This window comes from Emydura macquarii, unplaced genomic scaffold, assembly GCF_026122565.2.
Source record: "Emydura macquarii macquarii isolate MOO-44397 ecotype Brisbane River unplaced genomic scaffold, CSIRO-AGI_Emac_v2 contig_18, whole genome shotgun sequence".
NCBI classification, from domain to species: Eukaryota; Metazoa; Chordata; order Testudines; family Chelidae; genus Emydura; species Emydura macquarii.
In genome coordinates this window covers 12,610,983-12,755,161 of record NW_027130155.1, presented here as the reverse complement: position 1 = coordinate 12,755,161, position 144,179 = coordinate 12,610,983, and the positions used below count along the sequence as shown (strand labels likewise).

The following is a 144,179-nucleotide window of genomic DNA, read 5'->3' as shown; positions in this document are numbered from 1 at the left end:
AAGCTTATGTAGTATTAGGACTTTATGCTTTTTTAAAAAAAACAAAACCCTGAGCTTCTGGAGCACTGTGGTGGCAAGTTGGCCTAATTCGAACCCTGTGTTTAAAATGACCTTTTTTTACTCAAATTTCAGGATCCTATATAGAAATGCAACTTACCCAGCTTTAATAGATTTTTAGGCAGGAGCTCACAGGGTCTGGATGTGCTACTTAAAGCACTGAACAAACATTGTCCAATAATTAAAGGGTTTGGGAAGCAACCTTGAATCTAATCTAGTTTAAGAAGAAATCCATTGTCATTGAACTCCATTAAAATGGTCAATACAATGAAATAGTCCAGCTGCCCCAGATATCATGTAAAATAAATCATCTTCATCAGGATGTGATCTTTGTGGTCTATGCAAATACATGTAGGGCCTTGTTCTGCACTCCTTACTCAGGCAAAGTTCCACATGGATTTTAATGGAAGGTTTTCCTAAGTAATAAGAGCAAAATCAGGCCAACATGGAAAACTTGATCACTGAGGGACAATGGGAGAGATTTTCAAAGGCACAAATGGCAGTTAGGTGCCTAACTCTCATTGACTTCCTAGGTGAATTAGGTGATTAACTACTATTTGGGTCTCTGAAAACTACTCCGAGTGCCCTGAATAGGGTCTTCTCCTGCAGCATGCGATAAGTGTGATAACCTGATCACCCTAAACTCCTGTTGACTCATTGGGTGTTGAGGATAGTCTGCCCCTTGCAGGCCTGATGTAGCCAGAGCTCGTTTAATTTTCCAAATATCAAAAAATGAGAAGGGGTGTGGTTCTCCTCTGACACAATGGGAACTTTGCCATTGGATTCAGTAGGAGCCACACAGTATTCATACTTACTGTACGCTTTCTCATTGAAAGGTAGGAAGAAACCCTTGGGTTTTTAAAATTTGTATTTTGTACATGAGCCTGCAAACTCTTACAAGAATAGTTCCAACTGACTTCATATGGCCAACTGCCATAAGTAAAGACTATTCAAATGAATTAAGGTTTATAGGATTGGATCATCTACTGCCATAAAAGCTTATCTTCCATTCTAATTATATTTAATAAAATGCATTTAGAAGCATATAATAAAATACACATTGTGGGTGTGTGTTATGTGTATGTACAGCAATAAAGTGGAAACATTGCATCTGATAAATCCTAGTGTTGCAGGCAGAGGGGCCTCTTTGTGAACACATCAGAGGCAGCAGCTTCACACGCTGCTTTCTCTGTTTGGGTGTTTCACACATCCAGAAACAATAAAGTTTGTGACACGCCTGTAATACGGTTGGAAAGCCAATGTTTCAGTTAGTGAGCTTTTATATCCGCTCATCAGAGTAAAGAGGAGGGCAGGAATGGGTATTTCTGGGATAGCTTTGACATTACAATGTTTAATATCTAAATACCTTGGTATGTAGCATTCACAACTGATAACTTTTTCCTTCAATTTTACTTCACAGTGTAAGAATGATTACAGTGTTAATGTTAAGTTTCCTCTTGTATTTTTGATACATTGTGGTAAAATCCAGTGCAGAATGGAGTGATGAGGTTTTCCTTTGCTTAGCAGGGTCAGAGACAGGTGCCAACTGCCCAATACAAAACCAAAACTCACAACATAATTTAAATTCAGACAGACTGGTGCAGCTAGCACTGTCTTTTGTAGATATATGTTCATAATCGGTTGTTGCAGGGGTTTTTAATAAGCGATTATGCAAATTAAGATTTAGAAATGCCTGACAATCAGTAATTATATTTCTCTCTTTTCGTTGAGTAAAGTCCCTTTCGGGATTTTGTCCTCTTCCTTAACCCTGCAGCTTAGTTACATTTGTCCACCTAAAATCCTTCTCAGATAGCCTTGCCATGATTAACTAAAGAAAGGTGATGTCATAGAATGGAGTGGAGCATAATATAGACTGAAGCTTTCAGTTGTTTCCTATACTTCCTCTCTAATTAGCCTACTGTTCTTAAATACTTATTAACTCAGTTTGAGCTTAAATAAAGTGGAACAGCCCTCTGCAGTAGAAACAATTCACAGCTTTTTGTGTTGCAGGGGTTGTGTAGAGGTGCAAGTCTTTATTCCGCATCTGAAGATGACATTTGCTCACAGCAGAAAGAATGGTGCAATGCTGTTATTATTATTTAGTGTCATAGCTGCTACGAGCCCCAGCCAGGGATCAGGACCCCAGTGAGCTAGGTGCCGGATCACTTGATGATTACCTGTTCTGTTCATTCCCTCTGAAGCACCTGCTGTTGACCACTGTCGGAAGACAGGATACTGGGTTAGATGGACCATTGGTCTGAGCCAAGATGGCCCGTTCTTATGTACTTACACAAAACCAAAAGACAATTCCTGCCCCAAAGAGCTTACAATCTAAACATAGCAGATGGATACAGACTGATGGGGGAGTGGTACAAGGAAACAAAGAGACATTATTGGTCAGCATGATAAGCTTTGGCCTCACCACACCAACAGCCTAACCATTGTCAAGTTTCTTTGTAAGTATTATTGCCAAGGAGAGTTTGAAGGATTTGAAGGAGGATGAGTTAATTTTTTTGATTAGATGGTGCCAATATTCTGCAAATATAATGTGAAAAATGCCCTACACAAACAAAATTGCCCTTGTATTATACATTGTGTTTGAGGAAGGGTTGGGAATGATGCACTGAATTCTATTTGTACACTAGCAATGGCACTGCTATCCCTTTTGGTATGATTGTTAATTCAACATGTTGTTCTGATGAGTTCATTGGAGGGGGAAAAATATTTTATGGATCGTTTCTTAGTTGCAAGATGGTGGCATTGTCCATTGTGGTAGAGAAAGTAGGTGGTGGGAGGCTTTGGAGGCGAATGCTAAGAGCTGTTTTAGCCATGTTGACTTTGAGCTGACAGTGAGATGTACACACAGACTGCGATTTTAGGGTGAATGGAAGAAGAGAGGACTGGAGTATGGAGATAGATCTGTGAATCATCCACCCTGAGAAGGTAGTTGAATTGGTGTTTACAGATGAGATTACCCATTTGCTAACTGCAAAGGAAAGATGAGAATTAGGAACCTTGGGTTCTCTTTCAGGCACTGGAGGGGGATGTTCCCTAGTGTGTTGGAGAAAATAAACGGGATTCTATGGAAGACACCTAACCCTCCCACCAACAATTAAAAAGGTATGTGTCTAGGTCCCCCCTCCGCATCTATCATCGGAATAATCAGGTGGATAAATACCAAAACTCAGAATAAAGCAAAACAAGGAACAATTTATTCAGGGGGCAAATAACAAATGACAGGTCACTCAGGGATTTAACAAAGTGGAGCTTAACTCCAGATTCTTTCCCAACGTAAACCTAAACTACCCAGGCCCAAAGTTAGTAAGAACTACTCAAGGTCTTTCTTCACCCTCCTGGGGCATTGTTCATGTCTCCCTGGGTGATGAGCCAGGAACTCAGGATCTCATGATGGACTCAGGAACCATTGCAGGTAGGTATGCTGATCTTCATGTGTGGGGGCTATCTGTGATGTTCTTCCTAGAGGCTTCCCTTCCCTTGGCGACTCCTGCACATGATGACACCTTGCTGCCTCTAGGGCGGACAACCCTGAGCTGTCCGGCTCGCTACAATTTATAGAGTCCTGTTGCCAGGCAGATCACACTCCTGCCAACCTTTCCTTTCCTGCCTTTTTCCCAGAAAGGGCAGGAACCACTGGGGAAGAAGACCTCCAAGATGGAGTCCTAGTGGTTCTTTCGCCATTTCAAAATGACGATCAGCTAAAACATTTTACTTAATTAACATAATAATTTCCACACAGGGTATCTTACCCATAAGGAATAGGGAACATAACACGAGGGTATTCTCAACCCTACAAGTGGATACAGACTCTTCTGCCCATTCCCTGGAAGCTTGACCACTTCTGCTTCATCCTCTCTCTTCCCCTCTCTTCTTCCTTGTCAAAGTCCCTTTCTCCTTGATTACCCAGTCTCCAGGCTTTTCTCATTCCAGTCCCAGTCTCCTTGCTCAGCCTGTTCCAGTTTCCATTCTCCAGGTGCCTCATCTCTTCTGTCTCTTCTCCTTCCCATAATTGGCTTCCATCGCTTTCCCTGGGCTCATCGTCCACTTCAGTCTCCCTCCCGCACTGTGAGGGGATGGAGCATGCTTAGTGGCTCTGTTCAGGTGGACATGTGCAGCCTGGTCAGTGCTAGGAGCTGGGAGAGGCTTGAATATGCTCATTGAGGAAGGAGTCTTCTGAGGCTTTTGCTGCTAAAATCCTAGATTTTACTGAGCACGTGCAGACTGCAGTATTTCAAAGATTTGCAGCTTGACCAAGTCTGGAGAGTGAATCAGAACCACAAAAACCCATAAGCAGTTTGTCCTCAGCTTTCCCCTTATTTCAGGGAGAGCTGGACAGTCTGTCCCGCTCTTAAGTTATCAAATAGCCTGTAAAATGAGCCTCCCCTTCCCCAGGGAAGCCCTTTGATCTGCTGGCTGCAGTCTTCAGACTTTCTTTGGAGTCTGGAAGGGACGTCGATACTTTGGCAGAGCAACCCGCTGTTGAGACCGCCCCCCTCCCCTTTATACTCTGAGACCTTGATTAGTCACTGAAGCCCTCCCTCCGGGCATGCAGCTCCTGGCAGGTATTGCAAAGGGGAGCTCTCAGTCCCTGTTTCCAGGGCAGACTATTAACCCCTTTTTGCCCTAGCCTAGTGTGGGACTTACAAACCTGGTGACGTCCTTAGTCTAACACAAAGTATGTTCAGTATGCTCTATAATGGAGTCTCTGGACTTTTGATGGGTGAAAGCTCAGTGTATACAGATAAAATTAATGCCAAATTCAGGCAGGCTGCTGCACAATAGGTGTCCACCAGGAATGTGGCATACAGTGAGGGAGGTGGAATCATCATGAGGGAAGTATTACACTCTAATGGTGCCTGATGTGCCCATCTGCTTGCCATTTTCAGCAGGAGACCTGGCCCTTGAAATGTTGAGCAAATATGGTTGTGTGTAGGCTCCAGTCTTGACCATAACCCCTGTCATCACTAAGGAGTGGCAGCTAGACACTGCATGATCAAGGTTGCAGTTAAGTTTCTCTTCAAAGCTGATTATTGTACCTCCCTGCGAGAAACACACACACAAGACATGAGGGGGGGGGGGCCCTGACAGTTGTTAGGTCATGTGTGGAGTCAGGTAGAATTTGTGGGGGAAATATGAAGTCATTTGAACTAGGGATTCTTGAGACAGGTCACCCTAAAATGGAGCTGTTAACATTTCTATGGACCACTGGCAGCCCCTACAGCTCAGACTCTATAACTGAGCTGTCAGCTGATGTCCTGACAGTTTCCACACCAGCTTCCTCTTTATCTGTCCCCACCATAGACCCTGTTATGCTCATGCTGGAGAAGTTGGTGCTGAAGCGCTATCAGGAGGGCAGCTAATGCTCAAATCCATCAGCAGCTGTCCCAGCTAGCAAACCACAGATAGTTCACCAGACTGGGACTTGTAGCCAGACCACATCCTCCAGGGCTGGGGGAGTATTTCCTGGAAGGAGGGGGGGGGGGTAACAGGGCTTCCTTCTCCAGCGTTTGGACCAGCACAAACAAGCTGGACACTTTCCAGTTTCATAAGCACCAGGATCCCCTCCACCAGTTCATCAGGACAGCCTTGTGCAGCAACATACAAGTGGACATCATAAAGTTCCCCCTTAACCCACTCTGCAGGAAGGGAGAAGAAAGATCTCCTCATCCTGTATGCTCTGGCCCCTGCCAGCCTCCACCTTACACTTCCTTTTGACTTTTAACTGTTCCTGGCTGATGGGTGCTCAATGGCTTACTGAGAGAAATCAACCTCCCACTTAAGTCTATTCGGGGGGGAAGAGTTAGTACCAGAGTGCTGGGTCAGCTCTAGCTCTCTGTCACAGCCATGGATGGAAGTGGCAGAGATGCAGAGGCAGGGGTGTCCCTCTGCTCCCAGCAGCAGTCTTCAGGTTCTCTTCTCACTGCCCCACACCCACGCACAGTCACAGGACCTCCCTGACTGTCCCTCCCGTGTGCCCTTCCTCCAGTCTTGGGGAAGGTATTCCTTCGCCCTAGCCATTCCATTCAGATGAAAGGAAGGATCTCCATCACAAAACTGCTCTCCCAGTTGAAGATCACGCTCTGCTGTAGATGGAAGCTGATCCAAGGAGAGAGCACTGCTCCTGAATCAGCTTCAGGAGTGTCTCTTCTCCTCTCTCTGCCTTTGAGGACAGAGTTAAGGTTGCCTGAGACGCTGGGTTGTAAGCAGTCCCTTAGCTGTGCAGTTCCTGGTCTTCTCAAGTTTTAACAAGTATACAGTAATGTTCTCTTAGAGATGCATGGAAGGATCTTAATGGAGCATTTCCTCATTTTCCAGCACAAGAGTGTGGGGGCTCTGAAATGCTGGAAGAACATACGGAGCACAAGGCACTAGGGTGTGGCAGCAGCCTTAACTCCATTGTAAGCTTGTGGACTGATCCCCCATCTGAGGAAGGGGACACAATGCTGTAAACAGCGCAGTCCCAGTTTCTCTTCTCAGGGCGTTTCTTTATGAAGTTAGAAGCAAAACCCCAAACACAGCAACCCCAACAGACTCGCTGCCAGTGCCCCTCAGGTTCTTGTCTTAGTCCTTTTCTACAGAGCCTCATGGTCCTTACAGCCCTCTCCAGCTGGCCCTGGCTTCCTGCAGGTGTCTCCTTCCCAGGCCTTCCACCTGACAGGTGCAGGGCCTCTCCCAGGTCCTCCTCTGCCCCAGGGTCTCTCCAGCCTGCTTCCTTGCCTGACAGAACCATATGAAATTTCCTGTTGGGCACATGACTAAGGAGCAAGTATGTGGCCTACAAACTACAGCTCCTGGTTTTAAAGGGTCCATAAGCCATGACAGGTGCACTGGGATGTGGGCGTGCCCCATGAGGCTGAGTGTCCTGTCACAGCCACCTTCACAAAGTATATTGGAACTGAATTATTTACTCTCACTGTCTAAACAATTTTTAGCAGCATGCGCTTCTCAGGCCGGAGCTCAGATACCAAGCTATTCCACTATTCAGGAAGTGCTCAGCTGAGTTTTGCACCAGTTAAAGCTTCTAGGTGGACATAAGTACCTAAACAGAGCATTCTACATTATTACAGCACAGACATAATGAATCTGCACAAATTATTCCTCCTTGTAAGGTATGTGCGTGTCCAGTATATGGGGCTGCTTACAGCTAGTTTTCAGGTGCATAGTAATACTGTGTTTGCAGTGTATATGCACCAGTTTGTTGGGAATTTATCCAGTGAGCCTAAAATCACACCAAACATTAATATAACATTAGATTTAAAATTCATGCAAGGTAAAGAATGTGACTGTGATTTAGTGTGAGGGGATGGGGGAGGGTGGAAGAAAGGAATTGATGTTAGACAATGCTGTAACTTACATTCTTGTGTACATTTTGACATCTCCCTTTTCACTGGCTTCACAGGCTAGGACTGAGCACCTTTTGCTTTGTATCTGATTTAAGCCGGTTTGGATAACAAAGATGAGTTGCATTAATTCCAGGGAGAGCAAATAGAGCATGAGCAAATAAAACTACATAATAAAAAAATTAAGAAACAGAAATAAAAGGCTTCCTTGAGGAAGTGAGTTTGCAAATTTTGGGGGATATAAAACTGCATAGTTACAGTCTAGATATTGACAATGCAGCATGAAAAATTCTTGAGTGCCTCTCTCATGGGGGGGGGGGAGGGAAGGGAGAAAGGGGAATAATCAAGCAGAATATAGATCATGCTTATTCTGTCCAAGTAGGATAGTTTTGTTCTCATGCAATGGGAGCAGGTGGTGGGAGGTTGTTTTGATGAGGTTAAAAAGCTCCTCCCATCTTTCCCCAAGCAGCAGCCTAATCTGCGTCAGCAGTAATTGTATGCCTTGCACTGCTTTACAGTAAGGGTGAGTGCAAAAGATATATCAATATGAGGTATCAAACTGAGACCTAGCTGTTCCATTTAAGTGGCTGCTCATTTCCTTGAGCCATAACATGGGCTAAAGGTTAACTTACACATTCTCCGTGGAAGAACAGTTTCTTTTCTTTTTTTTTTTTAAGGTGTGTGTGTTTCATATTCTTTCCTACCTACAGAGACTAAGTATGATGTAAAGTGCTAATGCAGATTTTTGTCCGTTGGATTATTTGCTAATCAGACTACAGTTCAGTGGAGATAAAAGAGAGAGAGAATCTGTTGCCTAGACAGGCGGCTTTAATGAGCAACTGAACCCCTGGGAGCTGAAATCTGAAGTAGAATGATGCTGTTTTCCGGTCTCTTGTCATTTCTTCACTTGCTTCTTCTCATCCCGTTTTCAATGGGCCTAGTGAGCAGGAACTATCCAAGGTACTAGAATGCTGGCAGCTTGGCTGTTGAATACAAACGGATTGCAGAAAGAGAGGAGACCCAGATTACTGCTTATATCAGAAGGTAGGCTTGCTCTTTGTTTGAGAATCCCTGATTAATCAGCAGCATCAACAGACTAAGGCAGCTGGAGAGAGCAAGCCTGCCTGTAGTCACGGGGGAGAGACGATGCCACAAGCTAGACTGCCTCAGACCTTCTGTATCTAAGTGGCAATGAGAGAGAGCATCTTTTCAGCTGCAAGAAGCCATTTGGATAGGATGTTTTCTATTCCTTGTTTTCATTTATTTTTGTCTCCACAGAATACATTCAAATGAGGCACCTTAGCAATATTTGTGTTATTGTATATGATGGAGGTGTAATCTTCTTCGTTGTAAAGTGGGTAAACATCATCCAGTTTCTTCTCAGCTGGACCTCAAAGCAGGGTGCTGATTGTACCCTCCCATTATCTGTGCCCTCTGTTCTCTGAATGTGGATTTAAAGAAGCAATCACCTGTCTTCTCTTGCCACTGCATTTTTAAAAGCCAAACTTTAAAGGCCATTTTAATCCTGTATTCAGAAGATCTATAACATAACCCACTGACTTCTAGTGATGCAGAATTCTACAATCTGGGCGTCTTTGCCAACAAGATTTAATGCACTTTTAACTGAAGAAAAACTGAGCCTAATCGCAAATCTGTTCCTTATGGTGCTGAAATATTCCTTCAGACTGCACTGAGATAACCACAGGAAAGGGCTTTTACAGACAAAAGTCACCTTTGATTATTGCACTTAGCAGTCCCCGTGGACTTAAATTTTGGTATGTACATGTTTTTAAAAATTCTCTGAGCATGTTAATAGAATGCAGTGCTTATTAGAGAAGGTTAAGAAAAATAATACTTACAAAACTGAAATAATTTGTAGTCAGGGATGTCTAGTGCTAAAGTTTGCTTATCTCTTTTGGGCACATTAATCAAACCATTGCTTAACTAAACAATGCTGTAAATGTATCTCGGTCTATTTTATGTACTTCCACACATTAGCTGTGTTAATAATAGGAATGTTTTGAGCTGGAATTTTCATTTGTAAAAAGCAGTGCTAAATTATTAAAATCATTCTTTGCTATATTCTGATGTATTAATTGATATGATTTATAACATCTGTGTTAGTTACTTATGAGACATGCCACACTGTTAATATTTTACAACATCTTAATATATTGCTCTTAGCAGTGAAATCTCCATTTCATTTTCTTAAGGGAGAAAAAAAATACACATGCACAAGAAGCTGAGTCCTTCTTCTGAGTTCAAATACACATCTGTTTGCCCGTAATGTTTTTCTAATTCTCCCCAGTAGTATCTGGATAATCTAAATCTCATAATTACAGTAAGTGCTTGCTGTTAGGCAGGCAGATTTTTGTTATATTTTAAGACATCAGGTATTTGGGTTGAAGCATATTTCTATCTTTTTGAAACGGCACCTTGATCAAAGTGTCTTATTGCAAAGTAAACAACAACATCTCTCTAAATCCTAAAGGCAGAGAGGAGATATTGTAGGCAAGGATCCTTCTGCTATCCAAAATGCAGCATGAGATGACCCAAATTCCAAGGTTTTGGGGATATTTTTTAGTTCTTTAAGCTCTTGATAGAATGACCTTTACACTTGAAAGGTGAAACTTTCTAGACACAGGCTATTTTCTTAAATATACATAACGGTTTTTTATTCTTCCCAAGGAGCCCCTTTTGACCTCTTTAAGTAAAGGCTTAAGCAGCACTTAGCTTCTGTGCGTTTCACACAGGTGCAGGTGCTCAGATTGTGCAGGGAAATTGAGTGCAAGTTGTATAGTTTTAATCGTAGCAAAAATAATTTGTAAAAAATCATTCACATTAAAGACTCAATTAGCCTCTGTAATAAAAAATGAACAAACTACCTGGTACGACTTAGGGAAGCCTGAGTGCCTAACTCACAGAGACTTTGCTCTTTATTTGACATTACACTCTAGTGTAGTACTACTTAGGAAAACATAATGCCTGCTCGTTGTTTGCCTTTTATTGATGCACTGCTTATTCATGCTTCTCCTTTTAACAATGAATCAGATCAAATATTTAACCTATGGAAGCTCACCTGGCACGGGGTAGAAATATTAGGAGAGGTTTTAGAACCAATTTCATGAAATTGCATCTCTTTCCACTTGCTGATGTATTTACAATCACTTCGTTTGAAGAGGGGGAAAGTATACTTTCTACATCCCAATACTATGAGGCCCTTATCGTGGTGCCGTAGTCAACATTCAGATGTGGTCTGTCTACTTTGCACTTACTGCCTTGCAAACAACTAGAATACTGCAGAGCACCTCATAGGGCAGGGTGGCCATTTAGCATTCTTGATCTGTGCAAAATGCTTTTGAAATGTTGCATTTTGCTGATCTAGCCGACAATGCTAAAGTGAATGTGGCATAAGAGAGGAGTGTCGTTGTGCAGGAAGGAAAGCAGGAATGAAGTGGAATATGTATCCCCCACAAAGCAAGGGTTGGATTTATGACATGCACTTCACCACTGTTGAGTTGTGTCAGCCTTAAACCTCCTATGTTTAAAAAACAAAATGCTTCCCGTTGATTGAGAAGAAGGCAATCAGTGCCTTTGTCACTATTTGAACAAGCTCCTTCAGTTTAATGTCAACATTGCCCATTTTCAATGCAGCACAGCTGTATTTCGAGACTATCAAGCAGGATAAAAAGCATCTGTGAATATTCTTGGGGTGGCCTAACCACGAATAAAGGTGGAGCCACTTCTCTGAATTTTACAACATAGCAACAGCATGATATTACACACAATCACTGCATTTAATAGTCTGCCTTTAGCATTTCTTACACATGGATTGTGCATTTTTTAGGTGGGTGTTTATTTTTTAATACTAGAATTCTCTATGTTATGCATCAGACCAAACAGAAAAACTATTTTAAATGTATAAATATATACTAGAGTACATCATAGCAGCTTTGTGAAACACCATGCATTATTTACTCACATATTCAGAGATCACATCTGAATTATTACAATTATCTTATAATCAAACATGTCAATAGGCAAAAATCAGTCAGGGAATTGCTTGCCCTTGCAAGTAAACTGTATGCATTGTTAGAGGCCAAAACAAAAACCCATCCTCTACTTAGTTTTGTTTCTTTCATGCTGACAGCTGTTTGCATGGGCAGTGGCACTGTAAGCTGCTCCATGTTGCTCTGACAGTATCTCTCAGCTATGACTTGGAGAGAGGAGAAGGTGATGAGACTTTCAGATCTTGATGTTTTTTGAAGAAGGGGTTGTCAGGCCTGACCTGCAAATAACTATCCTGCTAAAGTACAGTGATTAACTTCCAAGGCCTTCCCCAGAATGCTTGCTCATTGCAAAAATGTTATACATTGGTGTTCCATAATATCATTCTATTCTATTGTGTACATTATTAAATATAATGGTATTCACATAGCATAGCATATTTAGGGGACAAATATAGGACTAGTCTTTTATAGGACAGTCAAGTCATCCAGCACATACAGCTACACTTGAGAAAATGCCCAGATTTATTGTAGTCATAAAAGCATCCATACAGTAGTTTAGAAAATGAAGACAAACATATGGACTGAGGTGTTTTCTAAAAACACCTAGGTAGCTGGTGAACAGAGAACAATAAGAACCATAGCTTTCCTCAGTATGGGATTTCTCATGTAATTGACACATGTACTTTTAATTTATCTGAAATGGAAGTGTATGTCTTTGATACCTTTTTATTTATGTCCTCCTGTAGTGTTGCTTGTCAAAAGTGCTCAATGAAATCAATGGTATTGACTCATCAATTGACTTATTGACTTATCAATACCATTCCATACCATTGACTTCAGTGGGAGCAGAGTTAGGCTAACACTAGGTGTTTTTGAAACAGTCCCCTTCCCCCCATGTATATATGTCCACTCAGAGTGGGGTGGAAAGTGTACAAGATAATTTCTCAAATTAAGCAACCTCTGTGTAACAGTTAGCCAATATTTTCCAGTTTCAAAAATCAAATACACTGAAAACAACTTGATTATGCAAGATGCAAGTGGCCCTGTGATTCTTTTCCCCTCATCACCAGCTAATTAAAATGCCATGAGCAATACATGCACAATAGGGGTGCCAAAATGTTGTCTCACCTCAGGCTTACATTACGTATTTAGTGACTTACATATCTTTAATCAAATGCAAATGTTCTCAGACAGAAATTACTTGACTTTCATCTCCTCGGACAGATGAACAGAAATTGCTTGCTGTCTGAGTTTACCAGAAATTAAAACATTTGATCAACAGTTGATCAGTATTGTCCACAACCTACATTTCCAAGAGAGAGCAATAGACAATGCATATTATGACTCAAAGGGCCACATGTACTGGCTACACATTCTCACCAGTGTGTGGATATTTATTCAAGTAATAAAATGTCTGGAATGACACCACCGTGTATTAACAAAAATCAGTTGATCATATTATACAGGACAGATAAATAAAGTAATGTTTACAGTAATTAGTCAAAGCTTAGCGTATTTGTCCCAGCTGCTTGGGTTTATTTCCTATTTAAGCATGGCAGACACAACTTTCAAATACTGGCAAATTCCATGAGATTGCAAAATTAAAAAATTATACAAGATACTTAGGAACTTATCTAGCAAACAGTTGCTACTGATCTCACTACTTATTTCAATATGTAGTGCAACTGATGTTGATACAACACACTGAATCCTATTGGACTAGTCAAGGCAGAAAGTGATATGCTTGGCATAAAGTGATTACAGGAGTGGACTTCAATGGGACTATGACAGAAGTTAAAACTGTGATCAGTACTAATTGCAGAATTGCATCCTCAAATCGTAAACTATTTAGGGCAGGGAATGTGTCTTACTCTATGTTTGTAAAACACCAATGAAATGTACACTGCTACCTACACGATCATTAATAAACAGTAACAAATACAATAACACAATATAATCAAATAGCTGGTTGATGCATACAGCAAAACAGAGGCTCGTTTCAATTGAGCACATGTATTTTTGTCTTCTCCATATTGTTTTTGACCTAGGGATTAATCCCCTCCAATAAAAAATAAAATTCTTGGTAACATGAGTCTTAGCTAAGCAGTTCTTTCATATTGTTCAATTCCTGCATATTTTAGGGCTCAGAAAAAGAGAACATGGAATAAAAGGCAGTAACCGTGTCATGTGGAGCACATGCAATTAAAGAAATAAAGTTCTGTGTGCCTCAGTGAAAAAAGACCAGAATAGTTCTTCAAGCCTGAGTCAAAGTTCATTGAAGTCAGTGAGAGTCTTTCAATAGACCAATGAACTTTGGGTCAGGCCCTAAAGCCTCATCAACACACAGTAAATATATACTTCAAGGATGAAACTCTGTCCCCATTGAAATCAATGGCAAAACTCCCTTTAACTTAATGGGGCCAGGATTTCATGGCTGGATTTACCTTGCCTTAAAAGAACTCTGTCACTACCACATGTGCTATTGTTTTCTGTACGCTGAAAGGGTACGTCTCTGCAGCGTCTTGGACCGAGTGCGAGTGAGCCTTCCAGCTCAGCTTAATAGACTTAGGCTAGTGGGGCTTTTGCTAGCGCTAGCGCTCTAACAAGAGCTGTGTAGCAAGCGCTTTGCAGATGCAGTTTGGGCTCTGAAGACCATGCTCCTTCCTAGGCTTCAAAAACTGAAATGCAGCTTCAAAGTGCTTGCTATACAAAGTGCGAGCCCTGCTAGCCCGAGTCTGTTGACCCAGGCTGAGAGGTGCACTCCCACTTGCTCCCAAATGCCACGTAGACATACTCAGAAAAGGTTTACGTCTAAATGAAAGCTACCTTAAAATAAGGGAAAGGATTACAATCTAAATAGCTAAGGAAAAGAAAACAAACACCCTTCAAGAGATGTGGAGACACCAGAGACAGAACTATTCTGAGTCTAGTCCCAGGTTCCATAATCAGGCCAAATTTTAATGGAAGGCAAAAGGAGGCTTGTCTGAGTAAGGGCTGCAATATCAGGCCCTATATTTCCATACCTGGTGATATTACAGAGGTAGACAAGTTGGTCCAAATTCACTTCTGTTGAAAGACCAGTGAAATTACACAATTACAAGGCTGCCAGGTCGACTCTGCTCTTGGATCCTTAAGATAGGTGGATATCCTTAAGATATTGTTCTGTGCTGAGAGACTCCTGTGCCCATGCAGAGGCCCCAGGAATTTAAAAAGGGACTTCTGTATGTGTGCAGAGGGTTTGCCTGCAGGGAACAGGTTGCACGATTGGGGCCTTAGTCTTTCTGACTTCTAAGTTTTTAACTGTCCAACTTTAAAATTACTTTAAAGTTAGTTTTACATTTATAGGTTTTGTTTTATAAAGAAGGGGAGGTAAAGGCAATGAAACTGTCTGTGTTTAATAGGACACCAAAAATATTTCTGCCTGAAACCTGACTTGCTTCCAGTACCAGTAAAATTACTAAATAGAAAAGAAGATTTTGGGGGGGAATATCTCTACCTTCCCAGTTTTGTTTATTTTGTGAATTTAAAAGTCCTTTGGTCTCATACTCAGGGCTGTGCCCAAAAGCGCTTAGTGATTATTGGAATCTATCAGAGATTTTAATTTTATGTTTAAAACTAACAACTGTCCAGATCAGAATTTTACTTATCCAGCAGCATGAAACAGCGCTGAAATGGGCATGGATAGATAACCCTAAATAGCAAATAGAGGGAATATTGTGATGCTAGTTATACAGTGGTTCTGATGCTACAGTCCATATGCAGACAGAACTCCTATTGCCTGCTCAGTGAGATCAGTTGTTATTCTCTCACCATCCTTCCTCATTATACTGCCCAGACCCTGCATGACTTTGGATAAGTTGCCTGATTTCTATACCTCAATTCTCCCTCTGTAAAATGGGGATAATAATATTTCTCTGCCTCAGAGGAGTGTGGATGGGTGAAGTTCTGTGGCCTGCGTTGTGCAGGAGGTCAGTCTAGATGATCATAATGGTCCCTTCTGGCCATATAGTCTATGAGTGTTGCGAGGCTAACTACATTAAAAGACTATAAGGTGATGGAGACCATATAAGAACCAAAGACAGAAAAAAATGTTCACACTTTATATGAAGAGTCTATTTATAAAGGATTAAAAAATGGTTAATATATATTAATAAATAATCAATTGTTATAGAATCCAACAGATTGCTTGAAACTATGGTTTACAGCCACGTATAATCCCTTCTACTGATATGTTTATAACCATAAATAATGCATATTACTTATGAATAATATGTTACAGTCATTTATTAAGTCTTTATAAATGGCACTTCAAAGCGTGATAAAAAAATATTATTAAATAATATGAACCAAGGGCCTGAGGTAGGATCCTGGCTCCACTGTGCTGAGCACTGTACAAACACAAAGGGACCCATGGTCCTTGCCTTAAAGAGTTTACAATCAGTTCAAGGACAAGATGCAAATAAGTGAATGTAATAAACAATTGGAAGGGGTGGGAAAAGGTAAAGGGGAGAAGTGAAATGATATTAAGATCACATGATAACACGAGCTTACAATGACCATAACTTGATGGCTCTTGGTATCTTAAAAGAAAAGAAGGCTGTTTTGTTTTGCCTTTTTTGTTTTAATATGGTTGTATGTTTCAAATGTCCCTGTTTGCCATAATTTTAGGTAGGAGGCTGACCTCAAATATATTTCTTGCCAAGCACTGCAAATTGCTACTGACAACATATTATCTGTAATAAACTGCAAGCTATTTTCTCACTGATTAAGGTATCATGTGTCTTTCAACCTGCAGGAAGTGTTGCTTTCCTTTGTTCATTATCTCCTGCAAGATGATGAGTTCTAATCAGGAGGAGGTCACGTTGGGTACTTTTCTTCAGTATATTGAAGATATGGGGATGAAGGCTTATGATGGCTTGGTTATACAGAATGCATCAGACATTGCTCGAGAGAATGATCGCATGAGGAATGAAACAAACCTGGCTTACTTGAAAGAAAAGAATGAAAAACGACGAAAACAAGAAGAAGCAATAAAACGGTAAATATATCAATGAAAAGAACATTGTTTGCCATGAATTGGACATGAGAAAATAATCCTGTTGGCTATTGGCTTTAGATGTATGGTCTGTAGGACTGGTTAAAAAGTAAAATTGCCAGACCCTCAACTAATACAAATCAGCATAAATCTAGTGACCTCTTTGCTGCTATGCTGATTTATACCACCTGAGCATCTGGCCCCATCCTGAGCTGTTCATCTCATGTGTTGTACTGTATGCACGAGTAACATAGGGTGGCTCTGTCCTCAGAAATGTGAAAAAGATGATATTCTTAACTAACAGAATATCTCTCTAACCAAATGTCTGAGTTTATTACTTGAGTGTGTGGGAGGTGATTTGTAAATAAAAGTTAGATTGATGTGAAGTAAATTGTATTTCATGGGAGAGTTAGGCACTGATCCTGCAAATACTTTCAAATGTGTAATTTATGCATATGAGTGATCCCACTGATGGAACATCTAATGTGTAAAGTTAAACATATGCCTATGTGTTTGCAGGATTGGGACATTAGGGAATATTCTTTGTGGATCAAAATAGATGATCCTTGGTCTGATGCATTTAGTATCAAAAATTTACTTTAATAATATCAGAGAACTCACAGAATTTACTAATTTGCTATTTATGGGGTCTCTTCATCATCCCGTTCTCTCTGAAGCCAACAGAAGCTTTATCATTCATTTCAACAGAGATGGATTAGACCCCATATATATATGCACAAAAGGTCTGATTCTGTAAATGTTCTATATGCAGAAGTTCCATGCAGTTAATGAATAGAGTGCTTACTGGATCTAACGTCAAATTCCCATGAATGTCAATGAGAACTATGCACTTTCAAGGACAGGAAAAAAAGATGAGCAAAAGACATATTTACATAAGCAAATCTTGCATTGATTTGAGGCAAAGGACAAATTGTGTAATACAAACCAGGTAACCACCCATATTAGTACCAAACTTGCATATGCAAATGAAGGATTTGAACACACACAGAGAGGAAGCCCTTTGAACACTTTCCCCCAGTGTGAATCTGCTGTATAGCAATATAAGTAATTAAATGTTGCAAAATGTACCGTGCTCCGTACAGGTAAAGCAGACTTGCTGTGCTGCCGCACGTTCCAGGGACACCTTAATAGTCCATTAATTCTGATGGCATGTTAATAGAGCAACAGAAGCAGATCTAGCGCTCTGGGTGGAAAAACAACAAAAGCTGAAATTGTGATTGCCGTGTTTCCTGTTGTCTTTGGATCTTTTGTTTGAATGCTACATTTTTGGGGGGAAGGGGATGGAGGGAAAAGACAGTGTAACGTGGTAGAGGAAAGCAATAATAAATCAAATATGTGCATTTTGGAATTTTCTGAGGCTAGGGTTTCATGACAGGGATTTGTGGGTAATACGCCATATTTAGAGTGCTTCATAATGTTTGGGTATCAAGAATATAGTTTTTTCTGTGGTTCAGCTATAATACTTATGAAGCTATAAGATTAAATTAACTGGCCATAAGGAAAACAGGTTAGTTTCTGTTTTGGTTAATGCTGGTTGTGATTTTGTTTAATTTGTGCCATCTTTGTTTCCTTTCTGTTTTCTCTATGTAAACAAACTAGTTATATAATGTATATATTTGTTCTTTTCTTCTCTCCTACACACACACACACACACACAAAACTTACCTGTGTGTTAATGTCTGTACCATACTAAAACAGACAGTCCCTGTCCTGCAGATCTCACACTCAGGAAGGAAGAAAAGCCACATTTGTTCTAGAGGAATACTGCAAAAAATGCCTGCTGCTGCTGCTAACGCTGGCTGATCTCCATATTGGGAGCCTTGGTGAAGATGAATTATTAGTTGCTATCACCTCTATTCATCATCACCTACATGCCATGGCAGCAGGCAGCCTGTCTACAATAAGGCCTGGTCTACACTACAGAGTTAGGTGAATGTGCTTACATTGACTCAATTCTGTAAGTGTCTATACTAAAATGCAGCTCCTACTGATGTAACTCACCCATTACCCCAACTTAATAACTCCACCTCTGCGAGAGGCGTAGTGCTTAAGTCAATGTATTAACATTGATTCAGTGTCAGTGTAGACACTGCGTTGTTTACACTGACTATTGCTGTCTTTCACAAACCATCCCACAATGGCACACACTGGCAGTTAGATCGGTGCAAATGTTCCTTGGTGGGGACGCGCCCTGCCAACACAAGGGGCATAATGTGGACATGTAAACCCAATTCAATTACTGCGGTGGCTGTACATTGACGTAACTGGTCAACTTAATTTTGTACTGTAGACTTGTCCTAAACGGATTCTAGCAAGATTCTGGTGTAAACAAGGTAACAAGGAAACCACAAGGAAGGTATTAACTTCTTGGTTTTGTTTTTAGCTAGTGGCGCAGCAAACAGAGCATTTGGCAAATAGTTTCAGCAAAAAAAAAAATTATGTTTTAAATGTTGAAATCATTCAAACCATTTGGACACTTTGTTTCTAAACAAAGTTGTTTCAAGTTTTCATTTCAGTGATAAAAAACGCAAAAAAAAAAAAATCAAATAAAAAAATGAAAAATTCACCTGAATCAAAATAAACCAATTGTTGTTTTTCTGGATTTTTCAATTCAGCCACCAAAGAATCAAACTGTGCCCAGAAAAAGACCTGGGTGTGGCATCCTTCCTGGGATGAGGAAACAGGCCAGCAGCCCACAGCCAGGCTATGCCCCCCAGATTTGTGTGCCAGAGAAGGGTCTCTGTGTGGGTGTAATAATCTGTCCTTTCTCAGGCAGAAAGGGATACTGGGTGTGTTGGGTGGAGGTAGATCTGGGGATGGGTTTGCATCATACCACGCATTGGCTCCGCAAATATTTTCCAGGAAGGATAATATAACCTGAGGCCACATTATCTTTCTGATGGAGTCCCCCCAACAGCAGGGATCCTTGTGCGGGCTGTTGGCACAGAAGCGCTGGCACTGAGCTGCCAGTGGAGACATATAGCCAGGGAGTTGGTATGTCTGAGGGGCACCATGTCTGCATGGAGGCACAAAAATTCTTTGCGAATCATAGAATCATAGAGTTGAAAGGGACCTCAGGAGGTCATCTAGTCCAACCCCCTGCTCAAAGCAGGACTAACCTCAGCTAAATAATCCCAGCGAGGGTTTTGTCAAGGCGCAACTTAAAAACCTCTAAAGATGGAGATTCCACCACCTCCCTAGGTAACTCATTCCAGTGCTTCACCACCTCCTAGTAAAAAACTTTTTCCTAATGTCCAACCTAGACCTCCCCCACTGCAACTTGAGACCGTTGCTCCTTGGTTTGTCATCTGCCACCACCGAGAACAGCCTAGCCCCATCCTCCCTGGAACCCCCTTTCAGGTAGTTAAAGGCTGCTATCAAATCCCCCCTCATTCTTCTCTTCTGTAGACTAAACAAGCCTAGTTCCTTCAGCCTCTCCTCATAAGTCTTGTGCTCCAGCCCCCTAATCATTTTTGTTGCCCTCTGCTGGACTCTCTCCAACTTGTCCACATCCTTTTTGTAGTGGGGGGCCCAAAACTGGACACAATACTCCAAATGCCTCACCAATGCCGAATAGAGGGGAATAATCACTTCCCACGATCTGCTGGCAATGCTCCTCCTAATGCAGCCCAATGTGCTATTAGCCTTCTTGGCAACCAGGGCACACTGCTGACTCATATCCAGCTTCTTATCCACTGTTACCCCCACATTCTTTTCGGCAGAACTGCTGCCTAGCTCGTCGATCCCCAGTCTGTAGCTGTGCATGGGATTCTTCCGTCCTAAGTGCAGGACTCTGCACTTGTCTTTGTTGAACCACATCAGATTTCTTTTGGCCCAATCCTCCAGTTTGTTTAGGTCCTTCTGTATCCTATCCCAACCTTCCAGGGTATCTACCTCTCCCCCTAGCTTAGTGTCATCTGCAAACTTGCTGAGGGTGCAATCTACCCCATCCTCCAGATCATTAATGAAGATGTTGAACAAAACTGGCCCCAGGACCAGCCCCTGGGGCACACTGCTTGTGACCGGCTGCCAGCTAGACATGGAGCCATTGATCACTACTTGTTGAGCCCTGTGCTCTAGCCAGTTCTTGATCCATTTTATAGTCCATTCATCCAACCCATACTTCAAATGGCCATGGCCTCTTGCTGAATGTTCCATGGGGTGGGGAACAAGTTACAAGGATTTCCTCATAGGGATCCTGACTGAGTTTTCCTTCCTTTTAGCTCCCTCCCACAGGTTTCCCTGCACAACGTCTAGGGTGAGGAAAGAGGGGCTATTCTCCCCTTTTATTAGGAAAATTGAAAACTGTGATAACCTAGAAAAAATCTGATGACTGAAAGAGCAATGATGTCAAAAGCCACTTAGGTTGATTGCAAGCAACTCTGCTCCCTGTGGAGACCTCAAGGGATTTATCCCAGGCCATGTTTCCTCTTGACAAGTGGCAGTCATAAAAGATGGCATGGGATTATTAGCAACCCTCTTCATTTCATGCAACTATCTTTAAGTATTGGCAACTATTATGCCTTTGGACTTTTAGGCTACTTTTGGTTCCTACAAATGTGATCTAGAGAGCAAGAGTGATTCCTAGAGAACACATGCAGGCATAAAACCATGAAAAGACCAGAGACCACATGAGGAAGTGCACCAAGGTAAAAAACTCAAAACAAATGTTGTTTAGGTTAGAAGTGGTCCTGGCTGAGGATAGAATTTTCAAAACACTCCCTAGTATTCGTAATACCATTCTGGGGAGCCATTCATTTTGAGTATAAAATGATTGTTTTCAGAAGAAGGTTGATCGTGGCTGATAACAACATAGCATGGAGTAACTTCTTTATTTTCTCAGTTACATAGGTAAAACCTTTTAAGATAGATAAAATAGTGCAGTGAAATGCATTAGATGGTGCCAGTGTTCTAAATACAATGTGAAAAATGACCTGCAAAAAATTAAAATGCCCTTGTATTATACATTTTCCTTGAGAAAGGATTGGGAATGATACATCACATTGTATTTGTGCACTACAGTGGCATTGATGTATATTTTGGTATGATTGTTAATTCATCACATGTTGATAGGTTACTTGTAGAAGAAATATTGTATGGAACATTTATAAATTACAAGAAATAAAACATGCCTCATATTGGACTGATCACAAATTTTAGTTTCTCTCTCTCTCTCATCTTCCTGGACTGAGTCAGTTGATTTGATTTGAATTTATGACCTAATTTTAGTCCAGTATTTAGTGATCATGTAAAGAAAATAAGGTTAATGTGCTGGTAAAGTGCTGAGATTAAAATATGTTAGCATACATAGTTAGAATCTAATTTCTGGACATGTTAATTTTTTGTATCTGATTTTTCTAGACTTACTATTTTATGGTAGAGACAAAGTGGGTGAAGTAATATTTTTTATTGGACCAACTTCTGATGGTGAGAGAGACAAGCTTTTGAGCTTACACAGAGCGCTTCTTCAACTTTGAAGTCCGGTCTGTTCAGGGTGACAGGAAACTGTTATCTAAACATTGCCACGTTGCCTACATGTTTATATATTACAAATACAAAGTTAAGAAGCATTATAATTACCTTTAGGAATCAAGTTGCAATGCTGGAAATTGCATTGTGTGTTGGCCACTCTTAATAGACCACAGTGCACCATCTACTGGAGGCAGGACTTCTGGGAATAAAAGGCCTGGTTACCTCATCAATTCGGGGTGACCAGGGGGAAGGTTGAGTATTTTGAGTTTATCCACAGGCACCCATGATAACAGGCATTTGCCTGCCAGCTAATCCATAGCTGAAATATAAATTCAAAAGGCTTGAAGCCTTATTAAACTTCTTTACACTTTTCCATGCTATTTTGCCTTATATAAAAACTCTTTTGCAGAGGATTTTTTTTTTAATGCATGAATGCAAACTCTCATGTGAAAACTGAGGTAACAGTCACATCAGCCATATAAAGTCACTGGGGCTGCATGATATATAAACGAGTGTAAAATTTGTGGCTGTATATTCAACAGTTCTGTCCTTCAGGCTTTCACTCCTCAGCTAACAATTCTATGGAGAATATTTTTAGCTTGATGCACATGTAAACATGTAACTCTCCTCATGTTAATTTGGTGCTGTGAGTGACCACAAATCTCCATACATAGAGATTTGGACATAGTCATAAGAATATTTCTTCCTGTTTCAAACGGCTAACCTTGCTTGCTGCTCATTTCTAGCACTGAAATGGCATTGTGGAAAGCCTTGTGTTTGCTTGTTATTGGGAGTAAATAAACAGATGCCGACATGAGGAGGAGCTTTTAGTAGTGCTGCTCTGTGCTAGAGCTAGCAGATATGGGCCAGCCAGCCAAAAGCAGAATTAAGCTCTTCTAATAAAGAAGGAATTGTAACGAACAGCTGTCATCCTAACCTCTCCTCCCCATGGCAAATCACATAAGACTAACCCATCGGCAAAATGTAAGGTAATATTTTCTCTCTCTCTTTAAATATATATATTTTAAAGGGGTTGAAGGCAATTGAGTGGAGGCACTGTCTGTAGTTTTCAGTGGCTATGTCCTCAGGTTCTTTTATAAATAGGACATAGGACATCCTTCAGCTGAAAGTTAGGTTTTAGTAAATGTAAGCAACAGCAAATGAGGATGAAACATATTTTGGTCCATGGGTTTATTTACTGCTAAAAACTCTGCTTAACAGATAAAATGTGCAATGTTAGGGTAACAAAATAGTGTGCATGGACATGCGAAAGTGCTTCTACCAAAATGTTTATATCAGAATAATAATAACCTAAGGAAAGTCTTTTCATTACCAACTTACAGTTCAATGATCTTAATTTCAATAATATGTTGATATTGAGAAAATACTTTAGGAAAAAGAATGTATAAGATAGGTTTTTTTAACAAAGTAAAAAAGTTTGCCAGTAGTTGAAACTGCTCAGTCAACTACACATTTCAAAATACATGGTAGAATATTCATGGTTAGTAGATAATGTTTCCAGCAGACCTCAAGGAAAAACACAGAAGTGGAATAAATGCAGCCATTGTGGGTGATAGGCTCAGTGAAAACATCTGCAAGTGTAGATATGGGGTTTTGTTGAGCTGTTGTTAATTATGAACTTATCAGTTTATTGCTCTACAATGCAATGTTTGCCATTCAGTGACAAAGGAGATTTTCTGAGGTAGCCTGATGGTTTAATCAAGAGGCAAGTGCTGCTGAGGAATTTAATGGTGGTAGTAAAAGTTCTAATTGCCTCCTGAGTCTCCCTTACATGTTGTATTGTAACTCTATTAAATTTATACCGGATTACAAGTCATATTATGGTGGAGCTGGTCACAACACTGTAGTTAAAGTTAGAGATTTCACCTTAACAGGTGTTTAAAATCTTTATTTTGTGAAAATCTCAAATCATCTTATGATCACAGCGTGGTTCAGTTAGTGTAGCAACAGCTTTCCTATCAATAGCAAATAAAATAGTTGTGCTGTTGACCTCCAGATGTATTTTGTTACGTTTATAAGTAAATAGATGAGATGATCCAGCTGACAAATCCTCCTTTCCAAATGTTCAGACCCATATGGCTACCCATATTAGTGCAATACAAAATAAACAAACAACAAAGCAAATATATTACTATTATCATTCCTTGAAATATTGCTTTAGGGCAGTCTTGCCAAACAAGTAGATATTTACCAGCTAAGGGAAACAACTACTAGCCGACCTGTACTAGGACAGTCCTGCCAACCCCAAGTGATCAAAATCAGAAAACAGACAAAAATAATCACGAATTTGGTATAAAAATTATGAGGTTCATTTCCAGTAAATCTTACACAGTTTTGAGTATCACTTTCCTATTCAATTTAATGGGGAAAGGTGAGCTTCCCCAGCTCTCATCGCCCCACAAAACCTGGCCAAGTAGTTTTCTTTATTCAACTGAGTGGTATATGCAAATGGTCAAGTTTTGACTTGGTTTCCATTAGCCATATTTAAAAGAATAATGGTGCAGAGGAATGGACATAGATGGCTCGGAGGACTGGGAATTGGATAGAGAGCCCTTCCTCTTGAAGTCACTAATTAAAATACAGCCCAATTCAATAGTGGTTGAAAGTTATTGTTACCTGATCTCTGTGTGATAACCTGTGTGAAATGGACTACTGGTCTCATACCAGTTTCTAGTGGATAGATGTTCACGTTATAACTTACAGTCTGGCTAGAACTCTCAGCAGACTGAATTATCAAGGAACCTGCATGGCTCCATCACTGTGTTGTTCCCTACAGCTCATGACTGAGGCATACTGGCGAGTGTGTATTAGGAATCTGCCACGTTTAATCTCTTATTCTCTCTGATTCAATCTTTTTTCTACCTTTCCTTGCTACATTTAAAAATATATATAGCAAAGGTATTTCTAATCTAATGGAGAAAATGAGAAAACATTTTAAACAATTGGTAGTATCCCTTATGGAGAGAGCTAGAGAACTTAATAGAAATGAAACCACTAGGCATCTATAGATATGTTATAGGGTCATACAGAAATTATTCTAAACAGAATATATTCTAAACATACAGAATTTATTAGAAAATTAATGAATTTTGAATCATCCTATAGAATTCTACAGAAGAGAGATTATAAAGTGAGGAAATGAAATGGGTCAAAAACACTATAGAAAGGTTATGATTATCTATTAAATTACATAGGACTTTACCAGAAGGGGATTACCTGTTATCAAATAGAGATTGGGTAGGAGAAGAAGGAGAGCATATTTTGAAGGCTGCCCAGTTAAAGCCTTGTTAGTGAACTCAGGATGGATGTCATTAATAAAGAAATACTTTCAGTAAAACAGCAGCCACATACATTAGCAAAGGGTATATATCCAATTCAGCTGGAAAAAATTGCTTTGTAAGTGTTGATCCGCTACCATTAAAAAAAAATTACAATGTCAATAATATATTCCATTGTCTGACTCCTGACAAACAGAGTCAATGAATGTGGCTTGAATTATAACGGTCAAGGGAAAGGGTGACACGACCCATTGAAGTGATATTTGCAGAAGAGAGACCAAAAAGAACTCGCTGAATCCACAAGCAGTAAAACTGCAATCAGGAGTGAAACACAAACACAGACTTATGAACTACTGACAAAGTGCTGCTCAACAAGGGGCTGGGGGTTGGTGGGGCGGCAGGAGAAACAAAATCAAAGACGTATGCTAGCAAAGATAATATGTGTATGAGTGGATCTTTTTGATGTCTTAAGAAAATCTATCATTTATAAACACCTAGATGTAAGCCTGAACAAAACTGAAGTGGGCAAATTGTATTTGAAACACATTTCAGGTCATTCCCTTTTCTAGGGCTGTAAATTCCAGCTGTACTTTGCACTCATTAATAATAGAAGGGATTATGTCACATCTCATTCAACTGGCAGATAAGTGTGCCTTCCCCTCTCTCTAGATATTAGCACCTCTCAGCTATTTCAGGTTACAAATATTTTCATTATGATTTATTTTTAAGAGGCATTGGTTTGAGCACACACTATGGTGCCTTGATAATCTAATTAGTGAGTTCATTTACTTGTCACAAGGAGAAGGGGGCCTTGTTTGGACATGCATCAGAAAAAGAAATGATGGTAGCACACCCGTTCTCTGCAACAAAAGCCGAAAAAGTATGTTGATGGGTATTCCTTGTGTGCTGTATGCTAGGCGGAGGACTGGAATGATATGAAAATATTAATGTAGGGAGAGGTTTATTTTTGTTGTGCAGATTAGATTTGTATGTGATTGGATTAAAATTTGAGCAATGAGAAATTAAAGCAGAAGTGGATTTTGGAGAGGGTGGGGGAAACTGCATGGCATAGTAGTTAACCTTCTCTTCCTCCCTTCCAATTTGACTTGAAGTCCTAAGTGAAGTCAGTTTAAAGGTATCAACATAATTCCCTGTTGAAAACTGTCCTTAGCACAAAACCTTCATTTATAATTTAGTGCCATGACAGTCTCCTCTCCAGAGAGGCCACAACTCAGCTAACATGAAAACAGGATGATCTCTCACCTCCGCAGAGTCAGAGAGGTTCAGTACAGGCTTGAGAGCGCTGGTGGACTGTTGTAGGAGAAGTAGCACTGCAACTCCCTAACCAGGGTGCTGGATAGCCTGTGAAATGAATAAATGAAATGATTTCAGCTTCCAGAAATAGCAGAAATCTAATCAAAAGCAGAGAGCTGTGGCTATTTTATCTGAATTGCAGCGGTACCTAAAGACCCCAAATAGGGATTAGGAGTCCATTATACTAGGCAATGTATAAACATATAATGCAAAGAGAGTCCTGGCTGGAGAGAGTTCACAATTTAACATTTCGACAATGCACAAAGATGAATAAACTGATAATTGAGAGGTTAAATGACTGCTAATTTCCAGTTGTATTGTAGTGACGCATTGGATAAATTAAAACAGTTCTCTGGTTGATGGTGGAACTCAAATATACTGAGAAGGTCCATCTAACAGCTATTGTTTGAATAACTTGAAATCTGAAGAAAAAGAGTTACTAGGCATTTCTAGGATGTGTTCATATTGAAAGGGCTACAAATGTCTAAAACCAACACCAATATACTTGGCTGGAAATGTGTTACATTAAGCAATCATCATTTTAAAAGATTGAAATACGAACAATTATATGGTTTGCTACTAATTAATAAAATTTACCTCCATTTAATCTATTCCCTCTTCTGGTGGATTATACAGGACATATCTCACTAGTAGATTCTCTGCTAACTGAGGGCACTTCAGTTATTAAGTTGAGATCACATGTGCCATTAAGTAAATTGCTTAGTACAGCCTTTCCCTGAATGAAATGCAATATTTCATACTTTGGACTAATTTTATACTATAATTTAATTTCTGAAACATGCTTTTAATTGAATTTTTAAAGACAAAAAGAAATTAAGATGCAGTGTCTCAGTATCACAGTAGGATTGTTTTAAAATGCAGTTCATCAAGAGAACAATATTAAACGTAAAGTTTGTTTTGCTTCTCTGCATGCTGTTGAGGGACAGAAAATTCCTGCTGTATGCAAAAAGCTCCAGGCTGAAACTGAGGTGTTGGTATACATCAGAAGTTATTTTTCTCAAACTCAGCATTATAACACCAGCAGGGACAATATCACAGCAGTCTCAGATTATGCAAGTCAGAAAAATCAGTAAACAAAGAGACTAATTTAAATACATCTACTCGTACCAAAATCACATTAGTGCAAACCAACTAGTGATTTAATGTTCCCAACTTTTGGAACTGAAAGGAATTAGGGAGAAGTGTCAGTAATTTTGTAATAAGCAAAAAGCTAACTTTTGCAAAGAAAAATTGGTGGGTTTATTTTTTGTTTTGCCTTCCTGACAGCAAGCCTAGAACCCGGTAGGATTGGGACAGGGGCTTAGGTTATAATTAAGCAATTTAGTACATAAACCTCATGGTAGATGTCCAGTGAAGGTACTCATTGTGGTCATTGGATAAAATAGATTGGAAAAGGATTTGAAGGAAAGTGTTCCTTAATGGATCTGAGAAAGAAAGTTTTGGGCTCCTACATCTGATACAATGAGGGGACCCACTCCCTGTTGCTGGCATACTATGTCCAGTAAAAGCATCCACCATTCAAGAAGGATATTGATAAATTGGAGAGGGTTCAGAGAAGAGCCATGACAGTGAGAAAAGGATTAGAAAACATGCCTTATAGTGATAAACTGAATAGATTGAACTCCTTGTGTCTAACAAAGAAAAGGTCAAGGAGTGACTTGAGTACAGTCTAGAAGTACCTTCATGGGGAACATATTTGATAATGGGCTCTTTAATCTACAAGAGAAAGGTATATAACATGATCCAATGGCTTGAAATAGAAGCTAGACAAATTCAGACTCCAAATAAGGCATATGTTTGTTTAAAAAAAGTGAGGGTTATTAACCATTGGAATAATCTACTGGGGTCATGGGGGATCCTCCATCACTGAGAATTTTAAAATCAAGATTGGATGTTTCTCTAAAAGATCTGCTCTAGGAATTATTTTGGGAACGTTCTATGGCCTGTATTACACAGCAGGTCAGACTAGATGACCACAATAGTACCTGTCGGCTTGGAATCTATCAATCTCTCCACTTGGAGCTGGACTAAGACAGCCAACTCATTTTGCACAAACAACTGAATATATATTAGATGGTAAAGCTTTTGGGGCCAAATTTACAGAGGCATATAGGTACACAAAGGTGCAAAGAGACACCTAACTCCTATTGAAAATTCAGTTCAACAGGAGTTAAGCACCTAACTCACTTAAGATTTTCAGAAGTGACTAAGTGTCTATTTGCATCTTTGGGTGCCTACCTAAGTACCTTTGTAAATCTGGCCCTCTGTCACTAATGATTTGGGCCATGTTCAACCAGTCAGCTAGAAGTGAAAGACCATGTAGTCCATTATCAACCTACTAAATTAGCCAGTCTCCTAACTTTAGCACCAGATGTTAATGAAATTCCATGATTGTCTCTTAGCTACATTTCACAGAAGTTTCTCAAGACTAACAGACAATCTGTGGATTACAATGGTTAAAAATAATCTGTTGAACTCTAATTTTTTCAATACATTTTGGTCTCAATATAGTAGTGAAAAATTTGCATTTTCTTCCAACACTAAGTAGAACCATATTTTGGTAGCTAGAACAATATAATTCAGTGTGCACTTTAAATAGGAAAGCACATTGCTACTCATGTACTGTAATGTGTATGTGTCAAAATTACATATTTTTTTAATCAGGCTGCTAACCTGTAATTTAAATGGCTTCTGTTTGAGATAAAAACTGGCTTTATTTGTATTACACTGATATCTGTTTTACAGATATTTTACTTAAAATATTCATATTCATATCCAAACTTAAGCCCAATATAGGGATGCTTTTTCATACAATCATATTCTTGCAATGTTAATTTGAATTCTGAGGCATCTGTGATGGAGCAGATCAGAAAATTGCATATGTACTTACCATGGCAACCCTTGCATCACATGATACACATGCTAGTTCAGAGTCAAAGAACAGAGTAGCTCTTTAAACAAACACACAGATGCTATTTTGTCATGTGATCTTTGCTACACTTGGCAGATTTTTAAAGGGGAAAAATGTCAGGAAACCGAGAGACCACCAGCATGCTTCTATTTCATGCTTTTTTACTGGGAGATCTCAGTGAAGTAACATTTTGTCTGATTCACCCCTGCTCCCTGTTTCACTTCATTTATTAAATTAAATTCAAAAGGACAGAGGTGAATGGAAACCCCTCTTTTGGCATTTTCTTCATTTTCATTTCACTAATACAACGGCATTTCAGCAAAATTTATTCAATAGGATAAAACACTGACCATACAAAGGTTTATAGATTCCAAACAATAGGCAATATTGTGCCATTGCTTTTTAAGTAGAAGGGTCCTTTGATTTCAATGGGCACTAATGGCACTGTGAAAAGCTTCACCCCTTCTGGCCAGGCATGATATGACAGCCATCTTTCAGTCTGGCACCCCTGCTGATAGTCACTCTGCTGGTCTCTTGTCCCGTAACTCAGACCTCTGGCCAGGTCACAATTCAGTCCACCCTTTCTGGAGTAACAGAAAGCCCAACATAAAATAGTCCAATGTCCTCACAAGAGGGTCTTTACCACCAGCTCCAGGTTCTTGGTCCTCATACCCTTGTCCCCACCTCCAGACTCAAGCCACCTTACCAATGACTGGTAGGGAAACCCAAATCCTCGTACTACAGTAGATTTCAGCCCAAGGACCCTATAACCAATGGACAAGGTCTGGGCAGTCCCACTCCTTGCTGCTGTTTTCCTGGTGCCCTTCCTCAGGCTTGCCTTTTCAAGCTTCTTAAGTTCCTCTTACTCTGTTCCTCCACAGAACACCCTCCAAGGCTCTCTCTGTCTGGCAGTTCAAATCCTGCCCTTCTTTCAAGGTGTGCCACCACAGCCTGCTTCATCCCTGTAGCTGCTTTATGCCTGCCCAACCGCTTGCCAGCCTCCTCTACTCCAGCTAGGAGACCCAGGTTTATTCTTTCCTGTGGGTTTCCTCTTCTCCACCTCTATATTCACTGAGAGTGACTGCAGACTTTCTCCTCTGACAGTCCCTTCTGCTCTCAACTATCTGGCTTCATAATCACAACCAGTCCCTCCCCAGCTGGGCTTCCTCATCAGTTAAGCCTGGCTTTCTCTCTTTTCCAGGTGCTCATTAACCTGGGGCTTAACCAGGGGCTGTGTGGGCTACACCCCCCATCATAGGCACTTATACTGCACAACACCTCTCTGGCCAATTTTCTGCCTTCAGTTTCACCTTCAAAACCCTAGAGATTTCAAGAGCATAAATGAGATCAGAACTTAGGGCTTTACTTAAGAGCACATTAGGAATGTTAAGTGGTAATTTTCAGTGCCGGCTCAGGTGTTAACCTGCCAGGACAAACGGCAGGCTTATGCTCACAGCCTCTGCCTACTTCCCTTAAAGCATCTGTGAGGACAGCAGACAGTGACTCGCAAGTCCCAAGCCATCCTTATGGAGCATTTGAACCGCCATGGTGCGCCGCTACTTACCCTTCTTCAGAAGGGCTGCTATTGTTTCCTTCCCCTCCCCCACCTATATGCAGGCAGATTGAGAGAGGGAGGTATTGCTGGTCTGAGCACCGGTAACTTATGAAGGAAGACGCTATGAAGACAAGCTGCTCGCCAGCACAGTCTCTGCTCCCCCAAAGGCACAGCGCCGCTAGCATATAAACATGAGGGCCTTTGTGATGTGTGAAAGGCCAGCAGGTGGTATGCTGTTGAACTGCTAGTCTGCTGCCTCCGTGGGGACAGGGCCTTTACTGCCACATTTGTCATGCTATACATTGCGTAGTGGAAGGGAGCACATGGCTTATAATTGCTATTTATGTGGCCACTTAAAACCTGCCCCAGATTTGACACAGATTTTTTTCTGTACTGCCTATACAGTCTATTTGGGGGGAAAAAATCAGTGAAGAGATTGAGCTCCGACTGAAATAGTGTGCGTTTTTCATTCCTGGTTTAAGGAGGGCCTTAATTTGCTTGGCCAACGCTTTATTAGAATCCAAATATATCTCAAAGCGTGTACACTCAACTAAAATGGAGAAATGGGACTTAGATCAGACATGCATATGCACATGAAGCAGTTTATTATTAAACAGTAAAATGTGAGTAAAAGCAAAACAGTTGCCTGCCTTCAGTTTTATCCATTTGGTGCATTACATACAAATCAACAGAGTTTATGACTGTCCTTTTTGATTAAAGGTACAGCGGCTACACATGACCCCATAGTTCCAGTGAAGGAGTTATGTGGAACAATGTGCTGCGTCAACAAAAGGAGGGGGGAAATTTGGTACAGTGACAAAAGGTATAAAGAGCATGTTGGTTTAATTAATAAACAAATTATTTGGCGTTTTGCTTCAGCTATGCAGCTATCATTTAGCTACAGTTATATAACGGCAACCCATTTTAAAAGAAGGCATCTCGCAAGTCCTGTATGCTGGAATTAATGATTCTGGTAATTTGTAGTATAGCTTTTGAACTTGAGGAAATCCTGTTTTTGATTTCCAATTCAAGTCAATCACGCTTTCATCTTCATTTCCCAAGCACATTTATGTGGAAATGTTTTTAGTTAACACTGGGGCATAAGAGGCTGCCTAAATCTTTGTGTCTTTTTTTGTTTTTTGGTAATCATTTTGAAAGTGATCCACAATGCAATAGCACTAATTTGGTCTGGGAACTAATTTGCAAATGTACTTTGTACATTTGCAAGGTCACTTAAAGGTCAAGCAATGTTGTATTAATTATTATAGAAAGGTTGAATATCCTGACATTGACATACATACTATTGCTTGTATGTGTGTGTAAGCTAGGGCTCAGAAGCAAAACCAACATTTCACTAAGGAGACATTTTTAAGATACACTAGAATAAGATTGTGCTTTGTTATTGAGTAGTTTGAGTTTGAGTTATTGAGTAGTATTGAGTATTGATAATGCTTTAAATTGCTGCTTTCATAATACCATATGGTGATTATGTCATTATTTATTGTCTCCTTCAGGTGTGTCCTTATTAACATCAGCCTTATAGGGAGACTATTTGCACAATCATTTCTTGATCTGAGACACTAAATAAAGCCAAGGGTCATTCACTGTCCAGATTATTGTTAGCAGAAGTTCAGGAAAGATTTTGGACAAGCCAATTCTATCAGTAAAGACACCATTGAATTGAATAGTCATGTTATTAGCTGAATTAGTATGGTGAAGGGATATTGAGTCTTTTACTTCTAATCAAATGGCCAGATTTTCCAAAGTGCTCAACACCCACAAATGGTGCTGGATTTTCAAAGGAGATCACCTCCCATTTATTCACTTCCATTGAAGCATGCCCTTTTTCCTATTCCAGAATTCAAAATCTCTGTTCTGTTCTTGTTTTGTTTCTGATTTTTTTGCTCCTCAAAAAATTGCACTAGAAAATAGAAGGTTACTATCCCTTTTTGTTGGTAATTAGAATTATGTGAAAAGTTATGTAGTCCCATGACAAAATATGACTAGCCGCTTCCTACTTGTTCACTCATTTGTCCTCAATATATGTTTTTCAGTGGATTGTTTTCCCTGAGAGTTTACATGCCAGACATAATGCCACAACCACTTAACTCTTACCCCCTTGACTATTTTTAGTGTATTTGTTTATTTTGATTCTGCTATCTACATATTTCTTTTAACTGTTGTGATGGGCTAAGCTTACTGGAGGTATGCCTAGTGGTGAGGTAGCTGAGTCGCGACACTCCCCCAGTCTCTAGTATCCAGTGGTCACTCCAGCGTGGTGGCAGTCTCCTTTCTAGCAGATAGGTCCTCAGCCCACCAACCAGGTCACCAGTTGAGTCCATAACACAGTCCAACCAAATATGTACTCCAACATCCCCTACAAAGGAAGAGAATCTTCAGCCCGTGTCTAGACCGCCTTTGCCTCATGGCTTACAATATCTCAATCACCCATCTATCCACATTTCCAGATGGGAAAGGGTTTGTGCCCCCTTCATAAGAAGAGGGTTGGTAGTGGAGCCCAGGCCTGCCCTCTCCACCAGGCTGTGGCCCAGGGCCCTACAAGAGTGATATCAAACATACATATGTGCTTAATTCCTATCACTGACCACCCAGGCAGGACATGGTCAGAAATTCTCACAAGAGTCACAAATGATTCACCAGATTATGGAGTGAAGGGTTCCCTAGCACTAGGGGAAAAGTTAGTTCCTCCTTTAGGGCCTGGGATAGCTGCTAATGCTGCTATACAAACTTCTCCCCTGCAGTCAGGATTCTGGGGTGCATTTACTCAGGAGCTCCCAAGGTAGGTCTCTCCTCTTATCATATCTGCCCCCTTCTGACCAATCTGGCTTTCTTTTAAGCTCCTCCACCCAGAACTGGCCCAGAACTGCTTCTTATCCCCTTCTATCCCACCGTGGGATATTCCATCAGAGGTGTACTCTGATAAATATAATATAATATCATTGATGGATTATAGAATGTTTTGCTAAAGTACTTACAGTACTCTTGCTCTGTCCTCAGAATAATGTGCAATATTATGTAACAGAGAAATAGTGTGTAATATTCTTGTATTATGGAAATATTACTGATGTCTGCAGACTTGCATTTAAGCCAGAGCACCATGAGTCATTGTTGTGTGCATATATAATGTTTATGTTTCTTTCCTCAAAGGATTTTGTGTTACCACTGATATTTATTTTGGGACAGAGTTAAGGTTGTATAGTAATGAAACATTCATTGCTCGGTAAGAAAAATATACTTGCAGTTATTATTTAGGCATTATAAGATTGATGCTTTCCTAAATTATTCTTGGATTTAAGTGTGTGAGTTTTCTACATGAGATAACTTGTTTGTTTCTTTCTGAAACTTCAATTAACTTTTTCCATGATTTTTTATTTTGTGGAGATAAAAGAAAATGCATCTTTAAAAAATGTTAAATACACAGGATTGAGGCGGTCACTAGATTATTAAAGGAATAAACAGGTCTGGCCAACTTAATAATGTCTTGAAACTAATATCCATATTCCTTTAGTAGTTTTGGAATTGTTGTGGCAAGAATCTGCCAGTAAAAATGCTCGGCCATCATGCACTACAACATCCCAGAATCTTTGTAAGGGTCATGGAAAGCACTTACTGATGGCAGTGTGCTGTACAACAGTAGCATATTGCCCAGTATCTTTGATTTTGCCATTGAAAGAATTTTCCTGAGGACAGGGCCTGTCATAGAATATATTCTCTGTTAGCCTTCATTTTCCACTTGCTGGCCCAATATATTGTCTAGAGCTGGCCAGAAAATGAAAAATATTTTCATGAAAAACTTGTCCTTGTTTTGTTTTGAAAATTTTCAAATTAGATGTTTTTCAGCCAGCTCTTTTATTGCCAAGGAACTTAGGACAGTTCCATTGCAAAAGCCAATCTGCCCTGCTATTAGGATGATCCAATATGTGTCCAGTTAACATCTGCCGTCTCAGCTGTCTTGGAGGAGTCATCCTCGCCTTCCTTCAATATCAAACTTGTTTTCTGATTCTTTTGCTGCAGGAGGCGGCTAGGTTAAATTTGTATTAAATCCATCTTTTGAAATCTGCATTGCAAACAAGAAAGCTGCAGGTACAATGGTCCATTTCACATGTAATCATCTTTTTAACTTACACTGATAGCAGCCCCACAGCAGAGCTCAGCATCAATAGCCAAAGGATTAAGTCCCAGTAGTCATATTACGAATGATACCCACCAAGCATGTTGTGGCAAACTGCTAGATCACAGGAGCTCAAAGGGGAGTCCCTGGTGGCTGATTACTTTCTCTTTTGGGACTTAGTCATCTTTTATCACTTGCTCATATGTGTGAGCTAGCCCACAGACTAAACAGCCTGCTGCACTAAATGAAGCAAAGGAGAGTGTCAGCTAATGAAGGCTAGGGGAAAGTGTCCCATATTGGTGTCAAGTTTGACTGCTCTGAAAAAACACACACACTGTGTTTGAACACAAAAAGAGGTGAAACTAGGGAGACTACATTTTTCAGTTATTTTCTTCAGGGTTTTTTTTTCATTGTAATTTACCTGTGCTGTAAACTATGACGTTCCTTCTCTCTACACTTCACGCTGTCAAGAAAAACTCTCAGCTTAGGGAAATCATATCCCCTTCTCCACTTTGAACTAGAGATGAAAAGTTATTCAGAAGAAATGGGAACCTACTTGAAACTTAGCTCCCAATTTGAACAGCCATGAGTCTATTCAGCTTCTACTGACTTGTTTGATGAAATCTTTTACATTTTTTATGTGCCGCTACAGTTCTAGCAAATCATTGAGCTCCCATTTGGATCTTGAGGAGTATTTGCAGTGCAAAATGCTTATTTCACAGAATTTTCATGGGAAATGTCCATTTTCAGTGATTTTTGTGGGGGGAGGGGAGGAGAGGCTTGTTGAAAAGCCAGAAACTTGAAAATCTGTTGTTTCTCAAGATTTGTTCATTGCTGAAAACTGATAAAAAAGTCTTTTGGGGTTTTCAAATTTTTAATGAAAAAAATGATGAATAAGAATTTTTATTTTTTCATTTTCATCAGTTTTTCATGGGAGGTGGGATAGAAAAAGCATTTCTCAAGTTGCTCTACTGTCAAGCACATCAAGAGCACACCTATCATTATAGAAACCAAACATACATTCTTTTTGTAAAAGAAAATTATATACACACTGTATATTGATTTTGTAGTTGCTATTTATAAGCTAATGTTGTGTCTATGTAAACTTACAGTTCTTTGAGCATGCAGTAGTTCCAAGACAAGTCTTACTGTACAAGCACCAACAACTTTCCCACAGCATATAACACAGAACACAAACAAAATCCAGAAGATGAGGGAAACCTTTTTCAGGAAGCCTAAGTAACAATGAGTGATTCAAAGGTTGTCTTTCATTTGAATATATTCTCTGTTTTGAGAGGTTTGGGATATTCCTGTCTCCTATCATTTTATTATGAGATCCAGCCATTTTACTTGATGTTTATCTGCAATAGAGAACCAATACATTTTGATGGGATCTGTGGCTCCAGGAAGCTATTTATGTTTTTATTGAATTCAAAGAGGCTAAATCACCATTCCATACACACACACACAGGGAATTAGCAGTGTGCCAAGCATACAGGTTTGCTATTTGGTTAGATCTTGCACAATTTAAATAGCATTGTCTTATGATGTGTCCCCTAATGTTATATACACTCTAATGCTTTTCTTCTTTGCCCACACTGTAAACCGCTGACTGCATGATCGATTCCACATTTAAACACCATAGGATAAACCTTTTTTATGGTTTAAAATAACAATTCAGACACTTAGTTTTCTTTATACCTTTTTTCTGAACCACTTTCATCTTTTTAGACATGTGGTTAGATCATGGCCTGTTGCACTTAGATAACGTAAGATGCTTTTATTTTAACTGCCGAGTGAAATCTATTACTAGGAATAGATATTACTGTACCTGATGCTTTTAAATATACAGTGCAATTTTTGTTGCTGATTTTGTACTTTGTCATTTCTGCTGGGCTGAACAGAACTGCTTTAACGTGGGTTACACATTTCTTAGTATTATGCTCAGACTCCATGTGAAAAGTAGACAAGTTTTCAGAGTTTGAGCCCTTATTTTTACTAGATCTGAATGTTATTCTTAGATCCTTTTGTAAATTAAGTATTGCAGCCCTCAATTCAGGGGTGATAGGCATAACAGCATCTCATTCGCTGTAGGAAATCACCCCTGCACTATGGCCATTTTGTACCAGCATAACTGACTGGCTCTGTAACCCCCTCAGGTGGTGTTCTATAATTAAAAGGAGGCAGGGCCAGGCCATTTATACACTTCAGCTATTCCCCAGCTGCTGCAAACCGCATAGGGATATGGCAGCCAGTGCAAGATAGGGCTGGCCTACCCACTGCTGCTGACAGACTAGCCCCTGGCAGCCCAAGGATATGCAAGCTGCTTGCACTCCATTCTTTGGCCAGGCATCAATGCAGGAATGATTTCAGACATAATCTTTTTATCTTGTGTTTCTTTCAGAGGAGAGAAAGGACAGGACAGCATTTTCTTTGATTCCTTGAAAAAGGTTCTTCCTTTGGGTGCAAACCGGAAATAACTCCATACTTGCCCTCTAGAGAGAGACTGCTAATGATAGAAATAACTCTGTGCTTCCCTTCTAGAGGCATTGTGCTAGTGATAGTACATCCAACAGCAGTAGTATAACAGAGAAACCCCAGTAGCAATAAAACATCATCTTGTCCCTGTAAGACACTGGAAGCATTTTTGGCAGTAGTAAAGAACCTGCTTGACTTTCACCAAAAGAGAATTATACTTCTTTTATTTGCACAAAAATGCAATGTATCATGTCTCACATACAGTACATTTGCAACTGCACATTGCATCATTAAAGGAACTAATATCATATGCTGTAGGCCTTGTAACAGGGTAGCTTGCCCATTAAATGAAAGTGGGCTCAGTTGTCCTGTTCTAGTTCAGGTGCTTCCATTTGGGCCAATTAAGAGAGCAGGCAGCATCTGGGGGCTGTAAGAGGCCTGGTGAGAAAATAAGTGGGGCAAGTAGAGGGGACTGGTTCAGTTCGAAAGGGCAGGAGATAACAGCTACTAGAGAAAGTGATTCCTGAGAAAATGTAAAAGGCAGCAGGAGGACATCTTCAAGTTACAGAGCCAGGGGCTGAAGGTAAGAGGAACAATGGGGGGAGATGCCTTGTAGCCGAGGGCCAGAGAGATGGAGCAGTGGATGGGTCTACGTGCTGAGGTTTTCTTGCTGGAGTGTGGGACCATGGGGAACAGTGAAAGGGTCAAGGGGTGTGAGGGATGCTCCCGGCAGAGGCCGTGGGCGGCTCTTGTTATGAAGAGTGGGGTTGCACCTCAGAAGGAAGGGCTGGAGTGTGAACTGGCAGAGACTGACAGAGTCTGGGTGTAGCAGAAGACCCCACAATATAGTATGTCTTATGTCAATGGCCAAAAAAATCTATGATTTTATGGACTACTTGCACTGGGGTGATATAGATTATGCTTTGGGACTCTTGCACTATGGTTTATTAATAAATTATGTATGGAGTAAAGATGATAAGCTTCAGTTGAGTTACTGGGGACTCAAAAGGGAAACTGAAGCAAGGGGCCACTTACAGAGCTGTCCCTAGGGGGTGCTTGTAGGGAGGCCACTTGTTTGCTGGCCTGTAGACTCTAAAGCAGTGGAATCTATTCTAAATGGCTATTGATATTATTTAAAATGTGAACTCTTGGGGGCAAGGACTTATCTCTTATGTGTATTTAAATCCCCTAGTACAATGGGATCCTGATATCAGTTGGGCCCATAAGGTTCTTCAGCAAACAAACAATATCTGTTACAAGAATTTACTTTTTTGTTGTAGAATGATATATAGCTGTGCAGAAGTTTAGAATGGTGTATAATAAACATGCACGTTGCTTACCACACTTTTTGCATTGCATCAGTAACTTCTTATGTCATAGCAGAAATATTGTAGCATGTTAGATAGCCCATGTTGGAGAATCCAGCTCCCGTGTGAAGAGAAAAATCCGGACCTGGCTGCTGCATGAGAACATGCCACAATACTACCTCAAGCAAAAGGTTGCAGGTCATTAAAATTCTACTCATTTTATACTTGAAGGAACAACAGTAAGATGAACACAAGAATGTTAGGGAATCCAAGTGAGGGCAGGTAAATATTTCTGATTTCCTTCTACTCGAATGCTACAGACAGTTGATTGAATATCAAAACTGTTGCCCCTGACTGAGTACTTGTGCTGCTTGTTTGAATAAGACTGACTAGCATTTGAAGTCAAAAGAGAGATTGCTGCAGATTTCTGAAAAAATAGACTCATCTTTAGGTTTTGAAATTTTGGTTTCTCCAAATACACTGGGGTAACTAAAGATGTAAGGAAAATGGATTGTCTTTCTGTTTTTGCTACTTGGAGTCATGATTTTTTTTTTCTTTTCTCTGAAACTACTATTTCTGGGAACAATCCTTCTGGCATTGACTTTACAGTATCTGAGCTGTCTAATTGACTTTACAATAGCTGTATAGTTTTCTGTCTGGTGGTGTGATGTCACTCCTGAATGTAAAGCCATTTAAAAGCTGATACTTTCCAGAAATAACATGTTAAGAAAGGTAGTAAATTATCTGATCTACATGTGTAGTAGCAGAGCATAACCCTCCAGACCTCCTCTGAAACAAGCCACAGTTACTTGCTGTGATTTCAGTCCCACAATCCTTTTCAGCTGCAGAAGACTTGAGGATCAGGGTCTTGGGGATCAAGTCAAGAAACTGTGGGTGTATTCAGAGGTGGCTTGGGTGGAGAATATTTGAACTCCTGGTCTAGCTTGTACACACATTATGTGTAACATAATATGCAAAGATTTTTATATTCGTTAGGAAAGTGGCATATTCTACACTGCATATGCTAAACAAATTGTTTTTCACATAAACGGGGACAAGAATTAAGCGGTCACTTTATGTGCCATGTATGGGTCTGCCATTAACCCATCCATGGATCTCCTCTCATCATCAGTGGAATTATGCATGTCATTGTGGTTGGTAAATTTTAACTTTTTAACGGTTGACCTGTAAACCACTGTAAATGTAAACAGAATGACATTTTCTCTTTTTACTTTCAAAATAATAGAATTCTACAACATACACTGCAGGAAACAGTAGCATTAGGTGTACGCAGAGTATATAATGTGTACCATTTTCTAATGGTTAGGGCAAAGGAGACAAAGGAGCCTACAACTAAGACATCCATTTAATTTTTCAAACTCATTTCCTTGTTTTGTCTGAAAAATATCTACAGTGAAAACTTGCCCTGTCAGACTTTTTGCCATTTGTTTATCAGACATAAAAATTGACTTCGGTCCAGGCGTGATTTTTGCCAGTCTCGTCAAAAGCATCAGGCAGAGGCCTTTTTCTTTTCAGCTAGCAAAGAATGGCTTTTCATTACCTCCAGCAATTCTAATTCTAATCTGAACACTGGTGGGGCTGACACTCAGGAGACTGAAATACAGCTCACTGCATGACTTGTGTTTGGCTTGAAAGCTACAAATATGGATCTCCAGATTTTTCTGCTCTCAATGGGGAGGCGTGACAGTGTGGCTTGCCCCTTCAGAGCTGGAGCTGGTGAACCCTGATTACAGAATGAGCCATACCTGAGCGAGATCACGGTGATAAAGAGCAGCAGGGAGGCTGGGATGCAGCGGGGAAAATATTCCATTCTGATGTCAAAATATGGAGTATTTCAATAAAAAAATCAGAATTGATATGTTCACACAAAGTTTTCTTAAATGTTCTGATGGAACACTTTTCTTCTAACAGCTCTGGTATTAATATTAGGACAGTAATTAAGGAGACATTGTGAAAGTAATCATGATATTTATGCTACTGGGTTACAACCCACCATTCTGCATCTGTCCTTTTGATTTCTTCTTCCTGGATGAAGAGATTTACATTTATTAGCCTCCCACTGCTGTAATCTCTCCAGGATACTTTGATGTTTTGGTCTGCCTCGTGTATTTTGTTATGCTTCCTGTGTTGGTGACAACAAGAACATTTTGATCATGGTTGAATTTTGACCAAAGAGACACAGCAGCAATTAATACAGGCATTTGGTTTCTTTAGTGTAACTGATCTTAAAAGCCACTAAGAACTCTTTTAAAAAAGGCCTGAATTGTCCTATAACTATCAGCAAGTAAAATTGTTTGAAGACTGCCAGAAATAGCTCCAGAGATCACCTCAGAATGCTTCTTGGACCATCTGTGATCAACAGACCCCAGTTTGAGAACCATTGTAACAGTCTTCTATCTTTGTTTCTTGTTTTCCTTTTGGAGAGAAAACAAAAAATGCCAGAGAATAAGGAAGGAATAACAGGAAAAGGTAGCAAATGCAAGAATCAAAACTCATAAAGTCTCTTCTATGAAAGGGAAAGGAGCAGAGGTCAGGTGTAATTATATACTGTTGGCAGCTTCTTACCCTGCTGTCATCGCATTTCTTGGTGTGGTGACTGGAAGCTTTCTTTTCACCAGCACTGAGCTACCAGTAACCCCTGCATGGAGTGGCATCAAAGCCAGGAAAGAGATCTGAGGTTAGAAAAAACTGTTATCACATTAACTTAGTGACATTATTACAACACAGTCTTCCTTCAGCAAACTGCTGATGTTAGGAGAAAAGGAGCAGAAATCCCCATGAAGTCAAGGAAGGCCACTACGTTTTATAGAAAGAATGAATTGAGGATTTGTTTCATAGAAGTATTTTTTCTTTTCATGCTTTGCCTTTCATTTGGTGTCCTGAGAACCATTCTACTATGGGTGGGAAGTAGCTCTTTATGCTTTCTCTGAGCATTTAACCAGTTTGTTTTTGCATAGGGGGTACTGGCCATCTAACCCAAACTAGATCAAAGGATAAGACTGGGACAGTGGGCCACGCATGTGGAGAATACCGCAATGTCTGATAGCCAATGTAGCCTTCCCTAGGTACAGGAACTGCTATTGGTCAGTCCTAGTAGTTCCAGGACTGGGATTGGCTAGCTGGGCACCTCCCATAGAGGTAAGGGAGAAGCAGGCCTGTTCCTGCTTCTCACCTACTGCTGCAAATTTCCTGCCTTCATTCCTGTGTAGGTTAATGGTTACACTGTTGCTTTTCTTGGTACAGGGATGAGGTTTGCACTTTGGGTAATTGCAAGGCTTTTTGGCACGTGCTTTTGTGCAAGTACATTTTGGACTTTAAAGCAGTGATGCTATTTGTGTTACATAGGCTTGGATTCCATGATGTGTGAGTGCAGGTGCTAAGGTTCATTTGTAGTATACTTTTTTTCCTTCACCACAAGATCCTAATGTTAAGCAGCTTGCCCTGGAGGTAGGGGTTAGTTTTCCCTTGGTAGGGGTTGAATAATTGGGTCATTAATACCTACAGAAGCTGGGGGACAGAGTGAATGCCCTGTCCTGAGATTCGGACATCAACTGGATTTCAGTAAGGCCTGAGGTCTCTCTGCACACTTCTGGATTACTCGATGTAGGAACCTCCAAGGATATACAGGGCTCAGATGCCTTTGGGTTTAAATGGGCTGATTACACTTTGGACAGTTAGGATACTCAGGATTTGAGTGTGGATTAGATGAATTTGGGGTCACTGTTACCTTTCATGCCTGCCAAGAAAGGCTGTCTGTAAGTGTAACCTTGGCCAGATTCTAATTCTGTTTGTCCTCAATGGCCCCTGCTGTTCACAAGCACCATCTAGCTGTTGTTTTCTATAGTGCTCTTCACTATAGTTTCTGAACACTCAGTATCAAGGTGTATAGTCCTATTTTCTTGAAAATTGCTATTAAAAGTTGGGTTGCTCTACTGTCTTCATATTTATTACAGCCAATCAAATATCAGAAGAATTGATCTGATGAACAAATTATTTGGCAAGCAGTAGTGAAGTGCTTCAGCTAATGACTCTGATTTAATACTATGTGACCAGACTACTTAGAAATTCTCTGTTACTACACAATATGCCTGTCCTTCACCTTCCCCACCTCCTGCGATAATTGACTTACATCCTCTTCCCAGATTCTTGTCATTACATTTTTCTTTGAAATAATAAAACATAGTTGTGATGGCTCCCAGGCCTGAACATCCTGAAAGCTGCCTTGTTACCCCCTGGCCTCCAGCAAGAGAGAGGATTGTTCATGCTTGGCTGTGTGTCCGCTCCCTGACACCTCCAGTCTGTTACCACCCAAATACTCTCCTCTGGGCTATGTCAAGCCCTTACTTTGCCTTGAAGGCTAACAATAGGTGGACCCAATCTCTAAACCCGTTTGAACATTCCCTGTAGTGTCCAGCCCTTTCTCATTGAACACTTAGGATTCCCAGGTCTGCTGTCCTCAAGGGAACAGGGTACACATCAGCATAGTTAGTTCAGTTCAGAAGCAGCACTTACCTTAATATCAAGCACTGAGATATGATTGTTTCGATTGTAAGTATGTTATCAAGAATTATGAGATGGTGAATTAAGATAATAGAACCTACAGGTTACAAATCAATTAAAAGTCTACAGTGTTTTAAAGCAGCGGTTCCCAACCTCTGTGAGTGTGCGGACCCCTTTTCAATCTCCAAACATTTTGCAGACCACCACAGAAAACCACTACTAGTTTTATTTGAAATTATACATTTCTTTGGTGAGGATGTTTGTTTTTCTTTTCCGCGGACCCCCTGTAGTAGACTCATGGGCCACCGGAGTACACGGACCACAGGTTGGGAACTGCTGCTTTAAAGAGACTAAACTTAACAGGCTAACTTCTGGTCTAAAGAAGTTTCTCACCCCAAATGTCCTTTGCAGCATTTTGCTCAAGGCTGGTTGTGATCCCAATTTCATGAATGTTAATTGTGCTGCACGATTATGTCCTAAGTGCGGGATAAAAGGGTGTCTTTTTGCCTTCTCCTTATAACCTCCAAAGTTCATTGCCTTTTCCCAGAGATAGGAAAACCCCCTGTGGTTCATTCAGTGATGTCCTGTCATCCCCCTTATTGATTTTGTTTGTAAATGGACTTGCATAATGTCCGCTTACAATGCTTAATTTGCAATGCAAGCCCAGAGAGAGAGCTGCATGTACACCTGTTGTCTGGCAGAAACCTGTTTTTCAACCCTGCCTTAATACAAACTTTGAGAAGATATTTTCAGTATATATACACAACTCCTTGCATAATATGCACATTTCACAATTGTATCATTGGCTAGCATGATCCTGGCTTTCATTTAAGATCTTGCATGACAATCTCTGGTGAACCAGAACGTACATATCAGGATATTCTTGTAACCCCCTTCCCAGTTGTCATTGAGGGTTTTAGGGATAAAGTATTCTTGTCTTACTCTGACAAAGCCTTCCCATGCTTTTTGGCACATATGGTAAACCCACTAAAGTCGCTGGGGTGCTTTCCACTAGGGTGACCAGATGTCCCGATTTTTATAGGGACAGTCCTTGTATTCAGGGCTTTGTCTTTTATAGGCACCTATTACCTCTCCACCCCTTGTCCCAATTTTTCACACTTGCTGTCCTATCACCCTATTCCCACTGGCTTCAGTGAACATTAGAGAAGACCAGCCTATGTGCCTACTACATGGAGAAAAGTAGTTACAATTATGAAATACCATCCCACCGATGTCCTCTTAGGCCTTTATCTATGCTACAAAATCTCTTCTTTTGTTTTTTTTTTCAACGTGGTTGTGTAACATAGTTGTGGCCAAATCATGTTACGTGCAGGTTGGAGAGCTATGCCTGTGTGTGGTCAGAAAAACCCCACACCACATCAGAGTCATACTGGAGAGCCATGTGTGTATTCTATATACCTAGGTTGAAATGTTTCCCTAATATGGTTCATTCTGTCCACAAAGGTAGGAATCAACCCTGTTAACACCGTTATTTTGATTATAAAAATAGGGTCTTCTATAGCATTCCCTCTTTCAACTCATAGATTAACCTGATGCCTTCCAAAAAAGAATGAGATGATACATAACTTCCTTTAAGCCCTAAGCCTGTCAGGGCTATTTCCAGTCTATGAAGGATTCTCTGACAGATCAGCTTTATCCATATTCACTCTTCAGGGTCAGAGTTGGTAGAGTGAGTCTCAAACTGTCAAGTTATAGCCTTTGGTAATTTAGCCTGCAGGGTGGTATTAGAATTGGTTCTGGAAGGAAATAATAACATGCTTTTCTGAGCAGAGCTTTGACAGGCAATCCCATAGAAGGACTTACTCTAGTATTTGGGGGGAAATAGCTCATCTCGTGTCACAGAAAGAAGAGATCATATTTTGCACGAGGCTATTTGAAAGCCCGTTTGTTTCATTTAAGGTCGAGTTGGTTGAAGTTATTTGTAGAGAATAAGGTATTTGACAAATTCAGCCTACTTTTCTGTTCATTAATCATTAGTGAAATGATCCTGATTTCTACAAATGTGTTTGTTTGTTCATAAATATTCACTAAATAGCTTGTACAAGCAAATTTCAGCCCCTAGGGTACCTGTGCATTGTTTCTATTCATTGTTCCTTGCATGTGACCGATCACCTAAGTCGCATGGTATTGGTGCTGCTCTCTGATTGGATGACTGATCCTTTTAAATAGGATTTTAATAGATAACATTGAATAAAGGCTAAAAAATAGTGAATATTCTTGCTCATGTGAAGCTAAGAAGATTCATACCGCCATTCCCCAATCATTAGTGCAGTAAAAGCTCATTCATGAACAGTGACTAAAAAGGCACATTCTATTGTCATCTCATCTAAAATATGAGCAAAAGTCCATGAACACTTCTTGCAGTATATGAGCAACTCAACTGAAGAATCATAGGTCACTAGCTATTCGGTTTTATCAACCTGGGTTCTTATTCCACAGACTACAATCCTGCTCAGGCATCTGTCTTCATGACACATCCCTGCCTTTTTCCATCCGGATTGATGCAGGTGCAATTTTGGGCCTGTTCACGTAGCTTTTTGAAAATATGATCTCTCTCTTATTCAACGTGTGGTGGGGAGGGGAGGGGAAGGGAAAGAGAGGGAGAAGCAGTAAAATACAGAAATCAGAAATAGCTCCTACATGAAAGGCTTTTGAAAATAATGCATTTTTGTATGAGTCTGCGATTTGAATACTGAATTAGTGTCGCAACAGCTACGTTGGTAGTAGAATACATGAGGTTATGTCTGTAATCACTGCTGGATTTCAATGGCCAGAACTAGACTGTTGGGACACTCTCCTTTAATCTGACTTCCTAAAGTGGTGGGCTGGGTATTGAAGTAGGAATCAGGAGGCCTGAGTTCTATTCCTGACTCTTCCACTCCCCTGTTGTATGTCTCTGTGCCTCTGTTTTTCCCCTCCCACTCATTGCCTGGCTTGCCTACTTAGTCTGTAAGCTCATTGGGGCAGGGACTGTCTCTCTCAATGTTTGTACGGTGCCTAGAATATTGGTTGAGGTGTGTAGTAGGCTGTGGGTCAGAGGCGTGCACCTTGCAAGCCCTTAAATCAGCTTTACCTGGCTGCACTCCAGGCTTGAGGATTCATTCTTCCCCAGCCATCCCTTCTCCTTCACGGTCTGGAGATATAGTCCAAACATCCTTGTCTCATTCTCCCTACTCCTCTGCATCTGATGGAGTTGTATAGTTATGTGGGTGGGTTTTTAAAGGTGGTAGAGTCCTGGTAGAGGTTAGCAGCTAGTCCTGTGCCTATGAAAGAGAGAGGTTCTTTGCTCTCTTCCTTCCTGGAACCTCCCTTCATTCTCTGGACAAGAGGAAACCCTTCCCAGTACCATATGGACTCTCCGAGCCCTAAAACAACACATTATCTTGGTCTTTCTGGACATCAACTGCTACCCCAGGACCACCTCCTTTCTCTCGACAGCTGCCTTTGTTCCCTGTGTCTCTGTATGCAGAACTCCTGCAATGGGGTAGCCTGGCTACTACACCTCATTACAGGCTGCTAGGGGCTACTGTAATACTAACAATAAGTAGTAATAATGGGATTCTTCTTTGAACAACTAGAATTCTGTCCCAGTGTAATTCCAGCTGTCTGTAATAAATAATTGAAAACAATTTCTCAGGTTCTCTTCATTCTGGAGTATAAACAAATTGTCAAAAAGAGCAGATAGTCTTCCTTTACAACTGTTGAGATGTAAATTTTAAGGTAAGACTCTTCTATTGCTGATCTGTGTGACTGACAAATTCTGTTTCAAACTGCATTTTGTGGAAAAAAATAGACAGTTATTCAGAGTAAGCTGCAATTTGCCAGAATAAATCTTACTGTGAATTAAGATTTAAGAATTTTAGATTGCATAATTCTGACCTCTATATTCACTTTTTAATATTTTCATTAGACATGTAATGGGAGATCTTTCCAAATAGTATTCTCACCAAATATTTATCAATGTATCCATATATTTTCAAGTGAAAAACTGAGATGAATGACTTGATGGCTCAAAAGAATTGTGATGAGTTGGAGGTTTTCTCCTCTAATATACTGGCTCAGCTTGGTAGTGACCAGTAGTCTGTTCCATTTTTTTACCATCAGATGACCGTTTTGAGGCTGATATAAAATCAATTGACTCAACTAGTACAGATCCTAATGGGGAAAAAAGTCTACTGTCATTACTCAGTATTAGTGATAGCCCTGAACTAGATCTTCATCCCCCAAGATGGTGAATTTGAAACTGAACTTTTGGTTTTGGCCTGAACAAAAACTCTTCCAAATTCATATAGCCCCCAAACTCTCAGAAAACTCAGCTGAGGATCTAATGTTGGATTTAAATTTCATAGCCTTCTTGACACCCTCATAGGTAGTGCCAGTTACTGAGCCACAGAAACCAAGTTATGCTCTTCAAATGAAATCTGACTGTAAGCTGGTGGCACGGTCCGGCTGGGGTGTCGCAACCCTTTCTCGGGCCCAGGCTCCAAGGAAGGCCACAGCGCCTTCCTTTAGGGGAATAAATGGTGCCAGTTACAAGTCTTTAGCCCTAGCCCCCAGCGGGCAGGCTTCCTTCCCAGTCTGTAGCTCTCCAGCCCTCCCGTAGGGCAGGGCTGATACAGGGTCTGCAGCCCTGGCCTTCCCACAGGCAGGGCAAGTGCAGCAGTCTGGTGCCCCTGGACCTCAGGCAGGGCAGGGCAGGCAAGCAGTTTACAGTCCCTGGCCCGCAAGCCAGGCAGGGCGGATGAAGCAGTCAAAAGCTCCCGGCCCTCCAGCAGGCAGGGCAGGAAAAATAGTTTGGAGTCCTCGGCCTTGCAGGCAGGCGGGGCTAGTAGAGCTAAGTATCCTCTGCTCGCCAAGCTCAGAGGATGTCAAGCACTCCCAGGTGGTTAGGGAAGTGGGGAGGGGGACGCAGACCCACCCGACTCCACTGTATCCCAGCCCAGGGCCCTATCAGTGGCAAAGCCATTTGCCACTGAATCAGCAGGGATCCAACCGTAACACGCTGACAGGGTTTAGCCCTTGACTCAGCCACTAGCTTAGCCGGCTGTCCCTGGGCCACTTCCTCCCACCCTGTCCCTGGGTACCTGCAGGTAGCAGTCTCCCTCCAGGTCGCTGGGGTAGACAGCAAGTGGCAGACCCACAAGTCCCTCACCATCAACCGGCAGCAGGTCTGGAAACTCCTCTGCATTGTCAGCAGAGGGCAGCTCCTCCGGGTCCCAGGGGTTCCTCTGGTCCACAGGCTTCAGTCACCCCCAGGGGGTCCCCAATGTCAGGCAGCTCCTCCATGTCAGGGCCGGCCTCAGGGGGTTGTTCCCACCCAGTAGTCTCAGGTGGCTCATCCCAGCTACTAGGGCTCGGTGGCCCTCTCTGGTCATTGGGGCTTGGCAGCTCTCTCTGGTCACTAAGGCTCAGCAGTCTGGGAAGGCTCTGGAAGCCCCGGTTGGTGGGGCAGTGGTTCCAAACAGCGGCTGGGCCAGGGCCACAGCCCCCAGGAAGACACGTCTGCCTCCAGCAGCAGCTTCCCCCTTACTGAACTGCTAGGCCTGCCTTTTATAGTTCCCTTCCCTGCCTTGGCTCCGCCCCTCTGTTTCCAGGCAGTTTGGCCTGGGGGGCCCTGTTCTGCCCAACAGGGACGTTGTGACCCTTCCTCAGGCCGAGGCTCCGAGGAAGGCCACAGCGCCTTCCTGTACCGACCAATAGTTCTGGAAGAGCAGGATTGAATGGGTGAGGAGAATACTTTCTCACACCTACAAATAATTCTTCTGCAGGGTGTTTAGTTAGGGGAAAACTTCTACTCATTCTGTCCATGTTGTATCTGTGTTGTGAATAGAAGCCTTCATTCTCAGGGTATGTCTACCCTGCAATCATGGGGTATGATTATAGCAAGTGTTGATGTAACAAGCTAGTTTTAATCTAGTAGCAAAGCTGCAGCAACCCACGGTTCTTGGTGGGCTTGTGCGCTAGCACTGAAGCATCTCTGCAGTCACAGGATATAGATGTACCCTAGCAAGATTGAATGCACTGGAACCAGCAGTGAAGCTGCAGCGATTGCAGTGTAGGCATGTCCTTGGTGTTGCCAGTCTGCCACTTTTTTCATGCATACTAATTCAGGTAAAACAAAATATAAAACCAATCCCTCCCACCCACCAAAAAAGTCTAAGCTATCAGACCATAGCACTGGCCCTCAGTTCACCTTCAGTACATTTAATATGTACCACTAATAATGATTACAATTGAGCAGATGACTCTCTTATGCCGTATGCCTTTTTATTGGTCTCCAGGGAGTGTTTGTAAGTACACTGAGATAAATGTGATTTATTGCTAGCCTGATCATGCCATGTGTCATGTGGCAGGTACAAATAATATACTCCTTTTTTAAAAATCATACCTTTTCCTTCAGTAAGCAACGTTCTATCAAAATAGCACGTAGACCTTTTTGTTGATTTAAATTGCATATAAATATTTGCAGTAAAGGATCAACGTTCCATAAATAATAATGTCAGATTATTTTATCAAATGGTGAAATCCCAAAAGAAGTAACAGTATTTGGCCTTTGACATAGTGTGCGTAAATGATAATCTTTCCCTTCTCCTGCTTTACTGGGTACTAATCGTCTGTGTAATTGAATTGGCAATGCTTTCATTGCTAAAGCTATCGCTCAATATCTTTTAGTAAAGGCTGCCATCCTGATGTGTGTAAAATATATGGGCTGGGTGTCGGGGATTCTAAGAGGAGAGGTCTCCATGATTCAATAAATATCTGAGACAATGGAGCTCAGGTCATCTTTTGATGTTCTTGCTGCAGGTTTTCTGCTTTGGTGTTCAGAGCCTTGTAGAGTTTGTAGATTGCGGATTTAAAAAATGTATTTATAAAGGTGTTTAAATGGAAGAAAAAATATTTTTCCAATACATTTAGCAAGTGGGGGAAAAAATAATTTATTTTTACAATCATCAGGCTGTAGTGGTGGTGGTAGACCCTAAGACTAGTTGTTCTCAATTTCTAATAATGCCGCTAAGAAAATATTACTGTGGATGGCCAAAAATAAATAAATTTAAATAAATAAAATGCATGCCCACTCCTTCAGACCCTTTCTTATGTGAGTAATTTCATAGGAACACTGACTTCTTCCAGGGCTTGATCCTGCACCATTCAACTCAGATGGAGTTTTCTCATTGACTTAAATGGGAGATGGATCAAACTACCAATGAGGACCAAGAAATCTGACATGCATAAAAATATTTAGCTTCCACCATGAACTGAATGAAGCCAATGAAGAAGAAAGTGACCCTGAAATGAAGAATGGATAATGACAGCAAATCTGTCCAGGGTCTGTTGCTGTTGCAACTGAAGTTGATGGCAAAACTCCATTTGACTCAACTGGGGGCATCATCAAATATGTTTTCAGCATTTTAAGATTAAAAGTAAATACCTTAGCCACTGTTGACACTGTTCCATCTTTCACGAAACTTATCTACTATTTAATCTAAGGATGTATTTTCTTTTATTAATCAATCTGAAGATTTATCTGACTTCCTTTACAATACATAGATCCAAGAAGAGAGTATTCAAAGTGATGAGTATCTTCCCTTTTATGTGTAATTTCACTTGAGAAAGTAACGCGGAAATTAAGGCGCTTCAAAGAGATTGTCATATTCCCTTAGCTACCGTATAATTAAATAAAAATGTATTGATGTAGGTTCTCCTTGATCTGTAAGTGTGAAAACAAAACAAAAAAGGCACATTCCATATTCATCTCATCTAAAATATGAGCATTGCCTTTTTGCAGTTTTGCTGAAAATTGGATCAGTTTGCTATGAAAAGGGAGCTGCTGCTATGACAGGAAAATTTATGTGCAGCTACAGGATGGTACTAATATAATCCGTATGCCAACTGATTAAATTGTGTGAATGTTTGATTAACAATTACTTGGCCAGATATGACCTTTAAACATAGGACAGAAGATGTGTGCAATCACTTGCAAGATTTAATGTGGCATTTTTAAGTTGCAGACAAGGGGACACCTTGTTTGTCCCTCTTGCTCAGCATGTTTCAGATGGGTTTTAGCTGTAGCAAATTAGGTATAGCTACATGAAATGAAAACCACCACCACCCTGAACTTGCCAACTTTAAAAAAAACAGATTTAGCATGTTATTTTTAGATATCCTATGGATTTAAATATTCCAGCTTCATGGTGGGAGAAGTGAAGTTAATCTTCCTTTAAAGAGACTTCTAACGTTTCCACATGGAGTCTGTTCTAGGAGCATATGGAGTTTCATTTTCCTTAAGATAGGGCTTTTTTTTTATAAAGCAAATTGCTAGTTGGGGCCCGATTTTTGCTATAGCTATAGTGAGTAGCTCCGTACTCCAGAAGTAGAATGGTTGAACCAGATCCTCAGTTGGTATAAATTGGCATATGACTTCATGTGAGCTGTGCCGATTTATTCCATCTGAGGGTCTGGCCCATTGACTTCAGTGGGACTGCCCAATGTGGAGGTGGAGGGGCATGATCACCTGGTAAAATATCATCAGGATGAAGAAGAATAGTTTTGTGTATGAAATAGCGTATCGTATGAAAGCTACAATAGACTGACTGTTGTATGGGACCATGGAAAGTCAAATCAAACCCTAAAAGATTTTTGTATGTAACATTTTATTTGGCTTTAAACTTATCAGATCAAAAGTAAGTTGTTTTTAGATTCTGGGTTGTTTGTTTTTTAAAGTCTGAGACATAATTCATTGTATGGAATATCCTGCTGCACTGTCAGTGTTGCTGATCTACAGGGAAAGCATTGAACTGGTGTGAAAAAGCATTTCATATAGTCTGGATATTGTTGTTGTTTTTTATTAATAGATGTACAGCAGTAATTTTAATGTGGCCCTGTCCAACTCCTACAAACCATCTCCATGGGTCAGTTAAAGAAATGTCAGAATAACATGCCTATGGACATCAGTGCCTTTTTCTGAGTTAAAATCCTGCCCTGTGCTCTTGATCTCTGTGCCCTCCATATAGGTTGCAGGCATCCTATAATGTAAAAATCTCCTTCAACACGAAGAACCTGTCAAAGGAAATGAACAAACTAATGATTTTATATGGCTTTTCTCTACGGAAAATGTCTTTAAATCTTTTCAGCTTTAATTAGGCAAAATCCCTGCATTTCATGTCTGTATAACCCATATTGGTTAGCATTTCCATGGGGAAATAAATGAGGGTGCTGGCATGGCAGCCTTAGAAAACCTCAAGCAAGCACAATCTGGAATTCAGACCAATTTGATCTTGAAGACTGGCTGACTTAGTGGCTTTTATGAAAAAAGCTTAGTATGTTGTACTAGGAGAATGCTTCAGATATGCCCTTTTCAGAACTGGAAAGAATATCCCATTCTTGCTATTAGAAACTAGATTGTGCTACGAAGGCACACGGAAGGATTGCACCTTTCAGGTGGCGTGGCCTGCTTCTCCCTCCAATCCCAGTCATATGTCTGGCTTGTTCCAGGTGATGGCTCCATCTCCACTTCACTCCTCCTTATTCCCTTGAGGCAGTTAGTACTCCTTGCATCTTCCTTACACCAGACAGCGTGAAGGTCTTCTTATACCAGGGTTCCAAATATGGAATGGAAAAAGCTCTCTATCTCTGTTTTGATTATTTTTTCTAGAGGAAGAGACTTAAGTGATTATTTCTATGGAGGAGTGTGTATGTGAGACACGTACATGTGTATCTTCAAGCAATAACTACCTAATTTTTTTAATAGTTCTCAGGCCTCGGTCTCATCTCACTTATACCAGGCTGTAAACCAAGTTATAGCTTCACTGAATTAAATGGAATTACGCTATTGGAGTGTCAATGGTGTGTAAAACTGATGTGAAATCAGACTTTGTTGGCACTGGATAGCAAACAATTAGCTGAAAAACCTTTATCCAACAGTAGGATTCGCTGTATGTTACTCTGAGATGTGCCAAGGCTGAGACTTCCAGAAGGACACTTGTTCTTCACAGACAGCAGGCCTAGTAGGTGAGATAAAAGAAAGATCCCACTGGTAGTACATCACACCAACTTTTACTTGCTAGTTACAATGGAATTTATTATTCTAGGATGTTACTACAGCTCATTATTAAAGAACTAGTTAATATGGTTTAATCTTTACTTTTGTTTTACAATTCATGATCTCCCGCAGCTAATGTTTATGTAGGTAAAGATAAAGGATTTCATCAACTGATTGATTACTTTTCTGACAAGCATCAGTCCCATTTCATCTCAGGCTCAGATCCAGAAGGATAAAATAAAAATGACACATGGTACCAGGGAGCCAAATGACTAAGCACAGGGTCATGAAAGCTTATGATGATAAACATTTCAACAAATGGAAAATACAGTTTTAGGAGAGAGGAAAAAATTCAGCAATTTCTCAGTTATTTACAAGAAGCAATAAAAGTTATGAAATGAAATCATGACTATTTCCCCCTCCCTGAATAAATAACAGTAAACATGCTTTAAAAATTGATCAGGGTGGTTTGGAGTCAAATACTTGTAATTGGCCTTTGAAAGTAGCTAATTTTATAATCCCCCTTTCCTCCTTTGTATCCCCCCACACGTTACAAGAGATCCAAGGCTAGTGCATATGGGTATAGTTCTCTTGACTTCAGTGGAGTTAGGGTGATTGTACCAGTTGAGAAAGAATAAGAAGGGAAAGAGAGACATCTCTGATAATCTACTTAATAATGAAAGATACCAATAGGATGCCTGTGCTATCATTGGAGTCAGTGGAATCTATGTCACTTATTTCTATGGGAGCTGGATATGGCTCTAAAAATACTATATTTATTTGGATATTTATATACAGCTTGATAGAGGTTTAACATTTAGAGTAAAAGGACTTTTTTGCTGCTGCTAATCTTTGTACCAGTCATTAATCTGTTCTCCAGCACAGTGCTTGGTTGCTCCTCGTGAGCACTGGGAAAGGGATTAGATGCCATTTAGTGGCATTATTTTAGCTATCACTGAGATTCTCCACTTTTTATGCATAGAACCATTGTTTTCCTTCTACAATAGGAAACATGTCAGTATATCTGAAGGCAGAAATTGGCTCCTATATCTTAGTTGCTAAGAAAACTGCCCAATTGGTTAATCACTTTGGTACTCTAGTATACTTTCTCTGATTTGCTGTGAATAGCATTTACTCTAAGCCCAAATTGTAAGAGTGTCTGATTAAGCTGTTTGATATTGGGTTTTTTTAAATGTTAGATTTTGCCAATATTGTAAACGTGAAAAAGCATCTCAAATTATTCAACAAAGAAAGATACACAAATTAATTTGTCAAGTTATGAATCATTCTTTATTGTGGAATCCAAAAGCAATCATAAATTAGTAATAAAATATCAACATTAATTAGCTGAAAATAAAAATGTCAAAGATACTTGATCCTAATTAGGAATGTATTGGTGTTGATATGCTGTCAGCCTGACTCTCCTGTCAGTTACATTGTAAATCTGGAGTAACTCCAATGAAGTCACAGGAGTTAAAGCAGTGTAAATGAGAAGAGAATCATGCCTTGTCTCTCTGTCTGCAATTTGAAGCTCCATACATAGAGTTTAAACTGCTTTAGTTTTCTTTAATGCCTTCCATTCATTCATTTCACACTGGATATCTAAAACGTGTAAATTTTAGCAGCTATCTAATTCAAGTAGTGGGTCTGGGTATGCTATGAAAAATTCATATATTATGGGACTGGTCTAAAAAACAGTGTGTATGTAGAGAAAATAAAAAGTTGCCCATGAAATATGTAATATTCATAAATTTAATACCAATAAAATTATTGTCGCTGTACATGGCAAATGCCTTCCAGATTACAGATCTTCACAATGTTCAGATTAAAGTTATCCAAACCCTTTGAGTCTCTCTCTTCCTTCCACATTTTCTTTCTCCATTTTTTTCTCATTCCTGCTTTTAAAATCAATCCATTATCTTTCCCTGACTGTCTTCCATTCCAGACCCTAAAACCGTCTCTTCCTGATCCTGAACACGTCTCCGGTGTCCTCAACTCAGTTGTTTGTTGGATCATTCTACAAATAATGCTCGGTCTATCAAGTGGTTTGTAAGCAATTTGTTTAGAGTATTTTTTTTTATTTGATATTTCAGTCTTTGTAGACTGCAAGCCCTCTGAGACAGGGACTGTAGGTGGTGTTTGTTTCACTGTGCCTAGTACAATGAGTACTTGATCCCTGTTTGGGGTTCTTCAGCGTTGCTAAAATAGAAATTCTTTAATAATTCTGACTGAAATCAGGTTACATGGTTGGTCTATTTTCTCCTTGCCTGGATGAGCATGACTCTTGGTGCTAGTTTTCCACTGTGAATATCCTCATTTAGGAGTTCAACACTTGCTGTTCATGAATATTCTCTAATACTCCACCCTACAGCTGCCTGAGTTTATAGCAGAATCAGCCCCAGAATCAGGGTGAGTGTGCATGCAAAGAGCACCTTTTTGTGACTGTTCTCCTACCAAACCCTGGTGTGACAATGAATTGCAACTTGGACATGCCCAAAGGCACCAAAGAAGACCTGGGTAGAGCAGCAGTAACACAACTCCTTACTCTTGATTGGGAGATTTCACAAGATGAACATCCTGGACAAATATGTGCTTTCCTTTCCATCTGGGTCAAGAGTGAATTTTTAGACACTATTCACCTATTTTAGTCTCTTTCACCATCTTAAAGTCTTCTAGTATGTGGGGATACAAGTCAGGACACATTACCCTTCAACATTACATACTCATTAGCACAGTTTGAAGAGACTTTTTCAAGAAGCGCACAGATTCATAGTGGCACATACTCGATTCATTTATTTTGTTGTTCTTGCTAAAAGCATCCTCTATATATAAAAAAGGGCATTCTGCACTTTTCTGAAGAGAGAGAGTGCAAAAACCAACCAATAAAGGGGAAAAACTATTAAAACCATCATTTTGGGTTTTGTGTTGTTTCTGTTCTAAAAATTCTAGTTGTAGTCACTTTGATTGGGTGACTTTTTTTCCCTATTGCCCATTTGCTGGTATATTCCCTATCATCATGCCATTTCAGCATGCCTACTCTTTCTGTGTTCTCTGTAGGCTTTTATCAGTAATCTGGCATGAAAATCAGCTTTCAGAATGTTATTAACATGCATGTTTGTGACTTCTAAATCATAATTTAAGTTTTAAAATTGGTTTAAAAATCCTTTAAAGTCTGCAGTGCAGTGTGCAGGGATTTAACTACATATCTTATCTGAGTGGGAGTTATGCAGCTATATATCTACTTCTTACTCTGAAAAAATCTCAAATGCTCTGTTTATTTTACCCTTAGGATAAAGGCTAATCTGCAAGTATTTGACACCTGGGAGTCAAGTCAATTAATTGAGGTTACAGCTAGGCCGCTAGTTGTGATAGGAACTAGTAAGTTACAGAGAAGGGAAGTTTTCCGCTTGCTGGAATGTGGGGCATCTCAGTACCCTTGGGAAGGAGTAGTTTTGGCTTTTCTACTTTCTCATGGAAAACCCCTTTTGTCCTTAGCAATGCTATTAACATAATATGTCCCCTTACCCCCCCCACCCCATGTGGAAAAAACAGCCTTCCAAGTTAAGGATCAGACATTTATTCCTGCCACAAATGGTAATGATTTATTTGACTTTGACCATCTTGTAAACATCATGGTACGTAGGAATCAAGCAGAGAAATACATAAGACATATCTTTATTGATTTATATGTACAATGACATTTACAGTACGTGGTTGCCCAAAATAACCGCGTGCAATTTGATCTGAGCAGGGATGCAAGTTCTCAGGCTCTGCCTCAAGAATAAAATGAACTGCAAAGTCGGAAATCAGGGAAATAATGTTAATTGAAATCTTCTGAAGCAGGCATTGTTCTCGTTTACATGTGTTGGACTCGAATCACCAGAGCAGCTCAGTACATCAGAATAGTAGAGGGGGGAGATTTCTGCTTTTGAAACCCACTTACTGTGCATGAGAGTAATATGGAGGACTGAATTGTGCCACAAAAAAAGTCAACATTCATTAACAGTTACCACATCATGGTAATTGTCCTATTAGAACAGGGAAGTAATGTTAAGTAAATGTTACGAACAGTATCTCAGATATCATGGCATCCTATCAGTTGGTAAGTGCTGACTCTTTTGAATCACCACCATTTTGGCAACTCTTGTTCATGTGTGGTTTTTATGTGTTTATCAGATCATTAATGGAGATGGACCAGAATCACCAAAACGTGGATAGATGCATACTTGAACTCTAGGACAGCTTTGATCCAGATGTGGGTCAAACTTCATGCAGGCCACCATCTCTATAATGGACCTAACCAAAATCGTAGATTCAAATTTACCTTACACTGAACTTTGTAGCTCTTTCCCACATCTAGTCACTCTAGCAATGCTGTACTACAATATGTATGATCATTTCAGTGTCGTAGGTACTCATACAATGAAGCAAGCATAGGTAGCTTGGCAATTGTATACATATTGAAGCTGAAGAAGGGTCTGGCCCTTCTAAACAAAGAGATAGGGCAAACATTTTCCTGACTGCACTGCTGCTAATTTGTAGTCTGATGGAAAGACTCCCATTGACTCTGGGAAATAACATCTCTTTCCCTGCTGTAACAACATTCCCAGCAGCACTGACTTCACTATTATGCAGTGCTACTGTTTAGTGGGGGTACAAGCAGAGAAGAGCAGATAGAATTAGAAAATAGCTTTTTATTCCCATCTCTTTAACAGTCACATAGTCATAGCAAAGTGTTCATGGTCTCTGAACATCCATTTCCTTTAATAACTCTGTCAGTGTATAACTTAGTGTGTATCCTATTTCCCTCACAATTCACTTAAGCTGCTTTTTTAGAACACAGTTTTAAAAAGGAGCTTCATGGTGGTAATTTTCCCCAAATTTTTACTCCGCCGGTTATGAGTTTAATTCCAAGGTCGGTATGGTATAGGTGCTTAGGGTTCTATCCTCTAGTCTTTTCAGAGGTGACACTCTTATGTCCATGTCAGCTTTGCCTATGAAAGGACCATAGGACCTTAGGGCCCTAGTTTGTGCTGCAGCCAGGCTCTACTGGGAAGAGTGGGGATATGAGAGATGCTTCCAGCTCCCTGATCTTGATGGATGGTCTCATCAGCCCTGGTCCCAGTCTCTACAAGAGTTAGGGCAGCTAAGGGACCGCTCTAACTTACCCGCTGGCATAGGGTCTCTCTTGAAGGATATGTCTAGACTACAGAATAAGCCCACTCAGGCTCAAGCCTAACCCCACTTCCTTTACACATAAGTCACATGAACCCAAGACTCAGACCCAGGTCCCAGGACTCCATGGGAGTGGAGGGTCCAAGCCGGGACCCAGGAGTCAAGCTCTATCGCTTTGCAGTATAGATGCAGCCCCATTTAACTCCTGCTCTGGGAGTTTGCCAAAAGTATCCCACAATCCCATGGGATGATTTTCTTTATCCTTTGGAAAGTCTAGATTGGTGGACTGTCAAGTTTTCCCACACTGCACCATGAACAAAGTGCTACAGCCTCCACATTTTGGGAGGGTGTTAGGAAGTCTGGGATATGAGTGGTTGGATTCAGGTCTACATAATGCAATATAGGTTAGGACCCAGGGTTCAACAATTCCTAACGTAGGGTTACAAATGAGTGTAGACACTTAAGACCTAGATTAACAGACCCAGGTTCTACTAACTCAAGTTTTACTAACCTGGAGCATTGCAGTGTAGACATACCCTAATGGACTCTGCACCAATGGAGGAGAGGCACATGCTGCAGGTGGGCAGCTGGGATAGGTGCTGCCTCTATGAGCACAGAGTTCCTTTATACTAAGGGAATTTCTTGCTGGCTGTTTATGGACCGATTTGGGTGCATTGTAAGGTAAAGGAGCCAACTCTCAATAGCTCAGTAGCCCTTAGTCGTCAGTGTGGAATGAAGCCTTTTAACATATTTAATGTTTGAAAATCAGCTTCTACAGACACACAAGTGTCTTTAGTCAAGTTTTTCAATCAATTATACCAAAATTGGGCTGAAAATTTTCACAATACAGTAACAGTATTTTTTTTTGGGGGGGGAATTTAAGATTAAACTAGATGCATGAATAATAATTAGTCATCTAAATTTACAATAATGCATATTTAGTTAGTTAGTTTCTTACCCTCATTCCCACTTCCAGACTTTGGTGGAACTAGGAAGTGCAAAGGTGAGTACAAATGAAAAGTGATAGGTGCTTGGGGGGCAGGGGAGGAAAGGATGATCAGCAGCTGAGGTGATGACTTGGGAGACCCTGTTTCAATTTCCTGGTTTGGGTGTTAGGATAAATATATTCAAGATTTTGAGGCAGTCAGATTCTATGGGAAAGGACACCATAAAAGTACCTAAGATAAATAGATAAATAAGATAGAAAAGATAAATATCTTAAATTTCTCATACTTAAGAAGGGGGCTTAGTTGGAGTTTTCAGAGACTGATACTTTGTGAAAATCAATTAATTCATTCCCACTTTCCAATTCCTATATGAATGATGCTGATAATATGTTAGACTGATATTAGGTCCAAAGTTTCATACCAAGAGCCCCTTCTTTCACCATTAGATTAATAGGTAAACTCTTCTCTACTGAAATATAATGGGCTCATTGAAATAATAGTCATTGCTTTCAATCCAATCAGTAATATATTCTTATTGCAGGATAGGGTAACACCAAAACCTAGACTGTTATGCACTGCTGAAATACAGAACATCAGACTGTCTCCATTACAATGTTTTGTTGATACTATTATAAAGTATGCATTGACAAACTATATTGTCTCAATGATCCAATTTTAATAGGTTCATATTTTCAGCCAACACAATATTCCGTAATTGCTTTTTTGGATCAGTTACAAGCTGAGTGTAAATATTTAGTATTATAGTATTGTGTCCATGTTCCCCTGTTTCAATCCATCTGCAGTGCAGCAGGTATGGTTCATCCATGAAGCACCGTAGCATGCTTACCATATACTTCGCCCAACCCCTGACTCTGCAAAACCAAGTAAGCCTCCTGCCTTAAGGGTTTGGGAAGAAGAAAAACTTAACAGCCCCCTCTCCCACTTTTGGCACATGTTTGTGTAATTACAATGAAAATGTTCAGACACGATGTACTTGTCCATCCTTTCCCATACGTTTCTCTCTTCATGATAGAAGTACCAAACACTTCAACATTGTCATTACATACTAGATTTTACTGTGCTGGGGCTATGTCACTTTAAGGACTTTGACAGGTATGTGTATATGTTTATCATGAATACAGAGCATGTGTCTCACTCCCTGCCCTCTTTTTGCCTGATCTGGCATGTGCTGGAGAACCTAGAAAGACCAAAAGGGAGGGGATTACTAGATAACGGCAAAAAAAGCCAAAAGCACATTCTGCCCTTGCACTTTGCAGGCCCCCTTTATGCTCTTAGACTTGGCCTTCCCTGCGAGACTGCCATTGTCAATTGTGTCAAATGATAGTGATTTCTATTTTGGTTTTGTAATGCCAACAGCATTTTGCTAAATTAAAGTGACTCATGATGGCTTGAGAGGCTTTGAGATTGAGTTTGGACAAACTACAAAGTGTTCAGATACATATCTGAATTCTAAGGGGGAATCCTGGCCTACCTGAAGTCAACAGAAGCTTTGCAAAGAGGAAGGCTGAGTCTATATTTAGGATGCTATCCTAGTAGTTGGGGAAACCTGAGCTCAACCCCTGCTCTGCTGCAGACTTCCTGTGTGACTTGGAGCAAGTCACTTAGCTTCTCGGTGCCTCAGTTCCCATTCTGTAAAATAGGGAGAATAGCACTTCCCCTATTGCACAGGGCTGTTGTGAGGATAAATACATTAGAGTGGGAAGTGTTCTGATACTATTGTCATGTGGGCTATACGAATACCTTAGAGAGACCTCAGTGGAGCCAGGATTTCACCATGAATCTTTTCCGCTCCATCCCCTTCTCTCCATTCCTTCCTTTCCCCAAATAGACCCAACGCCACTTCATTCGCCCAAGTACAATCAGTGCCCCAGCTGCACTTCTGTCTTGGCCCAGGGACTCCCACTACTTCCCTGAGGTGCCTCTTTCCCAGCCCTTTTGCCTAAAGTGATAAACTCCGGTGAAGAAATGTGAAACACTATTTGTTCTCTCTGGGAAGTCACTTTCATATTTAAGTCTCCTGCTGCAAGCAAAGATTTCATTAATATACTGAACAGATGATGGCTTGTTGTTTTCCCAAGCCAAACAAGTTGCTGCTGTGCATTCTTGAGAATTGGCTAGGCATGTAGTTATAAAATTGCCAGTTGGATCCCTCCTTCACTGTAATCAAACCCTTTTTACCTAAAACCCCAGTCTTACTGTTCTTGCAGTGCGAGGGTAGGCTGGTTTTATGGTCAAAGCACAGGACAAGAAGATCTTGGTTCCATTCCACAGTTCTGCTCCAGTCTTGTCGAGTGACAACTGGGCAAGTCACTTATTAGTAATTTATTATTTTTTATCACTGTAGGGCCTAGTGGCCCTAGTCAGTAAGTTCCAATTATACCACTCGATGTACACACACAGGTCTGGCCTATACTTAAGGAGAAATTAGGCGGCAGTCGACAGGAATTATGCAAGCTACATAGAGTAGCTTGCATAACTTACATCAGCTTCCTAAATCCTCTTCTACGTGCTGTCTCCACTACACTGCACCGACGAGAAATGCGTACCCATCAACACAGCGCGATGCTTTTTGGGGAGGTAGTTTTACTGAATCGACTTCCGGATCAATTGAGCCAGTCTTCACTTCCGCTCACTCAATCTGGATAAATCATATGACGATGGTGAATTTTCCACCATCAGTGAAGACATAAGGACAGTTCCTGGCTCAAAGCACTTGTAATCTAAGTAGACAAAGCAGATGAAGAGTGGGTTGGGGAAAAGGTAAAGTGGCTAGCTGAAGGTCACGCAGCAGATCAGTGGCAGAGCTGGGAATTGAGGTCACTTCTCCCAATTCCCAGTCCAGTGCTGTATACACTAGACAACACTGCCTTTCCCTCTTGGCCTCAAGTTTGTCATGCAATAATGAGAACACACTTTTGAGAATGTAATGTAGCTTCTCCATGCTGTTTCCATATCTTGAAAATGTGATTGATAGTTACTAACCCACTTCAGAAGATTAATCGCAAGGCAGAAGTCCTTAAAGTTTATAAAAAAGGCTTGGCAGAATTTGATTTTCATAGATAATATCTATGTGTATTTGAAAACACTTTTTTCAATTTCTATCAATTATAAATGTTCACAGTTGCAGGAAATTATGGGGAAATCTCAACATGTACTGTCATTAAAGCTTTATAAGCATTAAAACACAAATTGTGAACATCACATGTCAAATTGTACAAAGTAAGTATCCTTCAATCTCCAGATCATACTCAATTTTACTATTAATTCACTAGTATCTTTGTAACCAGCCTTATTCACTAGTCTAAACCACTGGATTATCACTCTAAGTTTTTAATGTGCATTTTTCTTTCTTCGCCTCTCTGTACATTTTGATGATTGATGCAAGTATTTTTCATTGGTTTGTGTGTGTATAGTGAAATTGACATTTACTGATGAAAATCTTTCAAGCCTATTTACAATGCCCTTACAGATCTTTGCATTTCTGTAATAGCCTTCCTCCAAAGTTTTCCATTCGAGGCCGAGTGCTTAGTATACTTCAGATGTCTTTTCCATAGTAGCTCTTTCTATTTTAAAACCTAAAATGTACTTGCTATAAATTGATGGGTCCAAGTTATAGGCAAGACACTGCTTTATATCTTTATATGTTTCTTCTGTGACGGAGTTCAGTGGCTTTCCTTTTGCTGTATGCTTTTGCAGGGACCCACTCTTCATTACTGATTGCATTAACAATAAACGGATAAAATGTGCATGACGTAAGCCTGTTAGCCATGGTTTATTTTAGCTCCTAGAGTATTTGTATAAAGTTTAAATGATGCACAGAGAACTTTAAAATGTTTTAATAATGAGTAAATTATGCAAAGAAAAGAAACAAGGTCAGACTTGGATAGTTTTATCATTAATCAGTTATTCCCCAAAAGTCCTGTCTCATACATGCTTGTGCCTTACTTATACTTATTTATTTTTTTAATAGTGAAGCTGGGACTGAAACAGGAACTTCAAAATTATGTAGTAAGGGTCTGTGCCTGGAAAAATCCAAGGTAGATGGCATGGTATTTTAAATTACTTCAGTGTATTTCACAACAGACATACACTAAAACAAAGCTTCTCTACATTCCTCTTGTGCATATATAGGCAAGGACCTTTGTGCAGGCTTTTATACACTGCCTTGCTAGTCACCTTAAGGCCACGCTGAGGATATCTGTCTTCAAGTGTCTCTAGGTTTACTTACTTTGCAGTTTAGTTTTCCAAGTACAAAGCTAAAACTGTCAACATGAGTTTCCCTCCGCCTTCTTGCTTCAGATTCAGAGTCTATCAAGCCCATCAGCACAAACTCAACTGAACAATCTGGGTCCATAGGCGCTCTCATGCTTACAATAAATTGGAATCTATAAAATTAGTTTCTTTCAGTGCATAGCCTCTTCATGAGAAGTTGGCAGAGAGGCTCAGTAAGGAACATAATAATAAAATGTGTATTTTAAGAATAAAAGTTAGAAAATGCAGCAGATGCAGGAGGATAAACCATCTTCATATCTAGGAAGAGTAGATCCTGAGTAGAGCTGGCTGAAACTTTTCTGATGGAACAGAGTCCTGTTGTAAAATGGTGTAACACAACATTTCAATTTTCATATTAAAACTTTTAAAACTATATTTTATATTTTTTTAAAAAGTCAAATCAAACTAAATGTTTTATAAAAAGTGTGTTGATTTGACCTGAAATGACATTGTTTTGAAAAATACACGTAATGGGAAATCATTCTTTATTTTCATCCTGATCCAGAAGTGGACCTTTGGTTTCTCACACAGCTCTAATTATGGGACCCAGGATGGAAATAAACACAACTATTAGAACTGAACGAGGGTTTTTCTAGGAAGCAGAAGTTCCAAGCTTTGCGACAAGGGATGAAATAGGGACATCTATACAGGGTGCAGTCAGTGGGGACTGAGAGCTTCCCAAAACAGACCTGTATGAATGTGGTGGTGAGTTTTACAAGTTTAGGGCATTAAGCTGGACTTGACCTCTGGTTCCAAAAAGAAAATACTAGTGATTTTATCCACTTTGCCACGTGGGAAGCTGTCTTTTTTTTTTTTTTTTTTTTTTTTTTTTTAAATATTTGCAGTTCTAGTCTATTCTATTAGCTATTCTAATAACAGGGTCTAGCATCTGTCTGCTTCCCTTTTTTTCTGTTGTGCACTGCCTGATTCCATTGAAGACCTTGCCATTCCACTCCCTCCCCGCCCCCGGGAGTTAATCATTAAAGCCAGTGCTATTTACTTTACTACATTTTAAGGTAATATATTTGCTCCTAGCATAGATTTCAGGTTGTCTGACATTCCTATTGTATTTGCTGAATGAGGAAAATACCCTGTTCAGGTCTGAAAAAGAATATTCAAATACAACTATCTCACAGATTTTTTTGTTTATGTGGATCTTCTCTGACACACATTGATTGCCTGTCACACTCTGTAAATCAAAATTGTGTGTGTGTGTGTTCCATAATACCACTGCTTAAAAAAAAGTCTAATTGTTCTTCCATTCAGCATGAAGGGGAATACACACACTAATAAGCATATGCCTAAAGGACTCGTAAGTGCTATAAAAATTCTAATTCATATTTATTTTTATCAGTAACTCAAGAATCCTAGATGTAGACCTGGAAAAGGCTCATTAGACTACCCAGTTTCTCACCCTAATAATGCAGAACGTTATTTTCTAGTATATTACGTTTTCATGAAATATGGGTCCTATTGCTTCAGTGTATTTTGGGTTTCATTCAAGAGTGTTTTGAAGAAATGGGGTAGGTACAATGATAGTAAACCTACATCTGTAATATGGGTCCCAAGCACATCTGTGCAAAACTTTGTGGATTTGGTTTCAACAAGATTTGCATGCAAATCTTTTTCTTTGTTTCCTTTCCTCCCCTCAAGGAACACTTTTAGGTTTCTAATTCCAGGTGACTTCAGACTTTGCCTTCAGCTTTGCTCTCCCTGTATCATGGCTTCCTATGCCTTGCTGGTAGGCCCCTTTCACTTACCTCCCACTGTGGAACAGATCTGACTATATAATGGCCTACGTGGCGGTGAGAAGCCAACCCTGTGTTGAAATGCCAGGATTGTGAAGGAAGTTTGCCAAGTTTAACTACTCTGTAATGTCCAAAGGCTAAATGTACTGGACTTTATGAGGATTTATAGTGGCAGTGGTGCCACCTCTTGCAGTTTTATCATGAGTCTTGCAATATTTTCCTTAAGACCTCAGCTTCTGGAGGCATGGGTAAGAGAGAATATCAGCTTTTATTTAAAACAATGGTGAATTTGTAGCCCCATGGTTATAAACAGAGTTTGAAAATGTGACCCATGCTTACCCTAGAAGCTCAAAAACCAGAAGTTTAAAAGCACCCAAAATGTATTATTTGGTTTAAATATCATGGGATATTTTAATCTCATGATTTGGGTTTTGGTTTTTTTTAATTTTTTTGACACCTAACACAGGATTATCCTATGTTTGGGATTGACAGTACTTTAGTGGTCTCTCTCTCCCCATCTTCCCTGCACCTCTGATCTTCCCATTTCTGCCAAACAAAGCATTCATTGTGCATTGAGTCATAAAGTACCTACCTGGTTTTACTTAACAAATGATTCACCTTTATTTAGTATACAGTAGCAAGGAAAATCCAAGAAGGTTTTACAGATCAATACACTAGTCTAGCCACCTACAGAAACCTACTGTACCAGGTCTCTTATGTAGGAACTCACTATCTTCGGATCTTTTCAGTTTAGGAACCAACACGCACTATTCTACAGATGCATACAGTTCCAGTTCTAATATAGACTATGAAACAACATCTATTTTGATCCTCCAGTATGCCCAGGAGTACAGCTGCTCACATGGACTCACTCCAGTTTAGCCCATGTGATGTCCAGAACTTTTATTTACTATATTGGATTATTTAATTTAGTATGCAAAATTCATGTATGAAACGGGATTAAAATATATGTATTTATCTTTGTTTCTGGGCTTGGAAATGGTTTTTCACCTCCAGTTACAGACTATGGAACGTGGAATACGAGCAGAGCAACCATGGAAGGAACAGGACATGTACACACACAGGCCTCTCCAGCCTAAGAAATTTCTAGCTAACTCTTAAAATGGTTTGCTTTTGGGTCATCCTGCCAAAAAGTAAATGTTCTGCTGCCAGTGCTAGAAAAATCACAGTAGTAGGTGTGCTGTATTACCGTAGTGGTGTCTGTCTGTACCCTGAGCAGGGGTGGGAAGAAGTATTTAATGTTCTTCCACGGCAGAGAAGATATAGGGCTACACTATAACAAATGCAAAGCTGAGGGCCTCCTTAAATTCTGGCCTCGATTAAGACCTCATGCAATGGAACATATGGCTGTAGGGTAAAATTTTCAAAAAGGCCCAAGTCCATGAAAATTTTGCCAGCAATCTTGTAAAATTAGTAGCAAACCTTAACCCAACAAAGAGGAGGAGCACAAAGTTGTTTTGTTCTTTGACACGTTTTTGTAAAATGAGGTTCAGACTACATTTATCTACAGCATCACAGTCTGTTCTGGAAGCAATGTCACACCACCACAACAGTCACCTAGGAAACACCCTTTTGGAAAGTTTAAATGCCTGAGCATATATAGATATAATTCAACTAATGCTGTGGCTTACCTCCCATTACAGAGGTTGGGGTTTTTTTGAATCCTTTAAAAAGCCTGAGCCTCACATAGACTTTCACAGCATGGAAGACCACATTTGTTGTTGAATTGGGCATGGATTTCATTTCACTGCAGCGTCACAAGCTATACTGATAATCCTTTGGGTTATATAAGAAGGATGTCACTAATGCACCATTGAGGCATGCTACCTGCTTTCAGTGATGTGCTCACTGGACATAGATTTAATTTTGACTAGCTAACAAAAAGCTACCCCTGAAAAAACAGCAACAGGAGCCAAAATAGCAATCAGCTATAGTAGCTCTGCTTTCTTATTTGCAGAGGTAATTTCTGAACGCTGGGAAATCCAACAAATGCTACTTATTTCTCCTCCCCACCCGCAAGGCAATTTGCTTGCCTGTAATCATTCTAGCCATAGCTAGTATGTCACTCGTGACCATGAAACCTCTTTTTTTTTTTTTTTTTTTTTTAAGTCTCCATGGATTTCCTTCAATGGACTTTGGTTCAGGCCTATAATACTTAAGAGAAATAAACATCCCCTTTTCAGAGCCTTTATGGTACACAAATACATAAGAGAAGAGAATTTAAAATCAAATGTTGACTTTGCACGTGCACAACTCTCATTGATTTCAGTGGAGATGCATGCACAGGTCAGCAGGCAGAATTTGGTAAGTATATGTAAATGACATGCTGTCCTTTGCTGGGTAGTTTCTTTCAATGAGCTAATTTAAATCAATGAGTCTTAACCATATTCTCACATTATACCATGCAATTTTAAGTCAACTTTGTTTATAAAAACATAATTTCCTTTTTTCATTTTTCTCTCAATATAGGTGCTTAGTTTATTATAACCATCCATCTGACAAAACTGACATAGTAACTGACATCTATCAAGCAAGGAAAGTTTTTCTTGTTTTTAAAATGTAGGCATAAAACGTGTTAATATTCTTTTGCAGTGATACCTATTCACAACAAAATGATAGCTATCCCATCAAGGGAGCAGCAGAGAGCTGTTCATCAGGAAATCTGAATGTTAGTGAACAAGCCCCTGTGGCCCTTTAGGCTTGGATGCAAAGTGACTCTGAAAGCTGCCAATATTGATGTACCGTATTTGATTCAGTTGTTTTATCAGACTGAGACCAGTCAGGGGGGAGAGTGAGAGGACAGACCATCTTTTCAAAACTATATGGGGTGATTCCCTTGTGCAGTTCATTCTGAATAATGTTCAGACAGAGTTGCACCTCTGAAAATGTGTTTAATTTTCAGAGGTTGCATTAATTTTGCAAGGTACAAGAAGCTGGCAATGCTGAGATTATACATTTTATTTCATATGGTGGTTACCAAGGAATGAGTGTATATTTTTCTCCCAAAATAGAATGGGCCAGATCATGGATGGTGCAGCCACTTTGCACCATGCTGCTAACAGATTCTGGCTGTAAAGCCAAAATAACTGGCTCTGGGAGGATTGTTCCAGTGGAAAGGGGATTCTCTGGTAATGCAGAGAAACTATCACGTTTTCCTCCTAATATTGAATGGGACATGGCCAGAGGTAAAGAGGTACAGCCGGAATGTATCTATGCTGGGGACAGTTAGCAGCTGTCAGGCTATTCTCATTTATGCCTGCAGATCAGCCTAATAATCCGGGGAAGTACCAACAGGGGCTTTATGCCACATGTGCAGTTCCTTTGGACTTACACTGTGCCTTGCATTCCTCCATTATAGATGAAAAGCTGGTCCCAAATCTTTAATCACATAAATTACTTCTAAAACACAGCACATTACTGACTTTTCATTTTAAAGTTGAACCGAATGCCTCCATATTAAGGATCAGTTTTCAACTCAGCATATTAAAAATGCACCTGAAGTATTTGAGCACACACCTCAAATTGTGTAGGCAAAACCCTGTTCACACAGGCATTTGTGCACAACATTGCTTGATCTGCATGCAACAAATCTGGAGTCTTGCTTGTAAGTGTGAGGGGCTGCCTAAAGGATGAAGCTGGCAGAGTAGCTGCAGAAAGCAATTCAAGCAGTTACAGCTGCACTGGAGAGAGATGGTAACATAGGACCAAGCAGGGCACCCCTTGCACCCGCTTCACCCAGAACTGTGCAGGTAAGAAACCTGTTTGGGGCACTAGGGCTCATACAGCATCCCACTCATGTGGCTTCAGGGAAGAGCCAGCCAGAGAATCAGTTTAAGCAGGAAGTGGGACACGTGGTCTCTGATGTCTCCAGCTATTCTCTGCAGTTTTCACTCTGAGCAATCTGCCAGCTTTTGCTGACTGGCTGTTTACTCCTCCCTCCTTCCCTTTGTTGTTTGGTCTAGGTACTTGCCTGCTAACAACCCTTTCAGTGTGCTTTACATAGCAAGACAAAACTCAGAATTAATATGCTCTTTGCACCTAGAGTGCTGATCCCTCTTCTTTTTTCTTTTTATGTTCTATCCCTTTTCCCTACCCTTTCTCTGTCATGTCTGTGATCTCTTCAGGGCACAGCTGTATCTTATTCTATAGCTGTACAGCATAACTGGGCCAATTTTCAGTTGACCCCTAGGCATTACCATTATAAGCATCATTATTTTGGTTTGTAGTAGTAGCAAGGTAATAGATAAATGTTATGGGTCTGATTATGTTCTCATGTGGGTTTCACTCTGATTTAACTGTGTTGATGTCAAAGGAGTTTCACCTGCTTTACAGATCAGGATCAGGCTGCGTGGGCCCAGTTTTGTTGGCCTTCTGAAAGTCTCACACTACACCTTCTGCTGTGGGAACTGACATGCTATTTAAAACCCTTAATGTTTCCTTTTTCTTGCCACTTGAGCTTTATTTTTAAAAGGAAAGTAGACTAATATTGATTAGATGGCCTTAGAAAAGCATCTGTAAATCATTGCTGGAAATAAGCCTGCAGCTGGAAAGGTTAGAGACAAGGTAATACCTTGGCAAGCAAAGCACGGCTCCTGTGTGCTTGACTTCCAAATCCCAGCTCTTAGAGCTCCAACATTTCATTTGTTTGTGCAGAGTCTAAACTTTTTCCAGTATCTGATCCAAAAAGGAAGTCTTTTATTCCTTTCTATAAACTTCCTCCCATGAGAAAATGTCTCATCTGTCGAAGAATCCTCTGTCTACTGAACCAAACCATAGAAGCATTGTAGCAGCTAAAATTCACAACTAGCAGCTTTTAGATGTTAGTTTTCTTTCTTTCATCTCCATAACTACTTAATCATTCATCCACACTCTCCTAGGCATAATGGATGCTGCTCCCACATGATTTTCCATTGAAACTGACAAGTGTACAACTGTCCTAGCTCCACCCATTTCTGACCAGGTGCAAACATGCCTTCCATTAAAATGAATACAAATTTGCACTCAGGTTAAATATTGCATATGGTAGCTTTCTAGTCTGAAGTCATTCTCTGAGGGAGCGTATGAGCTATCCTTTCTTGGCTTTTAGCTGTGCATCTCCCATGCAAACATTTTAAAATACAGCCGTATAAAATCAGAACCTGCTTTTCTGACTTTCATGATGCTTCCCCAATGTTCACAAACCAGGAAAGCTTTTTTTTAGGCTGTTTTTTATTTTTCTCTAGATTATAGCACAGAAGCCTCATCGTCCTGCACTGGGGGGAAGAGCACTGGAGATATTCCACCTCAGTGAGATATCACACAATGCTATGCCCCTGTAAGGGGAACAGGATAGTTTGTGTTGCTATCCACGGCTCCACCTACTCTTTTTCCATTTCTTTAGGGGCACAGTGCATTTTGGGGGGGAGTAGTTAGTGCACAGTTCTGTTAAGAAGAGCTGTTGCATCTTTATATGCTCCCTTTATTCATATCAGATTTGCTGTAAGCATAACATGCCATAGTTCTATTTTAAGCCTCTTTTTAAAGTACCTTCTCTAAATTTTAAATTGCAGCTAGGGTTTCCAGTGCTTTTATTACAAAAAATAGCTATCAGTGGGGACAATGGTAAGCCTTTGTTTTGAGAAAGGATATTAGACCCTTTATTCAACCCTGCTGTGAACAGTTTCTATCAGTAGCATAAAAATGTTGCTTTTATAACCCATTGTCCTGTGTGTGTGTGTGTGTGTGTGTGTGTGTGTGTGTGTGTGATCTCCTTTCGTGCCCAGTGAATCTATTTCAACACCCAGTTATAGGGCACGGTCTTTTAGGTCAAGCTGTAAAAGCTAACAGGTCTAGTGCCAGAGTTCCCAAATCAATCCCCAGTGGGGGCCAAGATGGTGACTGTCCAATGGAGTAGGAAGCCCTGGGAAGGTGCTGAGGGGAGCTAGCAGGAAGATAGGGAAGGCAGGGGAGTTTGGGGGAGCCCTGGAGAACTGGAAGTGACTCTTCAGAGTCTCAGCAGACTCTTCTGCTCCCAACAGGGGGGATCCACTAACTGGGAGGTCCCCCTGCCTGGCTCTGCCCCAGGTTCTCAGCAGCTCCAGATTCAATGTGGCCCTGCCATGTCCCTGCTGCTGTATCCCCAACTCCCTCCTTGCTGACCCACTGCCAAATGTGCGTGGCACTGGTACCTGCCAGCCTATAGGATGCTCTGCAGCCAGGGAGTGGGAGGAGATGTCTGGCCCATGACTGGCAGAAAGTACCAGAACTCCCTGACTACTACCCTTACCCCAATCTGCTGGAAGGCCATGGCTGTCACACTTTCACAATAACAAGGTGTGTACCCTGCCACAGGAATCCTAGCAATCTGATCACAATGAACGGCGCCCACATGCGATATCTAGGAAATCAGCATTGACGTTGCAAGTAGAAATGGGCCGAACCACAATGTGGGATCGCTCCCAAGCTTAGCACATGTGGGGAGGGAAGGTGGTTTCACACATGTTAATCATCATGCTACAGGGCTGATCTCTAACTATTACAGGTCAGGGTGAGACCTAATGTGTAAACCAGATTAGGTCTCTGACATCTGCCTACTTAGAGGTTCTGACAATGAGGTTCTGACAATGATCCAGTATGGACATTGCTATGTCCTATGACTCAAACGTAAATGCATCTGAATTTAGTGGCTGGCCCCATCTCTGTAAATGGAAGAGCCATAACCTTGGATTCAAAATCAATTTCTGGCTTTGGAACCAAATTTTCTGAGCTCAGACCATCTCTTAATTTGAAGATGTTTACGAGGAGACCACTAGTGGAATTACATGCTAGTCTGCTGGGAAATGATTTTGCTGGATGTATAATGTAGTGTCAGAGAGTTGAGCTACATGAGTCTTCCCTCGCAAATGGTGTGGATAATAGCACGTACTAAAGGAAACTCATGTGAATCATCTCTGTGACGTCAGCAGAATGACACGTGGGTAAGGGAGTTAACATCCATGTGTAATGTTTGCATGATCAAGCCCTACATGTATTGACTTTACTTTGGTAATAAAAGGAACCAAGCCTTGTAGTTCACAACAGTACTGAGTGCTGTCTCATGGGAGACCTGACTTCTTGAACAGCATCTGATGCATTCTCACTAAAGATGAGGCATATGACAGAGGTAAAACATTTGAGCTGCGTGGAAGTGAGTGTGAGCTGTTCCTGCTGGCCAGTATAGCAAGTAACATTGGGGTTGACCTTTGCAGCTCTTGACTTGCACTTCAGGCCTGTGTATCAATGTTACAGGTTTTATTGTCTCCTGGATCCTGGTAAGATGCTGATGTGGTATCATCATGAGTCATTTGGGCCTTCAGTTTGATTGGGCTGCTGCATGGTGCAGAAATTCTGTGCTTGGGAGGGGATGGGAAGGGTGAGACAAAGAAATGGAGTCACTAAAAAGAAAATCAAATTTAAATGAAATAAAGAAAAGAAAAGCAGAATCTTTTTAATTGACAAAGCTGTGCCTGGTCATGTGTGTTACTAACATGATGTAGCTCAATGTGAATAATATAGTTCTATATTATAGCACGGGTATGTGTAGTTCCCTGAATCCATGATTGTGATGCTGCCTTTTCTGCCCCCTCTCGTATCTATCACTACTACATCTCATGGACTGTTGAATTCATGTTTGAGGATAAAAATAGTGGGTGTCTAAACACTGAAGATACAAGATCCAATTTACAAATGTAATTTATGCTAATCTTGAAAGTGCTTTTCAGTACAAAGTTAAGTGTGTCATCCTAAATATATATATAATTTATTCCAGTGGGAAATAGACATTTCAAAGCACTTCAGTCCTATATCCTGAGAACATTTGACATGAACAGAGACTGTTCATATTAATTGACATGAATAAACAAGGGGTTAAAACACCCCCACCCTCCCAAGTTACTACTGGTTGCTTAACTGTGAAAACGCTAATTGCTTTGGGTAATAATTTGTTTGTTTGGTCAGGAGAATGCCTATAGCCAGCACACACACCTTTCTTGAGTCAAATTTTAGCACTGTATGTAAGTCATTTTGTAACATCTTATTTTCTTCACTTCCTCTGCATTAATGTATCCTGTGGGATTGGATTTATCTACAATGGGGTTATACCAGCTGTGTCTACAAGTTTTCTAGTTTAGCAGGCTTTGCCAATGACTTGTGGTACTCTACTCTTACTCCACAGATACTTGCTCCTGTGGGTCCTACCATTGCTGGTGGCCCACAGCTTGGATTTTGCCAGCTAACATGAGTTGAATCAGGCCAGCAACTGTTATCGTGTCTCTCCTTACTCAGAAGGAGTAAGGTGCTATCACTACCATAACTTTCTTTGATGCTGTTTGGGTTCCCATAGCCAGAACAAGAAGTCTCTTTTTGTAGAGGCAGAGCACAGCTCTGATAAAAGTGCATGCAAAGGTTCTGTGAAAATAATATAATACCTTGCAATTCTATAGTGTCTTCTAGCTAAGAACCTCAAAAGTAGTGTTAAATATCAGATATAGGAGCACAGAGGGAGAAAAATAGGTATCTTACAATGGATATAAAGTACCTAAAATGAATGCTTGTGCCTGAGGCATGAAACTAATAGATTATAGGTCTGAACTAGTAAGAAGGGAAAAACATCAGGGCAATGGTAGGTGGACTATTTGGAAGAAGATGTGACTATACAGTATTTGAATTTCCTGGGATTTAAGCAACCACAATAATTTTGAATCCCTCCAGCTTTACTCAGAACTGTGATATTCTAGGATATTGGCAGTTTCTAAAAACAAAACAAAACCCCACATAACTTTGCTGTACTGTACAGCATTTTAATTCAATTTCTGCCAGTAGCTAGCTAATTTCCATAAAATAAAGTAACAGAATAACTTTAAACCCAGTATTTGTAACACACAATAGGAAAAAAGAGAGACTTCACTGTCTGGCAAGCAGTCTCTAAATATTAAGCAAATGCAACCATTTCTATTTGGCCAGTATTTCTTCATTAATGTAAGTTCTCTGCCTTAAGTATTCAACTTCAAAGTTTAAGAAGCTTTTTATTATGACTGAATGATAAAGCAAAGTGGAAATAAAAACCTACAGAGTATTAGTAATTTTTTTTATTATTTATTTATTCATGATATTTACTGCTTCATTTAAAGAAAGGTCAGCATCTTTGTCCCTAATTCATCCAATAAGAAGCTAGCTAGTGTTCTGGCAATGTTCAGTGGCCCAAAAGGGGCATGGCCAAGTGAGCTGCAGGAAGCTCATATTACATACTTAGCCACTGTAGGACATTGATAGGACATACAGTGGCTAAGAATCATCACTTTGCTCGAAGTCTATAAAATGGAGTGGTTTACATGATTAAATTTTATCACCGTGCAGTTCACTCCTTACCCTAGTTTTTTTTTTTTTGCTGACAAATGTACAGCTTTTATTTTTATTTTGTTTTTGTTTTTTAAATTACTTAGGCACATTTTATTCTTTGTCATAGAAGCCATTGAACCTGACCAAGTTCAAATAGAAACTTCCCAAGGGAATAATCAAAATCTGCATTTCCATATATATTAATAAACTGTAACGTTTTCAGCAGCTCATATAATACAAATTTGAAACGAGAGAGAACCTATTACGAGTACAATGGAGAGCACAGGCTCTTTCCTGTCAAACGTAATGGAGTGAGATCATCTACACAATTATTTCTAGTAGCTGTCTCAATATTCCTTTATGCAGCAAAGTATATATAAATCTTTCTCAGTCTGCTGTGCTGTAGCTGGACATTCTATCCCCAGCCTACTCCTTTATTTACTAGTTGGAGTACATAAATAAATTCTTTAATTCTCTCTGGCTCAGTAACACCAGTAAATCAATGCATTGTAACGTCGGAGACCCAGGTCCAAAATGACTTCATTGAGTTTGTTTTTTTGGGGGAAGACAAAAGTAAATGGCAGGGCCAGATCATTCTGATTTCATTTATACTGGTACACGTCTGGAGTGATTCTGCCCACTGTGACGGAGATATTCTGGATTTTAGCTCATATACCTGAGAGCAAGATTTGGTTCACTGCCTCTAGTGATTGGGAGAAAAGGCCCAGGCACAATACTAAAGAGCACCCACTGCTTTGCAGTTAACAAATTACATCAATAGTATGTGAAGGGTATTAACCTTTTGTAACAGTGTCATGTAATGGGGACTGGGAATGGAAGGCCAGTCTCTTACTGCATTTGTATCACACCTTTGATATAGGTGGTAGCTTTAGAAGAAGCTGTGGACTAAATATATCTTTGGGGAACTCCAGGGATGAATTCGGCCTTGTGTGCCTGCTCTACTAATACAGGCCATTGTGGCGGTTACTAGTGTATGTGGGTAAGAATTAGCTGCAAAATGAAGAAGTGTCTTTTGCTCAGAACACATCAGGTTTGTTCTAGCTATTTCTGTGCATACCTCTGCGTTACAGGTGTAGACACTGCATACTTCCTGTCGGGGTAGGCCTCAGGAAATCTTCAGTAGTTAGTATCACGAAAAGTGTGTGTATGCATGAGTGCATTGAGCGAACTGAAACCAACACCTTTTCCTGGTAGGTGCTGGACTTTATTAAACTACCCAGTGTAACTTATGGCATTGGCATCCTCTTAATTTTGTGTGTGTGTGTGTGTGTGTGTGTGTGTGTGTGTAACCAGTAGTAAGCACCTGTTTCAAGAGTTGGTGCTGAGTGCTAGATATTTCAAAGTGACCTTCAAATGCCCACTTCTAGGCCAAATGAGAGGCTTTCCATGATTTACTATACTATAACAGTACCCCAGCTTTTAAAGATAGGAAAAGGCCAAAACAAATCCAAAACCTTTTGGAGTGTCAGAATATGATGATTTGTCATATAACACACACTCTTATTTTGAAAATCAAGAGGGAACAGAATTTTTTTTGGGGGGGGAGTACAAGATCATTCAAAAGTCAGATAAAATCCACATGCACTTGTCCTGGTTCTACAATTTCTTTGACAAAGAGGAAAACCACCCTCACAGTGGATGTTGTGTACATGAATATCTGTGGACAGAATTTGGCCTGTGGAATACAATCTAAAGTGAAGTGAAATAATTACTTTTGATTGGCATAGTCTATTCAGAGCACTGCAGACGTGTATGTGTGTGTGTGTGTGTGTGTGTGTGTGTGTGTTTAATATTTATAAATACAGTAGAATTAAGGATTAAAGTAGACCTCCTACCTGAATCCTTCAGTATATTGAAATGGTAATCCTCTATAAATAATGTGACAGGCATTTTTTTGTGGTGGAATATCAAAGGATTATATTTTCAGAAAAAAATTATGCAAAGATTAGTGGAGGTACAGTTGCTCATTTAAATTAGCCAGAGGTTGGTTGGTACTTTTTAATTATTAATCTTCAAATTGTGATGGAAAACTTCTAGTTCTACCTTTTTGGGGGGGGTGTTTGTTTTTTGGGTGTGTTTTTGCTTGAAAATCCCTCTGGAATTGACACTAATTAGAATCCCATAATAAGGTGGCCGTAAACATGTACAAGTTTATGTATATGTGCATCACTGCCTCTAATGGATGGAATATGTCAGACATATTCAATTTCTAGCCTTTTGTAATAGACTTTCCCTCTTGTTAGAAAAGAGAATATATGTGGAAATAATACTGTGAACCAATAGATTCTCCATTAGGTCATGTGATAGACTGCTGCTTTTGGAGCATATAATCATCTATGTGCTATTATCTCATCTCAGTGAATATTTGATATAAGCTGTAACTAATCATCTCAAGAAGTGTTGTATGTAATATATACCAGAAAATATGGGTTCTTATAATTCCCTAGGAATAAAGAGCGGGAAGCATAATGTTATGCACAGGGCTTGCTCACTTCTCAAGTGAGTTGTAGAAAAATGGCCTTAGCTTTCTGATACAGAGGTATATTCATTGCAAGATCTCTCACTCATGATTATCCCAGTCAAGGGCAACTTCAAAGAGGGGACTAATGGGGGAGAAAGTTAAACATTTTACCTACTGACAATAAGTATTGCGTGGAAGTTCTATGTGCTGAGATGAAGGCCTTGTGGTTCAGGTGTACGTAACTGAGTGGGGGGGTTACAGATCTAATCCCCATTCATTTTACTGTGTTGCTAAAGGTTTTTAACTGAAACCCGCTGTGTGTTTGCATTCTGGAAATATGAGTGTCAGTAACAACAGCATTCCAGAACTGATAAATAGAGCAGGAACAATACTGTGTGTCAGTACTGTCATCCCCAGTGCATAGTGGTGCCTGTCTCGGTACACTCTATTCCGAGTCAGCTGAGCTTGCCTTCTCATCTACCTATGATTTACCTAAATTGTTCTGGGTTATTTTCTCTCCTGGGAGTCTGGGCTGCATTCCCATTATCCACTCATCTTCCACACTTGTAACTCTCCACATTGTTGCTGCTCACATGGCAGATTCATGTGGATTTGATGGGATAATAAGGTGGAGTTTACACTCTCCTGTATGAGGGTAAATTTTGGAGCATTTTCCACTTGAATTCTTCTTACTCCACAGGGGTTGATTAGACCTCGTGATTTTTATTTACGGAGGTGCATGTTTGTCTATAGTCATAAATGAGTACCTGGCAGTACAGATCAATACATGGTGCTACATTTCTAAAGTAATACTCTTTTTTGTTAGACCCACTTTCTCTCTCCTTCCTAAAAATTCAGCTCTAATGTTTGGTGTTTGGGATTTGGCTGTGGGAAGGTTCTTTCCCCACTGCTATAAAATCTGAGATGAATCTAAGTACTAAGAACTAAAGTTTCAGCATACAGCAATATATCAAAAACTTGATATGGTCACACAGATTGATAAAATGCACTGATTATATCTTGCCGGATGTTCTCACAGCATACAAAATTTAGAAATAAACAGCTTGTTACTATAAAATAACATGGGATGAGAATTTTTAATGTTTTGTTGTTTATTATTTGTACTATAGTAGCACCTATGTAGCCCTGGACACAGGCCAGGACCTCATTGTGCTTGGAGCTGTACTAACCCAGATCAAAAAGATGACCCTGCCTCAAAGAGCTTACAATTTTTTATAGTCTTCATATTTTCATGTGGGATGAGGGAAAGTGCTTGGGATATGGCAATAAATATAGATCTTACATTATAACTTGGTTTGTGACTTGACAATGATTTCAGTGAACATCCCTATGAAATTTTATAAACCAGAGATAAGAGGGGAAAAAGCTATCTAGGAAACCACTTCTTTTTTTAAAAAAAAATCAAAATGGGATACATAGAAAAATATATTTTAAAATAAAAGTTAAATTAAGTATTTAAAGTAATATTATTAGAGGGTTACAACCCTTTAACTGATAAAAATGTAATAGTAGTATTTGTAGAATTGTGGTAGCTATTCCATGGTTGGTCAGTTTCAGCTTTCCTTTCTGACTGATTTTTAAATCTCCCCCTCTAATTACTTCAGGGAGAGAGATTCTTCCTGAAAATTTGCCTATTGCATCTCATCCCGAGGGTGGCTGTTTCCTGCAAAGTTTGGTAAAAGTCAGAAGAGAAGTTTTAATGCTATGATGATTTGAAAATTTTACCTGACATTCACTTTTGAAGACTTTTCTATGATGGCCTATAATAGCTACAGAATGGTTTGGCTTGGTTTGATTTTTAGCCTTGCTGAAGAGAAGTGACTTGCATTTTGCTGAAGAGCTAGAAGAGAAATTAAAAAGGTTTAAATAGCTTGTGATACTCCCCACTGATGTAGGATATATGGGCTCATTAAAGCAGGATTATAAAATAAAGCCAATGAGTAGGTAGGTCCCTGGGGAGAAAAGAAGATCTGGCCCAAATCAGCCATGACATGCCAACAAGTTTGGGAAGCAAGAAGGAATTGGGAAACTGAAGGACCTAAGACCTATGAGAGGTTTTGCAAGTTAAGGACAAGTTTTTTCTCCATCTTGTCATTGTCAGTTTAGGCCCACCTCTCTTAGAGCTGGTCAATATTTTTGGAATGTAAGAAAAAAAATCATGTTTCAAAATTTTGAAATATAAGAAAAGTATTGAATTTTTTTGCATAATTTCCTCCTCGTATGCACATTTTCAGGCTATCTACTGAGCTGGTTAAAATGTTTCAAATTTTAAAAGGGGAAAATGAAAAATCCCAACATTTATCCCCTTTTGTTGACTATCTCAAATTTCTACCCTATGATTTCTAAGGTTAGATCCATATGTTATTTACACCATTTTAGATCAGAGTACTTTGTTGGACTTACTGTGGATTTACACCATTGTAATTGACCTCACAATCTGTTTTTATTTTCATTCTCTGATTAAGTTAGCTAAGTGCACAGAAAATTTAAAAAAATAAGAAAAATTTCTATGGAATAGGGGTATGGGTTTTTTTAGTCTATCACTGAAGCTTTTTTTTATATGAAAGCTTTTATGATGATAATAAAAATTAGTATCTAGAGGCCCCTTTTCTAGGTGCTATTCAAATGCAAGTAGATCCTTTACCTGTATGTGTATGTATTTTCTCTTACAGCATAGGAGGAGAAGTCGCAAGAGGAAATGAAGGAAGCTATGTGGGGAAACATTTCCGCATGGGATTTATGACAATGCCTGCTCCTCAGGATAGATTACCACATCCTTGCTCTAGTGGCTTTACTGTGAGATCCCAGTCTCTTCATTCGGTTGGTGGTACCGACGACGAAAGCAGTAGCTGCTCTCGTAAACAACCTCCACCAAAACCTAAACGAGATCCCAACACTAAACTGAGCACCTCATCAGAAACTGTCAACTCTGGAACAAGTAAAAGTGGGAAACTACCGGATAGGACTGAAGGTAATTATTTCAATTATTTGGAACACATTGTTAGAGACCCAGTGTTAAGGTCAACCTATTAATAATGTTCTCCAGAAACACTGCAAATGTGTTACCTGTAGTGTATGTAACCATGCCAGTACTGTTTCCTAGATAAAGGTACGTTACAAGAGTACTTATAAAAGGAATGTCTTTGAGAGCTATAGCAGTAAAATATTGCCCCTTCCAGATATGGTTTGTATTGGCCAGAGGCACGATAGGCTTTTGTTAGGAATGCTAAGACCACCAGTATTAGATTCATTAACTTAGAGGGGTTCTTGTCTTTCCCCTGATTTTCCCTCTTTAGGACAAAACCTGTGACCTCTCTCTCCACCCCAACCACTCAGAAGAAGTGAAAAGGAGGCAGGATACAAGGTCCTTCCTTCCCTACCACAAACTGTTTATGAGGGGACAAATGATTAGGATCTTTCCTTCCTCCTCCCTATGATAGAATTGTTTTCAATGGAGCAGGAGGCCAGCTATGCTCCCTGCTGGGAGACATCCAGCTGGCTCTCCTTCATAGTCTGAGCTGTAAAAGGGACCCCTTAGGGTCAGAATGCCTCAGGTTATTTTTGGACATTGCTGGTCTACTCTGACTCCCCACGGTACATATCCTTTCTGACACTTGGTGTAGTATATTGCTCTCCAATCAGCCAATCAGATTTTTAAAAGGTAATAAAAAAATCTCAGCTATCCTAGCTCAACTGGCTATTTAAAGACAGATATTAAATTAGATCATAGATTTATCTCTCACATATGTTGGTGGGTATAATCATCTGAAAAATGGAATTTATCATGCATATTTCATTGTCTCTCTGCCCACAGATTCAGTTTCAGCTTTTAGCACTCCAAACCCAAGCTTTAAACTGCAGCCATTTAAAAAACTAAACTATTTGCCATAATTTTCCTTCATTTCCTCCAGAATTTATCCTCACTATATTTCACTGGCCCAATGCCCAGAACAGACAATAGTCAGTCTTGTATCACTGACAGGTCTGATATCTAGTGGCCTTTCAGCTATTTGTGATATTGGATTGAGGAAATTCCCAGTTTGCTAATGGGGTACACAGCCCCCTAACTCCCTGTAACCTGGCACGGCCCTTTAAGATTTTGGGAGGACTTTATATATGCAAAGACTAGGAAATAAGAGATGTTAGTAGAGAGGAAGCCATCCCAGGATAAGTAGTGTTTGAGAGAGAGTCAGTTACTGTTTCTTTAAGAACCTGGGAGCAAACCTTGAACCTCCTAACCAGGGACAAGAAGCCAACTGAGACACTTTCCCACAGACCCAGAGTGGGTGCCAACTGGGGTGACTAATGGAGTGAGTTATATTTTATAGAAAGACTTAATAAATCAGACCCCATAAAGGGAGTACGTGTTTTGAACCAACCTCATCTGGGTAAGTGACTGAAAGAACTCAAGGAGTGCAACACTAGGGTCACTAGGGAACATGCAGGGTCGCTAGGGAATACAAGGGGACATGCTGTAAGGTAGTGCCCTGTGACACTGCCCAGTAATGGTACCACCTCAGACTCACGCCATACCAAAGGATATTAAACCTTTAAACCACACCAGACCATCACAGATTCTCTCCATACCTAAGGATAACACACACACAGCAGGAACACAGGAAAAAACAAATGAAACAGTATATTCCTTCACTATTCTAACAGATAATCCATGAGTTTATCCTTTGGCGTGATATAAAACTTCTGTCAGTTGGCATATTGTTTGATATCACATGTATTAACTATCCTGTATCTATTCAACCTTTGCCAATTCCAAATATGGTACAATTAGGCTAATATGAACAAGTTCCTGAAATTTTTGCAGTGAAAGGACCCAGTAGCCTTAACAGATGTTCTAGCTGCATAAAAATAATGGTCCTCTTATTTGGGCCCAGTTTTACATGTGCCAGGGTCTTCACTGGAGAGTTTTCACTGTACATATACAGTGCAGGATCAGACTTGCTAGTAGTGCCCATGGTAAAATCTTCAAGTCATAGGGTCTGAGACCTACTCAAGAATGTCACCACAAGTTATTTGGATATGCAAACTGAGGCTTCAAAACAGCTTAGGTGACATCAAGGGGGGAAAAAACCCTTATCCCTTTCACACTCCAAGGTAAAGTGTTTTTGTTTCTATGGCTTGATCTACACTGGCCACGAATTTCAGCAGCAGTCGACGGGAGATACGCAAGCTACATAGAGTAGCTTGTGTATCTCCTGTTGACTTTCTAACTTCTACCTACCATGGTGTCCCCACTGCGCTGCACGAGTGGGAAATGCCCTCCTCTCGACGCAGCGCTACTCTTCTTGTGAGGCTGGATTAACGGCGTTGACTTCTGGGTTCAATCTGACCTGGCCTTTGCTGCCACTCAGTTGAATCCACAAAATTGATCCTGCACTGCTGACAATGCTGCCAGCAGGGTAGACATACCCTATGAGGATAGAAGTTTTCATAGTCCTAGAATAGCTAAGACATGAATATGTTTATACACGCACATAGGAGGACATCTAAAACCTTGTACATCTCTGGTGAAAGTGTAGAAGTCCATTTCTTCATTAGAAAATAGATTCAATATAATATTTAGTAGTATGATATTATAGCTAGCTTAATCCATGACCATGGAATGATCACTGTTGCTTCATAATTAGCCTCCCCAGAAACCCTCCACTATACGTAGTTTAAGAGAACCTGGGAGATTCTGCCTTAGTGGGCCTTGTTTATCTAAGCTGCCTCCAAATTTTCACACCAGGTTGTCGTGTACTACCCATAAACCCTCTTTGAGTTCAGCAGATTCTGAAACAACATCTTTGCAGATGTGGTAGTCTAGAGACTGGAGTAGGTCTGCAGTGTACCTTATCTGTGGGAAGCCTTAGATGTACACCCCTTAAGTGACCCATGAGTATGTAGGTCCACATGACCACATTTTCAAACACTGTTGTCTCATATATTGTGCCCAAATATTTGTATGCACATCTGTTGCACACATACTCTGCCTTTTTATTCACAAATGGATGTTAGTCACTCATATTTTGCATACTGCATACAAATAAGAACCTGTGCAGCAGCTCTTTCCATAACTATGGAAAATTATGAAACACAGCCATTGTTTTCTATAAAAAAAAGTGTGGGATTTTTGCAGAGATGTTTGCACAAAAATGTTGCAGGTATACTTTTAATGGCAACACACAATAATTCCAACTTCAGGGTCTATAACATGACCCACTGCCTACTTTGGAAGGAAATTAACTTCGCAGCTGACCACTGGAGAGATTTGTTAATATCATCTTTAATAAATTCTTTATTTTCTTTTTACCATGTTTTATAATGGTCTGTTTTGAAAAAATTATAGCACTTCTGTCTTGTGGCCCATTTTCTCTTCCTCTTCCTGATTCTGGTGAAGTCAAAATATTGAATCTGTCACATCAGAATAATTTCCATAGCAATAGATGTTTTAAATATGACTGACAGTAGGTAAGAGAAACTTGACTGGGAGATAGAAAGTCCTTCCTTATTTAAAACAAAAAATGCATCAGAAACAGAAATGTAGTGGCTCCATAAATTGCTTTTTGTATAAGGGTTCTTGTTTCCAAATTTGCTATAGTGTGAAAATGTTTTAACCTGTGCTGACACACACTAGCCTAACCTCATTATACAGCAGGGGTTCTCAGACTAGGGTTCATGACCCATTCATGCTGGTAAGGATTGCATGGCCTGGGAAGGGTGGATCATGACAACCTGAAATATTTTCAAAGGGGGTCCCAACTAAAAAAAAGTTTGAGAACCCCTGTTATCCAGCAATGTGATGATGCTCCAATTTGTGTTTCAACACAGTATATTCATAGTGTCTGTGGTTTAGGGAGCAATTTCTAAGATAATGAAATGTCTGTAACCTCTCTAATTTGGTCGGTATATTTCTGTATCTCTGTGTACACTATCAAGCTATATTATTCCTCCCTTCCTCCCTCTTTACTAATTAAAGGGCCTTCATCATGTGACATTTGTTCCATGTGTTTGGATTTATAAAACCGAGCTGTTGCAGAATCTAAGGCCATCTTTCCATGGAGCTTTAAAATTCCAATAGAAATAGCTTCTTTGAACAAATATTCCTGTTTTGCAACCCATATTACATCATTGTCCTAGTGCTTGGCAACCTCAGAATGATATTTAGAAAGTAAGCTCCTTCAGGGTGAAGATGTTATCTTGTTCTTGGTCATATATGGCATATAACAAATAGAAAGAGGAGTGAAACTGGTGTATTTTCAGGCTTAAAGAAATACAGAAGAGAATAAACAGTGACTGTGTTAGCTCTTAGGGACAGAGTTTTGTGTTGTGTCTGTGTTCATACTTGGCACTGCTGTACTACAAATCATTAAACAGTGAAAAGCAAATTAGATTTTTAAAAGTTGATTTTTGTTTTAATCCTTTGAAATGTTGTTAGTAAAAAGGGTGAGGAATACACAAGAGATCTTTCTTTTTTTAACCTCCCAGGACGGGATTTCCAAAAATGCTGAGCTTTGGTCTCTCTGCTCCCAAGGGGAATTTTACCATTGACTTTCAAGACTGACCTAACTCTGCACGCATTTAAAGTCCTCACTTATGGTGTCCATTTAATCGTGTGTGTGTGTGGTGGCGGGTCTGAATGGTCTTTGTGAAAGAGGCAGCCACTCCGCTGCTCTGTAATTCGGTGTATCTTCTGCTCAGTAATCTCTGCAAGTGGTCAACTTGTGGAGGACATTTAGCTTTGAAGAAAGGCAGTGACTAATACTGTAATTGGAGCTGTTTGAAAGGCAGTGCCTCTCATCAGTTCCCAGTTACCTACCCACCCAGGGTGTTAACCTCCTACTATGAGCTTAAACTTTTGCCACACTAGATAAACAGGAGATGGACTGAAATGGATTTAGAGCTTTCAGTAGTTTTATGCAGTTCTCAATTCCGTTTGCTTCCTACATTGGCTAATAATTTATTTCAAGATTGTTTCCTGGCTCATAACCAGCTTTTTCCGTCCTAGTTGTGTGACTGTTAATGGAAGAAATATGTCAGAAGATGCTTATTATGCAATACATTTTTATCCATTCCCTCTTTCCCTGGCTGCTGCTTCATATTTAAAGGGCAGTGTTCTTCCCTGACTTACCCCTTGTGTAACCCTATAGCAATGTAGAATGGGTATAAATCAGAACAGCATTTGGCCTGCAATAAGTATTCACTCCATATTCCTGATGATCTTTTTCTGATAACATTTTGCCAGGATCTTCACCCTCCTGCTAAGGTGAACTACTCTTAAATTACTTATTGCTCTTCCAAGCAACAGCCATGCAGCGGGGTTGAGAAGGTGTAGCACCTAAGTGGGAGTGGCTGGAGACACGGGGGGAGATTTTCCAGATGATAGCTAGCTTCCAGCTCCCACTGAAAATTAATGGGAGTTGACTCCCTAACTAAACATCTGTGCCATTGAATCTGTCTCCACAACTATACCTAAATAGGGCAGAGGTAGACTTAGTGCCTTCAGCAGTGCTAGAAAAATGCAACCTCTTTTCAGAAAACAAAAACAAAATGCAGCATGCATTTTCCCCTAGCTCCAACCTTCAGGCCAGAAAGCCACACTGCCCTTTCTTATTCAGGGATTGCAAACAGCAGGATCAGGTTCTGCTGATTTTTGCTGGTGGGGACAAGGAATATCTCTCTAACCCTGAATGGACCTGCCCATTCAGAGGCAGGCACAGTTTGGCCCTTAAGCTGCAATGGTTGCTTGTCCTCAGTTGCCCGGTTTCTAACAGGAACTAACAGCAAAGATCTCAGCCTAGCCATTCTGTTAGCACTGAGATATGTGGTCACCAGAGGTTATCACCTTCGCTTATTTTTAGCTGAGGTTGCCATTGCAAGTCTAGAATCGCAGTTTCAGTAACTGCCTTTCTGCTTGCAGACTCCCAGAGCTGAATTATTATTTTTTTTCTAGGCATCCCACACCACATTCTGCTCTGATGTATTTTCTGGTCTCTCAGATCAGAAAAAAGGGAGCAAAAGCAGAGGTTCCAATGTGGCTATAATAGCTTTTTGCCTGGAACAATGAGCTCACCATTTTTTTTTTTCCCCAAGAAATTTGTAAACAAGTTTTGAATCCATACAAGAGTATCTTCTGCCACTCGAGACGCACATGCATAGTCATTAATGTTAATGGAAGTCCTAAGCACTGAGTGGAGAATAGACTGTGCAGTATTAAAACACATGACAATCTAGTTGCCAGCTTGGGAATTATCCTGTGCCGGGGAACTGATTGCTTGTACTGTAGCTGTGACATATGAGCCTGCACTAGGATCTGTGTGCTTAATAGCTTTTTTTTTTTTTTTAATTTGATGAAGTCACTTTATACATTTCTATTTTGTGTGTACATTGCTCATTTTGAATGTGAAATGTCACCCTGCGTAAAAAGAGCACAAGATGAGAAATACATCCTGCCTGCAGTATCCATAAATGTATTTATTATACTTAAGATACAGTATGTTTAACCTAGTATTTAGATACACACAGCTGATATCTTTTCATTGGGGTTGTTTGCACCTCAGGAAGCCATAATAATGGGCCTTCTCATGGTATTTCCACCAGCCACAATCTGAAGTGCTGTGAGAAGACCAGATCTTGGATTATTTTAGTCTACTGAATGTCTCTCAAAGCATTAAAAACCTCTGGAAAAACAAGGCTTGTGTTTCCATTGTCTCCTTGCAAGAGCCAATCTGAAAATGTTGAAAACAATGGGACTACTCAAGTAAGGGTTTGCAAGATCAGGTTCAAATATTAAAGCCCACATAGATCCTTAGAGCTTATCAGTTGTAATACCTATGTCCTGCAAAAACTCATGGGGAGCTACAGGAAAGAGAACAGAACACAGCTTCACTCATTATTCCATAGAAAATAAATTAGATTTCTATCCTTATACCTTTCCCCTTACCTTCTTGTTCAATTAGGCTCTAATGCTACTCCCATTAAAGCTAATGGCAAAACTTTCATTGAATTGAATGGAGCAGGAGCAGGGGCTTAAAAGCATTTCCTTCCTAAGGACTTGATCATGCAAAGTGCTGAGCACCCTTAACTCACACTGACTTCAGTGGGAGTTGAGGGGGGCTCAGCCAAAATGAGCCCTAAGGGATTTTGTGCCTGGTGCCTAGTAAACCTACGGACTATTCTCCATTTTGTCACTAATTTGTATCTAATCACTGTTTGAATATAATCCTCTTGGTTCGTGCACAAAGTTGCCACTTTCATACCATCCACACAGCTTAATGCTGGGTGGCATCAAGCGACAGATGCCTGACATGCTGCAACTGTGTTTGGCACTTCACGCTTTTCAGTTTATAAGCACGCGGTAAATACAGCAGCCAGTGCTACGTTGAGATAACATGCACACTAGCGCCAGCTAAACTGAACACCTCCTCCTCTCCATGACGCCACAATGGGCCAGAATGGGACTTTAAAAAATGCAGATGCAAAACAAAAAATAATTTGGTGGCAGTGTTAGTGATTCTTCTTCTTCTTGTTGTCATGTCCACAAACTGCTTCCAACTACAACTGTGCTTAAGCGATTGCCTGATCATTGCACTCCGCCAGGTCACTGGAAAAATATTCGTGCTCACGCAGCCAGTATTGCAGGAGATGCTTCATGTTTTGAGGCTTTCTGCTGCAGTCACAGATATGGGGGCCAGTGATGTAAGCCGCACTTGATGGTTGCATCTCTAGCCCAGCCAACTCCACCACAGAATCAATTACAGCCATATAATCGAGGGCTGATCTGCACCGGATGATAGGTGCAGGACTACTGGGAGCTGGAGCAAACAGGTTTACGAGGTCGTTCTCTACTCCTGTTTGCCATAACTGAACACTTGTCTGTTTGGATGACAATGTTAGGGATTTAACAATGGCAAAACAACTTTGTTGTGACTTCAGTCAACTTGGAGTCAGTGTTTTAAAATATAGCAGATGTCCTAGATCTGCATATAGCCTTGTGTGCTCGACTCTACTCGTAACTTCCTGGCGTATAGCAGGAGCAGCAATACCTGCGAGGATGTAGAAGTTGTTGATGTGGGTAGGCTTAAGGCATCCTGTAATATAGCAGCAGGTGGTATTATGTGCAGGGTCAAGCTTCTTTGCATGAGGGGATCGTATCCATGTGTTCACCAGAGGAATAGCAAAGTGCCAGTGCTGTTGATTGCAAAGTGGATGGGGCTGCACTGCACTTTGATGTGACCAGCTTGCTGAGAACATTGTTTCAGATGCTACATTTTTGGCTTTAGTTTTCTCAATGTCGGTTCTAAAGGACAGTGTGTGTTCGACTGTAACACCAAGGCATAGCGGGTTTGAGGGTTTATGGACTGAGTATATTTCGTTCTAAGCCAGCTGATGTTGAGTTCACATTTGGTGTCTCAATTTTTTACGTGAAATGCACTGACGTGTGTTTGCAGGGTTTGCATGCAGTTGGGTGGCTGCATAGTACTTATATAAGCTAAGTACATTCAACTACTCTCTCCGATGCCAAATTCCTTGTACTGTGAGGGGATGCACAATCTGTGTAGATAAAGGTGCTTTATGCCAGAACAAGTTGGCTGGTGGTTTGTGTTGAAGTTGAATGATGTAGGTGCTAAGACATTACTTTGTGGGAGGCCATTGGCACCATTTGTCACAAAAGTTCACAAAGAAGCTTTTGTTCTCTATCATTGTCTGTATTAGTTTCATGAGATGGTGATTCTTCGTTACCATTAGCACTCTGAAAATTGTAATGGTCACTGCTTTGAACTATGGGCATCTCAACTGGAATACACAAGTTCAAATTCTAACTCAGTATATATTCCGTGGAGTGTCACTGTTGGGCCTGCACGGGATTATAAAAGAGGCCAAAATCCAGACTACGATACATTTGACATTTTTGTTGTCAAACTAAAGACCATAATTTTGTGTCCATTCTTTGATGCAATGTTAATTCTTTTCAAAGCTTTTTTGGTAACACCTTTCAGAGATGATCAAGAATATTTTTGTCAGTAAATGTTACTGAACCAGTTAGCATGCAAATTACTTAAATTATTCCAGCTTTTCATATGATTGATAGAAAAACAAAACTTCATATGTCTAATGCTGGGCTCAGATGTGCCACTCGTGATGTATGGTTCTATGTTCAGGGTGTGGGGGGTAGAATTGGGTGGAGCTCGGAGAGGAATTCTGCTATGTAGAATCCCTCTGGATCTCCGACTGGTACAGGTGGAACAGCAGGTGCAGCTGACTCCCCCCACCAGTACCAAGCCAGTATCATTTTAGGTGCTAGTGCAGGGTGGGGAGCAAGACCATTCCCCAGGCTTACTCACTACCCCCTGACCAGGGGAACAGTCCCAGTGCTTTTTTGGCTACAGATACACATACTTTCACTAGCTCTCACTGAGCCAGCGTGGGTATAAATAGCAGTTTAGCTGCAGTAGCACAGGTAGCAGGAGCAGAAACATGGCTGAAACTTCTGGGTATGTACTTTGCATGGCTCAGCAATGTCTCTGCTGCCACTTACCTGTGCGACTGCAACTACACTGCTATCTATACTTGCGCTAGCTCCAGGAGAGCTAATGTGTTCATGAGCAGGGGAATCCCACCTAGCTCACAGTACAGATGCAGCTTATGAATGACATTGCACCTGGCCCTTTATTTGTTTTCCAATAGTATCTAGAGGCCCCAGCTGAGACCAGGGCCACATTATGCTAAGCCATGTATAGCAAAAGACACAGTCCCTGCACTGTCGAAATCACAATCTAAATAGATGGGGCAGATAAAGCATGAGAGAAAGGACATAGTCATCACTGTTTGTTAAGAAGCAACTTGCAGAAACACTAAGGCCCAGAGCCACAAAGACATTTAAGTTCTAAATTACATGGAAGTTAGGAACCTTTGTGAATCTGGGCTTAAATGACTTGCCCAAGCTCACCCAGGAAGTCTGAGGCAGAACTGGGAACTGAACTCAGTTCAGTGCCTTAACAGAAGATAGTCCTTCCTCTCCTGGTCCTAAAGTGGGCCTTATAAAAAGAGGAAGACTCCTAGCATCCTCCTTCCCCCCACACCCATGGAAGGGATTGACCTGTTGTCCCTTCCCTGAGAATACAGTAGCTGGGCCTGTATATCAACCCTGCCTTTGGCTGAATTTGATTCTGCCCCAAGGGCAGAAAGCCTGCATCTGATTAACTGTCTCCTCTGTAGGGGACAGTTTTTTGACTGAATTATGTTTGTGTTTATATCAGAAGCTTTTAAATGTTTTGGGTTTTGTTACTTAAGGTAAATAAATACTAAAATAGCAGCCACAAAACACCCCTCAGTCAAGTAATCACAGACACCAAGAAAACAGTGAAACTACAATGATGTTTACTGTAGAGCTGCCAATAATTATACCCCAAGCCCAAGCACCCTTGTGGAACTAGTTTATGTTCTTAAAACAAAAGCACAGAAGCCCCAAATATCGATTGCTTGCTCTGAATTATTTCTATTTTGTCTTCAAAGCTGAAATGAGTGATCTTGACGACAGTTCTGGGATGATAGTTACATTCAGACCCTTACTCCCAGGCAAGCAATTAGTCCTATTGTAGTTAATGGCCTTGTGGGTAGAGCACTAGACCAGGATTCAGGAGACTTGGTTTCTATGTCTGGCTCTGCCACTGGTTGATGTTGGCCAAATAATGGCGCTTTCTGTGCCTCAGTTTCTCTATCTGTAAAATAGGGATAATGATATTGCCCTTTATAAAGCAGTTTAACATCTACTAATGAAAAGTGTTATGCAAGAGATAAGTATTATTTTTATTTATTACTCATGTAAATTAGGAGTAATCACAAGATCAAAGGTGTGCAGGAACAGGTGCTAGCTAATGTACTGGTGACAGGCAGTATAGGGACTTCTGGAGCTGTAGCAGTAAATAGGTGAAGAAAGACATTCCGAATAGAAAAAAGGAGGACACGGAAAACCTACTTGGTTTTCTCAGTATGTGGAGTCTCTCACTGCTGACAATAATGTACCGTAAGGAAGCGTTTGGGGGATTTTTGGTTTTGTTTTTGAAAAACTCCCCAATTACTATGGAAACTGAAGTCTATAGTAACATAACAAAAAAGGGAGATTGTTTCAAAAATTTCTCGAGATCTCTTACCTGTATTCCTGTTGATGTCAGTGATGCTACCTAATGTGAGTGAGACAGCAAAATCTGGCCCACAATCCTTGCCTGATTCTGCAAGATACGTGGCATCTCAAGCAAAGTACTGTGCACCATCAACAAACAGTGAAATCAATCACAGGTGGTTCTAGGAGACACGAATTTCCCTCGGGGTGGGGGTGCTTTGTACCACCCTTTACTATGGGCTATGCCTAAATGGCATAGTTTAGTTCCTATTAAATAAGTTGTTCATTTTTCAGTAGCAGCAGAATGAGCCAGGTTGTAAATACTGTGCAATAGTTAGTTTCCTCTTTCCTCCCACAGGCTTAGGACCCAAATGTGTGAAGCAGTTCCTATACTGTGCTGGTTGAATTCAGGGGGACTTGAGGGCACTCGGTACTTCACAGGAAGAGTTCAGCACCTTATAGGGCAAGGCTGCTTCATCTGGATGGGACAGGAGTTACCAGGTACCCAAAGGAAACTCCCCTTCAGCACATTCTTTTCAGCTGCAGGCTAACTTTCTCTCCACAACCGTTGGAGAAAGGGAGAAGAAAGATGGAAAACTTGCGCTCTGTCCACTATGATTTACACCAGTGTATCATCCGTGAGACCCAAATTGGGCCCTTGCTATCTATGGAATAAGGGATATATTTCAGTGTCAGTATTTTGTCTAAACACAGAAGTTCCAGCAGTTTAAAGACTGATGTTATTAAACTGGTGCCTCTTTGTGGGTATAGTTTACATCAGCTGAAATCCGTTGTCTTAGCTTTCACTAGTAACTTTCAGCTGCAAGCTCAACTAGTATAATTCAGATTCAAATAGACTTAAGAGAATGCACACAAGTAGGCCCCAATCCTATAGTAAAATGCACTGGTCCAACTAAATCTGTCTAAAATCACACCTTGACTGAAACTAGTGCACTGTTATGCGTAGTCCACACCTATAAAATGGGGAAACATTTTCATAACCCAATAAATTGAAAACAATTCACCACCACTCTGAAGGCACAGTGCAGAGTAAGTGTTTGCCACAAATGAAACCACATCACAAGTTTCTCATTGGCTAAAACCTGCATCATGCTTTTTGCCCCAGAAAAGAGCCCACTGGTGATACCTTCCTCAACTGCTGCCATATCTCTGCTTACTCCATTCCCTCATTTGCTTCCCTTGTTTCTAAATGCTGCCTTCTCCCTGACTGTCCTTATTTATCTTAGGCACACTCTCTTACCAAATGCTCCCCCAGCACTCACTACTCTTCCCCTTTAATTGCCTGAGTCTTCTTGCTCAGTCCCTTTCTTGCTTCTTCATCCCTTGATTGTTATCCTGATCATCCCCAGTCAGAGTCTTTGTGCAGTGGTAATGAGGGAGGTTCAGGGTATGGTAATGGTCTGTTGTTTTTTTTGTTTTTGTTTTTTTCCCCTGCTCTCTGCCTCCTGCTTCTTCTCCCATTCTTCTCGCCTGCTTCGTAGGCCAGTCCGGGACATAACACAGGGAGGACAGATGTGGGCTATGTACTAAATGTACTGTGTGAATAGCACTTGGAGAAATATGCCTGGAACATAGTGCCGCCCCCCAAATATGGGAATCCATACTGAAAGGGTCTGACCCTCTGATGTAAAGAGACTGAGGCTATTGTAGGGCTCTAACCACTTCAGTGGCTGAACCTTCAAATGAAGGGAAGCTATTACTTGCAGAATGGTGAGTGCCAGAATCAGAGACAATTAAGCTAATCTGAGGAAAAACTCACACTTGGCCACTCTTAATTCATGGTGATGTTTTATTCTGTCATGGGAGGGTGGAGCCACCACTATCGAGATGGAACTGAAATGTGACATTGCTGTGAGACTCTCTTCTTAAAACTGATTATACTGAGCATTTGAGAACTGCTCAGCCTCCGACCACCGAGATGTTATATCTGCAGGCTGTGTATCCCTGTGAAGTGCAGCTGAACTGCTCTAACAATGCTTTGTTCACTTCCACTTCCATTATAATCACCCTGGAAAATGCTCAATGACAACCTGCAGAATCTATTGCTGTGGGGTTATCCTGTGTCCTTTTGACAGAGACAGGATAGCGGCTTTACAGTAACTCTTGGTCCGTACAGGGATAATTTTCTTTCCTGATGCTTCGGCTGCTGCAAGACAGTTGGCCCTTTTGATTGGCATTGTGCTTCTCTCATAGTGATTCTGCCCTTCTGAAGTCTTAAGTGTCAACCCAGAAACCTGCCAGAGCTGTCCTTCACCCTACACTGTGTGCGTGTGTGTGTGCGTGCGTGCGTGTGCGTGCGTGGTTTTTTAACAAAGGCCTCGAGAGAAGTTTTGTTGCCTTTGTACAATCCTGTCTGGGGGTTACTGGAAGCTGTTGCTTCTTTGACACCAGTTGAAAGCATTTAGTAAGAGCAGGAACATTTCTAAGGACTGCTGTGCCCATGCAATAGCCAGAAGTGATTTACTGCATTTTACAATCCATAATCTGCCAGTTTTATGCACAATGTCATCTAAATAGATCTGGCAGCCCAATCTGATGGGCTGAAATTATTTTGGGAGCTTGGCAAGCATATCATGAACAGTCTAAACTAATGGTAGATGTGACATCAGCTATGGCATCAGCAGATGGAAGACGAGTGGATATAAACAATTGGCAGTGTCCCCCTTCTAGTGGATGAATTCTCCATGTCTGTGTCCTCTTGCATGTCTCTGGCCAACTACCAGGTGACCTGAAATGGAGCATCTTCCCGGCCAAGCCAAATAATTGAGCTAAATTTCCTGTCCCTCAGATAGAGTTTACTCTTTATAAATCTTGTATTTTTTTCTCCTATGCCAGCAGCTGCATGCAGGAGGGGCCTGTCATCTTTGCCAACTGCTTAGGCTGCCAACTGGTTGCTGTATATGAGAGCATACTAAGACCCGAGTGTGTCAGTTTCTCTGCAGCAAAATCCTCCTTGCAATAGCTAGACTCAGTGGGCCAAGCTGAGTCCTAGTATAGATGGGTAGTCAGTAGAGTTGCACCCACTTATACAAAGACTAAATTTGGCCGTGTGCATTACTATGTCCAAGACCAAGGTCCTAAAACAGCAGGTGCCATTTTCAAAAGTGTCTAAGTGACTTAGACCTCTGAGTCTCCTTGTGAATTTCAATGGGGTTGAGGAACCTAAGTCACTTAGATGCTTTTGAAAATGTTACCCAGAAACTCAGCTGAGTGAAAAGGGATCTCTTCTCTTGTTGAGCCAGTAGAAGTTCTACTAAGCTTGTCTTGGCAAACTGCATAGCCTGTAGATCACTCCAGACAACATGGTAAACTAAAGTACTAACGCACAGAACACACATTTTTGTAAAGCATTCAGCAAATAGGACAATGAGCATAAGACAAATAGCTAGACAGAAATAGGTAATAGATAGTGGAGTGAGGACATTTGTACTGGAGTTGGGCCACAATGACAATAGCTCAGCTCAGATACTGCATTAAGAAAAATGCTGTTTGAGTTAGCCTCTTGCAGATCCTTAATTCTCAGTATGAATTGCAGTCAGTTTGTTTATTTAACTATGAGAATATAGTGATATTAGTGAATTTACAATAGAACAGCAAATGCACTTAGTTTCATCTCCCAGGTGACAGTGAAAATACATGTTGATTTCAAATGTAATTGCTTTATTCTTTTGTTACTCTGTAGATGCTTTTCTGTACTCTGTTGGAGACCTAGTGCAATTTGAGTTGCCTGAGCACTGTCCTACAGGCCTAGCATAGCTTCAGTTGCTTGCTTGGCTATTCTGACCCCTGTAGCGTGACATCTTCCGGCTGACGGAGATGAATACTGAGTAACCTTGCAGATGTCTCAGTTTTTGCATATCACGGCACATAACAAGACAAAATACACAACATGTATTCTTGCAGTTGCACATAGATAAAGATGATGGGAACAACAAGTTATCCTTGAATGTCTGGGGGTACACTTTTTCATTGCCAAGGGGCATATTTTTACAGTGCCCCTCCTATCACCAGATGTTTTGATGACCCCAATTATCATGGTGAGAATGGAATGTAGTTAAGGGTGAAAACCCAATGTAGGTAATTTAGTATATATGATAATGAGTAGAGAGGTAATTAGGTAAAAGTTGTTTATGGAAGGGTATAAGAAGTTATTATTTAGACAAAGGGGCACGCTCCATCAACACCTGATTTCGTGGGAGGTGCTGCCACTCGGACCAGAGGATCCACTGATTCCCTGGCGGGACCCCTGAAGAAAGCCGTTTCTGTATACGGTCTTCTAAGTGACTGCTTAGCTCTCTAGGCTTAGTGAGTATGATATATTGTAGTTAATTCTAGGCTTTGTATCTAACTAGTATTTATAGAAAACCTTGCACATTAAACCTATTGGTCTGCAAATTCAGTGTACCGTGTCTTGCTGGTATTCACACTGATCACTAAGTGTCCAGTATCAACATACTCTCTTACAGGGGATGTGATTAAAGGACATTCTGTTCATTCAGCGCTCCAACTCATTAAACTACTGTGCAACATCAGTCTTAGGCAGACACTGCTAAAATACAATAGCAGACTAGTTATTAAAACCAACAACAAACAAGCATGTCTGTTTTGTAAATTCATTTCTTTTTGAGCGTGCTTCAGTAGTTTCATTTGCACATGCTTCATGTAATTCATCTAGTGATACCTGATATACAGGTTGCATAATCTATAGAGGCCCTCTAAATTATAGTCCAGCTGCAATATTTTTTATCTCCTATCACTTCAGTCCTTGTCCAGGCACATTCTATAAAACGATGTAGTTTATGGATGTACCAAGACACTAGAGTGCACTCCGCTCTTGGTGACACTGCCATAAATCAGGAGTAATTCCACTCATTACACTGAAATGGTTCAGATTTACACCAAAATAACACAGCACAATCTGGCCCATCATATATGAGCATAGCATCAGTATTCCAAGAGCTTGTTTCCCCTAAATCATTACCCAGCAATGTCTGTTGGCAGAGGCGATCTTAAACGTCCACTTATTTATTTGCTGGCGGTTGAGCCTAGTCTATCATTTCCTTTTTTGGAAAAGGAGGCCACTTCAAACTGACAGTTGTCTTTAACCAAAAGGAGTTTGGGTGTTTTCCCCCTGCCTTTGATGGCACTATGTTGCCTGAAAACAAGAGCTCCCACCACCACTAACTAGTGCAGAAAGGCTTGACTGCATAAATGTCCCATTTGTTCCCCAAATATTGATTTTTTTTTTTTTTTCCTTTTTTTTTTCATTTGCTTGCTCACTGTTTATCTCAGTTTTCTGGAAAAAATAAGGTGGATCAGTTACTCAGTCTTGAAGGGATCCACGATGTGCAGCTCAAAGTCAGAGATACAAGGTCTGTAGTTGATAGGGGAATCAGTAATGTTATAATTTTCTGGGAGTCTTTTGGTAGAGTCTTCATTGTGAGACAGGTTAATTAATGCAGCTCAGTACGCCAGGGAAATGCACAGAGAAGCAGAGGTCTAGTGCGGTTGAAAGGGGAAGACAGCGTGGAAGTCTGATGCTTGAGAACTGGGGAGTCTCCTCTCCAGCACAGAAAGCTATAAGGCCCAACCTGGCAGTAGCATATCTTCAGGCCATGGTGTTTATCCATTCTTTGATATGTTGATGCCACAGTGAAGGAGTTGTTGGATTAAAATGCAGACTCAAACTTACTATCAAGGGCAGAATTCTGCTCTTTTACACTGGTGTTAATTCTGGATTATCTTCTCCATTTGAGTCAATGGGTTTACACGAGGGTAAATGAGAGTAGAATTTGGCCTTAAAGAGCTGAAAGGAATTATGACCAAAATCTGGGATGTAAACAATTTTGAAGAAGCTTCCATAAATAGCTTTAAATCAACTGAGGCCACTGAAGGTACATGTAGGCAGCCTGTGGCAACAAGCCTCCAAGCCCAAGTTGACAGACTCTGGCTTATGGGGCTCGCGTTACCATGATAAGAATAACTGTGTAGACAACACTTGAAAGCTGCAGCTCAGGCTTCGTCTTGAGCTAAGAAACCCATCATCATGCTTCAGAGCTCAAGCTCCTGTCTGAGCCACAACTTCTCCACAGCTATTTTTAGTGCTGTAGAGCGAAACCAATTCTGTTGACCAGGCTCACCGCCATGGGCTGTGTAAACAAACCGTAATTAACAGAGTGTTATTTTGTGAGGTGATCTTTCAGTCCCCTCACTTGACTGTGCTTGAGTCTTACTTTAACCATCTCCATCAGGTCCTGTAAGAAAGGGGCATAGATTATTTTGGGGGGCAGGAAATGAATATATAGAAACATTACATTTCTGTCAAAACCACCTACTGCTGGTAGGGTCATTACACTGAGTGGGACTGCCATTTTATCCTTTTGTCCCTCCTCTCTGTACTTTTTCTTATCAGCTTGTTTTCAGAAAAACGAAAGCTAGTTTGTGTAAAAACAAAAACAAACAAACAAAAATCTCCTGGGCAATAGTACTCTGAGAATCACCTTTAGTTGGTGACAAATATATGCTCCCTAGTATTAAAACCAAACCAGAGATGATATTGTCAGGTCATCTGCCCAAAGTCAGTTTTGTGTGTATGTTTTATTGATGTTAACAGATCAAGATCAAGCAAGTTCCTCAGAGAGGCAAACACAGACGTTCAACAAAGTGAGAGTTCAATAAATGTTCTCAGAGTCTATTTTTTGCTATTTGTGTTACAATAGCACGTGAAGGCTCCAAAGGAGATTTGGGCCCATTGGGCTAGGCATGGTATAAACACAAAATAAGGAACAGTCCCTGCTCCAAAGAGCTTGCAGTCTAAATGGACAAAGGGTGGAAAGGGAAACTGAGGCACAGAGAGATGAAATGGCTTGCTCAAGGTCACACAGCAGGTCAGTGACAGAACTGGAAATTTAACCTAGATCTCCTGAGTGCCAGTCCAGTGCACTATCCTTTAGAGCACGCTGCTTTTTCAATACTGTCTCATTAAGAATACTCTCCAAACTTTATCTACCATAAGAATGAAATTAGAGGCACGTAGACCCTGATCCAGCAATGCATTTAAAGTCACATGTAACTTTAAAGAGGAGAGTCATCCCATTGAAGTCAATAGGGTTACTCAAAGCTTAAACTTATATCTGTGTATAGTTGATTTGCTACTTGGACGCTATATTTTATCAAATTGTGTACATGTTATAGCAGAAGAAAGTAATCTCTGCAGCTACAGTTTGATATCTGGTAATTTCAGGGTTTTAATGAAAAGAATGAAAAGCCTTTCACTCTGTGAGCCCTTTTCCAAGAGACATCCCACAAAATATAGCCTGGTTAATTCCTACTGCTATGCAAATATAATATTTTAAGGAGAAGAACTTTAAATTTGTAGTTCGAGCAGCTGGAAATCTTCTGTTTAGGAAGAAGTTCAGCTTTAAAATTACATTTGATATGGCACATTTTAAACATTAAAAGGTAGGAATTTAATTGTTTCATGTACTTAATTTTCTTGTGGGCTGAACTGCACAGTGCATTGACTATGTGTGGGTCTCAAAATTTGGTAAACAGCTGAGGTGCAATAGAAAATGACAAACTCATTTGATTAAAAAATGTCCTTTTTTCCATACACTGAGCAAATAATGAAAAGAAATGCCACAACATAATTTCATATTTCACCCTCTCCTTAAAGAGGAAAAAGACAGAAGGATAGGATGACAAAAAAGTATGCTGAATTTCCAAAATTAACTGTGAAAGGCAGATTATTTAGACATGTCTGAAAGCTACACATAACCTTTGTGTTATAAATATCTCCTTTTAAAAATGTCATATTCTTCTTCTTTAAGAGGGCTGCCAATGGTCTATTTTAAGCTTCTTGTTTCTAGAGCACAACTGCCTCTCTATCTTGGTTTATTAGCAATATTCTTCATTCACTTATTAGCGGTATTAATAAGGGTGGTAGAATTCTATTCAATATGGAGTTTGCTATCAAAGTACTTTCAGAGTCACTAACGTTCTAGCTTATTTCTAAAGTTTAGCAATTGATCACAGTGGCTCCGATTGTCCAGCTGTGCCTGATTTAGGCTCTTTCAATTGTACAAAGCAGCACTAAAGCTAGGAGATCATCCTCTTGTAGGATCCGCTGAGTGTTTGGGACTCCCCAGATGATGTAGAACACAATAGCAACTCCTAAGCCTCGCTTCTCCCAGCCAAGTTCAGAGTTCCTGCTAGGCTTTCAAAGGCTGCCTACATGAACTGTATCCATTTGATCCATATGGAGCACCTAAGGTAAAATTCCTTCCCGACCTTCTCCTCGGATGATGGTGCAGCTCTGCGCTACTCCAATACAGAGCTAATGCTGATAGGCACACAACTTAGGCGTGGTAACCATATATATTGATTTCTCCCTCTAAAGATAACATTGAAAAATAATCATTGTGGTAAAACGAGGCACAATTTTACATTGCTCACTAAGGGAATGTTCACCTTGCACAGAGGGATAGAATCCTTAGTCCCAGCCTGCTCTTGCTGGGGTTGGAGCTGCTCCATGGCAGAAACCACAGGCTGTGAGCAGGAAAAACCGTCGTGTGGTACAACTCCCCTCATGTGACTTGGTGAGCCAATGGATCTATGCAATTCACAAACTCACTGACCATGCCCTCTGCCTTTTCTTTCCATGTGAGCCACTGTGGAGATTGGACCTATCGCAGGCAGAAAGCTGCAAAAATCCCCATAGCTGATACCAAAAACGGTGAGATCACGCTGATTCTGCTGCATTTGGGGCTTTCTGATGCTGGGATCAGGGGAGGATTTGGTAACAATGTACCAAAGTTGTATTTCCTTTCCAATAGTGTGGTACTTGTGAAACTGTATTACAAACCAATCACAGTACACACTCCAGACGCTTAATACTCAATCTTCCATCTCACAACTGGTTCTTGTAATCCTGTTCTAAACAGGAACAGTAGCTTTCAAGTAAAATCATTCTCTTTTTGCAGTGTTTCTGCAGAATTTTAACTGTAAACAGTACAGCTGGTCAGAAAAGTGTTCATGGAATCGTTTTCTGATGGAAAATGCAATTCCATCAAAATCAAAATATTTCACAAAATCATGTCAATTTTGCTGAAATTTTTGTTTGAGGAAAAAAAGGGAGGGGGAGGACTTCCAACAATGTCAAAATGCTCCATTTATTAATTTATTTTCATTTTCATTTATTTATTTATTTATTTTATTTTTATTTATTTATTTTCATTTATTCATTTTCTTCCTTTCAAGATGACTTTTCATCTTGATTTTGTAAAAAATTTTGTAATATAAAAAAGTCAATCAAAATAAATTTTTTTGTCAGAACACTATGTTTTGACTGGGAAAAAATTCTTTCAGGCCAAATTTTCTTTCACAGAGAATTTCAAAAGTTCAGGGGTTTTCTTCCTAATTGGAATGAATTTTTTTTTTTTTTTTTTTTTAAATCTCAAAATCCTTCATGAAACAGAATTTCTGTTCTCTACACAGTTCTAGTAAGCAATGTTTTTAACCCTTAGTGGACCCAAATTGCTTTTTAATATACCCAGTGCAAATCATATATCCAGGAACAAGGTGTGCACGCCATAGTTACAAGCTGAGGTGACAGTATCCTGAAAAGCCGTGACTCTGAAAAGGATCTAGGGATTATAGTGGACGAGCAACACATGAGCGGCCTGGTCTATACTTACCAGCAAATTCAGTGGCAGGCAACAGGCGTTACGCAAGCTACGCAGAGCTTAGACTTCCTAAAGTCTGCTCTGTGCACCGTCTCCACTATACTGCACCAACTGGAAATGCATACCTGTCAATGCAGCGTTACTCTTTTTTTGGAAGTGGTTTTATTGAATCGACTTCTGGATTGATTGAGCGGGTCTTCATTTCTGCTCAGTTGAGCCAGATAAATTGGTCTGAGGGCGGAGAACTTGCCACCGTCAGTGAAGACATACCCAGAGTGATGCTTTGGTAAAGAGGAGTGATGTGTTCCCTGGACATTTAAACAGGAAAGTATGAGTAGGAGTCGGGAGGTGATTTTTACATCTGTATTTGGCAGCAGTGAGACCACCACTACCACACTGTGCCTAGTTCTGGTGTCCATGTTTTAAAAAAGGATGGTGGAAAAATTGGAATGGGTGCGGAAAAGAGCCACAAAAATAATTCAAGGGCTGGAGCATGCAAAACCTAAAGATCTCACTCTGTTTAGCTTATTTAAAAAAAAAAAAATTGAGAGGTGACTTTGATTACAATGTACAAATACCTTCATGGGCAGAAAATACTGGGTACTAAAGGGCTTTTTAATCTACTGGAAGCTAGTATAGACAGTCATAACAAGGAGCCAGATAAATTCAAATTGGAAATAAGGCACAGATTTTTAACACTGAGAGTGATAACCATGGTAACACACTGCAAAGGGAAGTGGTGGATTCTCCATCTCTTGATGTCTTCAGATCATGACTGGATGCTTTTTTGGAAGATACGTTCTAGCCAAGCACAAATTATTGGGCTCAGTACACTGGCAAATGGGAAAAAATGTAAGGGCCTGTGATGTACGGGGTGGTCCGACTAGAAAGGCTTTACATTCGATGTATCTATGAAAAAATCAGAGGAATGCAGAATGAGGCTGCCAGGGAGTCATAGGGTTGGGTCTATGTCCCAGCCTGTCACCAGTCTCCTGGGAGTGACCCTTTGAGTGTGCCAGGCCACAAGGACCCATGCAGTTCCACAGGGCAGGCCCGTGGCCTCCAATACAGGGCAATCAGCACCAGCGCTCCATCTCTCTCTCTCTCTGTGGCTTCCTGCAGCGAATTGGGCCAAGCCTTGCTCCTGTGGCAGTCTGGTACTGTGCTGCTTCATGGCATAGTGCTCTCAGTGAATGTTCATAGTGCCATAGGCAGCCTTTTCCAGACCAAGATAAACATTTATTAGTCACCTGCCATACAGGACCTTAAAATCCTTAGAATTAGAACAAGAGGCAGAACTTAAGCCATAGTCCACTGTGGTCAAACAGTGCCCTGATAGGCCAGCCAAACTGTGATGGACTCCATCTGTGGCTCCCTTTCCCTTTTGTCTCCTCCGATCTGTAGAGCCCTGTGTGGATACAAATATGTGCATCTACATCCAACCCACATCTGCAGAAATAAACTTTTACCCAACTGCAATCCGCCCTCCCTCTTTTAGACTTAACCACATCTGCACATCAGCTGTTTTGGGGTCAGCCTTCCTCCATCAGCTGTTGAGCCCCTGCCACCCCTAGCAGATGAGCTGTTGAACCCTGCTAGCAGCCGTGATCTGCAGGGAATGGTCTGTAGATATCCATGGATTTGCAGGGTTCTACCAATCTGGGCTCCTGAGTCTCTCCAAAAAGCCCTTTCTTCCAGTCACCTGCCACCTTTTTTTTTTTCAGTTCAGTTCCCAAGTCCTGTCAGCTGGGGTTTCCTGCTATTAGGTGTTTGATTTATTCAGTCATGGCATCCCTTTGTCTTGCTGGACCCTCTGTAGATTTGGGCCGATCTCAGGCAGTTCTTTAATGATCTTATTCATTCTCCACGCAACAGCAAGGTGGCACGCACACCTGTCTCCTGAGCTGTTCCAGGAGCAGCGTTAGTCCTTTTCTGACCCACTGGTTAGCAATGCCATGTACAGAGAGAAACTGAGGCATGCCTAGGATTAATAAAAATACTGCAGGAAATTCCCACTTTATCCCAGAACCCTGTGAAGATGAACAACAAATGCAGGAATGTTTAGAGAAGGTCACAACAGGCTGAGTTGCTGAGCATCCACCACTCCCATTGACTTCAGTGAGATTTGTGGAGGCTCAGCACCTGTCAGAATAAGACATCTAGCAGCATGATATAAGGATGTGATCCAAAGCCCACTGAAGTCCACAAGAGTCTTTTCATTGCTTCAGTGAGCTTTAAATCAGGCCACTACTGCTTAGAAGTGGTAATAGTAGCAAGGTATCGAGGCAGGTTACTAAGAACAAGTGACCAGTGGCCTAATAATCCATGTTGGAAAGCGTTTAATTATTCCATGTTTATAGCAAACACTGCAGTGTATCACCAATGTGTCAGCCATGGTTGCTTTTCATAGGAGTTTGCATTCCCAGTAGGCACACTGAATGCTTTCCCTGCCCGATAAATGTCAAGTACTAAGGAAATGCTGCCTGTTCCACTCACAGGGATTGCCAGATAATCCGCTTTCATTAACTAGGGGACCTTGGCAGAGCTCCTCGTGTACAGCTATCCCTGCCAAATGTTGGCTCCACATAAATTTGCAGACTCGTTGTCTGCACCTTTCATTACAGTTGCACAGTTTTCTTAATGGCAGTGTTCTTGTGATCCATCTCCAATTCTTTCAGAGGGGTAGTCTGGAAACAGGTATTTCATGATTCTGCAGCCATGGGTTCTGCCACAAAGTTCATCTCCTAGTACAGAAGTGTGGTCTAGAATCTAAGCCTTAAAAAAATAATAGTAACTACAACTAATAATAATGGCAAGCCTGATTCATCATGGGGTTAATTCAGTTTGACACTATGTATGATTTCTTTGCAATTCAATGGTAGAGTACACTACACCCCATATAGGGGTGTAGCAACTTCCCTGCTCCCCTTCTTACCCAGAGGCCTCTGCTGTTCCTCCCCTCCTCCTGAAGTTTATTTGGGTAGGTTCTCTTGTAAGTCTTATAGTACCACATATTCCTGGTGAAAGTAATATACAGTAGGTTTCTAAATAAATAATTTAAAAAATATTTAGAGCCCTACAGATTGTGGGAGAGGGGGAAGCATCTAACTTGTGTTGCTATTCTACTACTAAAAATATTACACTCAACTTATTTAAAATACAGTAGAGGAGAAATAAAATAGACTTGGGGTGGGAAAGTCACCCCATAGGTACTTATCTTCCATCCTATATTGTGAGTTGGGTCAGTTGATCTTTCTATTGATAAGGGCATCCGTGTGTTAGACCAGTGCAATATGGCATCACATGGCATTTGCAGAAACACTGCACATCACTGCTGTAGTTGACTTCAAATCCATAAAAACCCATACAAAAATGTTTTCTAGTATGTAATACAATAGACTTTTTTTGGTCAGAAAGAAGTCGGACCTGAGAGACAAAAACATGGGGCTGAGGGGCAAGAAGACAGGCTCTGACAAGGGGAAAAATGGGGATGGGAACAAGTTAATTAAGTTAAATCAAAGTAAGACCACTCTACTGCTGAATGAGAGCATCCACACATGAGTATAATGTGCTTTAAATAGTGCTCACACCTTGAGTTAATTTAGAGTAACTTTCCTGAGTGTCTCTGTGTCAACATGCTTTTAGGAGCCTCACAAAGTCAGGCTCCAAATTCCTAAGGATTTGGCAGACTATATCTGCACCATTGTAATGCTTCAGTGTAGACAGTCACTACAGTGATAGGAGGGCTTGTCTCACCACTGTAATTAATCCACTTCCCCGAGAGCGGGTAGCCAGGTCAACGGAAGATTCTTCCGTCAACCTAGTGCTGTCTATTCCAGGGGTTAGATCAGCTTCACTACGTTGCTCAGGGGTGTGAATTTTTCATTCCCTGAATGACACTAACTATGTGGACAGATGCATTCAGGATGGGTGTGTTTTTTTCACACCCCTGGCCGATATAGCTATGCCCGAAGAAGTTTGACGTGTAGACCACAACCAAGTCACTTCTGAAAATGTTGTCCAGGTCTATCTTCTCCTTTATGCTAATTAGAGAGTCACACACCTTATTGCTTGTGTAGGCCAAATGCACTGCACCCACCAGTGCTTCTATGTATTCTGCATTTCCCCCCACTCAAATTCCCCATTTGCCATCCTCCCATTTCCATCTATTTCCAGGGCTCCCTGTACAACTCCATGCCCTTCTAATGCTACTTTACTTCTAAATGTGAGCATCTAAATGTGAGCATCCACACTGGGATTTTAACTGATACACTGTAAATTCACACCTTTAGTGAATTCAGCATAACTTTCCTGGATGTCCCTTACCATAAGAGACTTTTGGAAATGGGATTTAGGCTCCTAAGTATATACCTAAATGATGGGGACTATCCTGGCATAGTTACAGCACTATAGCTATGCCAGCATAACCTCATACTGTAGACACAGTGTATAGAAATGGAAAGGGATACCACCTCCCTGTATCATTGATCTAGCTGTGTCTACACTGGGGTTTAGATCAGCATAGCTTCATTAGTCAGCGGTGTGGATTTTTCACACCCCTGACCAGTGTAACTATGTTGACCTAAATTTTAAGTGTAGGCCAGGCATAACTCATTTAGGCCCTTCTGAAAATTTTACCCCTGACACATTTGAATACATTGTATTACAACACTTACGTTTTTAAAAATCTGGTTAAGTCTCTATTTCCTCCTTCCCTCTCAGAAGAAATCCTTTTTACCTGTTATATTTATACTATTGGTATGAATGTGGTCTCAATACTCAATATAAACCCAAGTCTACTTATTCCTAAACAGAACTAGCATTCTACTTAACTTCAACCTTTATTACTCCATCTTCCATGTCTTAGCAGTGAGCAATAATGATATCTAATGGATCAAAACACTAGTATGACAAAATAGTGATGTTAGTATGCTAGAATCCTTTCCCCATAAACAAAACAGTAAAATCACATGCCATAATGCCAGCCTTTCCTACCCCAAAGCTGGGATTCATAAGTACACTGTCAAAATATGGTCTTCCTGCTGGTAGGACAATGTACTGCTGCTGAATTTAGTTGTGCATTTGTGACTAAGCTTCTAGAAGGGGTCCTTTAAGTTGACAAGTGCTCCTTGGTTGGTTTAACGTTAGAAACTCTCTAGATGTTTTCTGATGGGTCAGCAGAAGGTACTTGGAAAATTCTCTAAGTGTAGATTTAGCAGTATCATAGAGATCTACAATAATGGATTAAATGGAAAAATATAGTATAAGTAAAATTCTGGAAGACTAGCATGTTAAACTGACATGGTTTAGGATTTTTAGAGCTATGGGATACATCTATAAGGTATCAGGGCTTTCCATACAGGAGGGATATTTATTGTGTAGGAATATAGATAAGGGCTAGTGATCTTGCTGATTTTTCTTGCGAGTTGGCTAATTCCATTTAAAAGGAAAAACTGACTTATCCCCCAACCTTTAATGAGACATTTTATTAACTATTTATACAGAAAGACCTACATATAATGTTCTTGTTTCTTTCTTGTTTTATCTGTAGAGTATAGTTTCTATGAAATCCTTGACCTCTCATTTCAAATGAATTTCATCATAATGTTTCAGCTTGTACTTTCAAAGACAGATTTATACATTGCTTCCAGATTTAAACCATTTCAAAAGGCTCAAATCATTTGAGATGCTGAGTCCCTTCAGCTTCCATTGAAGTTGTGGCATTTCACAACATGGAGTCTAAATGATTCATTCTAATTCTTTTGAAGATAAGTATTACAGTACTTACATCACAGTAAGTACAAATATACTTCATCAGTAGAAGTAAACAGAATTGTTGTGCCCTCTACTGGATGGTATTATAAATATGAGTCATAGAATCACAGGGTTAGAAGGGACCACAAGGGTCATATAGTCTAGCCCCCTGCCAAAATGGAGGATTTGTTGTGTCTAAATCATCCAAGTTGGATGGCTAACTAGCTTCTTTTTGGAAACCTCCAGTGATGTCTTGATTCATCACTGTGTTGCTGTAATCAGTGTTATGCCACTGTAACTCCAATGCGATTGTTTGGGGGTCTTAAAGGGTCTTTCATGTTCACAAGTTCATTCCTTGGTGTAACTGTTGCCTCTCCAGCGTTTTCATAAACCATAGTGATATTTCAGTGGAGCAGTATTTAAATGTGAAACGTTCCCTGTTGAAAGGGTGTGAGAGAGGACAGCCTCTGTAGGAGGAGGAACTGCTCACTAAGAGTATAATTGTGGAGCACCTTAGCAGATTTGGGAAAGAGCAGGGCAGAGCCGACGTGTGGGGGGACACGCGGGGTAACATCCCCCTCCCCCAGATTTCTGCCTTCCATTTCCAACCAGGCATCCACCAGCACTTGGGTGCTTGCAGGGTGGAGCCATCACAGTGCAGAGGGCTCCGCAGGAGCGGCTGAGTCTCGGGGCTTTCCATGGAGGGACCATCCAGTTGGGTGGCACACTGGGCTGGGGCAGGGCCATTGGAGCCCGGTGGTGACAGCAGGTGGGGCAGAGCTGTTGCCAGGGCCCAGCAGTGGAAAACTGGGCTGGGGCGGAACCAGCAGATCCATCCTCACCTTTCCTGAACCAGCTGCCGGTGTTGGGCTCTGCAGGGGTTTTGGCTGCCACGGAACCCATCCAGGGCTGGCTCAGCAGGGAGGGCACCCTCTGCAGGAGGAGCAGTGCCGCATGTGGCTGCTGCCTTGGGCACAAAGCCTAGGGGACAGAGCAGCCCCATGCTCCTTGGGGCCAGGTCCCGGAGGGGTGAAAAGAGCTCTAAACCCCTGTCCAGGGGGCTGCTGCAGAGCCTGCAAGTTTGGGGCAGGAACGGGCTGGAAATCACTTCCCCCCGACTCCACTCCATTCCACTCCAGTGCTTATCCGAGGATGATTTATGGAGGAGCAGTGGGGCTCGTCGGGGTGGAGCGAAGGGGTAAAGTGGGGAGGAGATAGCAAGAGGGGGAGCTGGGAGAGAAGGCAGCGAGGAGGGGAGCATGCAAAGGGCCAAGAGTTGGGCAGTAGAGACAATGCGTGGGGTGATCAGGTGCCCCATCCCAACCTTTTAATTGTGTCCTCTCCCCCCCCCCCATTATCAAACGTTACGTGTTGCCTCTGAGGCAGGGTGTGGTTTTGAATGGGGCAGGCCATTCTTTTCAATCAAGTAGCACTAGTGTAACGTTGGAGTACTGCAACCATGAATCAGTCCCAAGTAATCCATTCTAGAATTACAAGATGGTAACAGAAATTCTGTGTCCAAAGAAGTTTAAGTATTTTTGATGAATTTATATTACATTCTGTTTGCAGCGTCAGCCAAACCAAGACCTCACAGTGATGAATATACCAAGAAGATTCCTCCTCCTAAGCCTAAACGAAATCCAAACACTCAGCTAAGCACATCTTTTGATGAAACGTACATCAAAAAGCATGGCCCCCTGAAGAAAACGCTCACTAGGGACGCCTCTTTATCACAGGTCAGCAGTCCTGCCCCAGACACAGAGGAGGAAGAGCCTGTTTATATTGAGATGGTTGGCAATATACTAAGAGACTTCAAAAAAGAGGAGGATGACCAAAGTGAAGCAGTCTATGAGGAGATGAAATACCCTACATTTGATGATGTAGGCCAAGATTCAAAGTGTCCATGTGAATATGACCATCACAGTTGTTCTTCTCAGTGTGCTACTCCCACAGTGCCTGACCTAGAATTCACCAAGTCCTCAGTGCCATCTACTCCCAAGGGCTTGCTTTGTGATATCCCCCCACCATTTCCAAATCTACTTTCTCATAGACCTCCACTATTGGTGTTTCCACCAGCACCAGTGCAGTGTTCCCCAAATTCTGATGAGTCTCCCCTAACTCCATTGGAGGTCACAAAGCTTCCTGTATTAGAAAACGTGTCTTACATCAAACAACAAGCTGGAGCTTCTCCATCTTCACTGCCACCTCACACACCAGGCCATCAAAAACTGGAGAAAGACCAGACAGTATCTCATGGAACTTCTACTCCTGGGCACTCGTCCTCACCTCCTCATCCTTCTACCTTATACAGAACACAGTCTCCGCATGGTTACCCTAAAAGTCACTCTGCCTCACCCTCTCCTGTGAGTATGGGTAGGTCTCTTACCCCCTTAAGCCTCAAAAGACCTCCACCTTATGACTCTGTACATTCAGGAAGTCTCTCAAGAAGCTCTCCATCAGTGCCTCATTCTACAGCCAGAAATATGTTGCAAGAAGGGGGAAAGATGGTAAATGCCTCGGTTAATACCTACGGGTCATCATCACAGAGTGGTTCACGTTCTAGAACACCGACCAGTCCTCTAGAGGAATTAACCAGCCTCTTTACCTCAGGACGAAGTTTACTGAGGAAGTCCTCCAGTGGCAGAAGATCTAAAGAGCCTGCAGAGAGTAAGTTTTCAATACAATGTTTAACTGTCTTATCTACATAATTATAACTCTTGTCATATTTTATTAAATCAGAACTGTGCAAATAACCACATAACTCAACAACATGAATTATATATGTCGTATTCCTGCAGTCAGAGGAAGGTTGATTACTGATGAAAACTGTTTATATTTCATGTTTTTATTTTATATATCAAGGTTTCAAAGCTATTTAAACTGTATTATGAAGGCTTACAAAAGAGGACTGTGAGAGATTTAAGGCCCAGTCCTGCAAGGTATTGAGAGTCTCCATTGTGGTGCTGAGTGCTCTCCAAGGCCCATTGGAATGCCCCAAACTCTCGTGGGATTCATACCTCATGTAATCAGGTCCTTAAATACTTCAGCTATGTTAGAACATGATAAATATCCTAGTTGCTTTCAACAAAAGAACCGCATGGCATTGTTTCCTGGCTAAAGGTCTCACCCTGAACTCCCATTAGCTTCAGTGGACATTGAGGATACTCAGTATCTTGCAGCATTCTGACCTTGAGACTACACAAGTTGTGATTCTCAATGGTAGAACTTTGCCCAGATATTAGTATGTCTCCAAATCCTTCAAAGTCAATGAAACTGAAGACAGTGTCAGGAATTTGGCCCTAAACTTTTATGGATGAGCAAAGTAAGTGAGCTTGATATGATTTCTTTGCTTGTGAATTTGATATCTTGAACCCTGAATAGCTCAAATGCTTTTTTTTAAAAACAGGTGATTTTGAAGCACTCTATTGTGTTTTTGTACTAACAATACATTATACCTTTTTGACAGAGGTGTAACAAAAAAGTGCCAAATTCTGTGCTGGCTTACAGCCTGATAAGTGATGGTATTTATGATGTCTTCAGGTTACCAAAGTTTTATAGGGAGATGGAGCAAATTCTGAACTGACTTATAATATCTGTATCCCCTGAAGTCAGCACTTGCTTCTCCTGTCGCTTACAGGAGTTTTACACACCCCGCTGGTGTTTTATACTTCCCCTTTGGCCTGATTCTCTTTTCATGTATATTAGTGTAAATCAAGGAGTAACTCCATTGAATCCAATGGATTTAAACCAGTGGCATTGAGAAGGGAATTACTCTGTGTATCCCACTGAGCCGAAGTCAGTGCAGAAATTAGCCAGAGTCACGTCTGATAGTTTGGCAGCCTGCAAACATAAATGTGTTGTATGAAAGCTTAGTTCCATGAGTCAATAATTTTGCCACAAATAATTACAGTAATAAAAATACAGTAACACCAGATTTGTGTGTGGGATGGAAGCAAATTTGGATCCAGAATGAGAGAAGGTTCTTGTAATAAGGGACAATTGTCAAGTATGTTACAACATTTAGGAATAATTAAAATGAAGTGGTAGAGAAACGGTGGAGGAGTAAAGCTGGCAATAAACATTATTGTTTGTTAATAAACAAACACAAATCTAGCATCATCCAGGGAATGAATAAATTGTAAGGCTTTTTCTTTGTTGGTGTGCGCAGGCAGGCTGGCCTTGGAACCCTGAGAAATTCCCACAGTGAATGTGTTCATTAGTTCCAGATGCTGACATTTTGGGATCTCTCTATGCTCCCATTTCACAGATGACCCCAAAAAGAAGTTCTGTCTATTCCATGTGACTGAAATTGACTGCAAACTATCAACGGGCATTTCAGATATGAGTTTAAAGCAGATCTTGCCTTCAAAATCCACTCAAGAAGCAGCTTTCTTATTGGCTGACCAAGGAGCAATTTGTTTGCCTTTCCAAGGGGAGAGAAAGTGCTTGTTATTGACCATTAGCAGTGAGAGAGAAGAGGAATTAAAGAGAGGCCAAGTTTAGTTTCTTTAAGGACAAACCATCCATGTTATGTAATGAAGCTAACAGTGAAAGATTCTGGAGTGCTGCTGTGTAGAGGAAGTAAACAGACTGCCAGTCTAATCCTGCTTTACTTCATCTGGTATTTACAGTGTGATTTAATCTCCTGGGATTACCAGAATAGGGTTTATGCTCAAATATTATAGTGATAGAAACCACTGTAGCATGACTTGTAACCAAGTACATGATGAACATTATCTCTCATGTAATTCTACAAAAAAGATCCATGATAACAGAGTAAATTGTGGGGTTTGAAAGTACAATCGGACCAAGCTGTCACACTTTGGTGTGTGTAATAACACATAGTGGAAGACAATGTAGACTATACTTGTCTTCAAATGTTCTTAAGAAATCTTACTCATATAAATCATGCAGAAAGCCTGAGGCTTTTACACAATTTTGAATCAGGATATAATACACTACATTTATTTGAACAACAGGAAAGCAAATGCAGTGTATATGCCAACCAACTCTGGAACTTTTTTATCTTTGTCAGCTTAATATAATTTTTTCTTCTGCACAAATTTCTGGAAACAAAATCGAAGGTGGGGGTTAGGAAAAGAAAGTTGTTTCCATCTTATGAAATGCACAATTTGGCCCTCAGTCACTTGTTTGAAGTACTCATTGACAAATGTAAGGTTTTTTAAAAAAATTGCATGATACAGGATTTTGGATTCAAACTGAGCATGGTAGAAATGTACAGTAGCAGTCATGGAGCAAAGTCGACTTGGCTACAGGGTTGCCACTCCAGCTGACTTCTGTGGGAATTTTGCATACGTATCCAAAGGCAGAGTCTGTTCAGTGGGTTTTATTCTGTGTCAGTTTTTTTTTTTGTAGTTCAGAATATCTCTGCCATAATTCTCTATTACCCTACTGAGAGTTAGCACACAGAAAGGTAAAGCGCTGTAGCATGCTGTACACCAACTAGCTATGTGGATGCTGCTACTGTGCACAAAAAGCTCCGGAATGCACCAGCAGTAGGTCAAAGTGCACCTCAGAGCTTTTTGTATCTGATAGCAGGAGCCACACAGGCAGGCAGTGTGCCACAAGCTAAAGCAATGTAGATTTACACCCTATCTTGCTGTCTCCATATAGACAAGCCCTCAGGATTATTCTTATTAGTTAAAATTCGACCATGTGGTCTTCTCACAAATAAAACTCCCACTAAAGGCAATTTCAGGAACCTTGCTGGATCAGGAAAGAATGTGCATTGGCATCCATTTAGCTCCCTTTGGTATAGGCTTACCTCAAGTTCCATTTTATATCCGTAGTAATAATTATTGTCCTGGGTAAGATAAGAAATGGGCACAGATGGTCAAAATTTGGAACTTGTGTCCTGTGGGAAATTCTGATATTTTGACATCTCTTTTCATCCCAAATTGGGAGGAAATGTCAAGTTAACAAAGCTTTTCATTGAATAAACATTTCAATTTGGAAATGTCAAAACGTTTCATTTCAAGTAGGCTCACTATTAAGCTGCGTCTGCCTGTGGTGCTACAGTGCTGTTCTGTAGTATAGATGCTTCATGTCCCTTCTGCTCTCTTCTCTGGACTCCCCCGCTGAACTGCATTTCCCATGATGCACTGCAGCAGCTCAGCCGAAGGGCAGGCTACTGTGTATCATGGTCATGTTGCCTTTCCACAGGCCATATGAAGAGGCTGTCCTGAAGTATTCTTGGATTTTATTTTAGCTTTGGGAGATGAAGAAACCTCCTCTGCAGACATAAAAGTGCTCATTGAAAGATGGTGGATCTGGTCCTATCAGTCACTGCAGAGTTGATAAGCTCCTACTCCCATTAGCCTCCCAGATATGAGGGTATGTCCAAACTGCAATGTCAGCCCAGGGTCAGTAGAACTGGAGTTAGCAGACCCTACGTTTGTTAATTTAGGGCTTGAGCATCTACACTCATTTGTAACCCCAGGCTAGGGATTGTTGAAACCTGGGTCCCACGCTGGGGCTCCAGCATCTACATTGCACTATGGGGGCCCAAACGCAACCACCCATATCCTGGGCTTCCTAGTGCCCTCCCAAAATGTGGAGGCTGTAGCCCTTTGTTCATGGTGTAGTGTGGGAAACCCTGACTGTCCACCAAAGCTGCCTGTCCACAGGACAAAGAAAGTCAGCCCATGGGATTGTAGGGTACTTTTCACAGGGTATGAATCCACTCGGGCTGCATCTGCACTGCAAAGTAACAAGGCTTGAACCCTGGATCCTGGCTTGACTGAGGCTTGAACCATCAACCCCCATGGGTCCTGGAACTCTGTGTTTGAGCCCTGGGTTAGCGCAATTTGTGTGTAGATGGAAAGGGAGTTAGGCTTAAGCTTTAGTTTGAACCCTGAGCTTACAGTGTAGTGTAAGGGTGTAGCTTAGCATTTCTCAAAGTTCTCGATGAAAGCTATCCATCCCTTTATTACCACACCCACCCTCAAAAACCACAAATGTCAAAGGTCGTGTGTGTGTGTGTGCACGTGCACGCATGTAACAAAAAAAAATTTAAAAATCATGAAACCCTTCATAGGAATAAGAAAAATATATTTAGCAATGGGATTCAGAATGGTTCCAAAATACTGTCAAAACTAGTTTAAGAAATAGAGAAGCCTGATTAAATGGCAGATTTTACTATGGAAAATCTATAGTATGTTTATTTTATAAATCTTTTCTAAAACTCTAATACTTTTATTTTTAAAAAAGATATTTGAAATTTTTGAATTGCTCCCTGGGCCACCTTTAAATCCAACTGCTAAGGCATTAATCAAGGCTTCAGTTTATATTACTGTAAAAACCTCTGATTTGGGATTATAATGTTTATTCCTGATTTTTATGACACACTCTCTCTGCAATTAGCCTATATAAACCCAACTGGTGTTTATAGCAATTTAAGATACCCTTGGTCTAGTTAAAGATTTAGAAATAAGTAACCTAAGGGATAAATTTAGTTAGCTAAAAGATAACTTTTAAAAAAATTATAGGTCGGATTTTCAAAATTGCTATAGAAAATTTGGATGCTCAGTTTCTATTAATTTTAAGAGCAAAACATAACCCAGTGGAGTTGTCTGCTTATACCAGGAATGGATTTGGCCATTCATTGGGATTATTATGTTAGTAGCTACCAAAATTATCAAACATGGGTATGTAAAGCAAGGGTTCTAAAGCCGTATTTAGGCACCTAGTTACAAGTGTCATGAATTTGAGTCTGAGCACCCAAACTTTCCATGGAAACAAACTGGAACTTCAGGCGTTCAGCATCTTTTTAAATCTTTTCAGAGCTTTTATTTAAATACCTCAACAGGGAATCTAAGAGTAGGCAACTAGGTTTGAACATTTTGGCCAGTATGTATAAAAATATTGTATCAGCTATTTTCTTGGACTGAATTCTGCAGTCATCCTGGATGCATAATACTCCAGGCAATCCATCTTTAGCTGGGAGGGCTGCAGAATCAGCTTGGTGTCTATCCATATAAGGAAACTGCAAGAATTATGTTAACCTAAGGTCACAAATAATTTGTTCCCAAATTTCTGCGTCTGAAACTGGCCTTACTTATGCATCTGCAGAGAGTGTGATGGCGATAGCAGATATTGTGCTAAAACTCCCCTTTCAGGCTACACCTCCAATGCCAAAAGGCCTGTAAATTGGGAAAGTGAGCAATTAGATTTGAATGACGTGCAAGCCCACTTTCATTAGGACAAAATTCTCATCTTGAATCCACCAGGTATACAAACTCTGATATCCTGCTCTTTCTACATAGGGGAAACTACTAGTGACATTGGCAGGAGTTCATCACACACAGTGAGAGCTCAGACTGTCATATGACTCTAACAAGATAATTTTGCATCTAGCATGATCTGATTAATTTCTGTAAACTTTCTTTTCTCATATATTTTTCTATCCGACAGGGATGCAAATCCATATGCTAGCTCCTTGGAAAGCGCTAGAATGAAAATTTCAACTTTCTCCCTATCACTTTGTGAACTAATTCCTTGGCATATAATAGATTTAAAATCTTCATGGATGGATGATGGCAGCTTGGAATCTGACTAGATTAATTTTTAATTTAGTGTTTAGCCACTCCCCCCTCCATATATGTTGTTTGAAAGATTATAATGAAATTTTATAAAGCTACAATTTGGTAGACACCAAGAAGGATCAGAAAATGTGAATAATTATCTAAATCTTCAGATGCTAAACTGAACCTCCAAAACTTCTGAAAATAGTACATCACAAATTTCCTCCCTATCTTTCACTTACAGCTGTAAAGTGAAATGTCCCATAGGGCAGAAGCCACAGACTCTGCAAGACATTGTGGAGAAGCTAAGGAGGGTGGCATTACAACTATTGTTCATTGCATACAAGAATCTTACAATGTGTGCAGAAACTCACAAACACAATCTTTTTAGTGGTCACTGCAGTGGACTACACAACAAATTTCCCATTGGCTTGAAAATGTGCATATAAAAAGGAAGCTCTTATATATTTACAATAGAAAAGACCATTAATAAATGGAAATAAATAATATGCAAACAGAAATTGCAGGCCCTCTTTGTGGCTTTCAATACCATTTCACCCAGCTAAATCAAATGGGCTGAAATGAATGAGTTGAAAAAGAATGTTATAGATAAAACTGTATTGTAGTTTTAACTATAGTCGTGTGTGTGTGCCCATGCATCTCACTTTGGTTCTACATTATCATCATGGGTGGCTACATAGCTACATGATGACAGAAAAGACAGAGGTATACAGAAAACATGCGAAAATCTGAAGGCTGTTCATATCTGTAATTCAGTCTGCACTAAGGATGTGGCTCAGACAGATATTTACTGCATATGCTCTGGGCAAACTGAGTGACTCGGTCAACATAACTGCATACAGCGGTCATGCTTAAACTCTTGCCAATTGCATTATATAACTGAGTAACAGGATAACCAAATAGTGTTGCTGCTCTTTGCAGCACTTCCCTCTAATTCCTGATGGTAACAATATACTATATATTATAGGGATGCTGCCAATTTTTAGGTAACATTAACAAGTTATCTTATGCAAAAGAGGCAATGTTAATCACTGTACTTTGAGTTTATGAGTACTTCATTCTCTCTACCCTCTTTTCACACTTGCCTTAATGCTTATGTCTGTCTTCACTTTTGTGTAGAGGATTCTGTTTTCCCCTTTCTGTTTTTCTTTGGTCATTTTTCCTCTTATTCATTCTTTTCTTTTTTGGCTTTGCTGTTTATTTTCAATTGCTCTTGTCTCCCCACCCTTGTCTTCAATTCCTTAGACATGCCTTTGTCTTTTTGTCTCTTGATAAGTATAAACCAGACTTTCAAAAGAGCACAGCACCTGCCGTCAGGCTCAGATTTTCATAAGAGTTCAGCTACCTCGTGAGCACCAGAATTACATGGCCAGTTTTTCAAAACAGCATCAGCATGTTGGTACTGAGCTTTTCTTAAAATCCAGCCATAAGTGTCACAGTGGGAGTTACTGGGTGCTGAGCACTTATGAAACTCTGGCAAGGGCCTAGAAGGAAGCTGGGCTCTTTTGAAACTCTGGCCCTGAGGTAATGGTCTCCTTAGTAATACAACTGAATTACCTCAGTTTTGCACTAATGTAACTCCATTCACTTTTATAAAAGCAATTAAATGGAAGGGAAAAGAACAAAATGGCAGAACAGGAAAGAAAAAATAAGAAGAATTGTATTTCAGCTGCTTATGTATTTATAAATAAACATGGAGGGGAAAAGCCAGGAGAAGGGGTCAAGAGAAGTGAGATCTTCAGTGGAACCTCAGAGGGGCAGAAGAATCAGTAGTTTATTATTTGAATCAAAGAATGTCTTTGTTATACACACACATTAAAATAGAAAACACACATTTTGAAATGACATGATAATTTCCTTAATTGGGACCATGACATAGAAGAGGAGACAAATTCAGCAATTTAGGCTCATGAAAAAATCAGGTTCTCTTGGGACTGCTGCAGTATATAGAATCATTGAAGAAGATATAATTTCATAAATAATTACTCAGGTTTTTTTTGTTTTTTTGTTTTTTTTGTAAACAGCTGCTGCTTCTGACTGATGAGTATGGACTTATTTATTCCTTGCATTTGTTTCTCAGCCGCTTGATCTCTAAGTACAATTTCTGGTTACCAGCTCAATCAACATTTCTTTTTATGAGTTAAAAAAAGTCAAAAAGAAATTGAGTAAACAAAGCTGTCTTCAATTTTTTTACCATGATTTCAAATGATTAAAATAGGTTTTATTTTGTGTTGATTGTATGTATAAGTAAGATATAGGTTTTCTTGGCCATGTTAAACATGTTTAAAGAAATAAATCATTTATAAATAAATTCAATGACAGGCATCTACTCTGGCCTGTATTTAATCGATGCCACCGGTAAGCAAATCAGCACTTTCTGCACTTGAAGACCTGGAGGTTTGTGATGGTCTCTGAGTTCTGAGTGCCATTTGTTTATCTGCACAGAACTTTCTAAGCCACAAAAAATTATGCCTGTGAAAATTAGACCTCTCGGGCCAAATCCTCAGTTGATGTAACCCAGTATATCTCACTTGAAATCAATGGAGCAATGTCAATTTACATCAGCTGTGTGTGGCTATTAGACCTAAATCTGACATTTGTGATTATAAAAGCCCATATTCAAAATTGTACAGTCATCTAGCAAAACTGGCAATGCATTATACACTGAGAGTTTATTACTGCTTTTTCTAAATATATAGACTGCAGAATGCACAACAGATTGATGTGTGCCTAGAAATAATACAAATAGAAGTAAAAACATTTAACCTTGTGCTGTTTTCCAGAAATCCAAACATGCATTACTTTCAGTTAAATTGCATAAATACAATCTGTTGAAATTTATTTCTGAGCACTTTAGAGAGGAGATATCCATGTGTGGTACCCACATATTCCTCCCTGAAACTAATAATGAAGTAATAACTAACATTTTAAGATGTGGATTTTGACCTTTTAAAGACAGTGATTTTTTCCTCCCTGTGCTATGGAACCTAGGAACTGCCATATACAATCAAACCAGTAGTCCATCTATGAGGTTTTCCTCACATAACCCAGCTCTTAGCAATTTCATCTCTGAGTGATTTTCACTGGTAGTAGGAAACCTCTTTGCTGCTGCTTCTTCATTGTCTTTCACTGAAACACCGTCCCTGTACGAGGTCTAAGGCTTAGCTCCTAGACTAGCTAATCAGTTCTAGCAATCACTAAACAGCAACAAGGACTCTCAGTTGAATCCAGTCAGTTCTGTCTTTAAATGCCAGGGAGGGTCAAATGGTGTCTAGGACACTTTAGGCCGATTCCACACCATCCCATAGAAACATCTGCCCCACCTCCTCTCATCTTCAGTGGGATTTGACATCCTTAGCAAGTGAGGTTCAGTTTAGGGTGACACCATCAATCAGGGCATGCTCAGTGTAGTTCTGCTGCCCTTTATTCATACAATAAGGATAACAACACTTCATTACCCCTACATTCAATGTTAAATTGAATTGTAACCCAAAACAAGCCAAAATTGATCACTTTGGCAAAGCTGGTCTGTCTGTTGAACACCTAGACAGAACAGGTGTATCGAAGCAAAGTTTCCTGAAGTCTTTTCCCCCAGTGCACAATTAGATGTCAAGGGAGAGCTCATTCAGACCTTGCTTGCATACACATGTGCACACTAACTCTCATCAAGCTAGTACAAGTATAAATAGTAGCGTTGCTGTGATGGTATGGATTGTGGATGAGATGTGCTGAGTCCATAGCCACCATTTTCAGGCGAGTTTGTATCTGGCACAGCTCAGCCTCTTCTGTCACTCCCTGTGCTACCATGGCTACACTGCTATTTATATTCACGCTAGTTTGCTGAGAGCTAGTGTAACTATGGGTACTAGATCAGGACAGTCACACCCCTAGCTCATACGGTAGATGTAGCCTCTCTCTTTCAGAGTCTCACCTTCCTTTGTGCCTCCTTCTGGGTATGTGGCAGCCATGAGCTAAGCAGGGAGTCTTTTCCTCTGACAGTATTAATACGTTTCCTTTAGGACGTCACAGGATACCTGTACACACAAACTGTGGGTACTGTGAGTTTCATATTTGTAAACGGGGATAGAACTCAAGTCCTTCTGTGCTTTCAAGCAGTCAAAACTTCAAAGTACAGACCCTCTATATTTTAAGCTAACAGAAAATTTTCTTTAGGACCAGCATGTTTATAACACACATTTTCAAAGATCTGCTATAATCCATGGGAGGCATTAGTTTGTATGTGTGTGTCTGTTCAGAATATGCTCAAAATAAGTTTGCTTAAAGCAAACTGTAGTGAAGAAGAGAAATAAAAAAACCTAACCATTGTGCATTATAGAAAGTAGAATGATCATTTTTGCATTTCCAAAGGCAACAGAGCTGAAACAATTTCACCAATTTTACCATAAGCAAAAATTAATTTTGCTAGCAAAAGTCCGCTTTCCATTTCCAAAATTAGAATGTGTACAGCAGAGCTTGAGGGAGGTACTGAAGGTCATCATTAAAAGAAGACCTTTCCTACACTTGCTTATGATCTGAATGCTACTCCGAGGATCTCCTGAGCTGCTGTCACTGCTTCTTGACAAGAGACAGAGGTTAATTAAATGCATTATCTGCACTTCCTATAGTAAAACAAATTAGCTGTAGAATCCGTGGTGTTGTAAGAGAGAAGATGGTGGGAATCATGTATGGTAATGAAGAGAACAAAGAAAAGAAAAAAGTTCCTGTCCGAAGAGCTGAAATCCTTGCAACACTTTGGCCACTATTGCCCTTCTTAATGTTTTTAAAATGTCTTTTCCCTGCTGATCTACATAATAAAGAATAACAATTTCTTGGGTTCACTAGGTGGAGCGAAAGGGCTTTACTTCTTCTATGAAAACGTGGTTCCATACGAAAAGCCTCCATGACTCAGCATACTTGTATGTCCACACTATGGATACTAATATGTGGTATAGGGAGGATTAATCAATGTGACTAGCTGCAACATTCCACATAAATTTTGGTTACTGTGTCCTCTTACCTACTCACAAGCTCTCCATAAAAGCCTGCCAGGGACATCTTATCTAAACACACCAATGACATGGATCTTCCATGGGACCATTACTGACGGACAAACCTCAAATGTACAGAGATGTTTTATTTGGATTATCCAGCTCCCCTTGATACGGATACTGAGCTGGAAAACTTGTGGGATTTCTACAACTTCTTGGGTTCAGCTGAGGCTGGAAATAGAAATATGGGAACACAGAAATAATAATTATAAACAAAAAAGAGTTGGGTTCAACTGGGCTTTAATCCATCCATAATTATTTGGTACAAAAACTAACAAGCAATTAACATTTAATCATGCATTCAGTGGGAATAGGAGAGTTATTGATTGTCTAACTCTTCAGCTGAAAGAAAACAAGTCTCATTGTTTGAATCAGATAGACATGGGTAAACCTTATTCAGATGTGAGATTTACATCCATAATTAAAAAAGAAAACTTGTTTTGGAAATATGAATCTACTGTAACACTGAGATGTATTAACCAAGATAAAGGGGCATAAGAAAGGCAGCATGGTATAGGCGTTAGTTTGTGACTGGTAGTCGGTAAATCTGAGTGTTATTCTTTGGTCTTCAATTGACTTGGACATGATCCCACAAAGATTTACACATTGCCTAAAATTGAACACACATGTTAGGCCTGGCAGGATCAGGACCCATATCAGTGGCAGAGTCAAGAATAACTCCCAGATTTCCTTACTCCTCATCAAATACTTTAACCACTCAACTGAAGTATAAAGAACAAAATACAAACAGAATATTTCTGTTAGTACTGAAAAGCAGGCACTTATATCTGTTGAAAAATTAAACCATCAAAAAATTAGTATTAATAAATTTATTATACTCAGAGCTGTTAGAAAAATGGCAATTATTTTCCAGGAAACAATGTTAATTTCAGTTGAAAATTTTCACAGAATTTTTTTATTTATCATCTAAATGAAGTTTAAAAAAAAACTGTTCAGATTTGATTTGATTTACATCAAAATTTAAAATGTCATTTTTCATATATTTGATTCCCCTCCACCTCCTCTCTTTCCACCCCTTTTTCCCATCGGCAAAGTGGGGGAAAGGTGAAAAAAGGGAGAGGGGATTTTTAAAAAGTGAAAAATTATTTTTCAATTAGAACCGAAACATGTTTGTTTCAATTTTAGTGTAAACAAAATGTTTAAGAACAAAATAAAAATGTTTTGACAAAAAATTGGAAAATGTCAACAGTACAAAATAATGTGAACTGTTCATATAGTTCAAAAATCTCTATTTTGTTGAAAAGCTTTTCAACAAAAATATTCAACAGCTCTATTATACCACTAGTTTCTATTAAAAGAAACTATGTTTGCAAGTGAAGCTTTAAACTCGTACCCATAAAATCTGTGCTCTCACCTTTTTGTTAAAGTGACCCTATAGCTCAGCTTTACCAAGTTAGCACCATATTCTGTTGTTCTTTCCCAGTGACCCAGGACATCTGAAATATCCTGCTTTTTCACTCCATAAATCAAATTTTCAGGTGTTTGGAGGGGAGGGTGGGAGGGTTAAAATACAAGTAGAAAATGTTCCAGACTTATTATTTCATTGATTGGAATTGACCCCGTGATTACCAGGAACGGCCAATGGAGTGTTCAGTGTGATGAACAGTGTTTGGAGAAAAGGAATAGTTGAATGACTGTAGACGCTAACCAAGTTCTTTTGTTGAAAGTGAATCTTAATGACAATTGTTCAGTGTTGCATGGTAAGCTCATTCAAACAGTAAATTGATGGAAAAAATCCTCCACTCTGAGAATTTAAGAACATAGGCATTGCCTGACTGGATCACAGCTATGGTCCAGTATCCTTTCTCTGGTTGTGTCCATTACCAGATGCTTCAGAGGAATGGAACCGTGCAGTAGGCAGAGGGGGGACCATCTGCCCTCCACATTAGGTCTCACAACTGATCTCAAATAATTAAAGGTTGTCTTAAATCCAGAAGCCTGGGGTTTAATATTCCTGAAGTGGCACAAAATTCTCTGAGTCTCAGAATAACATATGTATCTATGGTAACATTCCACAACCAACAATTCATTTTCAGAACAGTATAAACCACAATATATTCACAGTAATTTCCAGCACTCCTTTCTCAGAGTAGAATATTCATTATGGTCAGCTCCAACAGCACCACATATTGTTGAGTTCACAGTTATTATTTACAGTGACAAAAGATAGGTGCTATAGACTCATAGAGCTTAAGGCCAGAAGGGACAACCAGATCATCCATAGACAAAGGAAGACACAGTACCTTCCCCAAAGTGTTTACATTCTAAGACCCCAATCCTGAAAACACACATGCGCTCAACTTGATTTCAGTAGGACTACTTATGCTAGCAATGATTAGCACATGCAGGATGGGATCCAAAAAAGGTAAGCCAGACAAATGATTACATTACATTTACTAATTTTAGTTTGTTACATTTTAAACCTTGTCCCTGCTATTATGTATTGTAATCCATGTCTTTTTAAATTTTTGTGGGCCAGATTCTGATATACTTATTCTCAATGAAGAGTATCTTCATCCACAAATAGTCCCACTAAAGTCATTGGCACTACTTTGAAGCTATTGCAGTTATGAAATAAGGTGCTTACCCTATATATTATATATAGGGTAATACCTAAAGGCTACCAGGGTAGCAGTGGGGGATGCCTCCCTATTAGCTCTGCCATACTTCATTCCATGAATGCATGTGTTGAATTAATATTTAGATGAATGTCAGTCTTGTCTCCTTGAGTGGGATGGTTCGTGAGACTTTTTTTCAGGCGCTCTATTGCTTTTGCATGGAACTAGGTCAGAACTGCTTTTAATTGAGCAAGCTGGATGCTCCAATTCTCACTTAGCTGTAAGAAATGAGTATTAAAAATTGATATGAAAAGCAAACTTCTGCTTAATAAGCAACCAGATTAAGACAGATGAGACAAGGCACCAACTTAATAAAGATAAGGAAAAGGCTTTCATTGGCAGTGTAATGTATTCCTAATTCGTTGTTATAAATATAATTTCCTAAAGCATTGAATCTTTCCTTTTGCAGTATTTATACCATTTATTTTCTTTGCGGTGTTTTTTAATATATCTTTGTACATGATAGTTTGTGCAGATCAGACAGATAACTTCTTTGCCAATTATGAAGAAGCTTTCATTCCAAGATTTTAAAGTGCTTTAGAAAGATGAGTAAAATGTTATCCCAAATTTACAGATAGAGTAGTTGAGAGCGAAACAGAAAGATTAGGGGTAGGATTTTCGAAAGGGCTCAGCATTGGCCTAACTCTAGTCTCTCTGGAGCCAATGGTAAGCTCCTATTGAATTCAACGAGAGAAAAGTTAAGTCACTGTTAAGTGCTTTTAAAATGCACCCCCACGTGATTTACCAGCTTTGCACATCAAGGCCCCAATCCTGCAAAGATTTATGTACATATGTTTCTTTAGATACTGTGAGCAGAAAATTTATTCCCCAGAGTAACAGAATTCTATGCTTAACATTTTTTAAATTTTATATTTATAACAGACAGTAAAAAGAGAGAATGAATAATACATGGATCATTGGTTTATACATTACAGAGAGAAGGTTAGGAGAGCAGCATTCATTTGCAGTCCCTTCACATCATTGCTTGTTTGCCTCCTTAAAAACGATTCTGCTGTTTGTCAGTTAGCTTTACAACAAGAAGCAATCATGATCTAGAATTAATATCTGCTTGAGCAGCTAATGGTAGGTTGGCCACACAGAGTATATTTGTTTGAATGATTAGCTTTTTAGGTAAAACGCTTTCTCTATCTCTCTTTGTCAGATTACTTTGGTCTAAACTACAGCTGATTAGCTAGGTTTCTCAGGTAGTTTAGAGTTTACAACCGAAACCTCAAAACCACAAATCACATCAAAATCATGTCTGTTCCATGCACCCATTAACAGATTTTTCATAATGTTCAAATCATGCATGTTGATTATTTAGAAAATATGTACTCTCTAAGAGATTTTAGCTGCCATCTTTCTTGTCAAATGAGAAGGCCTGGGATTTAGGTGAAATAAATAAGGAAAGTGCACATTTCTGAATATTGAAATACAACGACACGTGGAAGTGCTTCAAGCATGTGAACTCCTTTATGGGAATCTCAGTGAACAGTATCCATAAATATTTAAAGCAATGAATGATTTCTTGACATTTACTATTTTGGGTTAAGAATTATTGAACAATAGAGATATTCAGTAATGATTTTCAGTTTTCAAAATTCAGCGTTTGACTGAAAAGATTTACCTTCAGACATGTGATTCAAGGAGCTCATGTAACACTGAACTTCTATGGTTCTTGTTGACTCTCACCATCTGACTGAGATGATAACAGCATAATATATCTTAAATCCAACTTGCATTATTGTCTTTTAAATAATAGTGCCTTTGCTGAGCCCTAGTCCTCTGTAGAGTCTATATTACCTACTGTCAGTGTGGGTTAATTGAGCATTTAAGTCCTGCCACAGCTTTTGTGCAGGACTGCACAACTATTTCTTTGTCTTTCCCTGCCCAAACTACAGTGATCAACCACCCATAAAATCACGTTTCTCCTTCGATAAAATAATAAGGTTATCTCAATATGGGTATTTCACCATGGCTCCACATGTGTGTGCAGCTTTCTGCCCACAGAATATACATTGCATGCTCAGGGCCTGAGGCATTATATAAAACAAGGAGCACGTTTTTAAACAGTGTCCGGGCCACTGAGCTGTGGTCCATAGAGTTCCATTCTCAGGAGTGTAGACTAGTGTAGAATGTAGATGGCATGAGACAGCCTAGATAATTGTAGAGCTGTCCTAATGGCCACATAATGGTTCCAGTTATGTTCCATGGCCTGGAAGGGGAGCATTCTGCCCCTCTCAAGCCTTCCTTGGACCAGTGAAAATAAATTATCCTTCAGGCATAACAGGACGTAGTATGGTCAATTTACAAAAAAATGGGATTTGAAGGAATAATATATTATAATCTCATATTTTTATAAATCAGAATATGACATAAGAATGCCTTTGGTCTTAAATTTGAAGTATATATATTAATGTATCTAATTAATATTAATAATATATTAGTAGATTTCAGTGAAGCTGAAATTATCCCCACTTTTCATTTAAGTAAAGTAGGACCCTCTTCAAACTGAGGTGTCTGAAAATTATTTTGCCCTTTTATTTTAATTTTCTTGACATATTCTAAAACCAGGTGAAATCAAATATTCCAGAAGGCCATGGAAAATATCAGCATATTGTTTTTCTGACTGTGCATCAGTATTACTGATAAATATCATCCAATAACAGTGTTTTGGGCCCTATAATGGGCTACATGAGATTATAGTCTGATCCAATCTGCTTTTCATTTTTAGGATTTATTAGTTTTTAGATAACTTTGGTACTGAAGCTCCCCAGGAAAGGATAGGAGGAATAGAAACATATGAAATCTAGACTGACAACTGAAAACTGATTTTCTACAAAATCTTAAGAAAGAAATTATAGACCAGATCTTCAACTGGGGTAAATTGACATAGCTCCACCAATTCCATGGCAGCTGATGGAATACCATACAATCATACACTGATTAATACCAACTGAGGATATGGCTCTATTTTTCTACTTGTAGTATTCTAAATATATCAAACACTTTTCCTTAGTGCTAACCAACAAAGACTAACCAATGCAGACCAACATTAGGGCTATTCAGCCTGAAGACATTCCAGGGCAGATCCTCCCCTGGTGTAAATTGCTGTAGCTCCCCTGAGGTGAATGACAATTTACGCTGCCCCTCCAAATCAACAGGTACAGCCTGAATCCGAAAACACTACTATATATAGTGCTTATGACCAGGGGTGATGCCAGTGAAGCAGTGACTTCACTGAGGCTGCTCATGCTAATTAGTATTATGTACAGTAGCAAGTGTTTGCAGGATCAGAGTGTTGCGCTGCAACTCTTTCACTTTTTTGTCAGGTTACCTTTATAACATCATGCAAAATTGATTGCCTGTTGGGTCTCATTGCTTAATCAATCTGTTTTAAGTTGCCTTGGAGTATTTGCACAGCTCAATTTGTTTGCAGAAAATTGCCACCATTTGATTCAGCTGATAATAGAAATAAGAGGTGACATTCAGAAGACTCATTTATATCAAGTAATAAGAACAAATGCTGCTCTGTAAAGTGAAAATAAGTGGTTTTGATCCCCATTGTTCCATGTGCAACTGGAGTGCTTCTTCTGTAACTAAGGAATGACTTTGTCAGTGTGTGAAATTTCACGTGGTTGTATTCAATCAGCAATAAGAAGTCACAAATATAAAAGGCTCTTACTAAAATAATCAAAGCATTTACAGTAGCAACTGAAAGATAATGTTGAATTAGTTCTTTTGAATGCTGCAATAAGATGATGGAGCTCTGATAAAGTTACATACTTCCTTTCCATAACTTCAATGTGCACATTTGCTATTAGTTAGGACCTGAACCTAACTAAGATTAAGTATACCCTTCTCAATTTATATTGGTTTGATTGGAAAATGGGCACTCAGTACTTTGAAGAAGTACTTCAAATAATCAGCTCCTTCCAGGATTGGACCATTATTCAGTGTCTTTGGTTTATATTTCCATTGAATTTCTGATGTTTGATCTCCTCTTCCTCTTTCCCAGTAACATGGCATTTAGAGGAAGCACATTCTGTTAGTTTATAGATATGTTTCTGCTATAATTATGTGTAAATGTTAAATGAATTAAGCCCTGTGTCATTAAATTTCTCTTCATGGCTCCTTGCATTACCCACCCTCTCTAAGAATGCATAAACAAGGCTTGGTGGCAGACGTTCCACACTGAAGGTTCCTGAGAGTCGGGTATCATGTAATATGCATGTAAACTATTCTTCAATACTCTCCCTATGTAGCCATTTGGGTTACAAAGTGGGGAGAGCAATGTATTGTCTTCCCCCAAAAGATATTTCTCTATTAAAGTAGTTAGAGCCTAAAAATTCAAGGAAGGGCAGTAAATGCTTGTTAGATTTTAAGATTATGATGCTTTTGAGGTAACTCCAAATATTCTTTATGTGAATCATCAGCCTGGAATTGTTTTGTGATATTTTATTGTTTTTTTGTTACTGTAACCTAAGAAAATCTTAAAGCTTGGGGATGAAAAGATGTCCTTGTCAGAAACATCGTTAAAATCCTTATATTCCCTTCTCTTTTCAGTACCGAGCTTGTAAACTGACAGTAATTCATACAGTATCTTAATGATTCCATAAGGTACTGCATATCTGCTCATTAGAAATGATAAATTTGTCTTCTCATTAATGTTTTCTTGAGGGATTTTGCAAATGTTATTTTTCTCATAAACAACTTCAACAGACTACAATAATAAGGGACCCAAAATCTAACTGGGTATCTTTGTTCAAGGCAAATAAACAATTTTGTGTATAGCTGTGTGTAGGCATAGTGTAAGTCTCTTTTTCTCTCTCTCTTTCTCTCTCGTCCATATTATATAGATAGTTAATACTGTATTAACATTATAGTGCACCAAACAGCAATGCTGAAGTTAATATAGGCCAGCATTTACATTATAATCCCGAATGTTTATAAATTAGAATATGATAGAAGAATGCCTTTGGGCTTAAATCTGGAGCATAAAATTCCATAGGGAATTTTTCATCAAATAGGAAAAACATAGATCAGCAGGCTTTGAATAAATGGACAGAATATAATTAACTATTGTGATTTTAAGTTGCTTTTAAATGCTTCCCCTGTGCATGTTTTAGTACAATTTGTTCATAGATCATAAAAAATAGAAATGGAAAATACATGTTAATTCCACTGGAGGTGAGTTAATTTGAAATACTATGCCCCATCTTGTTGATGAGCCTGTCGTAGAAGAGGCGAAGGAGGAGCAAGAGAGGACTCTGGAGGGAATAGATAGTCACCAGGGATAGAAAAAGCTGCTAAAATCCTGGCATCACAATAAGGAATCTGCTTCCCTATTTGTCTGCATTCTCCACCCTGCACCAAATCCTGTGGTTGCAAATGGAGCAGCCAGTCATTTGACGTCAGAGGGATTATTCAAGTGAGTTGTGTGAGCAGGATTTAGCAAATAGATTATGCTGTTGGTCATACTAGAAATACTTAAATTAGTCAGGTACTGTAGACTTTGTGTACCTTCCACTAATGCTCCTGGGAATCATAAACCCATCAACTGAACAATATAAACCTTAGGAAACAACGTGCATAGTCAGAGAGAATTCTAGAAGGACCAATTAGCAGGGAATAGACAGCCATATAGGAGGTTATTTCCTAAATGTTATCTTTAAAATGGAGCATAATTTTTGCACAATAACTATTTTCATAATATATTGTAGTTCAACAAAAGCAAGTGAATTAAAAATTGCCAATTTTACCCATATTCAACCACATATTGTGGTTGTTCATCACTCAACAAAAGGGATAATTAAGGATGATCGATTTTTTCACTTGTCTGTTAAGTAAAATGCTGGTTTATGTTACTCTATGTCAGTGTTTCTGAATTTCATTCCCCCCCTGGAACCCTTGCGCGCCCATGCGATACCCCTGGAACCCTTGCGCGCCCATGCCATACCCTCCACCGAAAAGTCAAGAAAATCTTCCTCTTTTCGGCGGCGCGGTGTAGGCTTGATTCAGCGGCGCACTCTCTGAGCCGTTTTTGGCGGCCCCAACAGCTGTTCGGCAGCCCCATCAGCTGTTCGGCGGCGCCCGATTTTTTTTAAATTCGGCAGCGCGGTTCCGCATCTTCGCGGAACCCTTGAACTCAGCCTGCCGAACCTGGGGTTCCACAGAACACCATTTGAGAAACACTGCTCTATGTACATTTACAGTACTGGATGATTAGTGAAAATGGAATACTGTTTGAGAGAGAATACCATAATATGAATATGAATTCAATTAAAATGCACTAAATAATGGAATGTGGACTTTGTATGTTTTGTAGAACCACTAGATGAGTTGAAGATCAGGAGCCACAGTACTGAACCACTACCAAAGTTGGAAAACAAAGAGAGAGGAGGTCACCATGGGACAACTTCCTCCAGGGAGCCAATAAAAGCTCAGGAATGGGATGGAACACCAGGACCATCAGTTGTGTCCAGTAGACTGGGAAGATCCTCTGTTAGTCCAACCATGTTGGCAGGAAACAACAGCTCAGGTATGTTGCAGTTTTTCACAAGAAGAGCAAGGAAAGAAATTGCATGATACCATTACAGATATAGGGCCCAATCCTGCAAGCAGTTCAGCTAAATACCTGAATTGGAAGCTGAGGCTCTTAGCGTCAGATTTTTAAAGGTATTTAGTTGCCAAAAGATAGAGAGAGGTGCATAATGGTGCCTTATGGAGAAAATTTCTCCTTGTGGAGAAAAAGCATCTAGATGCCTAACTCCCACTGAAATCAGCTTTTCATCTATTGTGCCTAATACTTATTGAAGCCAATGGGAGTTAGGTACCTAGATGTTTTGGAAAATCCCATTAGAACTTACTTAGATCTTTAGGCATCCAAATAGCTTTAAAAATCTGGTCCTTAGCACCTTGCCAGTTCAGGCCTTAGATTCCCTATAGCTATGATCTTTATTTAGGCAGGATTAGGCTCTTAGTAGCTAACAATCAAGAACAAAATTGTACCATTCAAGTATTTGAACAAAATTTGTAAATTATACACAATTTTGAGGGACACTGTGGCCAACAACCCCCCAGATTTCACTTCATAGTGGGATCATAATAAATTCAAATGTCATATAAGGTAACGAGTAAGATATACTGCAGCATAAACAAAACTGTCATATTGATATACACAATAGATGAAAACAAGAGGTCCACTGTCTTATGCTTACATGTAAATCAGTCCAAAACTGACTACAGATTTCAAAAGTCAAAAATTAGTATTCATCAATGTTATTAATCACATTAACTATTATAAATACACACACACATATTATATATATAATATATATATAGCAACTTGATATAATCCATTGAAATAAAAAAAAACAGTCTCTTTTGTAAAATGTCTATCTAAGATGAATATAGCTGGCACATGTATAAAACTATGAATAATCAATGCAGTGTTACTTTTTGAAATTTGACAGATACTAAAAAAGAAGTTTCATGGCTTGTTTACCAAAAATATCAACTTTTATAACAATTGACATGAATAGTTCCATATTCTTAGTAATAATCTTCTACAAGAGTAAAGATTGTGGATGATGTCTCATGCTGAAACTGATAAACAATAAACCATTTCTGCAGAAGAGATGTTTTTAAGAGATCGGTGGCAGACATTGGTGTCTACATACTGTCATAACAATAGGAGTATGATATCTCTTCCCACTTAGAACACTACTTTAATATGTGATAAGAGAAGTCTTGCTTCCCAGGAGTTGCTATGACAAGAAGAACTCAATGTAGAACTGTAACAAATTTTGCAAGACAACAAAAGGTTTGCAGCAATCTTTCACCCACCTTTTCCACTATAGATTTCTGTAGTTACTCCGCACTATATTCTGCAGAACATTTCTCCTTCTGAAGAAAAAAAAAAAATGTCTTCTTTATGGATCCAATCTAGCACCCCCTGTTAGTGTGAATACTTGGCAAAGTATTTAGCTATATATGTTTTTATTTGTTAGGATTTTTTAAAATGTGCCTATCCAATACTCTGGTGAGTAGGGTTTGCAGGATTAGACCTTAGGAGTAAGTAAGAAAAAAGTTTACATTTATGGAACTAGAACCTGTGAATGTTTTAGATACATTCAAGGGACCTTGCCCTGCACATTATGATATCATTTACAACAGTGCAAAATGCTACCAGATCAGAATACCAAGATCACACAGACTCAGACCCAAGGTACATACCAAACCCTTTAGTTGTGACCAGAACAAAGAAAAGGGAAAATCAAACAGATGAACCAAATCTTAATCCACCCCTCAATATGAATAAAACAAACAAAACATTCTTCCATCCAGCCCTTATGCAGAGGCTGTTTAGAGACTTGGTTCATCTCCCAGTTAAATCATGCAAAACACTTACTGGCCCCAGTCTTTGGTTGGCATAAATCATCATGGCTCCCTAGACTTCAGTGGGTGTCAGATCAGGCCTTAGATTAGTTACCTGTGGCTGTTTATTGTCTGACTACAAAGACCATCAATGCCTCAGATGGTAAGTGCAATTGCTGTTATTCTACAAATATTTTATTGAGTGATTTAAGCCTCTTTCCTTCCCTCCCCCCACCCCCCAAAGGGTATCTTCATGGTTTTGTCCCTGGATGGGATCTATAGCTGTTGCACCAATACATATTTTACTTTTTCTCAATGTGGCATTTAATTCCAAATGTTGTGTACTGTTCTTTTGGATTGTAATTGTTGCAAACAAACTAGAATTATACTGGAATGAAAAAACAAAAATTAAAGTTTAGATGTACCTGTAACTTATTCAGATACTTTATGAAGTCAAAGTGATTTATTGTACAGTATGTCCTGATGGAACTGTGCTGGGAATCTGAGACCCAGATTAACTTTTCACTGCTGCACTGGCAGGCATCGATGCAGCAGCATCGATTAAGAGGGTCTGTGTAGACCCGCTCATTCGATCAGAGATCGCTTTCTGGTCGACTGAATTAGTCCACGTTCCTGAAAGGAGTAAGGCTGTGACAACGGGAGGGCATCTCTCGTCGACGCAGCGCTGGGAAGATGCCGCATTACATGTACGTAAGTACGTCGACGGGAGATACACAAGCTACATTATGTAGCTTGCATATCTTCCATTGACCGCTGCCACCGGTGTAGACCAGCTCCTGGGGCCTGATTCCAATCTTGTTTATACCAGTTTTACGCAGTATAACACTATGGACTATTTCAATTGGGTTACTCCTGATCCACACGGGTGCTAGTAAGGTTGGAAATAGAGTTCAGGAGCCTCCAAAAAAGATCATTGCCTTTTTGGTGGGCTCACAATGTTTAAATGACCCTAGGTCACTAATTCCACCTGAGTATCATTTTTCGCAGCACTGGATCATTCTCTCGTCTCTCAGATCATTTTGCAAGGACATTTGCTCCCTATCCACATGATACTGTTCCTATCAGGGAGCTCCTTTTGGACTGCAACGTCAATGATTTTTTACACACACCAGTATTCAAAACATGTCGTTGCTATTTCAGTGCAGAGCCACAGGAGGTTTATGAAATGGGAGGCACATATCATTTAACTCCAGGAGCTTTAAAGAGCATTTTCTGGAATGTTGCTTTCTTATTGCTACTATGTAGCATTTTGCATTGCCACCTGCTGCGAGAGAGAAGCACTGCATTGCATTTTAAATATTTTATAGAACTGGTTGTTGGGCGGGGGTGGTTGTTTTATAATCACCGTCAATTAGATGCTCAGCCAACACAGTTAGCATTCAGGCTGAATACTCTTCAGATGATCAGGAAAGGAATGAGGATGCTGCACTTAATCAGAGTTTGTGGTTAGGATTTCAAAAATATTATCAATTGTTAACCTCCAGTGCTATAGGAAAAACATAGACCCCCTCCCCCCACCCCCTGCAAAAAAAGATCCCTTGAGAGGCCTAAGAGAGCGAGAGCCTGGTTCACCCCTGGGTGGTGAACTGCTCCAACCTGTGCCTGCTTCACACAAGGAGGGTTCATCTCCAGGGAATGGCAGGCAGTAGCTTTGCACTGCTAGCTATCCCAGGGATTCTGCAAATGAGGTCAGCTGTAAACTGGGGTCTGTGCTCCATTAGAGTCCTGCTGAAAGACCACTCAGGGATGTGATGATGCATACGCAGTTGAAAATAAGTTTGCTTGTGCAAACAAATCTATGTTCATAATACACAGTTCTATCACTCCTTCCTAGATGACAGTGTATACACGCCTGCCTGCTCCTATAAAAGGAAGTGTATTTTTGGATAGAATACAAAGGAGATCGTGCACCTGCTCAGCTGTGAAGAGGATATAAGCATATGAAAAATTCTTCAGACTGTGACCCTTTTCACATAAACATGCCACCATAGGAATTGCCATATCAGATCAGCCTAATCATCTATCTAATACAGTGCCATGTGTCTGATTTTGGCCAGTGCCCGCTGCTTCACAGGAAGTTGCAAGAAACCTGCCGTGGACTATTATAGAATAACCTGCCAATATGGGATGTTTCTTCCTAGCCACTATCAGTGAGTGGTTGATATGTGCCCTGAAATGTGGGGGTTCATACCACATCTGATTTTTTTTTAAATCTGTGTAACTGCGGTTGTTCTTGTTAACTCTATAAATTTCTAATCCCATTTTTGAATTCTACTAAGATATTCCCCTCAGTGATATCTAGTAACACTGAGTTCCAGAGGTTTATCATGTATGATGTACAAACATTTCTTTTTAAATGTACAGCTGCTCAGTTGCAACACTGAGTGCCTCCTGAAGGCACGCACTCTCATGTAAAATATTTTAAGAAAGAAAAATATTGTGTGATTTCTTCCTCTATAGCATTAGATAAAAAAACTGGAAATGATGTTTATGAGGAGACCAGTGAGGTGAGGTCAATATAACAAGATTAGATGCAATTTGTTTTAAAAATGTGCATGTTCAATTTTTTTGCATAGGATTACTATACATCCTGTCATGTCTTATTGTTTAATTCAAGATGTGCTTCTTGGCAGCTATAGTGCATACGCAATATTTCTATTTTCATGTGCAAAGGAGAGACTGCGGCAGAATAAGAAGCATCTTTGGTGTAAGTGACAGCCAGAGAAATTTTTTTCAGTTAAAATTAGAATAGGCAGAATGATGACTCCTTTGCATGCATAAAAGAGATCTCTTCTGGTAATGTCCAGAAGTAAAAAAAAAAAAAAATCCTGCAGAACTGTTGTGTAACAGGAGAATGCAGGAAACCAGAGCTTGTCTGGTTTCAGATTTGTCCAGAAACAAATCTAAATTATTTCATAAAATTTTGGCCTTAGCAAAAAGATATCTGTTATGTTAGGAAAAAATTCAACATTAGTTGAGGACAATGGGTTATGCAGGTGCTCAGCATCTTTGAAGATGAGGCCACTTATAAATATAGATTTAAGTGCCCAATTTTAGGTGCCCACATTTGTAAATATATGCCTTTATATTTTGATGCTAAATGAGTGTTTGCTTCTTAGGTACTGATCCTACAACATGATGGAGTTCCATTGCAGGATCAGGGCCTGATTAACACCCACTGAATTATGAGAGTCTTTCTACTGACTTCACTGAGAGTGGGTCGGGCCCTTGGCGTATGGTACATTTCACATATTATAACATAATGTGGAGGAACTGGCTTTTGAAGCTGAGAAAGCTATCACAACAAATGTTTCATAAGTAAATATAGCAACTGAATCTTTTAAAAATATTTCTGTTTGATATAAATAAACTCTTGAAAACAACCCACTACTTTTTCAACGTGACTTGCTAAATTAAACCACACGATGCTCATTGATCGCAACAGGCATCTCATGGCTGGTCAAATATATTGCATCCTTTGGCTCCAATCCAGAAAAGCACTTACACATATGCTTGGGATTTCCATAGCAGGAGATCATCAGACCTTGTCGGCAGTTGAGTGGCTAGCAGCAAAGTCACATGGCCACTGTCTCTGCACTCAGACAGGAATTTTGCATTTGGAACGGGGTGCAGCCTTTGGGACAGAACTGTTTAGAACCCAGAGTCCACCAGTTCTTACCACCCCACTGAACCAAGTCAAAGCACACATTCCTACAGTCATGGCCAAAACTGGCTCCTGCTTTGTTCCCAATGCATTAGGCTCAGCAAGGTCATGTTAGCACTTGACAGTGGCCTGTCTCCACTTCAGCTTCACCATAATGCTTTCATTGGAAGCCAGCCCTCTGCTTTGCTGGCAAACAATTTGGAATCTCTCGGGGAACAGTAGCAGGGAGTTTTCAAACTAATGCTGCCCATTTGCTCCCAGAATCAGAATCTGCAGGAAGCCACAGAGCGCTGTAGACAAGTTGAAATTTGTCATTTGAAACACACAAAACAAAAACTAAATTCACTGAAGGTGAAAAATGCTGGATATCATTACACACAGAGTCCTCCTGTAGCTATCAGGGGGCCCTTTTCAGAAATCCTTACTCAAATAAAATGCTCACTGTACTCAAAGTCTGGTTAGCTGAGTACTGGAAATAAGAAGAGCACAGTGGACAAACAATATAGGACATAGCACTGGATATTCTGGATATGGTGTTGTCAGCTCTACAGCCCATATTTTACAGATCATTTAAGTAAAAAATTTCTATTCCACACCACAGCATGAAGAGGTTACTCATAGCAAAAATTTCTGTTGCATGTTCCCAATTTATTCAGTGTAAAAATAATCCTATTGATGTCAATGGAACTGCCACTTAAAACAAGAAATTCTCATTCAGCGTGTAATTTAACCTTCTGGATGTAAAAAGCTAGATCGGCATTGATTGGAAAATTCTCATAGTAAGAACCATGCTGAAATTTGCAATAGTTTGTGATACTGTAGAATATATTGCAAGGGAGATAAAGAAGAAACTAATATTTCATCTGAGTAGGATGGATTTTATTTCTTTGATGCCAGATGAAAGGATTGTTTTTGGCAAGGAAATGATGGCCTCTCATTACTGCACATATATCCAAATTGGAAATTATGACATTTTTCTCTGCTTTCTCAAAGAAAAAAGAAAAAAAAACAACTCAGAATGCTTTGGAGCTTTTGACATCAACAATGCCAACCAAGATAATACTGGCTGGAAATCTGATTTTGCCTAGCAGGGAGACAGTGTAGTGTCTGTCCTTAACAGATAAACAAAACAAAAATAAGCCCCAATTTTTCTCCCATGGAAATCAATAGCAAAATTCTAGTTGGGGGCAGGACTGGTCTCTGCTAGTCTATATATTAGTGAAGGAAAAATCAGATGACTTCACAGACAGGGTGAAGAAATAAACAATTTCGGATGTAAAAAATAAAAATAATTTCAAAACAGATCTAATTAACTAAACAGAATCTTGTCCTATTCCAGAAAGGCAAAAATCAGATTATGCACTGGTGCAGGCTGCCAGTTCTCCTGGAGACTCCAGGAGTTGTGTGGGTAAAAGTAGGGGAGGGCGTGATGGAAGGAGCGTGGCCTGCCTGACCCCCTCAGAAAAAAATATGGAGGAAGTGGCCCAGTCAGCCAGCCACTGCAGATCCCTAAAGGCCAAAACTGTGGAGAGGTGTGTTCTGGTCATCTAGGCATACATAGAATGGTATTGGGGGAAGATGTTCTTCACCAGACATGAGAAGACACATTTTTCTCAGACGCAGGTAGAAAAGATATGTGAAGAGACGTACATCAAAGCTAGATATGATAGACTATAATCATGGGGAGATGTTTGCCCTCAGTTAAACTTGGGCAGATGTGAGCTGTGAGAAAACCCACTACTTTCAACCAGATGTAAGGAGACACACTATTCTTGTTTGTATTACAGCAAAGCATAGCGATCCCAAATACAATCAAGGCATCATTGTGCTGTGTACTGTACAAGCACAGAGTAAGAGACCTTACTCTGCCTTGAGGTGCTTACAGTTTAAATAGACAAGACAGATAAAGGGTTTTTGAAAGGGATATAAAATACAAGCGGAATAAACACATTCCTCTGAGCCACCCAAAGGCACACCAGTGCCTGGAGGAGACATGAGCACTGCAATACTTTCAGGGAGTAACATATCTCTCAACCAGAGACAGGCAGACCTGATTGCCAGGGAGACACGTTCTTCTAAACCAGATGTGGACAGATCAGTGCCAAGGAATGGTATATTTCTCCCAGCTCAGACATTTATCCTGAGATCATTACACTGAACTGCGTTGAAACTCAGTGGGGAATCTTCCAGGAAATGTCTCTGTGTAAAACCAGAACAGGGAAAGCAAATATTTCTGTGTCAAAATTCTTTTTCTGGAGCTTGAGCTCTCTCTCCCATTTCATGGCATCCTTCGCTTCTGTTAATCACTCCTACTTGGGGAACACATGCGCTGGAAACAGCACAATGCAACCAACTTCACAGACTCCATTACTGAGGCCTGAGTCATGCTATTAACACCTCAGCTTCCTTCCCTATACTCTGTATTCAGTGGCTGACCTTAACCCTCTGTCAGCTACTTTCAGATTTCTTTGTGGTCTTGATATCTTGATTCTGGAAAACCTCTAATTCCCCGTTTTCCCCACTTACCCCATCACTTTCTCCCTCTTTTGTCCACTTCCCCAAGCACTCTGTCTTCTTTATGTTTTCCCTTAGCTTCCCTCCGCCCCACTACCCTTTTGTCCTCTTCAACTGTCTATCCCACTCAGTCACTGAATGAGACCATGGGTCCACAAACCACCTCTCTAAATCTCCCCTCACCAATTACTGCCACATTATGCAGGTGAGGCAGTTGTGCACTGAGGCTGCCACAATGTGTGCATGCAAGGCAGAAGGAAAACTGGACATGCTTCCTGCCTCTGCTGCTCACTGCTCCCCAGAGATGCCACTGGAGAAGAGAGAGGCTGAGACAGCGAGGTGTGGGGAGAAGTCAGTTCCAGGCCTCTCTCTCTCCCTATGTTGGCAGCTAATGTCTAGAAGACAGCTTTTATTTATGACTCAGCCAACTGCCCAAGACATTGTCCAGGAATCTATGCCTGGATTCCATACCGTGGGGAAGTCCTGGGATGCTGGCAGGAGTCTCATTGGCAGTCACATGGCCTATAGTTCTCTATGACACCTTCACGTTTCAATTTACTGCACCAACATCCAGAATCCCATTCATTGGTCATATGTCTTCTTTTCTTTTCCTTCCTAGAGCCTAAAGCAAGCTGCAGATTAGGTCGATCTGCATCCACATCAGGTGTGCCTCCTCCATCAGTTACTCCTCTCAGGCAAGCCAGTGATCTCCAACCGAGCCAGGTACCATCGTTAGCCAATCGTGAATGACTTCATGTGATGCAACATGCCAAATGTCTCTCACCTCTGTGTCTGTCATTAGTTACAGTAAACGATTTTTTGTGTTTGTTTTTACTTTTGTGCGTGTGCGTGCGTGTATGTGTGTGTCTCTCTCACTGGCAATGAAATTCTATCCTTCAAGGCAGGTAGAACTTTCTTTGCTATTAATTCTTAAATTTTTTATTGTTTCCAATTTCCCTCATTCTGTAATATAGATTTAGTAGAGCTGTATTGTATGTATTGGTTGGGTTTTTTTGTTTTTTCATGTTTTGTATACTTTTTTACTGTCTTCAAAATTTATCAAAATTTGATAAATTTAATCTATGTTGTTTTGGTATATGTTTCTTTTACATGTCTTGTCTAAAGCCCTTGCACCAATGTTTGTCAATGACTTGTACATATCTTTTAACTTCTGCCCTGCTCTGTAATATTTGTGCCCATCCTACATTTGTTCTGAGCTTGGTGCATGATTGTATAACACCGTGAATTATCATTAATCTTAAAATTGCTCACACAGTGAGTTATTTTGTTTAAATATGGCAGCTAGCCTCTCTTCCACCTAAGGCCATATAGTGCTAATGGAACTATTAAATAGTCTGCTGTAGTTATGTTTATTGTAAATTGTAAAAAAAAAAAGAAAAAAAAAACAGCAAAAAAAATTCAAAGCCAAACAAAGAAAAAGCCCTACTTGCTTTACATGGAACTTCTTTTCGCAACAATAACAAAAATACCAGGTGGACACTTGACAAAGAAACTTAAGTATCTGAACACAGCAAATGAGATCTATATTAGCACCTGGAGAAAAGAGATGAGAAATAAAGACGCTGCCAAATTCACATGTAACTTTGTTTTGTATGCTAATGTAGAGATCCTGTTCGCTTCAGTGCAGACACATGATGTGATGTTTTACTAATTTTCAAATCTAACTACGAAGTTTCATAATAGGGGCAATGACTACATTTAAATATTGCATTTATGACTTCCATCAAACAAGAAGCATTTTGGTATTGTATGGTTTTCTTTTATACTTAAATATTTTAGTTATGTTTGCTTAGTTGTAATTTTTCAAATGACCTTAAAGGAATTAGGCCCCTAACTCCCTTTAGGGCCGCTTTGCTATTTCCATACTTAATTGCATTGCAACTTCGTGAGTTTCTGAAAGAAACTCTGGGCCAAAGCCTGTGTTAGTGTAAATTGGCATAGCTAATGGAGCAATGACAATCTACTCAACCTATTTTCTAGTAATGTTATATTTGGACAACTGAGTCCACATTCGTTGAACTCCTCTAACTTTGCTAAACTGAAGTGTCATGTGTCATGTTGGACATGATGCCTAAAAAAATCTTACACATTACCAAAAGGTATTTTAGATAAGCAAACCCTTAACGGTGATTCACAATGACAGGCCAATTAAATCGTATGGAGAGAGTTCTTTCTTTTATGGAAAAAATCCGAGCAACTGCACTTCTGCATATTTTTGCATGGCCTGATGTACATGTAATGCATAATTTATGATTGAACAGGGTGCACAGCCAATGAGACACATTGCTGCTTACTCAGTCGCAAAGGCACAGTGAATGTTATGAAGGATTTTTAGTATCTCGGTTTGGATTAAAAAATAAACAATAAGCCCTGAAAGCAGAGCTTGGTGTGATGATAGAGATAAGGAGACTTCCAGAAGCTGCAGCCAGGGTTGATTAGAACTGTGGAGAAAGAATTCACTTCACTCTAGGTAGAAAAAAGGAATAAAGATGACAGGAGAAAGTAATTAACAGAAGATGTTTTTGCTAACAATGTATGTATAGTGTGTATTATGGCTCCCCCACAAAAAAACCCCACTAGCCTAGTAATCCTCTTCACTCCATATTAATCTTCCCTTTAAAATGACCAGTTGGGAAAAAATAAAGTACTGGTGTGCCACAATAATCTATGATAGTATAACTATAAATGAGAGGGTGTAGTCCTGCTCTCATTGAATGGCGAAAGTCCCATAGACTTCAAGAGGGATAGGATCAGGCCCAGAGGTCCAAAGAGCAGTTAACTGCATATTACATTACACCTTGCAAGTGGGGAAATGAACTTTGTAACTTGGTTGCAGATATCATCATCTAGTATTAACAGGCATTTATGGAAGGGAAAGAGTTAGATGGTACCACTTTGGATCTGATACTGGTGTTGCTGGGAATAGAAACTGGGTGTTCTGATGCCCAGGCCAGTGTGCTACCTACTACATCACACTGCCTCTCAAAGCCTTGCCAAATTCTGCTGGTGTCACTCATGTCAATGGACCCACTGTAAGGAATGGGGTTCCTAGTATCTGTAAAGCCAGCAGGATTCAGATTTAAAGAAAAAAATTAGATGGAGGGGAGAAGCTCCAGTCTAATCATGTTCCCAGGCCTCATCTCACTCTTCCTGATTTAAGGGAATATAAAAATCCATGTCTCATATTTATCTCAGGAAGTGAAGGATAAATTGCTTCAAAAGACCCATCTTATGTGTCATACACATACACACATAATGTGTCAAACTGCATTGCAGATGTTACATTGCTGTGTATGAGGGTTATTTTTTTCAAAACATATTTTAAATTTATAGAAAACACCACCTCTAGGTTGTTACTGGGATCCTTATAGACATCGTTTAGTTAAAATATTAAGGTCTGCAGTCTTGTTTGTTAACTAGGAAAGAATACCAGTTTAAAAAAATAGCAAATGCATCTATAGCCAATTTGGTGCTGCAAACGGATTTTTCAAACTGATTTTTGTTTTTCTTGTTGTTGTTGTTACACTAGGACTATTACAACAACATTCTTCGTACTGAGTTGCAAGATTATGGCAGTTCAGGTAGCCCATATTTATAAAGAAGGCCCAGTGTCTGAAGGAACAGAAACCCTAGAGGAAAAAATCCTTTTGTAGTTACAATGCCTGTATTTCATCCCTTCTGCAAAACAGAGGCTGCTTGCAGGCATCTTTTTGTGAACCTTGTATCTTATCTGCAAATGTGCAGCATTCTTCACATTGCCAGTTATCTGTTTTTCAGTTGGAAGTCAGCAGTATAACTCACACACTATTGTCTCTAATCACTGGTTGGTGCATAGGCCTCCTAAATTCAAGTGCCTCAAGTGATGGGTATATTCAATATAAGTGGAGAAAGAAGGTTTAAACTTTCCAGTGATGATCATAGCAGAATTCAAAAGCCATGCCAGGTTTAAGAATAATAACTTGCCAATGTCCACAAAAGGGAATAAAGATCCAAGGACAGCTTTGAATTCAGAAGCCTCAACTTTCATTTAAAACAAGAATAGAGCAAGCACTAGAAAATTACATAGTGCGGCAGGAAACAGTCTTGCTCTGAACTTTTAATGGCTCTTCTTCCAGCTCAGCCCAGTTAGCGTGGTGAATAGTTAAACAGACGTAGTGGATGGGATGCAAGTAAACAATCTTCCTATCATGATGATGATCTCTTCTAGAATGATGGTGGTACATCATAATGAAGAAATGTTGGTGCCTCTAAAAATTTCAGGTGGTCTGAGAGCTTCACCTAGTGGCAGGTATAGAACTTGCTATGTCTTCTCTCTCTATTTTTCTGTGTATATTTCTGTGTATATTTGAGTATGCTCTATACATACCAAATAAATGACCTGACCTCTGAATATTGCACACAATGTATCTGATCTTGCCATTCTAATACTGGCAAAAATGCCTTTGAAGTCAGTTAGTAATTAAAATTATTTAAGAAGGAATACTCTAAGTATAAATTCTTTCCTTAAGAATAATGTTTACAATTCATTTATATTGCAGTAGAGGCCTCTTCTCAACTGGGAGGGCCCAATTGATCTAGGCCGTTTGCCATTTATAACAAAAAGATGAGCCTACCCCAAAATGCCTTCAACCCCTTTGGGACCATGTGCTTCATATCCACACTGCTCTAGCAAAGAGTGGTTTCCATTGTAACCTCTTATTGTAAAAGACTATAACTCAGAGCCAGCTATGCAAATTAGGGAGAGGCGAGCCATTTTCAGACAATGTAAGTATTTGACCTGAACTGTTGTCCATAACTTTGGATCATTGAAAATATTGTTACCTTTTTTGAGAAAATCATTTTATTTTATTTTCATTTTTCTGCTCCTGGTACTAACTGGGATCAGAGATGGGTATATCAAGTTATTGTTAGAAAAGCTATTCTCAAGATCCGAATGAAAAGCAGGAAGTACTGACAATTTTGTGAGTCATTTTTTGCTCAGATTTGCCCATGTAATGACAAAATGTTGTGCAGTTGTTCCATTGGGGCAGAATTTGATTCCTGACAATTGTAGCTTGTTCAGAGCAGCTTTGGCTAAACCTCCAAATGTTTTGATGTTAATCTGAACAGAATTTAAGCTCCAAAACTTTAAAGTAAAACAAACAAACAAAAATTCTAGCCCCCAAACTGAATATGAGGTCTCAGCTTTAAAGCAATTATTGTTTATCTTTGTTTGCCCTAATGAAAAAAACAATTCTTATAGCCAATTGAATATTGAGCAGTACACTTTTTAAAAAGTCATTTCTCGTTATATATATATTATTTTTAAATTATTTTAATTAAAAGTCATCATATAACTTCATTAATCCTTTCCAGTAATTTGGGGGATAATGTGGTGAAAAATAAAATATAAAGATACTGAAGTTTAATACCCATTCAGAGACTGTGCATGGGCATTCTCAGAACAGCATCCAGCAATTTAAATTCCATATATTGGTTTTGTAATATAAGACACTTAAAAAACCTCATAGAAATAATTTAGGACTTAATCCTGCAAAGTGCTGCTGAGCACTCTGACCCTAATACAACAAGATATTTATACACGTGCCTAACTTTAAACACATGAGTAGTCCCATATTGGCTCAGCCAAGTATCACAAGTCTAGCCCTTGTGCCTCAGTTTAGTCATGTGTAAAATGGGTACAGTAATAGTTATGTGCCTCAGAGGAGTGTTGTGCTTTTACTATAATTAATGAATTTCTTCAAGGTGCTTTAATTTCCTTTAGAAGAGCAAATTATTATTATTTTTATAATTATATTTTAAAACCACCAAAACAAATATTTCCACTATAAATTGAAATTGCTATGCTTTATTTGGGATCTGTGCTTTCAGAATTAGCATATGCACTAGATCCCCCCTAGAACATAAATTGTGCCGCTGTCCTTTTTTGTTTAAGTTTCCGTCAGATCAAAGCTTCTATTTTCCCACAGCAATACTATACAACCGTGCCAAAGGAGTCAGTAAATAACCCACAGCTGTCAGTCTTCTTAAGAGGGACTTGACTTCCTGACTTCCACATCTAATGAATTTTGTTGTTAAAAAATGAGCCCAAATCAATCAAGAACCACAAGGATACATAACAGATCACAGCAGCCCTATTCAATTTCTATGATATAAAAGA

General features: G+C 40.0%; 1 protein-coding gene across 7 annotated transcripts; it reads left to right on the top strand.

Annotated features, from left to right (window-relative positions):
• The first annotated feature begins 38,110 nt into the window (after positions 1 to 38,110).
• NYAP2 (neuronal tyrosine-phosphorylated phosphoinositide-3-kinase adaptor 2) lies at positions 38,111 to 139,656 on the top strand. Of its 7 annotated transcripts, none has more exons than XM_067561817.1 (5): positions 38,111 to 38,246; positions 80,265 to 80,563; positions 108,739 to 109,836; positions 129,749 to 129,961; positions 138,618 to 139,656. In XM_067561817.1, exons 2-5 carry the CDS (start codon positions 80,323 to 80,325, stop codon positions 138,746 to 138,748), a joined length of 1,683 nt encoding a protein of 560 aa, XP_067417918.1. In that variant the 5' UTR covers positions 38,111 to 38,246; positions 80,265 to 80,322; the 3' UTR covers positions 138,749 to 139,656. The 7 variants fall into 7 exon arrangements, with proteins under 7 accessions (XP_067417918.1, XP_067418175.1, XP_067418086.1 ...); XM_067562074.1 differs by lacking the exon at positions 138,618 to 139,656 and adding an exon at positions 134,940 to 135,197; XM_067561985.1 differs by lacking the exon at positions 138,618 to 139,656 and adding an exon at positions 133,655 to 134,237.
• Positions 139,657 to 144,179: the final 4,523 nt, after the last annotated feature.

Bases quoted from the DNA above. Each gene is read 5' to 3' on its own strand.
- NYAP2 (XM_067561817.1), top strand. From the start codon at position 80,323: ATGGGATTTATGACAATGCCTGCTCCTCAGGATAGATTACCACATCCT. The intron at 80,564-108,738 runs GTAATTATTTCA...TTCTGTTTGCAG, and splicing joins ACTACCGGATAGGACTGAAG to CGTCAGCCAAACCAAGACCT. The intron at 129,962-138,617 runs GTATGTTGCAGT...TTTCCTTCCTAG, and splicing joins GGCAGGAAACAACAGCTCAG to AGCCTAAAGCAAGCTGCAGA.